Here is a 144,179-nt window from a genome sequence, read left to right on the forward strand (position 1 = left end):
CACTAGATGAGTGGTCTCCCACACTGCTTCTCCCCCGGCCAATGGTAGGGGGAGCGGCAGTGCACAGAGCTATTTCCTCCCCTGCAGCGGGAAGTTGGCACTCCAACCACAGGCGGGAGGAGGAAGGGTGCAGAGTTGGAGCACCAGAGAAGGCTCCCTGCTGCAAGGGTGGGGGAGAGAAGGGGCAGAGCCCTGAGCCTGTGGCTCACCTGCAAGATAGTCCACTGATTTAGAGAAACAGTAGGCACTGTCACTGCCTCCATCTTTGTGGTGGATCAACAAATCCATTGCTGAAGTAGTTCACACCATATTTAAAGTCTAACTCTGGATAAGATGCAATCAAGCTTGGAAGCTTTTCATACCATGAATTTACTAGAGTGTAAAAACCACAAACTTAAGATTGATGGACAATCTTTTCCCAACACCCAAGATGCTGACATTAGCTATACAAAGGCTCCAATAAAGTGAATGAGTATAACAATCATAACCAAATGCAAAAAACATTATCTTGTCAAATGAAAATATTAATCTGATTCAATGACAGTTGCAAGGTCTTAATAAAGTTCAATACATTTCAAAGACTTTTTTCCTCTTTATTTAAACACAGATACATTTACAGCATGCAGGTAAGTTAAAACTAGATGGCGTCTTCCCCAATCCAATTCTATTTTAATGCATCTTCATGTACTGAAATTAAGTCACTGTGTTCCACAGGTAGACTTGTCATCTCATGTCAAATTTAGAGTTACACACAGTAGTGAGTCAGTATTTAAGTTATGCAAATAATTTAGTTGATCACCATGAATAAATATTATTCTTTTATTTAATTCAGTTCCTACTCTAAACCATTTAAAAAAATATGATCCAGAGGAACATAAAAATAAAAACCACTCCGACTGCAAACTGAAACAGCAATGCATTTAACATTCTATTACAGATGTAATTTACAAAACAGTAACTTGTCCTTTCCAGACGACCTACCATAACTGAATCAAAAAGAACAAAATAGCAATTTCTTTGAAAATTGTAAGATGCAATTCTTGGTAAACTTCATAAAAGCTTAAAATAAAAAAAAGCTTAGATATAAAAAAGTGATGTACATTTTGAGCTACATGCTAGTTACAGTTTATTTTACTGCTTATTACACAGCAATGTTCAGCACCAATACCCGTGATACATTACTTACAGGAATGGAACTACCATCTACATGAGAAAAAAATCCTGCTTCATCTGAGAGTATTTCCAAGGAAACCAGTTTTTAGCTAATGTAAAGTAAAATATGTAGAGGTCTGAAAACCAGCACTTAATATTGAATGATAATGGACAGGGCTGTTTCCATTAAGAGGACTCAATTAAAAACCTATCAACTGCTACTTCACTGTTCTCTATCCTTGATATGCTGCTTTTATCATGCTTCAACAAACACTCTAAAGAGTAAAAAATACATCTTTAAAGAGTAAAAACTCCAAAACAGTGTGGATTTCTGACTGATGCAAACAGATTCAACCTATCAAATCAAAACTATTATAAAAATCAAGCTGCAGTAGTTACAAGGGAACCAAAAAAAGTAAGTTGAATTATGATCGACAATTTGACTGTTCTACTTTGTATAAAAAGTTATTAAAAGTGATTTGGCATTGATGCCCTTATGGTGTTTTACATTTTCACAATGACTGATGAATAGCCAAAATAGGACAGACCACTAATATTAAAGATGACATTAACTGGCTCTGGAAAAAACAGTTTGAACTCTTTCATATCACTAAGTTCCTTCCCTCTCAATGATCTGGCAATTCATGTGCATCTTTTGAGAAGGACCATTCTAAAAACATAGTGGCTAAAACCCTAGGAATAAATTACACAAATGATGGAATTGCAACATTAAAAGCCTGAACTTAACCTCAGTGGGTGTTGAGTGCTCAAAACTTTTGAGAATCAGCTCAAAAATGAAACAGTGTTTTGTTATTAGCCAAGTCTACACAACTATATTGCAAAGAGAAAAAGAAAAAAATCTGATACAACTACTTCAGAGTATATATTTGAAAATGTCTGTCTCCATTACTATTGGATTTCAATTCCTTATCCAGTAGTTCAATTGACTTACTTTCTCAAATCAAAAGTTTAAATTTCAGCTTAAGAACTCCAGGATGTATACGGTATTGGAGATACAAGAACTGAATCCTTGATTACTCTAGCTCATTTCAGTATACACTAAATTATTGAAAAATATTCGTTTGTCCAACTCAGTTGACAGTGAACAGGTTCATCAGAATGAAGCAGAATGTTTTCATTCCATCAAGCTATTCTATATGTAGAATCAAGAACGAACAGATGAAATATTCTATTGCCAAAGCCTTTTCCCATGTAAACTTAAGTTTACTCTTGTTACTTGTACAATATTGAATTCAAAATAACCCAGTAATGGGTATTTAATAAGATAACAGTTAAACAGCCTTGTTCAAACTGAAATCTTTAGCTCTGTGGTTTTAAGATTAAAGTGCCTAATGGCAGCTGTCATAAGCACACTTCAGTACTTCCACACTGTACAAGCAGTATTAGTCCTGGATAGGCCCATCGCTAAGGGGGTGCGGGGCCTAGGGCACTCTCCCAATATCCCCCAAGCCCTGCCATGACTCTTCCCCCAAGGCCCCTCCCCACATGACATGAGCTGGAGGATTACTGGGGGCGCTGGTGTGGGGCAAGAGCAAGGATCGCCCCTTCTTGCACTCATCATGGCAGCAGGAGTCTGAGCTACCCAGCAGCTTGCTCCACTGCCTTCTCCCAGCCCTGTGCACTCTGACTCACTGCAGCAGCAGCAGCAGGAAGCAAAGTGCCCTGGCCTCAACTCTAGCCCACTCCCCGCAAGCTATGCAGAGCTTGGGGAAGTGGACCAGAGCCAGGACATTTAGCTTCCCACCAGCATAGTGAAGTGGAGCACAGTAGGTTGGGTGATAGGTAGCGGAATGGAACTGGCTGCTGGGTAGCTCCAGCTCCTGCCATGGTGATTATGGAGGCCTGAACCCTGACACTGTCTTGTGCCAGGCCACTACCCCCAGAAAGCTAACACAGGAGACCGTCCCATCCATAGGATGGCTGATGTGGCTGCCACGGAAGCCTCCAAAGCACAGAGTCTGGGGCAGCCACCCCAAGTTGTCCTATGGACAAGACAGCTCTTCTCATGGCTACACAGAACGTCGTTTTAGGAGAACTTTAGTGTACAGTGCTGTTCTAACAGAGTGGGACAAATAGTGTTATTTAAAGTGACAAAAATTAAAAATTACTTCAACATTATTCCATATGCTCTAAGACAAAATGTACACAAGTTAAACTAGGAAATTTGAACTAAGATTTCTCTTATACATTCAACTTGGCACAGTGCAGACTAAATTTAAGACATGAAAGACAAACTGTGTAATGGACAGAGCTACACCTGAAGTAACATTTTTCAAGACGCCAAAATTGCACTCTAGTTTTGTTGGGAATCAGAATTTGTAGGAGGGGAGAGCGCTGTACAGGCCAGGTATAATTTATACATTTTCAAAAAAATAATCTTACAATCCCCAAAGGGAGAGATTATTGTCATGGAATGACTTTCTCTGCATGATATCCAGTCATCTTCATAATGCATTTACTTTTCAGCAACTATTAAAACAAAAAAAAAGACAGTTAAATACATATGCACACATATCCCAGACCTGAAATATAATCCTTTACATTCATTAGGAACACAAGGTGCTTAGTGCTATTTTCAATATCATACCCATTTCAACATTTATTTGCTTTTATCCAATGGATGGTCTGAAGTTTGCTTTTTATCCTCACCATGCCAAAATGAACAGAATTTTGGCAATTTTCAGGGTGTAACATTTTCAAAAGAGGAGAACTGGGGTTGGGTGATAAAGATACATTCAAAGCACCTGATAAAATTACTCTTCAAATTGAATCTTTTCATCCGTTTTAGAAAGGTGGTGGTGTTTGGAAGGAGACATTCTTATTTACTAGTCATCCCCAAAAGACTGGGTTGTATGAGTAGTAGACAATAAATACCCTTCTTGTTTTATTATTTTTGCATGAAATCCATTAATTAAATGACATTACCTAATAAAAAGCAAACTTCTTGTTTCTTACAAAACCCCTAAAAGCCTGCCACGCAGTAAGATGGGTTTCAAGTGTGAAGTATCCATACTAACCCTGGCAGTACTGGTCAAATAATGTGCCTATATTTCTAATTTCCCTGCCGCACCCCTTCAGAACAAATACATTGGCTGGAAAGGGGGGGGGGGGGGGGGAGAGAGAGAGAGAGAGAGAGAGAACAGGTGACAAAGGGTTTTTTTAAAAATATGATCTACATATTCAGGAATAATTATTAGTTTTCAGTGGTAAAACTAATGCAACTGCTCAAAAAGAGCATAACCCCATTTGTTAATAAATTCGTATACTGGTAATGTTTACTCTTTACGATTTTTGCATTTAACTCTACACAGTAGGAGCCATTTTAATGGCTTTGATATACACATGGAACTTAACTGCCAACATCAATGGGAATTTTGCAGATCGGTGTCAAATAGAAGTTTCACAGCTTTTCAATTAAAAAAACTTCTAAACATTAATATCTGACTAGCACAAATGACAATCCCTCTTTTCCTTTCCTCTCCTCAGGGGAAAACTGCAATAACCTGATGCAAAAACAATTTTCTTAACATTGATGACAAAAATATAAGGCTTTCAAAATTGTCACTTATGGCCCTGAACTGGGTAAGCTGCTGTACTTAAGTCATCAAACTAACAGTCTCCCTGCTAGAATTTCTCAACACCAACTAGTGTACAACTTAAAAGAATAAAAGTTCCTTTTCTTTTCCAAGTGAGATGCTAGCTTTTACATGAGAGTAAAAGAAAGTTAACACACAGAATTCTCTCAATAGGAGAGAATCACCTTGGTACCTAGATGCTAATCAACTGCCAGCATCAGATAGTGTCTGGACTTCAAAATCTTGTACTTCAAACTCCTGTTCCCTGATCCCTTTCTACTACCAAAAAACAAAAAGCATAACTTCTAATAGCCTTCAACAATTTTTAAATCAGTATAAAATAAACTTTAGAAAATAAGTTAATAATAATTAGGAAGGAATGGAATTAAGATAGAAGTCAAATTCTGAGAGAAATATTACATATACAGGGTTCTAAGTGTGCACTGCCCTTCAGTTGAAGATGCAGATGGTTTCAATTCAAACAACTAATTGTGCAGCAGATGCTCAGACAGATGGAATATTCAAATGGGGTTGATGTTTTATGGTGAGCAGAGGGGAGTGACAAACAACCTATTAGTGTGAAAATATGCTTTAAGGCCCAGATCAACACTGGTACTTAAATCTGTGAATAGTCCCATTGATTTCAATAAAGTACTCATATACTATAATATATGCTCAGATGCATTTTTTTAAAATCACATACAAACCTCAGTTACTGAAGCTCTTTCGTATTTGTATATTAATTTAAAAGAACACCACAATATGATGAGTTTAAAACTAATTTTTTATCCTTGAAGGCTGCGTGAAGCAGACCCATTATTACTTTAAACTCGGGCTACCCATTACCAAAAAATTAGGAGGTGAACAACACAAACAGCAGCATTTTTTTAAAAATCTACATTAGATATTTTATGCAGTATGGTTGTCGCAAACTGATCTATATATTATAGTTTTTGTATTTTGTTCAATTAGAAATAGGACACGTAACTCTAGAACTGCCACTTTACTTCACTACAGGATTTTGGTTTTACAAAAGAAGGTAACAGTATGAGCTGAATATTTTAGCATAGTCCTCTAATTCCAAGATATGGTAATACGAACAACAAGTTAAACATAGAATACTAAAGTGTTTTTGACAGATGGATTACAAACACAAACTATGAAACACAGTGGTTTAAGGAGACACTAAAAACAGCCTCTACCAAACAAAAGAAAAAAATCTTACACTTTATCCTGACGTCCTCCACCTCCACGCAGTGTGACTGGCTGACTGTTTTGAGTAAACACACCTCCCCCACGAATTGCACTTGGATGAGTTGGAGAAGCTGCTGGATGCTGGCCAGGACGGATAGGCTTAGCTACACAAAATAAAATGTGATTAGAAATCACACACAAGCAATTCTATCATGTGACCTTTTACTGTTCAAATTTATTAATATTTTGTTTTATGACACCCTGAAAAAATAATTTGTACTGTATGAATCATGCTTTCTAAAATGAGAAAAAAATATATGAAAGTTACAGTGGCAGAAGCTGCTCCCTGTCCAAAGGTGGAAGTCCAGCTTGTTGCTAATGTATATGATGGACTCTGCAGCTCCCGTCAGATGCTTCCTTCAAAAAGCTGAATCATAACACTTGTCAGCAATCAGATTCACAATGGTCATGTGTTCTCTTACATCCTGGCTAAATATCTTACTAGCTAGCTGACAGGATCAGCTAGAGAAAGTTTGGGGCCAAGGCTGAATACTAGTTGGGTAAGTTCTTATCTTGGCAAATAGCTTCTTTTTTGTCACGGAGAAGCAGCTATGGCTACAGATTCTCTTCCTCTTTAGGACTCCCCCCAGGAGAAGATGAGAGGTCAGGATCAGGAGCACTTCCACTACTTTCCAGCAACTCAGCATGGAAAGGGACTTTCTTCCCTCATGTTTCCCCAACTTATAGACAAAATAATAAAACAGGCCTGGGACATGTCCCATTTCCCTTGTTGGACTCTGAAGTTAGAGTAATTTCTTGTGCCTAGATGACTTCAATGATAGGAAGAGAGGGGACAGTTCTGAAGCTAGGATTTGGGAAACACAAGAAGCTTGGTGCTTGTGTTATATTTAAGGTTGCTATACTTACCAGAGAAATCTGCATGCACAATTTTGTAAAACTGGACTAAAATAGTTTACTTCAGCTCTCCTTCCTTTCCTGTCCAGCTAGCTTCTTGCAAGAAATTTTTTTGTGGGGTATGGGGAGGGGACCTTTCACAGAAAGCCACTCTCTTAATGGCCGGGGCCATTTTCTAGAACAGTGGTTTCCAAACTTTTTAAGATCCCTTTTTGAATTTAAGGGCAATTCAAGATCTACCTCAAACACAAATACTCTTGCCCCTCCTCCTTTATGCCCCTTCTCTGAGGCCCGACCCCTGCTCACTCCATCCTTCCTCCATCTTCCCTCACTTTCACCAGGCAGTGGCAGTGGGTTGGGGTGAAGGTTCTGGTCTGGGATAAAGGGATTATCTTGGGGCAGGCAGTTGGTGTGCAGGAGGGGGTTCTAGGTGCAGGCTCTGGGAGTATGTTTGGATGCAGGGGTGCTTGGGACTAGGACAGGGGCTTCGGGTGCAGAAGGGGATTCATAACTGGGGTAAGACTTCAGGAGGTGGGCTCTGACTGGCACTGCTTAAGTCAAGTGGCTGCTAGGTGGTGGTGCAGCGGGACTAAGGACAGGGGTGAGTCTGCCTGACTCTGCACCACTCCCAAAAGCAGCCAGAAAATTCCATCCCAAATCCTGTTTTGCCCCCCCCCCTTGGCTGTGTGGAGATAGGATACAGAGTGGGAGAGGGGGCACCTTGACATCAGCACCCCTCTTCTCCCTTCCCTGCCCAGCAAGCAGGAGGCTCCCAGGGGGTGGGGCAGCTAAAGTGCCATCATTTGATAGCCTCTTGGCCAAACCAGTCAGGATCACCTGTCAGAGGCTCCAAGATCTACCTGTAGATCCCGATCGACTGGTTGGTGACCCCTTTTCTAGAATATCAGATGCCTCTGTCTGTGCTCTGTGACAAAGGTAGAAAGAGACCCTCAACATTTTCTCCATAGTCCTTGTCCTTCTGGTGATCGGAGGAGTAGAAATAAGGGATTCTCTTATCCCTTCAAAGCAAATTACTGTCTGCATAACCCAAACCATTTCAATACAGCAGTTTTCACCACTACTTTTGCAACAGACATGTGCTGCAGGGTTTAACCCAATCCCATTTCAGAAGCATAGGCTAGGAGCAGCTTTTGCAGTCCAGTTTCAAAGCTTCAGTGAAGGCTGGATCAAGGTTAGTGGATGATGTAATGTTCCCCCAGTGGTCCCACCCCAGGAGCACAAAGAAAATTTTCCAGATTCCCTCTACTTTGAGCAATGAATCTTTAAATCAATTTTCAATATAGACTGATGGTTTACTAAAGTATAGATGAGCAAGATTCTACTGTGTTTTCAGATTTAAATAAGCAAATACGCTTGATGTTTACTCTGCTAGTGAATTCTGAGGTTGGAAGTTATTACTGTATAACACAAGCTATATGGTTAATAACACTGTCAGACCACTTAGCAAGATATCAGAAAATTTTTCAGGGACTTCACACTGACGATAGAAGAATTTGCAGAACTTCTTGCCAGAGGATGTTGTGAAGGCCAAGACTATAAAAAAGAACTAGATAAATTCAGAGAGGATTGGACCCTCAATGGCTATTAACCAGGGGACAGAGATTGTGTGCCTAGTCTGTCCGCTGGAAGCTGAGAATGGGTGACAAGAGATGGATCACTTGATGACTATCTGTTCAGTTCATTTTCTTCTGGGGCGCTAGCAATGGCTGCTATTAGAAGACAGGATCCTGTGTAAAGTGAAAATTAAGATAACTTTTTATAAATTAATAAAATGTATGTTCTATTCCATATTCTTATACTATTCTCATCACCACAGTATCAAAGTGCCTTACAGTCCCACATTAAGAGATCTGACTAACATCAGTCACACTTGGTTTTGTTCTTATCCTCTCTAGAGAGAAAATTCAGAGAGATGGAATGTTTTGAGATTGGGCTTATTTTTTGTTTGTTTTTTATTTTTAAATATATGTTGCTTTGTACTGGTATTAGAGAAGATAAGGGTAAAGGAATGGACCGTGCACTTTGAATGAAAGGTAATGAGGATTGTTTTGATCCTTAAGTTTAAATTAAAAATATTGAATTACAGGCATTTTAGATCTTGCATTGTCTGCTTGGATTTTCTAGTTTTACACAAAAATGATAGTCAAGTTTTACAGATGAGATTTTTCTGCTTAAAATACACAACAAATCAATTACCAAAAAAAGTGCTGAGAAAGCCATGTTTTTGCTTTAGCAAAGGCATTATTAATTTGCTAATTAAACTGAGTACACTTCAAGTTACATGTCCCTTCCTTTGTTTGGATAACCACTTTGTTCTTATAATGACAAGATTACAAAGAGGGACTTCAAGGACAAATTATAGAATTTTTTAGTTTATGTTCAAACTTTTCCTTTGTTTTTAAAAGGAAAGGGAACATTAACCTTCGTAGTTGGCATTCCAGGCAGGTGTGGTTTTATATCGTGTGAAAGCCTAAACACTGAAGTGACAGATCAGGTCAACAAAGCAATGACTTACATAGATTTATATGTATTATACACAAATTAACAATAGCCATTTTTGCAGTAAGGGTGTGTCTAGACTACAGGGTTTTGTCGACAAAAGTGGACTTTCGTCAACAAAACTATATCTGCGTCAACACTGCCGCTCGACGCCTGTAAACCTTATTCTACAAGGAATAACATCTTTTGTTGAAAGAGTTCTGTTGACAGAAGGTGTTATTGCACCTACACTGTCCTTTGCGTCTACACTGTCATGTCGACAAAGCAAGCCGCTTTGTCAAAAGAACTGGATGTAGTCTAGATGCTCTTTGTCGACAAAACTTCTGTCGACAAAAGCCTGTAGTCTAGACATACCCTAAGGGACAAATCCTGCCTTTCACATTTGCAACTCTGGACAATAATAAGAGCTGCAGGCATGTGTACAGGACAGAATTTGGCCTTGTGTTATCAAAAAAGAAACAGAAAGGAAAGTTAAAACACATTTGGAAGTTGCTGCATTTTCTTTACTAACCAATCTGTGCAGAATGTCCTCTTCTGGCCATGTTCTTGGATCTGACTGCTTCCTTAATACGGTCTACCTCTTGCTGATATCGTTTCCGATCACGAGATGCATTCTCTTTGGCTTCTTTTAGCGCAGATTCCAAAGCTTTAACTCTCTCAGCTGTAGCTCTAAGTCGTTTCTCCAGTTTAGGAAGCTCACAGCGAAGATCTGCATTATCTCGCACCAGCTGAGGATAAACAATATATCTTTAATTTTTTTCTGAAAAAAAAAACAAACTAGCAATTACACTGAAGCAAGATGAAAGTAACCATAAGAGACAGACTAATATTAACTTTGTTATAAGTTTAAACTGAATAAACTAAATAAAATACTACATATTAGCAAACATTTCCTTTTAAGCATTAACAGTCAATAGAACTACACCATTTAAGATATCACTATAATATATTCACACAATCACTTAAGTCCAAATTATTGTAAAAGACCTTCAAAGGAATAAATTAGTTTATATAATATTAACAATTGAAATTAAAATTTGAGACCAGCATCTCTGAATCGTATGAACATGAACACTACTCTACAACAAATATGTACATAAACTTTAAACCTTTAAAATACATCTTGAACAAGCAACTGTTTTTGAAGTTCTAAAGTTAATACTGAAGTAAATTATGTTTCACTGTACCTGTTTGTGGACTTTTGTGAGCTGCTCAAGATTATTCTCAAGAAAGGAAATTTTCTGTTTTTGAGCAGCACTGCCTCCCGTCTCATCCGAATCAATTTCTGCACTCTGTGATAATAACAGGAAAGAGTGATATGTGGATGTTCAGATATCTGATAAAAATTGAACCATCGATTATTTAGGCTCGCTCATTTCCACATTTAAACAGACAAGTCTTGATATGTCATGTTACCTTTTTAACTCTGGTAGCCAGATCTTGAACAAACAGCTTCCGAAGATTGTGTAGCGTTTGAAGTTCTTTAGCCTAAAACAACAAATAAGCATTTTATAACTTAGAATTATTAACACGAACAAAAAAAGTTACAAGCATTTATTTTAAAGTTATACTGTAATAACTAACTTACCACTGTCTCTTCTAAACCCTTCAAATCTTGTCTTGCTTGTTCTCGTCTGTCTTGCATAACCCTAGCAAACAAAGAATATATTCACACTAGAATAGCTAAACATTTATATTTATGTACAAATACATACCGTATATACTCGAGTATAAGCCGAGTTTTTCAGCACAGTTTTTGTGCTGAAAAATGCCCCCCTCGGCTTATACTCGAGTCAGCATCTCGAGAACTGAGGCGGGCGGGCTCAGCACGGGTCTAGCCCCGGAAGTCGGGGCGAAAGCTGCTCCGGTGCCCCTGGTCTGGCAAAGCCTCAGAAGCGCGGGAACCCGCCCGGTGCCCCTGGTCTGCTGGAGACGGTCTCCAGCAGACCAGGGGCACCGGAGCAGCTTTCGCCCCGACTTCCGGGGCTAGACCCGGTACCTATCTTCATTTTTTACATTTACCAGTAGCTGCCTCATTTCCTACCCTAGGCTTATACTCGAGTCAATACTTTTCCCCAGTTTTTTGGGGTAAAATTAGGTGCCTCGGCTTATATTCGGGTCGACTTATACTCGAGTATATACGGTATCTTACGTTTACTTATGGGAAGAGGAGAGATTGAGAGGAAATGGGGAATACAGCAAATTAAAATGAGTCTTGCACCTCTAGAAAAAGTTGAAATTCTACTTTAGTTTCCAAATAGAAAGGAGATTGCATAATTAAGGATTTAGAGTATATCAAAGTGCAAAAACCACCCCACAATTAGCCACAAATGACAGAGTATTCGAGAGCCCAAGACTAGAAGAGTAAGGATATTGTGAGAAATAACTGCATACAATTAGTATTCGAGTGATAAGTCATTTCAGACATCTGAGTTATAGAACATTTTAGAACAGTCACACAAGCATACCAGAGGTTGAAAACTTCTGGTTATAGACGCATAGCCATTATTTAGAAAGACCTACAAATCCTACAAATATTTCTAGTACTTGACTGATCAAGGAAGTTAGATGTTATGTGGGGATGGACGGGATGGACTAGAGGATTTTTATTCAATTTGGGGAAAATAACTTTTCATGCTGCTTTACTGATTTTTTCCTGTATATATGAACAGTTCAGATTTTCATTTTCTAAAAGTTAAAACACCCTAATGACAACAAATCACATGGCAGGAACTCTCTCAATCATCCTATTTAAGATTCCTTCCTGGAAAATGAACACTAAGGCCTCTGATTCAGTTTCTTTCAAATTCTGAGAAATCAGGCAGGATACTGGGGAATGGACCCGGGAACTTTACCGTTATTGAAAACACAGTGAAGGTGAAAAGCACAGAAACAGTACTGAGTTTAAAGGGAGAGGAAAGTCTTTTTTCTGTCTCTAACAATAACTTCTACCCAGTGCCACCAAAAGTCTAAAGTTCTAAATTGATAAGGCTATTCCACCAACTCTGATGTTGCAACAGGAAATGCTCATGAACTCCAACTGCCTTTCAGATTTCACCTGGAGGGAGCTAGAGCAAATTTACAAATGTGTTTTGAGTTAGCATTCAGTATTTGTCTTTCATTTAAAAAGGCCATGCATATTTACGACACTGTACTGTATAAAGCTAAAAATAATTACCTTGGGCTGTACTTTTAAAATATTGTATGAGGAACTGCTAGATTAAGAGAGTAATGCTTGATATAATTTGGTGCCAAATTGCTTTCAGATGGTATACATACAGCAGCAGGATTTCTAACTTCTGCAGTTCAAGGTGGCAAATAGAAAAACTGTTGGAATTGATGCTCTGGGGCGTGGATATGAAGCGCACGTCAGAATTAAGTAACTGTATGGGCCAAAAATTGTACCCTATGAGCATCTGAAATAAAGCCATGTTTTCCATTGGCATAAGAGCATTTGTTTAAAAATCATTGGCAACTGATATTAGATTTTAGACTTGCCTTTGGGTACTATCACCCAAAGGGATTTTGTTTTGCCATTTTAATGACTGATTTTTCAAGCTTTAGTTACACAAAATAAAAATCTCTTGCATGTCTGTAGACATGAATAATAGTTTCAGGTTTTATGTTTATGGAAAACCACAACCCTAATAAATGTAAATTACATAATTCAATATAGTAGTCAATAAAACAATACATTCAACACTCTGGTAATCCTTCCAAATACAAGCTCGCCAACTTTCTGTAACTTAGAATATGCTTTGTCTCCTACCCCTCACATAAAATGAATTAATTTTTGGACAAATACTTTTAAAAGATATCCATGAGAGCTCCTATGGCTAGAGGTATTTAGAGAATTATTTTTTACATTTATACATGCAAATTTGAGCCATCAAAACCAATTCCTTTAAACAGCTTATTTAATTTCCTGAAGAAATTAATAAGAGATTCAGTCTTGTATGCACTGGGCAAACTCTACACATCTTATAATTTAGCATTTGGGTAATCCAAAATGATTCTCCCATAAAGAAATGGCATTACAGACAACTAAATGGCAGCATGTTTATTTTGGAAAAAAAGTGCTTCAGAATCAGATCATACTGACTTTGGTTGCCATATGGAGGGAAAATAATTTTTGTAAAATATGGACTATTTTGAATCCGAGAGAAACTGAACTAATAACACTAATACAGAATAAATTAACACAACTATGGATGGTGTGGCTGAGCCACAATAGGAGCAGAGAGTTCTAAAGATTTTGGTTAAGTAAGATTCTGTCATAGGTATTTTTAATACAAGTCAAGGATAGACCACAGACAAACCTGTCCCTGACTTATTAAAAATACAGTGAGGGGGTAGAGGGGGACAAGCAGTGCTGCAGGAGCTTGCAGGTACTCCAGCCCTGCTGCTGCTCCAGCCCCAGAGGAGCTGACCTAACCCAAGCCACTTGCTCTGGTGTCCCTCATCCCCCACCCCATCCACCAGCCAGCTATACGATCAGCCCTCTGCTCCAGGGCTGACTGCTAGCCAGTTGTTTTGCTGACCCCTGGGGTGACTACCGGTCACTTGCTCCAGCAGCCCTGAAGCAGAAAGCTGCTCTCAGAAACAGTCATGGAGGTCCCAGGAAGTCACGGAATCTGTGATCTATGACAGAATTGTGCCCTTAGTAACATGTTATGTAATGAACATCTACACTGCATCAGATCACTAGTATTTACAATTTTAAGGCCCCCAGTCACACATTTAATACCTGAAGTATGATTATTACTTACGTAAGTTCATGCAGTTTTTTGCTTTTATCCTGATCTGTAGCTTTCAGTTTCTCATGTTCAACTCTAAGACGTTCTTGCTCAAGCATCATCTTCTGGTTTTGGCTGGACACAAAGATAGGATTAATATAAAAATATAGAAACACGATGATACTCATGGACTATGTTTCAAGCTATCATCATCACATGCCATTCATTCTTAACAAAACTAAGCTGAGACAGGAAATGCTTTACTCCCTTTGATAAATTAAAACTTCCAAAAGGAGTCTTTTTAGATTGCATTATTAATTTAATCAGAAATCTTAGCAACCAACTGTTGTGCATGCTTAATTATTTGATTGATGATCAACAAAAGAAATGATAATTGTCAGATGAATGAAATATTTATCAACGCATCATGCTCACATTAAACATGTTTATGATGTTTGAAAGGTTTTTTCACTATACCAATAGATGACTATTAGCTGCACTAAAGTTAGTATTTCTAAATGCTAAATGTCATTGTTTATTTGTTATTCACTACTTGCAGGAACCCTGAAACTCAGAACCAACAGGCCAGTGGGGGAGAAAGGGAAGGATGACATTCTTCACTTTGTTTTGAGCACTGCACCTCAGGTGATAAGAACTACCCTACTCATCACTACTATGAAGAATGGTTAAAGACTTAACAAACAATTAAGTCAGAAGATTCAACTACCATCCAAAAATTAATATAATAAAAAATGTAGTAATCTGCTAGGTATATGGGTCAAAGTAATTATTTCCTCACAGTCCAAATCAATAAATGATTTTAACATCAGAACTCTTACTCTTGGAGTTCAGTAATGAGCTTCTCCTTTGCCTCAACTTCATCTCTTAGGCTACTAATTTGCTTTTGATGTGTCTCACGGTGGCTTTGAATCTGTTGCTCAACAGCTTGCTACAGTAAAAAAGAAATATTTGTTTTACTATTTAAAATATGAAGTTGCACATAAAACTATTAAGGAATAGAAAAATACATTTACTTGCCTTGACTTCATTAGCAGTTTGGACCTTATTTAAGTGCTCCTTCTCCATTTCATGGACTTTTTCTAATGAGAAAATAAAGATTTCAGTTACAAAGCCCAATCAATTGGAGGAATGCTTGTCAGATTTACACTTACCCCCTTTCATTTTAAACCTTGAATTAGGTTGCATACATTAAGTTTTTCCTATGCAGATAGTTTAAGGAGAACTCTTTATATCTTTATCTTATCCCTGTTATGTATCGAATCCTAGAATACTAGAACTGGAAGGAACCTCAAGAGGTCATTATGTCCAGTTCCCTGCTCTCACAGCAGGACCAAACACCGTATAGATCAGGGATGGGAAATAATTTTTGAATGAGGGCTAGTTTAAAATTTTTTGAAGTGGTCACGACTGCCCCAGAAGTGGCAGGGCCTTAGATGGAAGTGGCAGAGCCCCAGGAGGAAGGGGTGGGCCTTTAAATAGCAGGAGATGAAAAGGGTTCACGCCTTTCCTGTGGCTTCCAGGCATCATGTTAGCAGGAGATGGGAGCTGCAAGACATTTCAACTCCTCTGTTTAAAGGGCTGGTTGCTCCAAGCCTTGCCCCAGCACGTTGCCAGGGAACCGAGGATGTGAGAGCCCTTTCAACTGCTTCTATTTAAAGGGCTCACCCCTTTTCCAGGGCTGTTGCCTGACAGCCACAGGAAAGGTGCGAGTCCTTTAAATAGAAACAGTTGAAAGGACTCGCAGGTTTCTGGCTCCCAGGCAACGTGGGGGTGGGGCCTGGAACTGCCACGCAGGCTGAATCAAAGCCCTGGGTGGACTGGATCCGGGCCACTGAGAAGCTTTTCTCCCCACCTGTGGTCTAGTTCATGCTTGATAGAAGTCTTTCCAACCGTCTCTTGATTATCTCCAGTGATGGAGATTCCACAGCCTCCTCAGGCAATTTATTCTACTGTTTAACCACCTTGACAGTTAGAAAGTTTTTTCTAATATCCAGCCTAAACCCCACTTGCTGCAATTTAAGCCCATTGCTTCATCCTAAAAATAGTTTTCAGACAAGTGTGTCCAAATACGTTATCTCTACTAATTTTACTTTGTTTTCTTATTCTTCTAAATTACACATTACATAGTGTTTGTCCTATCAAGACAGTGCTATCTCCTCATCTTGCCTAATGTCTGTTATGGTATACTGCATGGTCACATTACTGGTTACATACTTAAATATGAAGAATAATTCATACCCTGTGCTCGAAGCTGGACTAATTCTTCATTAAGGGAATCCACAGACTCTTCCAGTTGCCTCTTTTTCTGTTCCACATTCTGAAGATATTCTGTCAATGACTTGATCTTGGCTTCGTGCTTTCAAAATGAAAACAAGATTAATTTACATTTAAAGTAGGCAAATGTAAATAAAATTCTATTAAAAATATTTAAAAATGTAAGTAAAAATAACTAATCTAAAAACCAAATGCATACAGATATTCTTTTTTTTCCTAGAAAAAGAGAAGACTGACAAGCCAGGATCAAGATCCCTGAAGTATCATAATACTTCAAAATCCTTCAGGTCACAGGTACATACGTCAATGGAATGAGAGAAAGGCAAGCTTTGGACTGTTATAGTTGCACATCAGAATAAAAAAATTGATTTTGGGCAGAAAATGTTAAATGATTTTTTAAAAATGTTAATAGTATGTTAGTTATTTAAATAAGTTTGTATTGTAAAAATAGGTCTGTTTACAATGAAATCTGAAACTAATGCAAGATCTGTTAAATCCTAAAATTATAATCTCTTAAAACATTTAATTAAAAAATATGCTCAATCCATGATCCTCTATCAAAAACGGAGTTAAAAGTCTGTTTTACTGGGTGCTAAAGACTGGCAAAATCATCACAGGCATAACAATCTGGCCTCTTGACTTCAGGAGACACCATCATGTGTCTCATTAAGAACATCCACCAAGCCCACGTGGATGTGTTCATATTCCTGTTTTACAGTTTCTTTCTACTAGCTGATTTGAGTAACTCAGTTCTCAAATTATGAATAGTTATGTTCAAATTATGAATATTAATGATTCCACCTTCCAGTGAAACTTACTCTCCAGCTCATGGACAAACACTGATCTGCTGCCAGGCTCTTAATACACTTAAAAAGCACTAGTGCAGCAGGAGGGACCAGGCATGAGCTTGCCCGTTCCCCTGCTATACATCTGCCTCCCTGCCCTGCAGAGGAGGTGTGGGAGGATAACCAGTTTTTAAGTCAGCTCCTCCCACCCCCTGCCTCCTCTTTGATGCCTCTGTCTAACAGAGGCAGGTGGAAGGGGGGAGGGAGGGCGAAGAAGGGGGAGAGCAACTAGTCAAGTCACTAGTCAACTAACTAATAGGCATATGCTTATAAGTATATGCTCACAACTGCACTAAGCAGTTCTAATGTGACAACTCCCTCATACTGTGTCTGCATCTTGGTATCTTATCCCCATGTCCTCCATCCCTTCAAGTGGTCTTTAAACTGGCTGTCTTCTCAAGAGTGTGCTTCAAAAGAGTGATTGCTTTTGTAAGCTTTGAGAAATAGTTATTTGCGTGCAAAACTCAAACAATAAGAGGAATGTCAGTCAGTCCCAAAAGTTAAGATTAACCCAGTATAAACATGTTTTTGGTGTTAAACATAAAATTATGAAAGTGGAGATTAAAGTCTAGGAACCTATATTGGGGTTTTAAGACATCCTAAAACACAGAACTGTGCTCTCATGCTTCCTGGGATAACACTAAGGCTATGTCTACAGTGGGAAGGTTGGGCGACAAAAGTACTGTCAACAGGCAAAAGTCACGAAAAATGAAAACCAGTTTTCCTGCCTCCCATTATTGACATTTCATGTTGCCCAATTGCAAGCACCCTGAGGACAGAGGAAAGCAATGTGGGTAAGCATCCCACAGTGCAGTGTTGTGGGAAGGCAGAACTGATCCCTGTGCTTCTTGGGATTCCCTCTTAGCTCTGTGAGCTCTCCATGCTGAGGAATGTCAAAACAACACAGCACTTTCTTCAGTCCTCCCCCCTACAGCAGCAGTCTAATTGCTGCTGTCACGCTAGCAGGGCAGAACAGAACAGAAACATTCCAATGATTTGTTCATTGTTCATTCCCCAAACGGAGCAGCCCATTCAGCTGTCAGATACTTCCGAGAGCTCTGAAAGGGGAGGGATGAAAGCTAAAAGGGCAGTAGAGATCACAAAACACTGAACACAGCCATCTGGGCTGGCACGGAGGGAAAAAAAAGAGTCCACATTGGATTTTTGCGAACAATAAAAAGAGGGGAGAAGACAAAAGTCTCAAATCTCTTGCAGGGCTGGAAGTATTTTGTCACCAAAACTAGCAGTTTTTCCCTGACCAAAGCCGCACTTCAGTGTAAATGATCTCATATTTTGTTGCCAAAAGACAGTTTTTGGTAACAAAATGTGCCAGTATAGACAAGCCCTCAGTCCAGTGTCTATAGTTCTCTGACTATAATTCTCTAGTGTACTTTGTATGAAAAAATAAGACATCTTAAGATAATTTTTTTACTTGAGTGTATAGCTGATATTAAAAACAGGTTGAATACAATGTTAGAGGGTTTGAAGAAACGGATGTTTGACTTCCCACTTGTGCAAAAAAGGTCAGACCAACATTTTGAATTACCTTCCAAATCTGAGCTGAAGAACTCTGTGTAAGCTAAAAAGCTTGTCTCAGCAACCTAAACTGGTCCAACTTGTCTATTTTCAAAACTGTATGCTATAGGTTAAGAGCAATTGGTGACAAATCAGTCAAACACAGGAATCATGTTTCAAAAGTGACTTGAATCAGAAAAGCTAGAGCAATGCAACTTTTACCTGTGAGATAAGAAGCTGACAAGCTGCCAGCTCCTTTTCATTCTCTTCCATTTTTTTATTGCTTTCAGTTTGAGTGCTTTCTAATTGCTTGCAGCGTTTTACCATTGTTTTCACTTCTGATTTCATTTTGCTAATGTATAGTCTTGCAACTGTGAATTCTTCATCTATCATGCCAGTTCCTTCAGGTTGCTGGGGGGGAAAAAATCAGAATTTGAAAGGTTTAAGTGACAAAAATATTCACTGTATACAGAATTAAATATAGGATACAGCAGCTCAAAGTGCAACCAGAAAACAGAAATGCCTAGTCCATAGTACAGTCACTGCACTGCTATTTAATTCCACACCATTTTCACAGTAACTAAAGCTACTACTATTTTTCATCTTCTCTAAAAATTTTAATAAAATTCACACACAACTAGTACAAATCATACTCTTTGTCACTCTCTAGAAATTGACTTGTTTGCAAGTGTTTACATGTCAATGGCAAGCTCTTCAAAATAACTGAGCGTTAGTTTCCTTTCAAATGCTCACATGTTCACTTGGAAAAAAAATCCAAAGACTTGGACACCAAAAGTGTCTGAAGTAGAAAATGAAGTTGTCTTACACCCACAGGGAAGCTGCCGTATGTTCTATACAAGGCTTATTAGTTAACTCAATTACTCTGGCTGGAACAGCTATTCTAGAAGTAAAAGTTACCATTCTTGGTCAGTATTCAACCTTTCTTAAGTATGTACCATTCAGTGCACCAAATTACATATGGTCATTTAGCAATGCGGACTGAAGTGACAAACTGCAAACAGTACAAACATTCCTCCTGAAGTGAGGAATGTTTGTACTGTTTGCATAATTAGACTAAGTTGTTCTTCAACCTTGCACACTGAATTATAGTAAGTCAGATATAAACAGCATATAAGACAAAATTGAACACCTGAGTTACCTTTATCCTCCCTCAGAACCTTACAGGAAGACATTTATTTGATTGGAGGTGTTATAAATTACTGTAGTTATTACATCTTTACTACTTTGAAAAGACCTAAGAATGAATTAATTTATCATTTCACATTTGTGATAGCTCTACTTTACCTTCACATCATTATTTCCTACTACAATTCCTATTTCCGCAAGATCTTTCAGTAATGAGGCCATCATCTCGGTTGCCCTTTTTTTCTGGTGGCTGGTCATTTCTTTAAGTTTCTGCAGCTCTGCATCTATAGTGGATAAAATTACCTAGAACAAGTGATGAAAGTGAAAAATTAGACTCAGTTTAAGTTTTTACTTGGAAAAATTTCTTCTAGTTTTTCATCCATCAACCTCAAAATCAATATCTAAATAAAGAATAGAAAATTATGGCAAGATAAGATTTTGATAAAGTGTCCTAATCCAGTAATTACCTTATGTTTTAAAATTACTTTTAAAAACTGAACACACTATAAAGTAGTGTAATATGTAAAACAAAAGTTTGAACAATTAACAGTATTTCACCAAAACTCCTAGAGTTCTTTGCTGAAAGACAAAGGCGTTCAGCACACTATAAATAATCCTGCAACTCTGCCAAATGATTCTGTCAACACCCTAGAATAGCATATGTGAGTACATCTATCAATGTGTGACAGTACAGAGGTTTCTATTTAAGACATTAAAAGGTGACCCATTCTTATCGCTTTCTCTCATAGCAAGACATTTTCATCACTACATATGTTTGCTGGTGGGACAATTTAGATGTTTAGCTGCAGTCCTCTGCACAGAAGGAGACTGTATCAATTTCAGTTGATCCCTGTCTAGAACTTTCTGAACAGATATGGGTGTGGGAGAAGTTTTCTAAGTTGGCTTTTTGTGCAGTGCCACTAATTCTAATTCAAAATAAAGATATGACAAAGACCATGAATCAGCCCATCCATGTGTAACCAATAGTTAAATCCATAGTTAGATTTAAATTGAAGAGGCCACCATATGCCAATACCAGCTGCTTAACAGAAAATACTACTTCATTGTTCTACAAGCTTAATTTTGATAAAGTCATCCAAAGCATATTTAGGCTCAGCATCAGAAACTTATACCAAAAGCTTGACTTTTCTACAGATGCAAGTAGACAGGTACTGGATAATGAAACTAAGAAAAGGTTCAGACTGAAGTTAGCACAGATTCCCAGGCAAGAGAGATGCTATAAGCTTACTGCTGAACCTAAAAGTTTAAGATAAATACCGAATTCCAAAGCTGGCTTGCACACAGACAAGAGGGATTCCTGGAATTAGGTTCTTTGGAGAAGTGCAAATTTAAAAATATTTTTCTACTGGTTTTAGGTTCCACTACTCAAGTGTGATAAAATCCACTTGCAAGAAAGATGGAGAAACATTTTCTTCTAAAATCATTTCTAGCCTGAAATAATTCTAATTTACCAATTCTAATTGCTCTTAAAGTATCTGCCATCCACCCAATCTAGAATGTTAAAAAAAACAAAAACAAAAAAACCAAAACTTAAGAGCTTTTAAAATCAGTCTGCAAATCAAGTGCAGAAACTTAGTGTTTATAGACCCATGAGTGAATAAATAATTTTTAATTGAAAAACAGATTAGACAACAAACAAAAATAAGTCTTCAAGAAATGTGTTCATGCTGCAACAAGGAAGCTTCTTTTTACTCCCAAACACTGGAAGAAAATATAATCTTGAACATTTCTAAGACTGCATCACTAGTATTTTGTTTGTCCCAACAAATCAGCCAACAAATAAGGCCAGGGGCTTTACAAATATGGGAATGATGTCATATACTATTTCAAATAAAGGCCCAGCCAGCTTTAGGTTGCTGACAGTAAACAAATACTGCCTATTACGTACATCAAGTACCCAGAGAGTTTCGAACAAATCCCTCAAGCTAGTATCCAGTTATTTGCTATCCAGTAAGTAAGGAAGTGAAATGTAAATACAGACATTCAGCCTAGCAAAGGGAAGAGAAGAACAGAACACTCCACAGGCTGGAGTAGAGAGGACTCTCAAAACTAAATTTTTTCAAGCAAATGAAGATCTAGTTTGGATATCACAAAATGCTTTTTAAATTAAGAAACTCTGCAACTGGTTGGCAATGATGCAAATGGAAACATCTATGTTACCTGCGTGAAATCACAGTTTTTATGTAAGCACTGAACAGTATCTGTGTGTTACTGGTGTGATGAAAACAAAAGCAAAATTCATCCTAAAAAACAGATTAAATCTGAAATCTGAATCAACAGGAAAAATATTTTACACCTTGGCGGTACTGTTTTGAAAAGTGTGGGAAGAATCCACAGGAAAAAGAGAAGAAATTTTTTTTGATGAATCCAAACCCTGACAAACATTAGAACTTCTGAAGCAGCTCAAATAGAAAGTAGAGAAAAGAATCTTTCTCCACCTTCTGGTTGGTGATATACCATAATGCCTGTACTCGAACAGAACAGATACACAGAATCAAAGACTTGGACACCAAAAGTGTAAGGCAGGCAGACACTTCTCTCATCAACAATACAGTAAAATTGTCTACTTTCCACTCTTACTCTCCACCCCTAGGTTAAGCTAGTGAGTTTGAATTGCCTATTGCATTAACGTGTCGAGACTCAACACCTAACTCTACTCACTTCAGAAAACAGAACTGACTATACAACCTGCTGCTACAGAATCCTGAAAGAAAAAAAAAACCATGTGAATTGTACAAAAATTAGTAGATAATGAATAACTCCTCAAAAACAATAACTCCAAGCCAAGGCCCCAGAAGGAAAATTTGAGTGGCAGATATAATGGGAAAGATAGAAAATACAATTTTACTATGATTTGTTATGCTAGCTACACATCAGATTAATATTTGCCAAAATCTGATTTATATAATCAAATCAGAACTATTGCAATTCCAAATCAGAAAGAAAGCTAAAGCTCATGCTCTTAACTCAGAAAAGCCATTTAAAAGAAAATGTATGCTGTTGAAAAAACATGTTTCCTAATAACAAAAGTCACATTATAGATATTTAGTAATTCTCTGTCCTGATTTCCTACCGATTTCTGATTGAGTTCATCACTAAGCAGTTCATACTCCTTTGCTTTATCTTCAACTTCCTGAGATTTCTGATCATAGTTGACAGCAAGTTCCTCAAGGGCTTGTAGCACTTCTTTCACTTCTTCTTTAGAGGCATCATTTTCAGTCTGGAGGCGATTCAGCTCCTCTTGCATATTGTCTTGATCCCGCCTAGTAGATGCTAGAAGCTACACAAACAATAAAAAAATAATTAAACATAAGTTGTCATTTGAGTGGAATGAAAAAATTCAAATGTAACCCCGAATTCACTGAAGAGTTTCTCCTAGAGTATAAAGCCTTATTTAGGATCTGTAAGTGGTCTACTACCCTGTACTTATCCTCAGTACAATAGGATTTTAATTAACAAATGGTAAAAACTATTTGTTAGCGTAGAAGGATGGCAGACAAAGCTCAGGTTGTAATATCTGGTCTGACAAGATCTTGACATTTTTACTGTAAGTTAATTGTTAGTTAAATCTTGTAGGGGAGGGAATGGAGGCCTAAAATTCATATAGCATATCTTCCTGGTGAACTTTAAAAGAAGTTACTAATCAGTGTCATTAGAATTTTCTAAACTCCAAACTGACTTCAACAGGGCCAGAACTTTACTCTCTGTATTTTAATATTTCATTACTGAATAGGCATATGAACAAGCAGAATGGAGAGTTTTCAAAATATTGAAAAACTGGACTTAACAGTTTTCTAAAGAAGGGGTGGGGAATCTTTCAGGTTGGGGACCACACAATTATGAGAAGCAAAAAACCCCCAAAACTTCATTGATTTGGCAGCAGAAAGAGATACTCCCCTCACATTCCAGCTCCAGAGACAAGGGGCTCCCAAGCAGGTAGATTGTGTGGGGCCCCACAGGCTCTGGGGTGGGGCCAAAAATGAGGGGTTCAATGTGTGGGAGGAGTCTGGGTGCGAGGGTGGGTGGAGTGGAGTGGGGGTGGGGAAGTCTGGGCAGCAGGTAGGGTACAAGAGCAGGCTGGGGGTTTAGGCGTGGGTGGGGGAGGGAGATGAGTAGGTGCTTATCTGGGACAGCTTCCTAGGAGCATACATGGCTCTGCATCCCTCACTGCTCCCAGGTACCACCCCCCTGCTCCCATTAACTGGAATTACAGCCAATAGGAGCAGCGGGGAAAGCCTCCAGGCAAGCGCTTCCCTGTGCTGCCATTCTCCAAGCCAGAGGGGAGGGGAAGCAGCAGTGCACAGAGCTCCTTCCTCCCTCCCCTTCCCCCCGCCAATCAGAGTCCACGTGCTGGCTCCAGCCCGTGAGGCTCAGGGCTTACCCTTCGCAGCTGGGAGCCGGCACTGGTTCTCCAGTTTTGGGGGGAGGGGAACTGGAGTGCCAGTATAGGCTCCCTGATGCTGGGGAGGAGAAGGGGAAGGGGGGAGAGAAGAGCCCCAAGCCTTGCAGACCAGACCAGGCAAGCCAGGGCCAGATCCAGCCCACAGATCATAGGTTCCCCACCCCTGTTCTAAAGCATGGTCATGGTCTTCTGAAGCACAGGCCTTGTCTGCACTACAGAATTTTGTGGAGGTCAGAATTTTCACTGACAAAGCAGAGGAGGTGTACATACTACAATGGTCCTCCTATTGGTAACTCTTCTACTATGTCGACAAAAGAAAGCCACTTCAAAAAGATAATAGGGCTTTTTGCAACAGAGTTAAATAAACACACAGTGTCAGAAGAGAGACACCATACTTGCTTATATTACCCTAACTGGCCTTCAGAAGGTGTACCATAATGTCCATCATGACTGCTCTAGACAACCGTTTGAACCACGCTGTCCTGAAAATACACAGGCATGCGTTCCTTCTCTAAAGCAGTGGTCACCAATCAGTAGATCAGGATCTACTGTAAATTGTGGAACCTTTGATAGGTGATCCTGAGCGGTTTGGCTGGGAGGCTGTCAAGTGCTTCATCTGCTCCTCTCAGCACTGCTGTGTAGCTCCTGCCCTCTCCCTTAGAAGTGCCCCTCACCCCTTGGAGCCTCCTGCTTGCTGTGCAGAGCATGGAAAGAAGAGGAAGGAGGGTGTGTGTGTGTGTGGATGTCAGGGTGCCTCTCCCTCCACTCTGTACCCCATCTCTACAGAGCAGAGGGGGGCAGGAATGGAGTGAGTTTGCTGGCTACTGTTGGGCAAGTGGTGCAGGGCCAGGGTAGGGGTGAGTCTGCCTTAGCCACCTGGGGTAAGCAGTGCCCAGCTGGAGCCCCCATTCTGAACCCCAGCCTCAGTCCTGAATTTCTCCTGCACCCCAAGTCCCTGCCCCCAGAAGAGTGAAGATGGTGGAGAGAGAATGGAGTGAGAAAGGGCAGGGCCTTGGATAAGGGGTGGAAAGGAGGTGGGGCAAGGGTGTTTTGGGTTTGAGGTTGATCCTGGATTGCACTTAAATTCTAAAAATGACCTCATGCTTAAAAAGGCTGGAGACCACTGCTCTAAAGGGATAGGAATTTTTGAAATTCCTCTTCCTATTTGCTTAGTGAGGACAGTTCACAGCATCTTCCCAGCTGATCATGCCAGCTTTGTGGAGCACACTGGACTGGAGCTGCATTGCTCTGCTTCCTGTCACTGTAGCAAGTGTGGTGGGAGGGGCCTGATCCCAGCGCCTGGCACCAGGTAATCACATCACTTAGGAGAGGGGGCTTGAGAAAGAAGGGAAAAGGCATGGGAAGGGGTGAAACAGGGACGGGAAGAAGCAAGGCAGGGTCTGGAATGAAGGAGGGGAGGCCTTGGACCCCACATCCACACAGAGATGGTGCTATTCACAGCTGTGAGAGTGAACTCAAAATATAGTCTCCATTCCTAGTTTCTTTGGCTTCTGCAAAGAACTCACTCAACTGAGCACTTCACACTCTACTTAGCACTTCAATCAGATAAGGCGGCAAATCAGAAGGAGTAAGGAGAATATGTTTCACAAAGTGCTACAGTCAACAGATGCAGCATGTAGCAAAACAAGAGCATAGAGGGAGACAATTAACGAGTCAAGCAGGATAGCCTGGAAAGAACATGGGGGCCAGTCATGTTAAAGTTCTTCTTTAGCCAGCAATCAGAGCATAATTGTGCACAAATGCCCCCATAGCCAATACAGAACTCCATTCCATACACTCCCCAGACACATACCTCACAAGTTCCCAGCCCCTTGCAGTGCCTCATGCACTCCAAGTACTGGTTTCAGAATGAAAGATGAAGTTACAGTAATTGTGAGAGCTGTAAACATGAGATTGTTCCTCATTGCCATGTCCCACTGAGAAAATGTGCGTTTTATCCAGTTAAATTTCAGTTTTTTAAATAAAATGAATGTGTATGTCATACATTTTAGTTGGTGCTAGGACTCAAAAAAATGGGTACAGGCATGAATATTTGCTCAGTACAATTTAAGTTAAGAAAGCAAGCATGACAGTGCTTCTTCAGTGTGGCAAGTTAATATTACCTAGCTCAATGCATCATGAAGAGAGACATTACTTAGAATCACTGTCAAAATTCTTCTTCAAAGCCTTCATAATTCAAATAGCCCTCCCCATTTACTGTGCCAGTCTAACTGCCCTGGTATCCAGCTGCTCAAAATTAGCATCTAGCTGATCTACCTCAGTGCTCCAGCCCTGAGGAAGCCTTTTCCCTTTTGTTCTGCATACGTTATGCAGAGCGCAGAAAACTGAAATGACCATCAGAATATTTTTGGCAGCACCAGCAACCTTTTAATTGGCCAAAGGCACAGTAAACTGTCATTTGGCACCTGCTGAACCTGTTGAAGTGCTCTTTGCTTCTGCCTACATTCCTGGTGTAAGGTTCATGAACCACAAGAGCAAGGTGTAGATGGTCTCTCTCAGGATCATAACAGACATTTCCATACTGTCCATTTGAATCTTGTGGTCTGGAAAGAAAGTCCCAGTTTACAGCTTTCTATATAATCCAGTGCTCCTTATGACGCTTGAATCACGAGCCTTTTCTGACCACCCCACACTGATGTCAGTATAATGGTGCTGATGATCCACCAGTGCCTTCAAAACAATGGAGAAGTAGCTTTTCCGGTTGGTGCAGTTAGGGAATCCCATTGCCTCAAAGCCATGAAGTATTTCCAGCACATTACTGAGGGTTACAGTCCTTCATAGCAGGAGATCAGTAATGGCCCAGCACACTTGAATCACTGAAGCTCCCATGGTGGACTTTCCAACTCCAAGCCAATTCATGACTGACTAGTAGCCGTCTGGAGTTACCAGCTTCCACACAGTGATCACTACTCACTTTTCCACAGTGAGAACAGCTCTCATTTTTGAGTCCCTGAGTCACGGTGCTAGGATGAGTTCTGTACAGAATTCCAGGAAGGTGGATTTGCACATCTGAATGTTCTGTAACTACTGCTTGTCATCCCATACATGCATTATGGTGCAATCCAATCCCCCAAGCCTAGTACTGACCATCCACTGTGTGCAGCTGCTTCATGAATGTCAGCAGCAATCTTAAATTATTTCCTCCCATGGGAAATAGCATGGCAGGCATCACAGATTCACTCTGATTTGCAGCTCATGAAATACTGCAGTACTGATCCTTTGTTTTCATAATGCTCATCACCAGACTGATAAGCACCTCAGGATCCATGGCCTTCAGAGAGAGATGGCAGGCACACAGTTAACAACGGCTGTTGAAAACTAGCGCAAAATGAAGTTGAAAGCCCATGGAACGATGGGACTGAAATTACTGCATCATGGGAGGGTGAGCAAATCCCCATGATGTACTGTGATCTGTTCCCATAGCTCCCAGAGGTAGAGGGTGGTGGTCTGCACAGTAACATAGCTTTCAACAATGCAACAGTCTCTCTCTGATGCAAGAGCATCGAGGCTATGGACATGTTCCACCAATTCAAGGAGCATAGTGGAGATGCACAACCAAAGTAATTAAAACTGCTTATGACAGCTGTCAAAATTTAAGTCAACTTTAGTGTAAACATGGCCTCAGACAAATTTTTAAAATGAAGTAAATCTGTTTTCTTACATAGGAGAGCCAGACAAGGTTGCCAAGGCTCCCCTTCTGTTTCCTCCTGCAAATGGTTGCATTGCATCTAAAATTAAGAAATAAATTCAATAGCTGAATGAAATTTTTGTAAAACATATCAGCTTTGTATGGAAAGTAGATTATATTAATATTAGCTAATCTACAACTGTCAAAATTAAGAGAAATAAACATTTGGTAAAGCTTTGTTTTTTAAATACATTGTAAAAAATTAGAAGCTTTTGGTTGGTGTTACACAGCAAGAGCAGATTCATATAGAGTTCATAAATAAAAACATTATGTTATACACTATATCCCAGCCAACATATATAAAAGGATAACTACAGGCAGTCCCCGGGTTACATACAAGATAGGGACTGTAGGTTTGTTCTTAAGTTGAATTTGTATGTAAGTCGGAACTGGTACATATTGTACCCCAGGTGTCTCCGATTCAGCCGCTGCTGAAACTGACCAGCGGCTGACTACAGGAAGCCTGAGGCAGAGCTGCTTTGCCCCGGGGCTTCCTGGAATCAGCCGCTGACCAGTTTCAGCAGCAGCTGACTTGGGGACACCTGGGGTAGAGCAGCTGGGGTGCTGCCAGGTTGGTCCCCGCAGCACCGAGGTGCGGCGCTGCAGGGACCAACCCAGCAGTGCCCCAGCTGCTCTGTCCCAGGCGTCCAGATTCAGCCGCTGCTGAAACTGACCAGTGGCGAGAAAAGCCTGGTCTGCTTGGGGCGGGGGGGGGCAGCGACTAGCTGCCCCCCTCCCCCCCAGCAGACCAGGGAGACGTGGAGCGGCTTTTCTCACCGCGGAGGATGCGGGCGGCGGGACCGCGGCGCGTCTCGCGGTCCTGCCGCCCGGGTCCTCCGCGGCGAGAAAAGCCGCTCCACGTCTCCCTGGTCTGCTGGGGGGAAGCGCCTCCCGCGCCGGCAACAGTGGGGGAGGCACCCCGCACTAGCTGCACCCCCTCCCCGTTTGTAACTAGGGGTCTGACTTAAGTCGGATTGACATAACCCGGGGACTGCCTGTACTTACAAATTATGTCACAACTCAATGCCTTGGAAAACTGAACAGTTTTGTGATCAAACTATGGTGACGATTAAAAATGAACTCACTACACATTGTTTATTTCCACGTTTCATATTCTTCCTACAGAGGCACTCAAGTATTTTGAAACTTCCTGAGATGACTTTGATTTCTTTATATGAATGGAAAACATGGGGAATACATATTATGCCTAACTCTTAAATTAAATTGTAAGGGTTTGTGACTCTGTAGATATCGACCGGTCACATTTCTCCAAAGGGGAAGCCCTAGATAGATAGTGAACTGTTAGATTTTGCGTTTAAAAACAGGAGAATGATTATGATGTGGTAATGAATAAACCCATGTGCTTATGTAGAAACTATCCTACCTCAGTGGTCTCCAACCTTTTTAACCACAAGATCACTTTTTTCAATTTAAGTGCAATGTAAGATCTACCCCAAACCCAAATACCCTTGCCCTGCTTCCTTCCAGTCCTGCCCCTGCTCCACCCGTTCTCTGAGGCCTCACTCTGCTCAGTCATCCCCCTTTCATCAAGCTGAGGTAGAGGTTCGGGTGCACACTCTGGTCTTGGGCCAAGTAGTTTAGAGTGTAGGAGGGGCTCTAGGCTTAGCCCAGGGTGGGTGACTGGGGTTCAGGAGGCGATTCAGGGTGCAAGCTCTGGGAAGGAGTTTGGGTGCAGGGGGACTCAGGTCTGGGGCAGGAGGTTGGGTGTAGGAGGAGGTTAAGGGCTGGGATAGAGGCTCAGGAAGCAGGCTCTAGCTGTGCACTGTTGAACTGAGATGGCTTCAGGGTGGTAGAGCAGCGGCATTAAGGCAAGCTTATTCCTGCCCTGGCCCTACACCACTACTGAAAGAAGTTGGCATGGACATCAATGGCTCCATGGTGCCACATTTTGCACCTTACTTACTGGCACTGAGCCCACAATTTCTTCCAGCAGCAGCAGCAACCATACAAATAATTACTCAAGTCACTACAAGTTAAGCATTTTAGAACTCGCTACTCAAAAAATTAAATTTAAAGTGAAAAATGAAAATTATGAAATGCACAGACCAGTCAAAATCCAAAAACAACACACTTTGCAAGTAGTAAAAGTAGTAACAACCCTCCACTTAAGTGTTGGGTTGGGAGATGAGTGTGAAGGACAGTGTGTGTTTGTGAGAATGACAGACACACACAGTGTGAGTGTGACAGTTGCATTGCATCCCTTTCTCTCTGTGTGGAGATAAGGTACACAAGTGGGGGAGGAGGGACACCCTGACACCACCCCCCTCTTCTCCCTCCCACACCCTGCACAGCTGCTGCCCTGGGAGCCTCCAAGGCAGAAGGCAGGAGCAGCATGACAGTGGGTGAAGGGGCAACTGAAGTGCTAGCGCTTGATAGCTTCCTGACCAAACCAGTCAGGATCACCTGTCAGACCCTCCAAGATCTTCTAGTTGATCCTAATATACTGGTTGGGGACCACTGTCCTAACCCAACCGGTTTACTGAAAAATTAGTTAGGACTTAAATTTTTTCCCTTCATTATCCTCAATTATTTCTGTATCAATGAAAAACTCAAAGTAAAATAAAAATCAGTAACTCACCTCTTCCTGATCCAACATTTGTGTCTTCAACTTTTCTACTAATTGGCTCTGCTGATTGATTTCTTCATCCTGCAGTTAAAACCAGTAACCCATTGAACAGTTTGAACACTCAAAAATCCTAAATATACATTAAGAATTGTTTGTTCATCAACCTTTCTTTTTTGAAACAATTATCAAATTAAATACATGACTGATAATTCACTGCCTCAAAAGGAATACGAAAACAATACAACAGGCTTCTAATTTCAAGTGTATTTGTAGTAATTTACCTTGCACCGAACACTAAAATCCTACATCTGTGCATGTCATAGTACCTTCTCCAAGTTCAAAAATTAAGACATGTTTCCTCCCTAACTCCCAAGCAAAGTAAATGGGATGAAAATTCTCCTGCATTTAGATAAATTCATTACTTGAAACTATTTAGTAATATTGTTTTAATTTTAAAGACATGTAAGCAAATGGCAAAATTTCTTAAAATATAACACACAAGAGAGCAACATCTCAGCTTTTCCAAAACAGACTACAGGCAGTGCCCGGGTTACGTACAAGATAGGGACTGTAGGTTTGTTCTTAAGTTGAATCTGTATGTAAGTCGGAACTGGTGTCCAGATTCAGCCGCTGCTGAAACTGATCAGTTTCAACAGCGGCTGAATCTGGACACCAGTTCCGACTTACATACAGATTCAACTTAAGAACCCCAGGCGTCCCCAAGTCAGCTGCTGCTGAAACTGATCAGCAGCTGATTCCAGGAAGCCCGGGGCAGAGCAACTCTGCCTCGGGCTTCCTGTCGTCAGCCGCTGGTCAGTTTCAGCAGCGGCTGACTTGGGGACGCCTGGGGCAGAGCAGCTCGGGTGCTGCTGGGTTGGTCCAGTAGCGCGGCCGCTCCCCCAGCAGACCAGGGAGACAGGGAGCAGCTTTTCTCGCCCTGGAGAAGGCGGGCAGTGGGATCAGGCGTCCCGCCGCTCCAGTCCTCCGGGGTGAGAAAATCCCCATTCGTAATTGCGTCGGATCCGCGTAACTCGGGGACTGCCTGTATTCAAATGGCAGTTTAATTGCACAGTACCCATTACTTTCCACCACCAATGCAGTACTCAGTATCCAAGACATCCAACTAATCAAGAGCATTTCAACTAACTGAACGAAGAACATTCTACAAGACTGCTCTCTTCCTACATCACCCTCCATTTTCACATACTACACTCTGTTCACTTTTACTTTTTTCTTTAAAGCTTTTCAATCTCCGGCCTCTGTTAAAACTGATAAGGAGAATGCCAATTAGTCCTAAATGAGGTGATTGTTATGTTTAATCCATAAGAACTTCAGTGAGACCATGGATTAAGTACACCCACCATGCTCATTTGTATTAGCAAATGAAGATTATCTGAATTAAATAACTACTGTAGCACCAAACATGCTTACCACAAAGTCTTCTATTTAACAAGAATGATATACCTTGTCATCAAGTTGTTTGTACAATTTAGCAATTTCTTCCTCACACTTTCTTCTTTCAGCATCAGTAAAATTACCAATCACTCCAATTGTAGCAGCTGGTTTATCATTATTGACAGTAACATCCTTATCCAGTGCAAAAGCTTCCAAGTTGGCTTTCTCTTTGTCAAACTGCTCTTCAAATGGTACAGTCTCCCCTTAAGTAAAAAGATTTTAAAAATATGTTCTCTTATCACTGTTAATAGTAGAAATGCCTTTCAAAGAAAAATAATCCTGAAAAGTTAATTAGATAGTCCCTAGTTATGATAGATATTAGTTAAATGGTTAATAAAATATTTCAGAGAGTTTAATGTCTGTCATACACAGAAAGTCAGACCAGACAGGCTAAAGGTTTTATCCTGCCTTAAATTTCACCCAGTTAATTTATGAGCCCCATAACTCTTATGCTGTAGTCAAATAAGTTAGGCTAACTCAAGCATACCTTTCAGAAAGGGATCTAGCCTTTATATGAAAAACTGAGAATCCACCAATTCCTATGGTAGAGTTTGAACCTCTAACATCTGGACACTCTGGTTCAGCAACATCCGTGGTACTAGATGCTGGACCAGAGAGCCCTGGCTGGCCAGCTTCAGAAGTGCAGCCCTAGCCAGGGACAGAGGCAGTAGGGTTGGCAGTGGGGAATGCAGCCCCAGGCTGGCTCCAGGAGAGGTGGAGCTCGGGCTGGAGGCAGCAGGGCCAGCGGTTGCACTGTGGGGGGTTATATGCTATTTTAATAGCATATTTCAAAATTACGCAACCCTAGTTTTCAAAAACCATTAACGTGCCTATAAGTTTGCTCCCAGTTAAAACTGTTAGCAAAATCTGATAGCAACATGTGAACTGAACTGGAAAAATAGATTTGTCAATGTCTATATTATATAAGGATAAAAAACAGTTTCTCTCATTTAGACACTTTCAACTTCTACCACAACTAACTTTTAAACTTTAATAAACTCAATATACTGATTCTTATTTGGAAAAGAATAGCAGCTAATAGGTCTACAAAATGCAAAAAACAAGTGCAATACTAAAGCGGTAACCCAGAACTAAGTATCGTTATGTTTATAACAAGCCATGAAATGCAAAGCGAAAGATGAGAGTTCAGATTAACACTGCAGTTTATGAATTTATCAGTTCTTGATATATCCATTTTTAAAAATTTTACAGGGGTGCATACAGGCAGTCCCCGGGTTACGTACAAGATAGGGACTGTAGGTTTGTTCTTAAATTGAATCTGTATGTAAGTCAGAACTGGCATCCAGATTCAGCCGCTGAATCTGGACACCAGTTCTGACTTACATACAGATTCAACTTAAGAACCCCAGGCGTCCCCAAGTCAGCTGCTGCTGAAACTGATCAGCAGCTGATTCCAGGAAGCCTGGGGCAGAGCAACTCTGTCTCGGGCTTCCTGTAGTCAGCCGCTGGTCAGTTTCAGCAGCGGCTGAATCAGGACTCCTGGGGCTGAGCAGCTGGGGTGCTGCCGGGTTGGTCCAGTAGCGCCAAGGAGCGGTGCTGTGGGACCAACCGGCAGCGCCCCACCTGCTCTACCACAGGCCCCGGGCTTTGCTCCACATCTCCCTGGTCTGCTGGGGGGGGACACTAGCTGCGTCCCCCCCCCAGCAGACCAGGGAGACGCGGAGCAAAGCAGCAGAGGACCCGGGCCGGACCGCGGCGCTTCCAGATCAGCTGGAAGCGCCGCGGGTCGGGCCGGGTCCTGCGCGGCTTTGCTCAGCATCTCCCTGGTCTGCAGACCAGGGAGACGCTGAGCAAAGCCGCGCAGGACCCGGGGCCGGACCCGCGGGGCTTCCAGCTGATCTGGAAGCGGCCGCGGGTCCGGCCCCGGGTCCTCCGCCACTTTGCTCCCCGTCTCCCTGGTCTGCTGGCTCCCGCAGCAGACCAGGGAGACGGGGAGCAGCTTTTCTCGCCCAGGAAGAGGCGGGCGGCGGGACCAGGCGTCCCGCCGCTCGAGTCCTCCGGGGCGAGAAAATCCCCGTTCGTAACTGCGGATCCGACATAAGTCGGATCCACGTAACTCGGGGACTACCTGTACATTCTAAAGTTAGAAGGAACGAAGATGATCATCTAGTCCAGGGGAGCCAGATTTACTGACCCTCCAAATTTGATATGATGGAGTGCCTGCCATGGTATGTCTACACTACATGGCTCCAGCAACAGAGCCATGTAGATGAGCTTTGTAGATATAGCAAAATGAAGTGGCTATTTAAATAATCGCCGCTTCATTTACATCAAAATGGCTGCCGCCAATCAGCTGTTTGTCAGCTCAGCATGGTAGTCTGGACGCTCGGCGGTCGACATCAAAAGCCTTTGTCGAACGCCCCAGTAAACCTCATCCCACGAGGCATAACGGGGTGGTCGACAAAGGCTTATGATGTCGACTGCCGAGCGTCCAGACTACCGCGCTGAGCCAACAAACAGCTGATTGGTGGCAGCCATTTTGATGTAAATGAAGTGGAGATTATTTAAATCACCGTTTCATTTTGCTATGTCTACAAAGCTCATCTACATGGCTCCGTCGATGGAGTCACGTAGTGTAAACAGAGCAGAAGCTCTGCATCATGGGGGTGATACCCTCCATACCACAGGACTAAAGCCTTGAGACCTCCCACCTACAAGGCAGAAGCCCCTAACCCCACCACCCCAATGCACGGCATAAGCCCCAAGCTCCCTTTCCCCCGGAGAAGGGAGGTGCTCCGCAAATCACACTCACTGTAAAAGAGCTGCAAGTAACTTACAAATCAGTTTAGTTGAATTAGTCAGACTGGTCAGGTGTGGCCAATCTTCAGTAACCTAAAATTCAGAGAATACAAAAATTCATAGTTTCTTACCATTGCGCCATCTGTTGAGTTCATTTTCAAGCCACTGTATGGTGTTACGCAGTGTCTTGTTTCTCTCTTTTTCTCTTTCATACTTTTTTTTCCATTGTTCTGCAGTAAGTTCCACATTGACACAAACTGTGTTCTTAATAGTCTTAGCTCTAGACAAAAAGATCAGAAAAATAGCCAGGCTGAACAAGTTTGATACTGAGATTTGAGCCTATACATAATTTGGTCAGATTACTGCCTATCCAATGAATGTAATATTGTGCCTGTGTCCTTATTCATTCCAAACAGAAAGCCTTCAGTAAGGCTGTGATGAGATGACCACATAGTGCATTAAAGATTAAGCAGGTAAGTCATTAAACAGCCAGTCGACACTGCACTAATCAGTTCCTCTTCTAAATCACAGACATCTTCCTTCCAATCATCTATGCAGAAGTTCCATATGTTCAATAACCAGTGGGTGGCCTTAACGTCAACCATAAAGATAATTCCAATGCCAGACATACATGGATTTTAATTTTGTAAATTCTACATAAACACCAACTTTTGAAGAATCACTACTTGGAGATAACAAAGTAGGGCTTAAACTGAAAATAGCTTGCAGTAAAGGATACATACCTTGCCAATCTACTTGAAACTCTCATTCTTCCATGTTCTCTAGTTTAGGCAAAATGTGTCTTCTTAAAAGCATTTAATTGTTTACTCACCTTTGACCAAATAAGAGTGTAGATTTAGTTTCAGATTCATTGTATGATGATGGAGAGCAGCAAATTACAATAGTGGTTCTACAGTTACCACCCAATGAATCCTGAAGGATTCTGGTCATTTTACTGTCACGATATGGAACGTAACTCTGGAATAAATAAAAGTATAGATTAGCATATGTTTAAAAGAGGAGGTTAGAACTGATCGACTTAATGATACAGTTTGTTGGATAAGGATCTGTCTGCACTCAATTCAGCTAAGATCAATAAATTACCAGGAAGAACAGTCAGGCTCACCGATGAGGAAAGGAGAGGGCAAGTGCCCCATGGCCCAGTGATTCAAGGAGCCTTGCATCATTTAAATTGTTGCCAGAGCAACAAAGTGCTGAACTGAACACTCCAGGCAGCACTAAGGACTGGGATGCTTGGGGATGGGGAAAGAATGCTGCACTTCAGGCAGTGCTGAAGGATGGTGTCCCTCATCCCTCCCCGATTCACGGAGTACGGAGTCCTCTCTCCGCCATGCCCAGGGGCCTATGTAGGCTGTCACCTCCACTGAGGATAGTAAAGATAAATTCTCTTCAGATTCTTAAACGATACCCATCAGAGTGGTATAAGCACAAATCTTCCAAATAAAAATGTTATGTCCAAGACTTTATACTTTTAGGGTAGATGAAACATCCGTTAAGATAATCTTCTGATGTTATATACGCTTATTTAAAATTCTGCTTTACACAGCAAGAATGACACTAGCAGACATTGTTGCATTTTTAAAGTGCAGTGATACAAATGGTTGAGATTTTTCAGACAGTGCACATGGGGATGTGTGGTTAAATCCCATGTGTTGACTTGAAAATCTCAGCCCATGTTTCCTCAGTACTATTGCATCTGTATTGTGTCTCTGGATTTTAAAAAAATGCACTTACACTGCTTTCAGCCAAAGCAGAGATGACATTTCCAAGAGCTGAGAGAGACTTGTTGATATTCTTAGCTTCATCTAGCACAGCACCTTCTGCTCCAGTTTTACTAACCTAAAAAAGATTGAACAAAGCAAACATCCTGGGAAGCACTTTTCAGGTTAGGTGTTTATAAAAAACCCTGAATAGCTTACTCTTTTTTAAAAAGTATTATCACTGTTGCACCACTAACTAGTAAAGTCAGCCGGGAAACTGGATTCTCTTCCCTCTCTCCACACAACCTTGAGAAAAATTCTGATTTTTCCACCGAAACACATTTTGAAATAAGACTACTCAGTTTTTTCAGTGAAAATCAAAAATTTCCCAAGGAATGCAGACACTTCTTGTTAAAAAAATGTAGTTGAAAACTCAATTTGGGTGAAAAGTTGGACCAAATATACTCACTAGACCGGGGTGACCAACCCAAGGCTCTTCAAAGAAAAAAATTGTGTCTCTGAAAGGGGTGTTTCTGTCGCAGCATACAGACTATATATGGAGCAGATTCAGAAACAGCCTCTGTCACAAAAAAACCTTAAGACACAGGTTCCTGACGCTACAAGTTTACAGAGAAGATTACAGTGGAAAATTACTGCAGCCTCACTTCCCTCAGAAGGTACCTGAGGCTCCTGGATAAAAATAAAGTCACTAGTTCCTGCTAACACCATCCCCATATCTGCTGCCATGCGTAGCTCCGCAGTTCTATCATCTGTATTGCCCCTCCCTCACATTCTCCCAATCTACATTGAAATAATTTTGAAGCTGCATTTTATTTTAAGTAAACAAGCATTAAGTGTAAAATGAACACAATATATATGCCACAAGGTGAGCACACAACTTGTGGGAAAACTGTGGTGTCTGACTATTTTTAAGAACCAATTGAACAATTAAGGAGATTCAACAACATAACATGGTCAGTTTTTTAACCTTGTACATTAGATTTTCTAAACTGTGTGTCATTTTTGCTGCACTCCTCTGGCGATATACTCACAACTGGGTCAGGCCTGGAAAATGCCTTTCCATCATGGCATGATTCCAGAGGGGCAAGGGAAAAGCTCTTGAGAAACCTTTAAAACCAGGTCTTTTTATATGATCAATGAACAAGCAATGTCATTGCTCTTAATTGTACTTTAACTAATTGTACTTTAACTGAAACCTGCACTCTCCACGCTTTTCTCATCTCACTTTGCCATATTTTCCCCTAATTTTTCCTTAATTTCCCTGTACCTGATGAGGACCCAATCAGTCTTTTTCCTATTTTGATTATCTTAAGATTTGGGCTGAGGTAAGGCTGGTATTTCAAGGGTCATTACAAACTTAAACATAGACAATCTCCCTTTTTCCTGATCTTATTCTATTTGGTCAAATGCTTTGCACCTATTGCTTGTGCTATAATCCAAACCCAATTTTAAAAACACAGTTCACTCAGGCCTAACATAGGCCTGCAGGGAGACAAGCAAGACCCTGTAAATACTGGCAGAGTGGTTCACAAGATGACTCCACTTCATTCTGTTAATCAAAATAAGGAAGAAATTTCCACACAACGGCCTTTTCTCAGAATTAAGGTTTCACAAGTGCATTTACAGTCAATGTGATCACAGATCAATGTATTAGGATAGTATTAATACAAGCAACTACAACTTACTCAAAATCTACACCACCAGCTTCACAACAAATTCCCTTTCAATTCCAACATAACCAAATCTCAGGCCACAGCTCCAGTTTGTCATATCACATTTAAATGGAGAAAATGAACTTCATTCTACTTTTTTCATGTACAAAAAGTCACTACACATTTTACCAAAGTCAATTGTATCTGTCAATAGGAAGTAGATCAAATTAGCTTACGCAGTACTGGAGTTGAGGTTTCACATCTGAGCACTGGAGTTGAAAAGAGTCCTGAAGTTGACTGAGAAGTCAATATTATAATTTGTATCCCCTTAGGAATTGATACTTGAGCAACCTAAACTGTATGTTAAACAGGTTCACGTATGTTTCTTTAGTTTTCAAATATAAAAAAAAAAAGTTACCTTTTCACTACCTGCCAAGTCCACAAGGTAAAGTTTTCCACTCAGTTTCTGTTCAGTTTGGGTGTTCTCTTGTTTTACATTAATAAGGAAAATACTATGACTTCGAGAGCTGTGTTCGTTCATGTCTATAATGCAAATATTTAAGAATTTTCAAAAAACATTTTGCTTATAGAACAAATCTGCCCTGATAACTAGACTAATTTGACCTTAACTAGACATTTATTAGTTAATATGAACCTCTACCAGTGAACAAATATATCTAGAAATAAACAGCCATACAGCAGTTTCTGATGAATACAGCATATTTAATCTAAAGCAGGCAAATAAAGATTCAATCCCATCTTATTCGATTAAATCACCCTTTTGACATTTCTATTAATAAAATGTGACGTGTATTGATAAAAACTTACTAGTCTTCCTTTTACTGTGGGCTTCAAGTATTTTTGGAGTTTATTAGACACAATAGAACATTTGTCAATTTATTTAACCAAAGCTGGTGCATACTGACCCAACATGCAGTTTTTCCTTTAGGGCTCATCTAGGATTACATGAAAGATTCAAAAAAGGATATGCAAATTCCACGGGAATTTCCATATCTTCTTCCAATCTTGCTTTTGAAAGTGAAAGTAATCAAAACGCAGGGTTTTTTGGCCACCCCTCCTTTTTTGAAAAGCCACGTAAACCTCTTTTTTCCTTTTAAAAAAAGGGGGGGGGGGTTTTGAAAAAGGGAGGGATTTGCCAAATCCCACTCCCTCCCCCCCCCCCGTCTTGATTACTTTCACTTTTGAAGCTTTGCTTTCGGAAGTGAGATCGGAAGAAGATATGCAAATTCCCACAGAATTTTCATATACTCTTTTGAATCTTCTAAGTCAGGGGTCTCCAAACTGCGGCCCGCGGGCCGGATGTGGCCCGCGAGGCCCTCTCATCCGGCCCGTGGAGACCTTTTTGTCTGGCCCCGCCTTCTTCCGCGTGCACCAACCAGAGCCAATCAGGCGGAGGGTGGCTGCGGCGGTGGAAGGAGAGAGCTTGAGTCCGAGCATTGGTGTCAGCGGGAGAAACGGATTCGCAGGCGGCTGCGCGAGGTTCCAGCGCGCGCACGGGACAGCAGGTAGCCCAGGTCAGGGACGGCTCCGCGTGCCGCTTGGCCAGGCGAAAAAGGGGGGTCTCGAAGGCGGGCTCCGGATCAGACCCGGCAGCAGAGGATCGCGGGAGGCTGGACGGAGGGGAGGAAACCCGACGGTGGTTTCTCAGGGGCTAGGAGCGAGGGGCTACTTCTCTGGGGGCGGGGCTGAGAAGCTGGTGCCCATTGCAGGAGGCGGTCTGGTTGCTGTGGCACAGCCTCTGGGTGACGCTGTGCCGTGCCTAGCGCGCTGCCCTGGTCCCTGCAGTGCGCCCTGAAGAAACATCCCTCTCCCTTCCACGTCTGGTCTCTCTCATCCCGATATCCTGCCGGGTATCAGTCTGTGGGAGCGTTGGGCACTGCTTTCCAACTTCCTTTACCAAGTGATAACGTGTCTGCTTTCAAACCAGCTTTTCCCATTAAAATGCATGCCCCTTGTTCCATGGGGCTATGTTACAAATTGTCACCTCATTCCCTGCATGATAGGAGAGAGCGATCACATCTCTTCAAGTGTGAGTGTCTTAGGCTGAACGTATTGCCAGGATTATGGTGCTTACAATTTTCATCACATTGCGCAGGTGGAAATGAGTTCTCAGCAGTTTCCCCGTTCTGGAGCCCCTCCTGCAGGACTAGGACAAGCACCACCCCCAATTTCAAACAATGATTTCTAAAGCCAGAAATGTCTGCTATTTTGGCATCCAGGAAACAATTTCACCATTCACACTAATACAGGTGTTCATGTGTGGTGTATCAATGTGTTATTAAATAATAACTGAATAAAATAATATTAAATAAATAATTAAAAACAACATCCATGTTTTGATTGTTTTTTATTTGGACCTCAAGTGTGTAGTCGGCCCCCAAACTGCTGTTTGATAGTTAATGCGGCCCTCGGGCAGAAAAGTTTGGAGACCCCTGTTCTAAGTAGTCTAGATGAGCCCTTAGAAACTACAGTAAAAGCTGTGTTACCCAGCTCTATACCAACTAGAAAGCTCTATAAACTAGCATTTCTGATCTTCATAAAGTCTGGTTGGCAGGTCCCACATGGCTCCCTGGAAATGGCAATATGTCCCTGCTTCTCCTAGGCAGAGGAACAGCACTGAAGGGTTAGGACTGTTGGACTAGGGGTTGGTTTCTAGCCAATGGGAGCTGCAGAGCCACCACTTGAGGAGTGTGGGGGAGGCAGGAGGATGGGACTGAGGCAGCAGAGTCACCTAGCTGTGCCTCTACCAGGAGTGGCAGGGAAAGATCACCACTTGCAGGGAGCCACTCAAGATGAGCACCTCCTGGATCAGCATCCTGAAACACTCCAACCCACACCCGCATCTAAACTCCCTTCCAGAAGCCACACTCCACATCCAAACTCTATCCCTCTTAATTAACTGGAATTTTTCCCACTTATCAGCCCCTTCATTCCCCCAACATGCCGGATTAAAAAAAGCTTTTACTTTGTTTCATTTGTTATACATGTAAGATAGTGGTTTTGTGTTACACCTTTAAGCTAGTGCTATATTAACAGCATAGTTGTGTTTCACATTTTAGAAACATGATTCATACTGAATTAGAACAGTTCAGGTTTAGTACCAAAAGTCAACACTGATGTATTTTGCCCTGTGTCAGGCAGAAACCACCCTAAATCCCTCACAGCCCTCCAAAGATGTTCTGATAGCTACAAGAAAAACTAAGGAAACGTAAACTCCTCTTGTTCCCCATAGCCACTGTTACTTCCCTGTTCCTCAAGAAACCAGTCTTGGTTTCTGTTCCTTATTGGAACAAGAAAAAAAAAAAAGAAGAACTACATTTGGTGCATCACTCCTCCAAAATGTTCATCTGATCTAAGGGAGGGATAATGCAAGTTTGGACATGGTATTGGATTGCATTCCCCAACCTTATACTGATAAAAAAAAAAAAAAAGGCAGCAGGAACAGGAAAGCTCCACAACAGGAGTTCTTAACATTTTTCTGATGAAGCCCTCTGTCTGTTCCCTTTGTCGAATGCTGCCATATTTATATTGTTTTCTCTTCTGCTTCAATTTTGCTTTTCCTGACTCTGTTCCTGTGCCCACAGCATACTGTTTTTCCTCTTTTTGACATCTCATTTTATAGCTTTCCCTCCCTACGTCTCATTCAGTAGACAGCTACATATATTTATAGTGAGTCTCCACGGATTGCTCCAAAGACATAAGGCATATACTTTCACAACTCCGTGGACTGTTATAGGACCAAAAAAAGAAATTTGGGCCTATGGCATGTTGCTTATATCTACAGATAAACATGAGCATCTTGTGGTCTGCTGTGTTTCAGGCCTCTACAGTAGGCTTCATGAGACACAGAGTGCTTTCTCAAAAAGCAAGTGGCTTCATGAGACACAGAGCGCTTTACTTTCAGATACAGGAGAACATTCATGGAGTGAGAGGCATAGATAAAAATGGCCACAGATCCATCTAGCCCACTATCCTGCCTTCTGACAGTGGCCAATGCCAGATGCCCCAGAGGGAGTGAACAGGGAATCTTCAAGCAATCCCTCTCCTGTCACCCATTCCCAGCCTCTGACAAAGGCTAGGGACATCATTCCTACCCATCCTGGCTAAAACCCACTAATGGACCTAACCTCCATGAATTCATCTACTTCTTTCTTGAATCCTGTTAAACTCCTGGACTTCACAACATCCTCTATCAAGGAATTCCACAGGTTGACTGTGTGCTATGTGAAGAAAAATGTCCTTTTATTTGTTTTAAACCTGCTACCTATTAATTTAATTTGGTGACCCCTAGCTCTTACGTTATGGGAACAAGTAAATAATTTTTCTTTATTCACTTTTTCCACGCCAGACCTCTATCATATTCCCCCTTAGTCTCTTCTTTTCTAAGCTGAAAAGTCCTAGTCTTTTTAATCTCTCTTCATTGCGGACCCATTCCAAACCCTTAATCATTTTTGTTGTCCTTTTCTGAAACTTTTCCAATGCCAATATATCGTTTTTGAGATAAGGCGATCATGTCTGTACGCAGTATTCAAAACCATCGTATACCCACATCTAATCCTAAAAGTAGGTTTACCGATTATGAAAAAAACGCCACGTTCTTTCAATTTAATTTGAAGAGAACACGACAGCAGTCTAGATGCAGGTGAATTTTTTTTTTTTTTTTTTTTTTAAGAAAAAGGCCACTTTTTTTGGGGGAAAAAAGCCTCAGTAGTCTAGACACACCCTAAGTAGTTGTAGCCAAATTATTGCCCATCATATTGTATATATAGTTGAGATTATTCTTTCCAGTGTGCATTACTTTACATTTACCCTCACTACATTTAATTTACCATTTTGTTGTCCAATCACTTAGTTTGGTGAGTTCTTTTTGAAGCTCTTCACAGTCTGCTTTGGTCTTAATGATCTTGAGCGGTTTAGTATCATCTGCAAATTTTGCCACCTCACTGTTTTCCCCTTTCTCCAGATTATTTATAAATATATTGAGTAGGATTGGTCCTCGTACAGACCCTTGGGAGATATCACTAGTTACCTCTCTCCATTCTGAAAACTTACCATTTATTCCTTACCATTTATTCCTACCGTTTGTTTTCTGTATTTAATCAGTTATCAAGCCACAAGAGGACCTTCCCTCTTATGTCATGACAACTTACTTTACTTAAGAGCCTTTGGTGAGAGATCTTGTCAAAGGCTCTCTGGAAATCTAAGTACACTATATCTACTGGATTCCTCTTGCCCACGTTTGTTAACCTCCTCAAAGGACTCTAGTAGATTAGTAAGCATGATTTCCCTTTACAGAAACCACATTGACTCCCTCCCCCCCCAACAGGTTATGTTCATCTATGCGTCTGATAATTTTATTCTTTACTATAGTTCGGAGTGGGGTAATTTTTTTGGGTCGGAGGCCACTGACCCACAGAAAACTCAGTTGGAGGCAAAGTGAAAAGTCTGATTGAGGAGAACAACTCACATTCCCCTCGCACACCAGAGCCTAGGGGGACACAAGCTAGTAGATTTTGTGTGCTCCAGTTCTGTGGGTGGATGTCAGGGGAGCTGGAGCACAGGCACGGGCTCCCCAATGCAGAGGATCTCTGATCTTCAGGAGCTGCAACCAACCCCCGGGCCTCAGACTCCCCATCCCTGCTATAGTTTCAACTAATTTGCCCAGTACTGATGTTAGACTTACTTGTCTAACTGCCAGGATCACCTCTAGATGTGGGACCATGAACTTTCATTACCCCATACTTGTGCTCTGCCCCTACTCCAAGAGGGGGCACGCAACCTCAGGTTGAGTAACTCCACCCCAGCAACAGAAAATTAGATGAAGGAGACAAACTTTTTAGTAGACCAAGATTGTTTTACTTGTTTTAACTCACTCCTGCCTCCCCGCTTCAAGTAACACATAATGGTCAATCACATGAGCCAATCTTTCAAAAAACTACAATCATTCACTTACAAACTGCAAATGTATCTCACTCATTTATAAAATAAATGAAAAGAAAAAATGCCATGTAAAAAAACCACTTACTTGTAACTGCTACATGTCTGTTAGATTTTCCTTCATCTATAGTATCCATAACTTCATCTGGACTACATACAAAACGTTCAGTGCAACCCTTTAAAAATGGACAAAACATAGATAAGTGATGGACGCTGGAGAAAAGTAGGTTAGGTCAATAGTGTAACTCATACTCACTTTTACATAAGGAACTCTATTTTTGTCCTCATGAACAGAAAGGTTGGTCTTTGAAACTGGAAGAAAAAAAAATCTACAGATATTTAATTTGTTCACACAATAGCATGGTGAATGAGCAGTTTTCAGTATATATGCCCAGGGAAACAAACATTTCCCACGGTATCTCATGCAATTCCTATATTCTAATCTCTGAACAGGGATTTACACAAAATAGCCATCAGAGAAATCCAAATGTATTTATATAGATATCACATTATACACAGAAAAGGCTGAACTATTCTTAAACTTTACAACTATGAGGTTATGAAAACCACTGAAAGACTACATTTACAGTTGCCATTTACAATGTATTATTAATATACCATGTAACTATCTTAATCTGGTGGCAAAGTTTCTTTCCCTTTCTTTGCCTAAAACTGCTACCCCGATCCTATATAAAGGGCACACACTTACCATCTAAAAGGTCCCTTATTTTATCCAAGTATATTTCAAAATATGACACCTAATAAAAAAAATACAGCATTAAAAACACAGTAATTCACAGGGACCACTGAGTAATTTAGTCTGACCTCCTGTCTAACAGATGGCTTTCTTCCAATGATTCCTGCACCTAGTTCAAAAATTTGTGATTGAACCAAAATTTCATTACCAAAGGATAAATTCCCTCACTTTAAGATTAGCATATTATTGACAATGATTTCCATATTAAGAAAAATAGAGATTCCCAACTTTTATCTTCAGATTCAGAGCTTCCAAATGAAATTGGAGACTTGCACATGCACCAAAAAGTCCAATAATTTAACCATGACTAGTTTTAAACCAGATGCAACTTTATTTCAATAGTACTACTTAAACCAATTTACCTTAATGTGGAACTCCAAATTTTCATCCATGGAGTAAATATAATTAAAAATATCTTGCACTATTCTTGGAATAATCCCCATCCCATCTGGATCATGAAGTTTTCCCTTTTGGAAAAAAGAAGAACTAAATGCAATATTCTTTTTCAGTTATAATTCCCTGAACACAATAACTTTCTAATAATCAAAGAAAAAAACTAAACACAGAAGGAGCTGATTTTAGAACACTAACTAGAGAGAAAATGTTTAAGAAGTCATGCCAATCCATTTAGGATCAAAATTTGTTAGGGCAAAAAAATGACCTCATGAAACCTTTTAAATACTAAATTGAAGATAAAACTGCGCTTAATGGAATACTTGATGTTACTTATTCTGCAGTTGGAGGGCCATATAAGGCTCCACAAGTTAATTACTGCTATTCTCAGACTCATGGTACTAATGATGCCAAACATATTATGATCAAGCCCACCAAGTAATTGTGAAGGAAAGGATTCTAGATAAACAGAAGAGGCTGAGAACTTTTATTTCAAAAGGATAACGTTATAGTACTATGGAAAAATAGTTTATGAGAAAGTCCTTTTAGGGTACCTTACCTCCATAGTGTGAGTTTTCCCAGATGATGTTTGTCCATAAGCAAATATTGTACCATTGTATCCCTCAAGTACATCTAACAAGAAAAATGTATGTATTAGGGTGTTATGCTTAAACGAAGCACACAAGATCTTTTATGGGGGAAAAGGCAGTACTCCTCAGCTGTGTCTACATTGGCACCCTTTTCCGGAAAAGGGATGCTAATGAGACAAGTCGGAATTGCAAATGCTGCGGGGGATTTAAATATCCCCTGCGGCATTTGCATGAAGGCTCGGGGCTTTGCTGGAGAAAAGCGCCAGTCTAGACGGGACCTTTCGGAAAATAAAGCCTTTTCCGGAAGATCCCTTATTCCTGATTTTAAGAGGAATAAGGGATCTTCCGGAAAAGGCTTTATTTTCCGAAAGATCCCGTCTAGACTGGCGCTTTTCTCCGGCAAAGCCCTGAGCCGGAAAAAAGCGGCAGCCATGTTCATGCAAATGCCGCGGGGGATATTTAAATCCCCCGCGGCATTTGCAATTCCAACTTGTCTCATTAGCATCCCTTTTCCGGAAAAGGGTGCCAATGTAGACACAGCCTACATTTATTGAGAATACAACATTTGCATATGCTTTTCAATCTCTCTCTCTCACACACACACACACACACACACACACACACACACACACACACACACACCCACCCACCCCCCACAACATGCATACATCATCCTGCCAAATGATATCATTGTTACCAGTCCAGAGTCTGCATCAATCTAGTGGCCAGCTAGATCGAACGCGGGGAGAGCGGGGCCTTTGTTGGTTGTGATCCGATGCTCCTCTTGGGATGGTGTCATGGCAGGACAGAACCCAAAGTTCCATAGCAAAGCACCGTGCTTTATATAATTCTCCTTCTCTGTTAAAATCCATGGATCCCGCTCTGTCAGCTTGTGACCAGAATGTTATCTTGTTGATGTCAATCATTCTCAAACATCTTTTGAAGGCTCTTCCTGTCCTGGATTAAATCAGTTGTTTACAGGGGTGCCCACCCTTCACCTTTACAGCTGTCAATTCTGCCAATCTGATCCATTCTTGACCGTGGGTACGCACTGATGGTTTCTCTGTTCTTCGCAGTCTGTCTTTTACAGTTTGTCTTCACTCCACATTCTCCCCCTTCTCTGGCCATCTGGCTCTAACGATGACCTTCACACCCTATCTCATTCATACAAACAGTCTCTCACAGAATCCTTCAAAGGTAAACAATACTGTTTTATATTAAGCAAAAGCAAAAGAATTCACATTGAAGGCCCGGGCCTTCGATATTTCTAATCTCATTAGCATAGACACAATATGAGATCCTGTCTCTTTACTTACTAAAACTTTAGAACAAGGAACTATAGCAGATATATACTTTACTAAAAATTTGACTTATTACAATATTAAATATGATTACATATATTACCTTACATTACTAAACCCAAGATAAGAAATATAAAAAGAATAAAACTTTCAATCCTAACAAGGGTTCTTTGCAAAGTAACCTTATATGGAGAAGCTTGAAAGAAGATTTGTCCACGAAGCACTGAATTATCTAATTTCAGAATTTGACCGTTACGTATTTCCACTATGAGCAAGTCTAATAAAATAGAACTAAAGGTTGCTAGAGTACAGTAAGTTACATTAACAGATTCAAATGGAAACTAATATAGTACATTAGAGTTTCAGGCTCAACATAGAGATACTTTTAAAAGATGAATTGCAAAAAAAAATTGTTTTATGCCTTTTTGCTTCTTTTTAATATTTAAAGGTGGGGGAAAGGCTGTTTCAAAAATGTGCATTAGAAATTAGTGTCTTGGTTAGGCTGGAAAACTATGACAACTGATCAACTAGAATCACAAACACTGTGATTATGAGGACAGAGGAAGGAATCCTGCAAAATGCTTTTACGAAATTACCAGAATCATAGAACACTAGAACTGGAAGGGACCTCGAGAGGTCATCAAGTCCAGCCTCCTGCCCTCACGGCAATACCCAGTACCTTCTAGACCACTGTTTCACAAATGGTGTTCCGTGGAACCCCGGGGTTCCGCAAAGTGAAAATAAGGGTTCCGCGAGAAAATTCCATTACAACAACATTTTATGATTTAAAAAAAAGTGTAATTTTTTTGTTTTTAAATATGTGCAATTAAACTAAATATTGATCTCATGACCTTGTTTAGCATTTGTTAATTATCCTTAATTATTTGTGGTCTACTTTTTCAGCTCCACATATTAGGCTGTTATTAGGGGTTCCGCAAACTTCTTTCAAGTTTAAAAGGGTTCCGTGGCCAAATAAAATTGGGAAACACTGTTCTAGACCATCCCTGATAGATACCTATCTAACCTGTTCTTAAATATCTCCATTATGCACTTCCACAACCTCCCTAAGCAATATATTCCAGTGTTTAACTACCCTGATAGTTAGGAAGTTTTACCTAATGTCCAGCCTAAACCTTTCTTGCTGCAGTTTAAGGAGAACAATTTTTCCTCCTCCTCCTTTTGGCACCCTTTTAGATACCTGAAAACTGCTAACATGTCCCCTCTCTGTCTTCTCCTTTCCAAACTAAACAAGCCCAATTCTTTCAGTCTTCCATCATGTGTCATCTTCTCTAGACCTTTAATCATTCTTGTTGCTCCTCTCTGGACCTTCTCCAATTTCTCCACATCTTTCTTGAAATATAGTGCCCAGAACTGGACATAATACTCCAACTGAGGCCTAATCAGCGCAGAGTAGAGCAGAAGAATGACTTCTCGTATCTTGCTCACAACATACCTGTTAATGCATCTCAGAATCATGTTAGTTTTTTTGCAACAGTGTCACACTGTTGACTCATATTTAGCTTGTGGTTCACTATGATCCCTTTCTGCAGTACTCCTTCCTAGACAGTCACTTCACATTTTGTATATATGAAACGGATTGTTCCTTCCTAAGTGGAGTACTTTGCATTTGTCTTTATTAAATTTCAACCTATTTACCTCAGACCATTTCTCCAGATTGTCCAGATCATTTTGAATTATGACCCTATCCTCCAAAGCAGTTGCAACCCCTCCCAGCTTGGTATCATCTACAAACTTAATAAGCATACTCTCTATGCCAATATCTAAATCGTTAATGAAGATATTGAACAGAACCGGCCCCAAAACAGATCCCTGCGGAACCCTACTTGTTATTTCCTTCCAGCAGGATGTGAACCAATAACTACTCTGAGAACGGTTATCCAGCCAGTTCTGCACCCACCTTATAGTATCCCCACCTAAATTGTATTTGCCTAATTTATTGATAAGAAGATCATGTGAGACCATATCAAATGCCTTACTAATATATATACATTTCACATTCGTTATATTTACTTAACTGATATCCTTATTACCCCTCTAAACATCTAAATTTTTGAAGTCTTCTAGGTAATTTGTCTCAGTGATTAATTTGCTACCAGAAGTTCACAAATTTAATTGTGACTAGTGTGAAAAATGAAATCTTTACCAGTTTTGAACTTGCCATTTCAGTTTCAATAAATGGTTCCTTGTCTTTGTGTTATAAGAGAACAAACTGCCTATCTATTCTATACTAATACTATTAAAGGAGACTACTTAGGAGGGACACTATCAAAGGGAGAAGTAACAATATTTACAACTCTTCATGATAATTTATCCACCACCTTAATCGCTAATCTTCTGAGCTCCTTCAAATAATGCAATTTTTTTTGGTGAGGTGATAAAAAATACTGCAGTCCAGGTTAGAACACACTATTTATATAATTGACAACACTTCTCTACTATTATTCCTGTCATTCTTTATGCACAGACCCTTGCAAATCTGTGGATATCCACAGATTTCTGCATCTGCAGCTGTACGTGGCTTATTTGTGGATACAGACGGGCACTAGTTAGGCATTCTAACCTTATTTGCTTTTTAGACAACTGCTACATATTGAACTTAAGTCTTAATTTTGCTGGCCACAGTTATTTTTCTAGTTTTTGCAATTAATTTAGAACCCTGAAAGGTGTATGATTAAAGAGCATTTAAGGAAATAATTTAAACTACTTTGTAATTGTTAATTAATGTAATATGCTGTGTTATGCATTTACCTAACTTCGTAAGGATCTTTCTGAAGTTCAATATTCTGCAGTCTTGCCCGAAAAATCTGTATCTACAAGTTCGCATTCAGAACTGCTCACACCCTTTTAAAATTATTAATGTATTCAACATGTGCTACTTTCGACCTTTATAGCAAATACAGTTAAATGTTTGTTGTGATAAACATTTATTCCTCCATTTTCTCTCTTACTGGCAAGGATCAGAAGCTGGCTAAGTTGTCTATTACACCAAAACTCAAGGTTACCTCTAAGCTGCATGGCTGCAGGGGCTCAGGACTGCTGCAGCCAGAGGAAAGGCACACTCTTCTGGTCCAAGCAGCAGAACTGGATAAGAAAGAGGCTTTAGGGGCTGCAGCATTTCTGGCAGGGCATAGAGGTAGCTTTGTGTGCTGCTGTTTCTTCCCCCAGTGGGAGCCAAGTCACCGGAAGCACCGAGAAACTATATCCCCGCAGCTTCCACTGGGTAGTATGGAGCCACCTATCCCTCACACACACCAAACGAGAGCTGCCCCAGGTAAGGGACCCATAATCCAATCTCCTACCCCAGCTCCTCCTACTACCCTAGTCTCCACACTCCAAACCTGAGCCACCTCCAGTACTCTAGCTCCTGTACAGGCCCTGCAGCCCTACCCCAACCTCCTACCTTGAGCCAGCTTCCACACTTCAAACTCCTTGGCCCCAGCTTTGAGCCCCCTCCTGCACACCAAACATCTCATCACCACCCAGAGCCTTCATCTTCCCCTCTCCCCCACTTCCAGGGCCCTCCCATGCTCCAAATCCCTTGGCCCCACTCCCACCACAGATCATTCATATGAAGAATGAATTTTGTGCGTGTACCAATATGTCCGCACATGGACATATCCAAAATTAAGAGGGGACACTGCCAAGAGGTTTTTTTTTTTTTAAATAATTTGTGAAGGTTTGGTTAAAAGTCTCTTGAAAGCCCAAATAATTTACATTAACAGGGATGCCTTTCCTTTATCGGTTATTTTACTGACTTGTTTATGGGACCCTACTATATTAACAAGGCAAGATTTTATTTTGCAGAAACTGAACAGGTTAGACTATCACATGATGATTTTGAGTGTTGTGTGTTTTATAATTCTATTTTAAAATTACTGATTCAATTTTTAATATATTTAAGGACAGATTCTTACTCTGATTCATAAGCATTAAAGCAGCAGTTCTATATGCAGAGGACCTTCACTATAGTTGACTGGAGTTCTCATTAAACAACTAAGATGATCTCAAACTCTTCCTTAGCTGTGCATTAAACAAACTCAGAAAAACACTGCATTCCTATGTCATATTTCAACCCTACTGATTATGGCGGCAATTTTCTTAGAAATCTCAAGTATCACTTTAAAGTAAACTTTTTCCATCCTTTTAAGGACTTTTCTTCTAAAATTTCCATTAAAATTCTTAAGAGACCTCGCCTGAAAGATTAAAACTCAACAAAATGACCATTTCAATTAGTAATGAACTGAATACATGGGTTCAGAATTCAAGTAATTCATCAATTTTATAGTGATTGCTGTCATTCCTGCTTTAGCTCACACTTTAAGATATAGTTTTTGTGGAAAAAAGGGAAAAGATGGATCTGTGTCATAATTTTCACCAGTAAAAGCCACTTAACAGTCTAGTGACGGGTTCCTTATTATATAGGTCAATGTTTTTCCTTACCTTTCACGATTTTTTTAGCACAATCATTGTATACTTGCTCCTGCGATGTGTTTGACTGGAATACATGATCAAATACATAAGGTTTGGACTGAAAAGACAAGAATAAAAAAAAATTAGTCAAAGTAAAATTGAACATTTTTTCAAATTTGAACTGTCCACTTGAACTCTTTGCACATTTGTACACTAGAAGCTTTCAATAAGGACTGTTTTATACGCTCATTAACTAAGTGAAAGATAATCAGTACCTGACCACATATGAATGAAGCCTTGAGTTGAACATATTTGCATCCTGCAACCAGCCTAAACAGCCAAAAATTTTCTCCAGAAGTATGACCAAGCCTGACTTACCCGTATATACTCGAGTATAAGCCGACCCGAATATAAGCCAAGGCACCTAATTTTACCCCAAAGAACTGGGAAAAAATATTGACTCGAGTATAAGCCTAGGGTAGGAAATGAGGCAGCTACTGGTAAATGTAAAAAATGAAGATAGATACCAATAAAATTACATGAATATTTATTTCGAAGAAAAACAATAACCTAGCTCTGTAAGTGGAAAAGGGGGTCAACAAAAACAATATGGTTCTGCAGGCACGGCCACAGCTCAGCCCCCGCCGCCCCCGCCCCGCAGCCCCCACGTTCCGGCCCCCTCGCCTGCCAACGAGCCCCCTCTAAACGAGCCAGCGGGGGGGGGGGGGCTGTGCGAGACCCGGGCCAGGCGTCGATGGGCCAATGAGCCAGCGGGGGGGGGAGGCTGTGCGAGACCCGGGCCGGGCGTCGATGGGCCAGTGAGCCAGCGGGGGGAGCGGGTGCCGGTGCTGGCTGGATTTACCACAGGAGGGAAGGGGAGGGGAGGGGGAGCAGGGAGCAGCGGCTGGTCCTTGTGCACCTGCCCCAGAATCGGGCCCAAGCTCGTGATCAGGGCTCCCGGGCGCTTCCAGAACAGACGCCCACGGTGCGAGTCGGCTCCTGGCCCAGCTGTTCCCGAGCTCAGCGCTGCACCCGAGCGTCATGGCGAACGGCCCTAAACGCCCTTCCTCCCACGTGGCAAGGGCCCATGGTGCCGGGCAGGCAGGAGCTGGGGGGCCAGGAGAGCCAGGAGGGCAGGGGCTGGGGGGCCGAGGGCGCAGGGACTGGGGGGGGACAAGGGGACAGGGGGGCTGAGAGGGTCAGGAGGGCAGGGGCCGGAAGGGCCAGGAGGGCAGGGTCAGGGGGGCCGGAGCTCCAGGCTCACGCGTCTAGACCCGGCCGGCCGAGCAGGAGGCTGACTCGAGTATAAGCCGAGGGGGGCATTTTTCAGCACAAAAACTGTGCTGAAAAACTCGGCTTATACTCGAGTATATACGGTAGTTTGGCAACAAGTCAGTTCATTTACAGTTTCACTCATAACTTGAAACAAAATGCTCAGGTTAGTACTGTACATCCAACAACATTTCTCCCTCTAAGAAAAGGACTTGAAGGTTATTACTGCAGGATTCTGATAGATGAGATCCTCCTTGAAAAGGAAGAGTAACAGCATTCTAGAGTGTAAGCCAGCCTGAGAAACCACAATGCTTAATAGGCAGAAGCCTAACGTGAGGTAGCTGAAGTATACACTACAAAAGCAGAGTGTTACCTATATTTTATTCTCTGGATGGAATGCAATATTCAATCTGTTGAAGTACTCAATTCTATTTCCAAGTGTTTCAGTTAATGCAGACTTAGGCAATGTCTACACTGGGAAGGTTTGGTGACAAAAGTGCTGCTGACATGCAAAAGTGCCAAAAGTGGAAACCAATCAAACCGGTTTTTTAGCTTCCCACTGTCAACATTTCAAGCCACAATGTGAGCACCCTGTCAACCAATAGAGCAAAACAATGTGGGTAAGCATCCCACAGTGCAGTGTTGTGGGAAGACAGAGCTGATTCCCATACTTCTTGGGATTCCCTCCAAGTTCTCTCAGCTTCTCAGCTGCTGGGAGCAGTATCATGAGTAGCGCTGTGAGTTCTCTAAGCTGAGGAATATCAAAGCAGCACAGCAGTGTCTCCCGCCCTTTCCCTGTAGCCTGACACTGATCCCAATTCAGGACAGAACAAGAACATTCCAATGATTTGTTCTTTGTTCCTCAAACACAGCTCTCTCATCTGTCAAATACTTCAGGGCAGCAGAGATCAAAACACTGAGCAGAGCCTGTAGGGCAGGCATTGTGGGATAGCGGGGAAAGCTAGTTCTGTCAACAAAACAAACAGCAGAGTCTACACTGGCTCTTTGTCAACCATAAAGGGAGGGGAAAAGAAAAAGTGTCTTGGATGAGATGGACAGGATTTGACAAATAATGCAGTCTACTCGCCCGTGGTGAGTAGATTGCAACCTGGATTAGCCGGGTTCGGGCGATCTGCACATGCGCAGGGCAATCTGCGCATGCACAGAACGCTGGACAGCGAGGCTGGCGAGCAGGGCTCGCTGCGGTTCGGCGAGCCCTGGAGATGGACATTTTTTGACACCAAAAGTGGGTGTTTTCTCGGACAAAAATCACATTGCAATGTGAATGCTTTCACTGTTTTGACAAAACTTGGTAGTGTAGACAAGGCCTTAGTAAAGGACACCTACAAGAACTTGCTAAACTCGAAACTAATACTTTGAATATTCTGTACGAGCTAAATGGTGATTTGACTAAAGCGATAATGTAGTATGTCACTACGAACTTTTTTCAGGGAATGCTCCTACCACTTCCGTCATCTGACTACTCTGCAATGGTCATAATCACTCCCACTGGAATGGTGAATGCATGATGATGAGAGAAATTGTATGTTTTGGGACAGTATTTCTCAAAGCACTTCAGTGACATAGGACAAGATCCTTTGATTTTCATCAAATCATTTAGGTACTTGTGGTAATTCCATTCATGATCTATATTACTGTTTCTTTTATTACAGTTTAAGAAGCTTATCCAAGCCAAATTAAAACTGGGATGGACATTGCTTTATTAGAGAGATGCCTTTTTTAATTACTATCAGTTCTGAAAGATGAGGATGAAGTTTCAATAAGCACATATAAAATTAGCCATAGAAAAAAAAGACAACTATAGACAGCCATTTTCTCAACTTTCTTGTAGTTACTGTAATTAAAAGGAATTTTAACAGCCACACCTGTTATTTTACATGTTGCAGGTCAACTCCATTATAACTCTCAGGTAACATTTGTCTAAAATGTACAGGTCTGCATGCACTACTTCATATGAAACAATCACCACAACTGCTGAATCAAAATTGCCCACTGTCACCTTTTGTACAATATCTATGCTATTAATATTTTGTCCAATAACATGCTAAACAAAATGTATGGTGCACTATAGATGTGGCATTCCTCCAGGTTTAAATGTAATTTAGAATTCCAAGTTACTCTTCTACTTTAAAAAACTAAAAAGTGTATTCATGAATATACAAGTCAGTACAGCACTGATAAAGTGTTAAGTGACTATCAACTGACCTTGGAAACTCTCTTTATGGAGGGATTTAGTGAAGCAGGTCATTGACCCAAAAAACCACTAGATCTCGCAGTAATCCATATCTATATTTAATACAGGCAGTCCCCGGGTTACATCAATCCGACTTACGTCGGATCCCTAGTTACAAATGGGGGGCAGGGGGACGCAGCTAGTGCGGGGTGCCTCCCCCACTGTCACCGCCTCTGGCGGCACGGGGGGCACTTCCCCCCAGCAGACCAGGGAGACACGGAGCTAGCGCCCCCCCCTCCCCCCAGCAGACCAGGGAGACGCGGAGCGGCTTTTCTCACCGCAGAGGACGCGGGTCTGCTGGGAGGAACAAGACACCGGCCAAAAGGGGGCACTCCAGAGCGGAAAAATTAATTTCCTAGGGAACAGCAGGAGCAGCAGGCAGTAAGACCCATTGTGTTACAGTCCCCACCTTGGGAGCAACAGCTCTTTCCCTCTTCAGCACTAGAGCTACAAGTATCTTGTTAGCGTCACGTGAAATTAACAAGTCCCTTCCAGCTTGCCAGAGGTAAAGCTGAAAAATTACCCAGTGGTGTGGGTGGGCAAGATTGGGGAGGAGCAGGACAGAAGGGAAGAGGGGATAAGCCCCAACCCCACACCCTGGCTGGAGCGGAGCAGGGTAACCCCCAGGGGATGGGTCTGGTTGCAAAGTGGGTGAGTGGACAATGAGGATCCACCTGTGGCTAAACTCTTGTTCCCAACACAGAATTTTTCTTTAAAATTAATCCTGTGGATAAATTCACACACACACTTCACAGGAAGGGATTTCCATTTTCTGCTCGGCAGAATACAACAACAGCTTTGATTGTATCTATTTCACTGTGCTCTCCAATGACTATTGATTACACTTAATACACATTTCACTGAACCATCTGTAGAAAATTCTATTTGGAACAGTAATATGCATTGAATAAACTTTTTTTAGTTATAAAAAAACAAAGATTCTGACTATTAAATAACTGGGATCTTTCAGATACCCCAAAAGGAAGATCTGGATATAGCATGAAATACTGAAACTTATGATCAATTTTTAATTAAAATATCAACCAAAAAAACCTTCATATCAAAACAGTATGCGTTTTTCTTAGAATAAGGAAGTTGTATGAGAATCAAGGTCTTTTCCACCTAAATCCAGCTCCCCGTCCCCCCCCCCCCCCCAAAATATGTACCAGTTCCAACTTACATACAAATTCAACTTAAGAACAAACCTACAGTCCCTATCTTGTATGTAACCCGGGGACTGCCTGCAGTCAAAAGACTGTTTAAAACTCATCAAGCTTTTTTCCATTCATGTAGATTTTCAATGTAGATGATTGTTGATGTTCACAATACAATGTATGGTTAATTTTTAGCTTCTCATTTCCTCAAATGGGAAAATGAAAATAGTGCTATGACAAAAAGCTGCAAGCTGCATAAACATTTCCAGAGTTCTGTTTCATAGCAGTGGATGGACTGTTTTAGACAACATCACTAACATACCAGATTGCTATATTTTACTTTGATTTAAATGCCAGGTCTTACAGGTATTTCTTAAACATTGCATTCAAGTATATTGTATGCAGTGTGACTAACATTTTAGTTTTGATCAAAATAATTTATTCAACCAAATTAAACTTAATGATAGTTTGTAACTGTTCTGAACTCTTTAGAAAGAGAAGGTGGGTAGGTACTCTCTGATGGAAATTGGTCCAATAAAAGAGAGACAAACTCCGGTGAAAAATCAATATAACATTCTTCCCCATATTTAGAGGTATAAAATGTATGCCCATTGAACATTGTGGAAGGAGGTTATGTTTATTAACTCTCTATAACCGTGGTGTCCAACCAGTTCTGAAGCAGTAGCCACTATAGTGGCTACTTCAATAGCAAACCAGCCACATGCAACTAGCCAAAACCCCACATTGTTCAAGCCAACAATGAGCCAAAAAGCCACACATGGATAGTGGCTAGCACAGGGGTGGGCAAAAGGGCCTCCACAGGCCGGATACAGCCAAGTGAGTTGATCCAGCCCATGGAGACCCTACCACTCCCCCAATCTGGGCCTGGGGTAGGGGGAAGAGGTGAGCAAAGTCTCCTCCTGCCCTGCTAGAGGTGCAGAACTTCTAAGCACCACACTCTCCTTGCAGGATGGGGGCAAGGTGGGAGACTTTGCCCACTCCCCCCCACCCCAGGCCAATCACGACTTGGGGGTGGGAGGAGTGCATGACATCTCCTTCTATCCTGCAAGGGGCTCAGCATTTAAAGTCAACCGCCAGCTGCTGCTCAGCTGGCAGTTGATTCTAAGCATAGCGCTCCCTCGAAGGGCGAGAGCAGGGAAGGAGAGACTTCACATGCTCCCTCTCTCCAGTCCCTGATTGACCTGGGGGGGAACAGCAGGGAGCATGGAAAGTCTCCTCCCACCACCAGGGGCACAGGTACCTAGAGGGAATCACCAGTTGTTCTCTCAGGGGGAGCGCAAAGACTTTGTGGACTTCCCCACTCCCAGACCAATCAGGGTCTGTGGGTGGGGAAGCACAGAAGTGTCCTGGCCCACGCCAGGGCAGCCCTGGCCACTTCAAAAATTTCTGAATAATTTTTGACCAGGGGCCACTTCAGAAATTTTTGAAGTGGCCCCCGGTCAAAAATTATTGCCCACCTCTGGGCTGGCGTGTTGGGACACCATGTCTCTATATCATGCCTTCACAAGTCCTCGTTAAGCTGCCATTGAGATAGTAGTATGAAAGGGCAGAGCTAAAAGTTAAAAAAAATTCTTCCCAGTCCTATTGACTTCTAGGATTACCCATTAGGTAGTATGTTAAGTATTAGGTAATTGACTAATCGAATAGTCGATGCAGTCTTGCATCAACTATTCGATTAGTTGATAGGGCGGCTCCGCTTTTGAAGTGTAGCAACAGCTTTACACATGACGCCGGGCTCCCCGCTGCATTCAAAGCAGCAGCACAGCACAGAGCAGCTGACTCTGGGCTCTGTGCAGCACTGCCGCTTTGAAGTACCCTCCTTTTTATCCTCCCCTTGCTGCCTTTATCAGAGGCAGCAAGGGGGGGAGGGGATAGCGACTAGTTGACTATCTTGTTGAGTATTCGATAAGCATATCCTTATCGGCAGGGCTCGCCAAGCAGTGGTGAGTCCTGCTCGCCAGCTGTGCGGTTTTGCGCTCTGCGCCGTCTCTTCTGGGTTGTCATCTGCTCGCCACAGACACAGAATCAGGTCTTGGATATTATAAGTGACAAAAAACAAGCTGGGCCATCACAAACTTTATAGATACAAAAAAAAAAACCCCCAGCAAGCAAATGGTCTGGCAGCACTTTAGACTAACAAAACATGTAGATGTTTTGTTAGTCTATAAAGTGCTACCAGACCATTTGCTTGCTGTTTTTTTTCCTGTAACAAACTAACTCAGCTACCCCCTGAAGCTCCTTTATATATACAATGTATCCTTGTGTTTTAGAATAAAAGTGTTCTTTAACTCATCAGATTCTCAGTGGCTTAGCAAAAATATATCACCTAGCACTGTAAATTAAGCCTATTGATTGGAAAATAGGGACTTGGCACATGTGAATAGGCAACGTCCCCAGAGCCTATACATCCCGAGTTACACATTCAGATTCACCTCTTTCCCAGAGTTTGGCTACACTGGTAAACATTATCCATAAGACATCAGTCTAAGCTTCCTCCTGAACTGCTTCTACTGTTTTACTCCAACAACCATCTCTATCCTAAATCAGTATATCTTATAGCTTCAAACCAGAGCTTGGAATGTTGCTAACTTTATCTACCTGCCAGAATGACCCAGCAGTAATTACCCACAATCTTAATGGAGGGTTTTGAGAAACTTTGATATGGTCTCTTTTTGTTATAAAGAAAGGACAGGTTAGCTGTACTGATCATCTCATTTCTCTATCACAAATTAAAGTAAGTTAGTTTAACTGTAACAAGGGCATATTCTTTTTGCTAATGTAATGTATCATTTTAGAAACCCCAACTGTATGTAGCTGGCTTATTCTTGACATCAGGCGCACAAGACAGTTTACAAAAGGCTGAGGTATTAAAAACAGCTTCTCTCCCAATGCAAAACAGTACGATACAGTGCTGCTATTACCATTTTGGGCTACAAAACCGATAAATAATGAAAAGCTTTTGGTATAAGTAAATCCCAAAACCGAGTGATTTAAGCAAAACCTATCCTTTTATTCCATTAATTTAACAGGACATGTGTTTCCTAGTCCAAACCCTGTCTCCCAGCATGGAAGGTAATGTACTGCTCTATCAATGACCGAGGCCAAACTAGCAAAAGAGACAGACAAGCTGAGTCCTAACATAGTACTCTGCTTTTAGGAAGAAAAATTATGGGTTTTCAAGGTCCACTTCTCCTCATGCATCCCAAAAGAATAAGATGTATGTAGACCTGATTTTCTGTAACTGTAGAGGGTAAAGGCCATGTCAGTGGATCTCAGTTTTCCTGTGTTCCATTCTTATTTTTCTGTTTTAATTTAAGATTGTAATTTCAGTGCTATTTGCTAATATAGCACATCATATATAAAGCTCTGTGTATGCTGAAACAAGTAGGGATAAAGTTCAGCAGCATTTCCTTTGCTAGAAGATACAGTAATTCCTCATTTAACACTATAGATGCGTTTCTGAAAATGTTCGCACTAAGCGAAAACGTGCTATGAGGGGTCAATTTTCCCATTAAAAATAATGGAAAAGATGGGGGTTGGTTTCAGGTGGTGGTGGCAAAGTCAATTTTTTGTTGGTGCTGGGTTGTCAACGTCAACATTAGATATCTAGCAACACAAGTTGCCACGGATTGTTAAAACACAAAGATAAAAGACGTGAGTGAGTGGAGGAGCACTGTGACCACGTGAATTCATCCGCTCATGCGTATTACCACTGTTTTCACCAACTTATACCGCCGTGCGAAGTAGTCCACCACTTGATTATTTTCGTGTTATTTTGGGGACAGTTGTGTGATTCGAAAAACGTTCCTTAAAAAAATCATGCTATTACGAAAACGTGTTAAGTGGACATGTTAAACGAGTAATTACTGTATATCAGATCAATCAGTGAAAACAGCTATTTAATTTGATAATCTCAATTTTATGATATCCCCATATTCAGTTTCAACAAGAGAAGTTTTTATAATGAAAATTCATAATTGTAATAGGGAAGATATCAAGGAAAGCTGGAGTTTCTAGCATATGGGTAGGAAACTTCTGAAGTGACCTGCAAGCATTTCATTCAGAATGATAATGCTCTCTGTTTCCAAACAGTTTCAAGTGTCAAAACCACATACAAATGAACATGCTGGTTTCTCGTCAGAGAACCTTTTCAGTAAGCACTCCTCATATATTTCTTCATTATTAAGTGTAAGTTAAGGTTGTGGGTAATTTCAATATGAGTTATAAAAACATGTTCATCAAAGTTCTATAAGGTTTTAGCTTGCCTTGCATATATTTTAAAACAAAAGACATGATAATGAGTTCTACACTGAAGAACCCAGTTTTATCATAATTTGTGCTGTAAATATTTCAATAGTCACTATCTGGAAAAGGCCTTCCTATTTTAAAAGCAGGATAACTTAAAAGAACCTCAATTTAAAAATTATGCTGCTGCAATCTTCAAGGAAATAAATATAATAAATTAATCATGTTTAGATGAGTTACCTCAAGTTAGGTGACAGTTATCATAGCCTGGTCCATACTTAAAAGATTTACCAACAACCCCCTTTGGCACTGCCCAAACCCCATGATTTGTCCTTACCTACACAGACCAATCACTATACCTGCTAACTCACTGAAAATAAAATTTAAGAGAAGGGCTGTGCTAGGACCAAACTGAAAGGCAACATTTAGGGGGCACCGCTACTACTTCCACAGTCTAGTTCCAGACCATCCCAGTGCTCCTCACAAAATGCCATGTTTAAACCTGAAAATATTCTACCTACAATAATTAGAAAACTTAAGGTTACTTTATCTGTAGGATTACGGAACTGATTTGGGTGTTTTTGTTTTGTTTTCATGGGTATTCAACCAGTGAATGTAGTCAGTTTCACTGTTCCCCTCTACAGTCAGTTCATATCTCAATGAAAAACCCTTCTATATTTCAAGGAGATCAAAAAAATCTTTATTCTTTTTGAAGAAATTTAAGGTCTGAATCTGATACACAGAAAACAGCGCACAAGAGGGAGCACTTGCATGTAACCATGTACACTGTCACAATCCCGAGTGCACCACTAGTAGAAACACATGCTGCCATCTGTGGGTATTGTGGGTACTCTGCTAATGAGCTGGGTAGCTGCCCAAGCACTAGGCTTACAGGGAACTAGGAATGTTAAATAGTGGTTAATTGAATAGTCGATTAACCTCATGAATTCCTATTGGTTATTCAACTATTCTATAGTCCCCAGGGATGGGGCAGATGGGAGTGGGGCTGGAGCACACTGGCTAAGGAGCTCCCTGCCACTCCACGCTGCTGCCTCTGCATTAAATTTAAAAACCTGCTCGGTTCGCAGACTGGCTGCCTGACCCTCCTCGCTGCTGGCTCTGAAATGGAGGAAGCAATGTAGGGTGGCAGCAGCTACTGTCTGGGGGAGAGGGGGCTGAGCTCTTGGACCCAGTACAAGCTGGAGCTGAGTCAGGCTGCCTACCTGCCTCCTAATACACTTTAAATATAGAGCCACAGAAGGGGTAGGTCCTGGACTCGGCATGAGCCAGGACCTAGGCCACTGGCCTGGAGGGGGAGGGGGGAGGGAGGGAGGAGAGAGAGAATGCATTTAGTCTGTAGCATCAACCTCTAAGCTTCTGCAACTACACTATTGCATCCCTACAGGGAACACTGTATAACATCTACAATTACAATAAATTGTTTCTCTAAAAGATGCACTTGCCCAGGATAACAAGCATGCCTGTAGTTGTATAGATGCCCAGGAAAAGAGAAAGTTATTGCTACTTTCCCCAGAAAGGAATGGGAAGCCAAGGAATAAGTATGTACAATTAGAGAGGCAGACAAATCCACACAAGAGTAGCTGAGAGCATCTTTGCTCCCAGTCTGACTCCTAACTTATTCCCTGTCTTACCATTTCTCCTGACATTAGGAGCAACTCTTCAAAATGCTACTAGGTATATAATTGACAATCTTCTCCATATTTGAGCATGGGCCTGCAGAGGACTTGTAGTAAATACTATAGGCCAATTGAGAGGATTTAGCTTCTTCTCTAAGGTGAACACTGTGAAGAAGAATCCTAGTTCAACGATTGGCAGGCAATTATCACCATTTAGAATGGTGAAGAGAAGCCAGAAAACAAATGCATGAAATTGATATACCCTGCATGGAGCTAATTGAAGAATGGCTTTAGGAAGGCTATTTCAGGGGTGTGGCTGACAAACTATTTCAAAGAGGCTAGTAGGTGAAGTCTTCAGGCAACTAGGTATCCATGAATTCTGCAAATCCTGACTGACCCATCCTTAGATAGAAATTGAATGGCCATGAAAGGTGCAAAAAGTATTAGTTTTAAATTGTATTTGGTAACTAGCAGGGGGCTTAGGGGAAGGAGGGGGAGGTGGTCAGGGCAGGATGGGGAGCAAGATTCAGGGTGAGGCTCAGACCAGGGAGCTCAGGGCGGAGGCTGGATTATCAGGTCTCAGGGTTTGGGGTGCAGGATTCAGGGTGGCGGGGATAGTCAGACCAGGAGGCTTATGGCCAGGGCTAGGAAGGAGGCCTACCAGAGACTCCTGTGGTAGCAAAAATGGCACTGCTCTGATGGTGGCTCCTGGGATGTGGGGAAGCTGCCCCCCCACCCACCAGTGGTTCCTCAGGAGGGGAGGGGAGGGCTGGGCTGGGCTGCTCTTCCCCAGCTTGTTGGGGGAGGAGGAGGGGAGGGAGGGAGAGGGGGAGAGAAAGCCCCAGCTGGTCACTCTCTTCCTGGTGTGGCCACTTCCCTGTGGGCACTCTGCAGTATAACTGTCCCTACTATCAGTTCCCTCCCTTTCCATGTGATGGAAAACAGATTCCAGCCACAACCAAACCCTGACCTTGTTTTAAGTTAGGATAAGAGGTGCGTAACCCACACACCTTCTGAGTGTGGTGTATGGTCCTACGTAGTGGCACACTCAGGCCACTTATAGACAGAAAAATGGAGGTGTTCTATGGCCTTAGCTGAAAGCCAGCTGGCTTTTATCTCAAGCTGTCATGGCTCATGCAGTAAGCTCCAGATGTCCCAGGTTCAGTTCCACCTTTCAGCATTACAGCTGCATATCAAATTTAGTGATGCTAGCTCTTAGCATTAGGAGTTCTTGAACAAAAAGAACTCTCAAACTAAATTTTATCTCAGAGAATGTTTTGGAATCTTGCCATATCTCAGGAGCAAAGCAAAAATGCTTAATGATGGGAATTCCAACATATTCACTGTAAAGAGCATTTGTTTCCAGTCCCAGTGGTTGGACTAACAGTGAGATAAGACTTAAAAGACTGTCACTGGTATCAAATCCCTATGACTACTGAATGTTTTACATTGGGCCATCACTATTGCAGAAGCATAAGGTTATTAAAGTAGTAATTACAATGCATGTTAATTCCTTACCAACTGTCAACTGTCCCCACCTGGTCCCTAAGGAGAATGACTAATTCACCTCACACTTACTTAGTGAGTGGCTAGCCCAACTCAGATGTTATTTTGCAATCTTACTAGAAAAGCAAACCCCACACTATTGTGATGTTTTCTTCATTACCCAGGAAAAATTCTAGCTTTTGCTTTGGCGGTAAAAAGTTGTCAAGAACAAAACAATCAGCTTTTTTTCCCAGTTTGTAAAAGGCGGCTACCTACACTACATGGGTAATGTTTCCGAGTGTCCACTTCAAATTTTCTCACTTTTATTATATGAAATCTAAACCATGAATCCTCCCCATGAATATCAAGCCCCTGCCCTATTAGCAATGATGCCCTTTGGTCCAAAAGGTAGTTTCCAGAAGGTTAGAGAATTGGGAATTAATAGACAGTTTATCACCTAGAAAATTATATACATCTCAGGAACGGACCTTACAACTTTTGATTTCAGAGGGGACAACATGGTGTTTGTATGAATGGATACTCAGAACCAGTGCTGGCCAAGATGTGGCCCGGAGCCAATTGAGCCCACCTAACATTTTGACCCAGCCCACAGACTGTGTGTGGATGCTTTCTATTTATATTCTGCTGCCTGTGCTACCGAATTTCCAGGCAGAGGCTCACGCGGCAGGATCCTATTTAAAATGGATCACGGCTATAGTGCTACCCCAGCAGGGACTGGAGCAGTGAGCCCTTTAAATAGCCACAGCAAGCCTGGGCAGCTGTCAGGCAATGTGGTAACAGCAGGGCTGGGAACTGTGAGCCCTTTGCAGTGATTTTAATTTAAAGTCTCTGGCCCCAGACAACTCTGGGGAAAAGGTAGTCCCGAGCTCTGTCCCTTCTGCCCCAATCTCTACCCTTGGGGTGAAGCCGGCCTGTGATCACATACCAAAATTCATTAAGTGCCCCCCCCCAGCGAAAATTATTGACCATCCCTGCTCTGGACCAAGCATGAGAGTTAGTGTACTTACTCTGATAGTGACATCAGCTTAGTCATATTCTGCATTTGCTAACAGTCTAGCTAAATGATGAACAAGGCTTCTGTGAAACAATGAGAATTAATGAGGTCTGCAGCACCAATCTGATCTTGAATGGGCCAACAGCTCATTTCAGGAGCATTCTGTTTACTTTTCAGTGGCCTACTCACTACCAACCTGAACTGCATTTATATCAGAAACAGCAAAAGGTTGCATATTCCATTAGCAATGCATTAGTTTTTCCTAAAACTGAATTTAAGAAATACTTTAAAGCCTTGTACTATAAATATGAAATTTTCTAACAAGTTTTATTTACTGTTATGTATTTGTTCCAGTTCCAGGTTAAGCTGCTATGAATAACTGTTTAATTTGGGTTGCTTCAAAAAGATAATAGTGTGCAGAATCTGAAATCTAAACAAACATCAGTAAAGTATATTTTAAAGTTATATTCCTCTCTAAATGCAGAATTCTGATTCCATGTAGCAAATTATTCATCTGAATGTGCAGATTAAGAATGTGTGAAACATGAAAAAAATCTCTCTCTGTGCAACCCATTTATCAACAAATACCAATGAAACCACAGAAGACAGTTACTATAAGTGAAATAGAGAGTTAAACCATAAAGTTAATAACTCATTCTACAGCAGCTGCATTACAAACTGGCACTGCTGGAATTATCTTTTTCAGGATACCAACCAAATCTCTTTGCATCAAGCTTCTATTTTGCAGTAAGCAATTTTTATTAAATTAAAATTATAATTGTGTGTGAAAAAAACAAAGGCATAATTTGACTATTTTATTGGGCAAAGTATTAGCCACTAACCCACTGGTTGGTGGACTGATCACAAAACACACTCAATAGATTTTATTTTGCCAAAACTATTCAGTGGGCAAGTTACTCTGGTAATGTCTCTCTTAGGCATTACCTTAGTTGCCAACCTTAATTAGGTTACATAAAAAAGTCTAGTTCTTTTGAACATTTTCTTCTGTCCCCATTCACCGTATGGTCTTACCTCACTTCAAAACTACCACGTAAAGTCATGCCCAAAGTTTCTAGCGCTGTCAGTAGCTCTACAAGAGGTCTGTGAGGCAGGGAGGTTTTGCTTAGGAGGCAGTTTTATAAGTTCATACACACCGCCCGGCCAACCCCTGCGCCTGTCCTGCTCGTTCTTCTGCCCTGTCACACCCCCACGAAGCTGCTCCCCTTGTCTGGCCCCCTCAGCTCCTCCAGCTCCCCATCCCCTCCTCCGAGCCCTCCCCCTTCGTACCGCGCCCATCCCCAGGGTATCCGGCCCCCTCCCCAGCCCGCCCCGGCGCTCACCGCGATGATGACGGTGTCCTCTCCCTGGAACTTGGTGATGTCTTTGTCGCCGCGGTTCCGCTCGGAGTCGTTGAGGGGCCTGAAGCGACACATCACTTTGATGTTACATTCCGCCGGGTCCGCCATCTTAGGCCAACGCCGCCGCCTCCGGGGCGCTTAGCCCGGCCGCCGCTGCCTCCGCGCCGCTCACTCCGGGGTCCTGCGAGCGGCCGCCGCCGGCAGAGCAGCGCCTCGCTGAGCAAAGGGCAGAGGGGAAGGGCTCCTGCCTGGCCGCCGCTGCCGCCTACTGTTCTCACTTCCTCCCCAATATGGCAGCCATGGCGGCGCCTGCAGCCGGCGAGTCCAGGCCCTGCCCTCCCCTGGCAGAAGCAGCCTCGACAGCAAGGCAGAGAGGGGGTGACGTCACTCGCCGCAGAGAACACCTACCCCTCCCCGCCTCAAATTCACCACGCAGGCGCGCATCGAGGACAGCGCCGCGGCAGCAACCGAAGAGCTGCATTGCGCAAGCGCTCACTGTGTAGGGCGGGAGGAGATGAAAACATGGTCACTGCCGTATGCAAAAATCTCCTGCGCAGGCGCACAAGTTGTCTTTGGGCGCCGCTGTAGCGCAGACGCAGTCATTGGGTGAAGGAGGCCGACGGGGGGAGGCATGTGGAGGGCATGATCGGAAGTCGCAGCAGCAGCGGGGGGCGCCCTTCCTTCAGGGGCAGGGAGTTGGGGAGCAAGCGACAGGGAGGTGCTGCTAGCGGAGCATTCACAAGGCGCTGAGCCTATCAGGGCTACCCTCTCTGTAGCTGAGTCGACCCTCAAAGGCTTCCCCCAGCAGGCACCCTCCTTTCAAAATACACCCCAGGGCTCTGTTTTGTGTCATTGTTTTTAGCATCACAAAATGACATTAAGCCATGGCTTTCAGAGATCACAGATCCACCCAGCTATGCCTCTGCCATCTAAATGAAACCTTGGGCATTGGTGTCACATGAAGAGTCCCTGTGGTTTTCTATCAGTTCAAAATAATTTTCCTCTGAAATTGTGATCGGAAGCCTTAAGTTATGTGGCTTCTGGACAAATTAAATTAATAAACAGCAGGTTTAAAACAAACAAAAGGAAGTTTTTCTTCATGCAGTTCACAGTCAACCTGGGGAACTCCTTGCCAGAGGAAGTGGTGAAGACTAAGACTTTAACAGTGCAGCAGGCACACAAGAATTCTTGGAGCATCTGAACTCGCACAGTTTGGTGGCAGGCATGATAAGGGGCCTACCAGGGCACCATCTTGAAGGCAGGAAGGAGAACAGGGTTCATTCATGGCAGTGGGGCGGGGCAGCAGTTCATGCCAATTCCCTCCTTTTTGTCTGGCTCAACCTGCTTGCCAGAAGAGTATTATTTTTCGCCTTCCTGCAAGAGCCCGCAGGCGGGAGGACTAGAGGAGGGGCCGAAGCCTCCTCAAGAGCTGCAGCCGTGCTTCACCGGGGATGGGCAAATGGAGGTTAGTAGCAAAAGCAGCAGCTAATAGCTTCTCCTCCTTCATCCAGGTTGCCATGTGAGATATCAGTCTTCTCTGAATTACACACAGAGATAAGGAGCTGATGCTGACTAAATGCGGTCAACAACCTAGTTCTTACGCTGCAATGCTTTGTGCTGCAATGCCACCGGACCACTTTCTGGTTGTGTGGCATAGGAACGTGCCCTACCATGAAGTATGGAATAAGGCTGGCCTCCCCAGAAACTTTGTGAGACGGATTAAAGACTTAACTGTACAAGAGTTTTCTGGAGCTGTGCAGGGGAGATTCCCACTCCATCTCCGGACATGTTAAGAATCTGTTCCAGGTTCACCCCACTGTGTAGGCACGGAGCACAGCCAATTGCTTTAATCTGCTGGTAGCAAATAAAAAATGTGAACTCATTGGAAAGGTCCTCCTTTACATCAGTGCCTGACTGTGAGATGTCCCGGGAGGAAGGGATTATCTCTAAGGTTATAAAAAGTTCTTGGTTCTTGGTCACATCAACTACCCACTTGCTTGCTGACCATTCTTCTCCTCCTTGCTGTCTTCCACACTGCTACCCTGATGAGTGTCTTGGGAGGATTCCATGGTCTGGTTTGGGATGCTGATTGGGTCTCCACCAGTGTCAAATACAGCTGCTTGTAGAAGCGACATGTTTGCAGCGATGCCCCAGACCATTCGTTTTCCTCCTTTGTCTTGTGCTCAGCTTCTTTATTTTCACACAGCACTGCTGGGCATCCCTGGTGTATCTTTTCTCCACCATGGAGTTGCATACTTCGCATAGATATCTGTGCTACATATGCTGGTTCAGAGCTTCACGAGAATTGATTCCTCTCCCCATGCATCTCTGAAGTCCAAGATCTCCTTCATGCTCCATGCTGGTACTCATCTGCACAAATGAGAATTGAAGCTCATGAAACTTGAACTCATGGAACTCATGCCCAAGTATGCTGCCTGCTCTGAGATCTGCTTGCCATGCTGTCCACACAGGAAATTAAATTCAGAGTTTCCCAGGGATTTTTCTGTTCACCTGAAGAGTGATAGAGTCACAAGCCCTGACCAGAGCCATTACAGTGGGATGCCTCCAAGAGGCCAAGAACATCTACTTTTACAATGCTGGGACTACACTACAGTAAAGTTGACCATGCAAGGTTGAATTTAGAATTACTCTTCATGAAAAGCAGGAGTACCAAAATTGACTTTAGTAACTCTTAAAGTTGAAGAAACGGGCTTGGCAGTGTGGACTCATTGTTTAGAAAATTTCCTTATGCAACTAAATTCCACCTAAACTCCTAGGCTACGTCTACATTGCTGACTTGCCGGCAGTGCCTATACAAATGAAGCATGAATTAGCATATCACCGTGCTTCATTTGCATAATTTATTTAAGCCTTTTTTGCACAAAACCCCTTTTTGCGCAAGATTCTTATACTTCTCCTAGAATGGCATAAGGATCTTGCTCAAAACAGGGTTTTTGCAAAAAAAAAACCCTGTCCACACTGCTTGTTTTTGTGCAAAAACCCTTTGCACAAAAAGGGTTGAACAAATTATGCAAATGAGGCACGGAGATATGCTAATCTGCGCTTTATTTGCATAGGCACAGCCAGCAAAGCCAGCAGTATAGACAAAGCCCTAGTGTAGACCAGTCCTCAGGAAATGAAGACAGAGTTGTGTGTGAAACAGGTTGTGACTGCCAGATGTGAGAGTAGAGTACAGGTCTGGGGGAGCAGCAGAAACTGGTTAGGGCGCCAGTACTGAGGGACCCAATGAGAGGCATTAACTGAACCTTGCCTGCAAACCTGGAAGTTCCTATTTGCTTGAATGAAATCTGGAGTGGAGCAGGGCTAAAGAGCCTTGACTTCTTCAAGTGGACCGCCCCAGTGACCCAACCAAAAACTGTTGTTCATTTTGAATGGTAACTGTTCAAGCCTCTGTAGCTAGGGTATTTGCAAACTGCGGCTTTCCTGCCAGCCCTTTTCACGTAGCCATGTGTCTGAGTGGTTATGGGGACTCACTAGGGTAATGTCTATAAGGTCTAGTTGCTGAAGAACCTACAATACTTGCCTCAGAATAGCAGTGTGTGTGTGCATGCAACTGGTACCCTAAGGTTTGGTGCACTCAGACACTGAGCAGTCCCAATAATTGTGCTAGCCCATCCTAGGTCATGTAACTGGGAATTATTCTAAATATTACCAATTATCCCAGTGTATCCACAGCTGTTTCTCAGTTTAATACATGACATAATTTGTTAAAATCTAGTTCTGTGTTGTGAGGCAAGTTTGCAGTCTTCTCAATCAAGATCATGTTGTAACAAGCCCATCCTTCTGCTCTAGTTGAAACCTTTGCAGGAACATACCGTCTTAATCAGGACAGTAACAGCTACACCTCCCAGACACGTAAGTACTCTATGCAATAATTATTATTCACAGGGTGTGAATACAGTCAAATGGGGCACAAGGCTTGATGCAGTAACTGTTCCCCTTTGTCAGGGAGTAAGGGGAAAGTGCTGCATTCCTCACTGTGGCTGGGGAGCACAGGGGCAGATGAATCTGGACCTGCCCCAGCTGGAGGACATGCACCCCTCTCCCAGCTGTGCCAACTGGAGCTGCAGCAGTCATGGAGAGGCACTTCTCACCTGGCCCCCAAGCTGCTTCTGTGAGAGGAGTCTGGGGGTAGTCTTCACTCCCCGGGGCAGCCTCATCACCACCCCCACCCCAGAGCAATGGTTTAAATGGAGCATATACATTTCCGTTTTATTTTCCAAAAAGCACAAATAATTGAATTAAGGACCCAAGCAATGCTAGGTAAATCGTCTAGTTTCTAAATAAAAGAGCCTGTTTATGTTTGTTTATAATTTCAGAACTGTGATTAGTTACTTAAACATAAACCATCCACATGTTTCGTTAGTCTTTAAAGTGCTACCATTCTATTTGTTGTTTTTTAAGTTTATCCTGTACAGACTGGGCTATCCCTCTGAAGCTTTTAAACATAAATGTAACTTTAACCATTTATATGGCCATTCATGTGCTTATAAGTAAGCATGTGCTTAAAAACATAGAGGTAAATCATTTGTTACAATGTAAATTCCTTTTCTTCTGCTATCAATTTTCAAGCAAAAGCAAATACACTACTAACAGCAAAATCAACAAGCTTTTCTCTTTATGGTTATTACTCCCAAACCAATCTGATAGTTTTCTTTGATAGGATAACGAGTCTTGTGGATAAGGGAGAAGCAGTAGACGTGGTATACCTAGACTTTACTAAGGCATTCGATATGATCTTGCATGATCTTCTTATCAATAAATTAGGCAACTACACCTTAGGGCTACTATAAGGTGGCTGGCTGGATAATCATTCTCAGAGAGTAGTTATTAACGGTTGACAATCATGCTGGAAGGGAACAACAAGTGGGGTTCTGCAGGAGTCTGTTTTGGGACTGGTTCTGTTCAATATCTTCATCAGTTATTTAGATATCTTCATCAGTTATCATACAGAGTACGCTTATTAAGTTTGTAGATGATACCAAGCTGGGAGGAGTTGCCACTGCTTTGGAGGATAGGGCCATAATTCAAAATGATCTGGACAATCTGGAGAAATGGTCTGGAGAAATGAAGTTTAATAAGGACAAATGCAAAGTACTCTACTTAGGAAGGAACAAGCCTTTTCACACATACAGAATAGGAAGCGATTGTCTATGAAGAAGTACTGCAGAAAGGGATATAGGGGTCATAGTGGACCACAAGCTAAATATGAGCCAACAGTGTGACGCTGGGCTGCATTAACAGGAGTGTTGTGAGCAAGACATGAGAAGTCATTCTTCTGCTCTACTCTACACTGATTAGGCCTCAGTTGGAAGTATCATGTCCAGTTCTGGGCACCACATTCCAAGAAAGATGTGGAGAAATTGGAGAAGGTCCAGAGAAGAGCAACAAGAATGATTCAAGGTCCAGATAACATGAGCTATGAGGGAAGTCTGAAAGAATTGGGCTTGTTTAGTTTGGAAAGGAGAAGACTGAAAGGAGACATGATAGCAGTTTTCAGGTATCTAAAAATGTGTCACCAGGAGGAGGAAGAAAAATTGTTCTCTTTGGCCTCTGAGGATAGGACAAGAAGCAATGCACTTAAACTGCAGCGGGGGAGAGGGGGGGTTAGGTTGGACATTAGGAAAAACTTCCTGTCATGGTGGTTAAACACTGGAATAAGTTGCCTAGGGAGGTAGTGGAATCTCCATCTCTGAAGATATTTAAGAACAGGTTAAATAGAAATCTATCAAGGATGGTCTAGAAGGTACTGGGTCCTGCCGTGGGGGCAGGGGACTGGACTCGACGACTTTTCGAGTTCCCTTCCAGTTTTAGTGTTCTATGATTGATTTTATGAAACAATTGTTCAACTGCTGAGACATCTTTTATGTTGGACCATTTAAGAAATGTGTAATTATCATTATCCATAACCAAAGGGCTACTGCACCCCAGGAACTCCATAATATTATAGTGATAAACTGAAATAATTCTCAAGAAATTACATGGAGAGACCTACTATTAAACTTTTAAATATTTTAAATTGCATTAACTCCATAGAAAAGAACATGAAATAAATAATTGCCAAAATCTGAATTACTCTTGAACAAACAATATCAGAAAGAGTTGGTTCAGAGTGTCTGTAAAAATGCTTTTCACTTCTATGTTAGCAGTTTCATGTAAACTTATTGGAGTATATGTTAACAATACTTTTCATAATTGTTATTGGGGGCCTTTTTTGTAAAATGAGTTCTGTTGAGCCTTAATCTGTTCCTAAGAAGTGGTGTTCCCATCAGAAAAATACCTTTATAAAGTTTCAGACTAGCATTGGATTAGTAGGCATAAAGATTGAACCTTAGAAAGTCCCCAGTAATTTTCCAGATAGATTCTTGGGATTATGTCTTCAGCAACTGTAGAACCTGTACTTTGATATCTCGATATATTAAGGAGTAATTGTCTTACAAAAATTTGGTTGCAAAATTGTGGTAAGAATTTTCTCAGTGGCGAAAATTCGTGCTATATAAAGCAAGGTGACAAGTCTCCTCAGACTGTCTTAAACTAACCTGTGCTATTGACTTTTTAGACTGAATTCTATTTATCCATCTACTGTGCATATTATTAAAATGTTCATTGCATTTTCAAAAGAGACTTGATTTTTACTATACATTATCTATTCATAATTGTATATAATTTAAAATTAATACTTTACCAACGTTATCAGTAAGATAAAGTAGGTTGGTAAAGATTGAGGACTTTGGTAAAATAGTAATTTATCTGACTGATTTATGTCTGCAAGTTCAACAACAGTGGTTCTTCCTATTAATGACTTATGTAACAAACTTCAGAAAGTCTTCAAGGACATTTGCAGCTTGAGATTTCAACTCTGTCTTACATTATAAGAGCAACATCTTCAGGAGAGAGGATTTGCCAATTCTGAGGCTTATAGTAAAACTATATGTGAACAATGATGTAATTGCCCCATCAAAATGTTTTGGGAACAATGACAGCAGTCTTTGTTTGATGTAAAAAGATTGTTACATATTTGACTAAATCGTTAACCCAGGTTTTCATGCAAAAACCAATCAAAGCAACTTACCACCCCTTTTTAAACAATTAGCCCTGGTCTTTATTTTGAAATAACCCCCTCCAAGGTCAAACATATAAGCAGAGCGTCCACTGAATTTGAAATCTGTACTGCTGCTTTTCCATCAGGAGTAACACTAATTCCAAAATAGTTATTTCTAAATAGCAGTAGTGTGGATGCTCTGGTGCCACTATTTCAAAATAATTACTCCCCAGAGTAATTCAAATGAATTACTCCCCAGTTCTTCCTGGGGCTCTAAGTCCAAGATAGTGCATCCACATTAAATGGAGCCTACCTCAGACTAATTTCAAATCTGATAAATTGGGAATTTGATAATTTCAAAATACTTTTCTAGTGTAGACATGGCCTTACAGAGATGATAAATTCATCCATTGATAGAAAAAGTCCTAATTTAATGTCCATAATGCAAATATAACAGTGCTTTTCTTATTTTAATTTTCAATGTATATAGGACGTGACTTGCTAAAATGTGTATTGCATGTCGAAGATATTTAGAATTCGCAAATCTGTATGCAGAGGCAGATAAGAGAATAGTCTGTCAGACATGGTATCCGCTGAACAGTCTGAAATACTTAGCTATCTCACACTTCTCTTCATATATCAAGGGCTACCAAGGGAATTTCTGGGTGGTAGTGGTGACAGATGCAAGCCATGTACAACATGGCTTACAGTGGCCTCGAAATATGTCAGGTCTACTATTATCTGACAATGGAAATTTGTTGACTTAGCATAAAATTACTTTAGGGCTCAGACAGCTTATTCAAATTCATTTATAAGGTATCTGCACCAGCAACCAGTCTGCCTCCACAGTCAATCTAGACAATTTTAAGCCTTGCTGGGTTCTTTGCTCTTCCCAAGTGTAGCACTTTCTCTCTCGTGCATTTCCTGATTTGTGGTCTCCTTATGGTCATGGATGACAGGAATTATCTTCCTTTCATCCCTCTTATTCTGTATTTCATGTAAGCAACATTAACATCAGTTTAATGCTTTCACTGGCATGTAATTAGGAATAAAATTCATTGCAGCCCAATCCAATAAAACTTAATTGCAAACCCACTCCATCCTTCAAGATGAATCTCTTAATACAAATTCCATACACAGTTTCCATTCAAATTTCATATCCTCAATAACTTGATATGTACCCCCACTCCTTAGCTCAGGGAGCGCTGCAATTTGCTCAAGTTGTTGGGCTCAAAATAGTGGTGGCTGGCTGGCCCACTTAGTGCCTCCTTGCTGGAGAAGGCAATGGGGCTGCCTGGCAGCTCCTCATGAAAGGGGTGAGGCTGCTGATTGGCCGGGTTCCCTCCCTCCCCATCCAGTACTGCAGCTGGGAGCTGGGATGGGGAGAGATTGTGGTAAAGAGGAGTTACTTATCTGGGCCAGTGTCCAACAATGTGGAGAGCTCTGGCCCCAGCTGGACACTTTCTTCCTTGTGCTGCCTCCCTATTGTGGTCACTCTGTGGTATAATTGTCACCCAGACTTGCTGCCCCCTCTGGTCATTGAGGAGCATAACTGTTCCTCCTATCAGACACCTCCCTTTCCATATTATGGAAAACAATCACATTCTAGGCACATCCCATTTTACTGGAACAATCAAAGGCTGACTTTGCTTTAAGTAAGTTAGTATAATAGGAATTTGCATGCCAATTTGGTGGTCCTAGTTCTTACTGTTTAAGGAGTGTTCCCAACTCACAGATTGATGGATGGACTCATGGACTCTCTAAAATATAGAGAGAGATTATATACAAACTTAAGAACATAAGAATGGCCATGTGAGTCCAATGATCTTTCTTGCCTAGTGTCCTATCTTCTGTTCATTGCCTCTCTCTGTGGCCATTGACAGAATGGGTAGTCATTGAGTGATCCGTCCCCTCTCATCTACTCCCAGCTTCTGTCAGTCACAGGCTCAGAACCCCCGGAGCATGACATCATACCTCTGAGCACCATGACGAGCCTATCCTCCATAAATTTATCTAAGTCTTTTTTGAACCCCACTACAGTTTTGGTCTTCACAACATCTCCATCAATGAGTTCTACAGGTTGACTGTGCACTGTGTTCATTAAGAGAGTATTAGATATCTAGAAAACAAAAGTTAGGAAACGTGAGAGCTCAGGTTGCTTATGTCTTGTGTGTCTGCATTGTAGAATATTTAATTACATTATCACATACTATTTTTTCCCATTAGATCCTCATCTCATTCATTGCAAAGGGTGCACTTGCTCCGAGGACGAATCAGGGCAAGGTGCAGAAGGAGGCTATTTCTTGTAGGACCATTGCCTTGTTTTGTTGCAGAATTTGGTATATGTATAATAAATGAGACAGAGAATTGCAGAAAGAAAAAGGATGGTCTCATAGTTAAGACAGTTGAATACTGGAGAATTGGATCCTATCTCTGCCTCCGAGTTCCTATGTGATCCTATGCAAGTCACTGAAACTAACCTTTTCATAGGTGGCATTTAAATGTGTTTCTTGTTTTCTGACTACCTGACATGAGATTCTGGGGTCTAATTTGAAGAAGTGCTGAGCACTGAAAACTGCAATTGAAGTCACTTGGAACTGTGCTTTGAACTTGTAAAGTGCCATATAATGCAAAACACTTTTAAAAATCAGGTCCTTGGCATTTCAAATGGGGCATTCAAATGGTTAACTTCGATCTTAATCTCTTAGTGCCTCAGTTTCCATCTGTAAGAGAGGATAAATAACATCCCCTCATCTCATAGGGGGGTGATGAAGATAAACTAGTTTATGTTTGTGAAGCACTTGGATTCAATAATAATGAGCACCATCAAAAAGTTATGAGGAAGTTAACATTTCTGAGCAGAGAGTAAATAGTGTGCTTACACTAAACATCAAAGAGAAAAAAAAAATACTGGATAGCTGCTCTGGCCAGGCTGCAGACTGAATGAGAAGATTTTTTTAAAAAATTGGTTTATATTTGTTTATTTAGGGAGAGTGGTTTGTAGTCCCAAATACAATATTAGAAGGAAGGGACAGTTAGGACACGTCTACACAGCAGGACTAAAGCCGAAATAAGCTACGCAACTTGAGCTATATCAATTGTGTAGCTTAAATTGAAATAGCTTATTTTGGCTTTTGGTGCTTTCTGCACAAGAAAGAACACTCTTCCTCCAACTTCCCTTACTCCTCATACAATGTGGGTTACAGGAGTTGGAATAAGAAGTCCTCCAGCTTGACATTATTTTGACATTATGTTGAAATAACTGCCTGTAGTGTAGTGCGGGCATTATTATTTTGTAATAACATCAGTTATTCTGAAATAACGCTGCTGTGTAGACATAGCCTTATATTGCTATTAATTTTGTTAGTGCTTGTCGACTTGGGCAGTTGAAACTAAACAAATTACAAAGGATATGTCTGCACTTGCACCCTCTTTCGAGAGAGGGATGCAAATGAAGACATTCAAAATTGCAAATGAACCCGGGATTTAAATATCACAAAAATGTTCACAAAAATACCTCTCAAGCATGTGGGCAGTATATGAGTCAGCATCAAGGTGTTTAGTTGAAAATGTAACAAGTGGAAAATGGAGGCTGGCATCATGGGCCAATCAGAGGTAGTACTGACAGCTTGATTAGCCAAGAAGAGATTGCAGGTAGAATGGGGATTGGCCATAAAGACTTGAAAATAAAAACAAGAAGCTTATATGTGGTGCAACAGAGAAGGGGCAGACCATGGAAAGGTGCAGAAAGACTTGATATGGTCAAAGAGCTGAGATTGGGAAAACGATCCTTGCAGCAACATTCTGAATGGATTTAAGTGGGCAGAACTGAATTTGTTAACACCAGAGAGAAGGTTGTTGTGGCAAACAAGATGTGAAATCATGAGCGCTAGAGGAGACCAGGATGACAAGTATTGTCACTGTGTGAGGACGGAGGCTGTGGGAAGGGCTTGGCTAGGAAGATTAGGAGCTCTGTTTTAGAAATATTGAATCTGAGCTAACAGCCAGATATCTCTGAGGAGATATCAGAGGGCATGTCTACACTTGCCCCCTAGTTCGGACTACGGAGGCAAATGAAGCATACCGAAGTTGCTAATGAAGCACGGGATTTAAATATCCCACGCTTGATTAGCATATTCACGGCCAGTCGCCATTTTAAAATGCTGGTAGCCCAAATTAACTCGCCATGTGTAGACGCGGTAGTCCGATCCAAAACCATTCCCTCGAATTAACTGTTCCTCCGTGCAACGAGGAGTAACAGTTAATTAGACACCACTCTCTACAGAAAACCCACTGGCTCCTACAGTTACCTACATGCCTCCAGCTCCCATCCAGGACACACCATACGATCCATCATCTATAGCCAAGCCCTTAGATACAATCGCATCTGCTCTAATCCCACTGACAGAGACCAGAAACTTCAGGATCTCTACCAAGCATTTATAAACCTCAATTGCCCACCTGAAGAAATAAAAAAACAAATTGAAAGAACCAGACGAATATCCAGAAATCATCTATTTCAAGACAGACCCAAGAAAACCAACAAAAGAACACCACATGTCATCACCTATAGCCCCCAACTGAAACCCGTCCTACGCATTATCAATAAACTACAACCTATACTGGAACAGGATGCTACCCTCCGAGAGGCTCTGGGAGACAGACCCATAATCTCCTATAGACAACCACCTAACCTCGGGATGATTCTTACCAACAACCACAGGACATACCACACTAATACCAACCCTGGAACTTTCCCTTGCAACAAACACTGGTGCCAGCTTTGTCCACATATTTACTCTGCTGACACCATTATTGGATCAAACCACGCCAGTTACAAGACCAAGTACACATATTCCTGTTCATCCAGAAATATAATTTATGCCATCATGTGCCTAAAGTGTCCGTCTGCTATGTATATTGGACAAACTTCTCAGACACTTCACCAAAGAATCAATGCACATAAAACAGATAGGCTCTCTCACAGAGAGAAAACTGTTGCTTGCCATTTTAACCAGACTGATCATTCTCTCAATGACCTTAAAACATGCATATTGCTTCAAAGAGATTTTAACTCCAGACTTCAAAGAGAATCCTCAGAACTGTCATTCATGCTTGAATTTGACACTTTACGTATGGGTCTTAACAAATATGCTAATTATCTCACCCATTACAAAGATAGCTTCCCCAATTATCACCCCTAATGTCATTACCTCACAGACACTAACCTTCCCCCCTCACTCCTCCTCTGTTCTTAAATCTGATTTGTCAATTTTATATGTGTTCACTTTTTTTTATTGTATCACTTTGGTATATATGGTCGTGCCAATTTTCTTTCACATATTGATCTGAGGAAGTGGGTCTGGCCCACAAAAGCTCATCACTTAATAAACCATCTTGTTAGTCTTTAAAGTGCTGCATAGTCCTGTCTTTTGTTTCAGCTAGACCAGACTAACACGGCTGCATCTCTATCACTATACTGACAGAACACAAAAAAGAACACAGCTTGATCTTCAGAACCCAGGCTGAGTTTGTCAGGCTGAAATATTTTTTTTAATTGTAAAGTGAGCATAATTTCTCTTGCAATGTTAGACAGACCTTGGAACCATATGCCATTTTTACAGACCCATTTTCAGAGTACAACCTTATATTAAAATTAACCTTGGCTATTGTCCCGAGTTCCTGCTGACATCATAATGCTATTGATTTCTGATCTTCCCATAAATGGATGTGTTCTCTGCATACAGAGAAGTAGAAGAGGCATCATTTGCTAGAAAACTTGCAAAAATGGGTGTGACATTATTTGTGTGCATACGCATGTGCATGTCATAATGCAGCCTCAGGCATACAAGCTTTAAAAAAAAGTTCTCTCAGTCATCTCAGAATCATTTTTCTATTGAACTCATTCATTGTGCTACATACTCTGGATACCAGAGAGGGGTTGCAAGAGTTTTACAGGGTGTTTAACTTTCCTTTCTAACTTGGATGTTTGCCCAGTCCTTACAACACTAAATTGGCATCTGTGAAAAGGCTCCTGGTGATTAATCAAGAGCTTCAGTTTCTAGAAGTGCTGATTTAGCACACATGGGAGTGGCTGAGTCAAAAAGGAAATAAGGTAGACGGTAGTTACTAGTCACTCCACAGGCAGCACTGGCACAGCTTTTCTCATCATGAATAAATTTCATTTACGTCCAGATTTCAGTCATGCACTCAACCAGTTGCAACATTTCTAAGATCCTATCTCTTTTTCCATCCATAATGCTAAAATTCTCATCATATCCTGCCTTGATTACAGTAACATTGTCCTCTCTGGCTTGCCCATTTCCTACATGCAATACAAACAAAACATACCTGCTAAAATAATCCGCCTTTTCCATTGTTCTGATCATAGACTCATAGACTCATAGACTTTAAGGTCAGAAGGGACCATTAGGATCATCTAGTCTGACCCCCTGCACAGTGCAGGCCACAAAATCTCACCCACCCCTCCTAGAATAATCCTCTCACCTATATCTCAGATATTGAAGCCTTCAAATACTTTGAAGACCCCAAGATGCAGAGAATCCTCTAGCTGTGATCTGTACCCCATGCTACAGAGGAAGGCGAAAAACCTCCAGGGACTCTGCCAATCTACCCTGGAGGAAAATTCCTTCCCGACCCCAAATATGGCGATCAGCTAAACCCTGAGCATGTGGGCAAGACTCATCAGCCAGACACCCAGAAAGTTCTCTGTAGTAACTCCTATCATCCCTCCATTGATCTATTTCCCACTGATAATGAATGGTCAATTAGTTACCAAGATCATGTTATCTCATCAAACCATCCCCTTCATAAACCCATCTAGTTTAATCTTGAAACCAGATAGATCTTTTGCCCCCGCTACTTCCCTTGGAAGGCCATTCCAGAACTTCACTCCTCTAATGGTTAGAAACCTTCGTCTAATCTCAAGTCTAAACTTCCTACTAGCCAGCTTATATCCATTTGTTCTTGTGTCCACATTGGTATTAAACTTAAATAATTCCTCTCCCTCCCTGGTATTGATCCCTCTAATATATTTAAACAGTGCAATCATGTCCCCCTTCAGCCTTCTTTTGGTTAAAGTAAACAAGCCAAGCTCCTTGAGTCTCCTTTCATAAGACAGGTTTTCCATTCCTTGGATCATCCTAGTGGCCCTTCTTTGTACTTATTCCAGTTTGAATTCATCCCTCTTAAACATGGGAGACCAGAACTGCACACAGTATTCCAAATGGGGTCTCACCAATGCCTTGTATAATGGCACTAACACCTCCTTATCCCTACTGGAAATACCTCGCCTAATACATCCCAAGATCGTATTAGCCTTTTTCACGGCCATGTCACAATGGCGGCTCATAGTCATTCTATAATCAACCAGGACTCCGAGGTCCTTCTCCTCCTCCGTTACTTCCAACTGATGTGTCCCCAGCTTATAACTAAAATTCTTGTTATTAATCCCTAAATGCATAACCTTACACTTCTCACTATTAAATTTCATCCTATTGCTATCACTCCAATTTACAAAATCATCCAGATCTTCCTGTATGATATCCTGATCCTTTTCTGAATTGGCAATAGCTCCCAACTTTGTGTCATCTGCAAATTTTATTAGGACACTTCCACTTTTGGTGCCAAGATCAGCAATAAAAAGATTAAATAAAATTGGCCCCAAAACTGATCCCTGAGGAACTCCTCTAGTAACTTTCCTCCAACCTGACAGTTCACCTTTCAGTATGACCCGCTGTAGTCTCCCCTTTAACCAGTTGCTTATCCACCTCTCAACTTTCATATTAATCCCTATCTTTTCCAATTTAACCAATAATTCCCCTTGTGGTACTGTATCAAATGCCTTACTAAAGTCGAGGTAGATTAGATCCACTGCATTTCCTTTATCTAAAAAATCTGTTACTTTCTCAAAAAAGGAGATCAGGTTGGTTTGGCACGATCTACCTTTTGTAAAACCATGTTGTAATTTGTCCCAATTGCCATTAGCCTCAATGTCTCTAACTACTTTCTCCTTCAAAATTTTTTCCAGGATCTTACATACTACAGATGTCAAACTAACAGGCCTATAGTTACCCGGGTCGCTTTTTTTCCCTTTCTTAAAAATCGGAACTATATTGGCAATTCTCCAGTCAAATGGTACAACCCCTGAGTTTAGAGATTTATTAAAAATTTTTGCTAATGGACTTGCAAGTTCATGTGCCAGTTCCTTTAATATTCTTGGATGAAGACCATCTGGGCCCCCCGATTTACTCCCATTAAGCTGTTCAAGTTTGGCTTTCACCTCGGATATGGTAATATCTACCTCCTTATCCTCAGTCCCATTTGTTAACTTACCATTATCCCTAAGATCTTCATTAGCCTCATTAAAGACTGAAGCAAAGTATTTGTTCAAATATTGGGCCATTCCTAGATTATCCTTAACCTCCACTCCATCCTTAGTAATTAGTGGTCCTACTTCTTCTTTTTTTGTTTTTTTCCTATTTATATGGCTATAAAACCTTTTACTATTGGTTTTAATTCCCTTTTCAAGGTCCAACTCTACCTGACTTTTAGCCTTTCTCACTTTATCCCTACATGCTCTAACCTCAATAAGGTAGCTTTCTTTACTGATCCCTCCCATTTTCCACTCCTTATATGCTTTCTGCTTTTTCTTAATCACCTCTCTGAGATGCTTGCTCATCCAACTTGGTCTAACACACCTGCCTATAAATTTTTTCCCTTTTCTAGGGATACAGGCTTCTGACAGCTTCTGCAACTTTAACTTAAAATAATTCCAGGCCTCCTCCACTTTAAGATCCATAATTTCTTTAGTCCAATCAACTTCCCTAACGAATTTCCTTAATTTACTAAAGTTAGCCCTTTTGAAATCAAAAACCCTAGTCTCAGATTTATTTTTGTTTATCCTTCCATTTAATTTAAACTGAATTAGCTCATGATCACTCGAGCCAAGGTTGTCTCCTACAACCATTTCATCTATGAGTTCCTCGCTACTCACCAAAACCAAATCTAAAATAGCATCCCCCCTTGTTGGTTCAGCAACTACTTGATGAAGGAATTCATCAGCTATCACATCTAGGAAAATCTGAGCCCTATTACTATTACTAGCACTTGTTCTCCAGTCTATATCTGGAAAGTTGAAATCTCCCATGATTACACAGTTTCCATGAGTATTTACTTCATTAAAAACATTAAAGAGGTCTCTATCCATATCCAAATTGGATCCTGGTGGTCTATAACACATCCCAAGCACTATCCCAGAGGAGGATCTGATAGTTTTCTTCCCCAATGTGATTTTTGCCCAAACGGACTCTGTCTTCTCCATTCCATCACTTTTTATTTCTTTACAATCTACCTCATCTTTGATATACAATGCGACTCAATCACCTTTACCCTTATTTCTGTCTTTCCTAAACTGCACATACCTGTACTCCAGTCATGCCTAGTATTCCACCATGTTTCTGTTATTCCTATAATATCTGGTTTCACTTCCTGGACCAATAGCTCTAGTTCCTCCTTTTTGTTACCTAGGCTCCTCGCATTGGTGTACAAACTTCTTAATTTTTGCTGTTCGGCCTCATTCACATTCTTTACCCAATTTGGCACAGATGTTATACCTCCAATATGACCTATTAGACTAGTATCCACCCCACCCTTTCTCATGTTCATTCTCCTACCCCCAGCTATCTCCTTTCTTACTTCGTTTTCCTCCCTCTCAGTGTTAAAATCTGGCGTAGAGATTACCTTGGCATCTCCCAACCATCTCCCCCAAATTCCTAGTTTAAAGCTCTCTTAATAAGTTGAGCCAGCCTCCACCCTAGAAGTCTATTTCCCTCCCTACTTAGGTGAAGTCCATCTCTAGAGAACAGTCCTCTGTCCATAAATGCCTCCCAGTGACCATACATCCCAGAGCCCTCCTTATAGCACCACTGCCTAAGCCATCTATTGATCATCATAATCCTGTCACATCTTAGTTGCCCTTCTCTAGGAACAGGCAGAATCCCACTAAAGATCACCTGAGCCTCAATTTCCTTGAGCATCCTCCCCAGCCTAGCATAGTCTCCCTTAATTCGTTCCAGCGAGAATCTAGCCGTATCATTTGTTCCTACATGAAGGATGATCAATGGATTCCTTCCTGCTCCCTTAATAATTCTCTTCAACCTCAGTTCCACATCTCGTATCTTAGCACCTGGCAGACAGCACACCCTTCTATTCTCTGGATCAGCTCTGGTTACAGGCCTATCTATTCTTCTTAATAAGGAGTCCCCAATCACATAGACCTGCCTTTTCCTAGTGACAGTGAAATTCTCTGGTCTATCTCTAGCTTCCTCTAGCTGCAAATCCTTACCATTCCTATTTTCCCTTGTAATCCTAATGCTCATTATTGGTGTTGTCTCCATTAAGTCTTCCCCTTTATCTATGGGACTAGCCACTCTTCTCTTCTTCCTTACCCTTCCATCTTCACTATCTACCTGCTGTATCCCTTCTTCATTTTCCAACTCCACATACCTGTTCTTGAGCTCTATTTTTCCTTCACTGACTCATCTTTTCCTCTGCCTGGTCGTCTGAGTCACATGCTTCCACTGTCCATCTTATTTGCCCAGCAGTCCCCCCTCTGAGGCCCTTGATCCTGCTTCCATCTTCATATCTAAGCTTTCCCCTTTAGCCACGTCATGCCTTTGCCCCATCATCTGCTCAAACCCCCTTCTAAACTCGACCAGAGTTTCCACCTGCATCTCCAGTCCTCGGATCTTTTCTTCCATCAGCTCTATCAGGCGGCACTTCATGCAAACAAAACTCCTTTCAGGTACCCCCTCCAGAATCATGTACATACCGCAGATACCACATCCAATCATCCTCCTTGTGTTTTCTACTACTTGGGCCATGGCCACTAATGCCTCTATGTTTTATCTCCTTTCTCACCAAAATCCTATTAGTCCGGTGAACACAAAAACAAACCAAAACACCCCCTCCACAGGAAAAACAAACTCCAAACAAGTTCCAATATCCAAACTTCACCTCCAACAGAACTCCCACTCAAACTCCTCTCTTTACAGCTCTGTTTGCTTGGCTCCTGTGCTGCTGCAGCTATCTGTGCCGCTGCCTGACTAGAAGGCTACCTTTATAGGACCCCTAATCAGTGAAGCCCGCCCCCTAATCAGGGCTCAGCTTCTCTCCCAGCACACTGCCCCTCCAACAGAACTCCCACTCAAACTCCCCTGTTTACAGCTCTGTTTGCTTGGCTCCTTTTCTTTGAATACCTCCACTGTATTAACAAAAAACAGGACTATGTAGCACTTTAAAGACTAACAAGATGGTTTATTAGGTAATGAGCTTTCGTGGGCCAGACCCACTTCCTCAGATCAAATAGTAGAAGAAAATCGTCACAACCATATATACCAAAGGATACAATTAAAAAAAATGAACACATATGAAAAGGACCAATCAAATTTCAGAACAGAAGGAGGATGGGGGGGAAGGTAAATGTCTGTGAGCTAATGATATTAGAGGTGATAATTGAGGAAGCTATCTTTGTAATGGGTAAGATAATTAATGTCTTTGTTTAAACTCAGGTGTAAAGAGTCGAATTTAAGCATGAATGACAGTTCAGAGGATTCTCTTTCAAGTGTGGTCTGAAAAAGATCTCTACCAAGCATTTATAAACCTCAACTACCCACCCGGAGAAATAAAAAAGCAAATTGAAAGAGCCAGACGAATACCTAGAAACCATCTACTTCAAGACAGGCCCAAGAAAACCAACAATAGAACACCACTTGTCATCACCTACAGCCCCCAACTTAAACCTGTCCAACACATTATCAATAAACTACGGTCTATACTGGCACAGGATACTAAACTCCAAGAGGCTCTGGGAGACAGACCCATAGTCTCCTATAGACAACCACCTAACCTCAAGATGATTCTTACCAACAACCACAGGACATACCACACTAATACCAACCCTGGTACCTTCCCTTGCAACAAACCCCGTTGCCAGCTTTGTCCACATATTCACTCTGCCGATACCATTATTGGTCCTAACCAAGTGAGTTATAAGATCAAGAACACATATTCCTGATCATCCAGAAATACAATTTATGCTATCATGTGCCGAAAGTGTCCGTCTGCTATGTACATTGGACAAATGTCTCAGACACTTCGCCAAAGAATCAATGCCCACAAAACAGATATTAGACAGGATCACAAAGAAAAAAGTTTCTTGCCATTTCGACCAGAAAGGACATTACCTCAATGACCTGATTACCTGCATCCTGCTTCAAAGACCTTTTCAGACCACGCTTGAAAAGAATCCTCTGAACTATCATTCATGCTTAAATTCGACACTTTACACCTGAGTTTAAATAAAGACATTCATTATCTTACCCATTACAAAGATAGCTTCCTCAATTATCACCTCTAATGTCATTAGCTCACAGACATTTACCTTCCCCCCCATCCTCCTTCTGTTCTGAAATTTGATTGGTCCTTTTCATATGTGTTCATTTTTTTTAATTGTATCCGTTGGTATATATGGTTGTGACAATTTTCTTCCACTATTTGATCTGAGGAAGTGGGTCTGGCCCACGAAAGCTCATTACCTAATAAACCATCTTGTTAGTCTTTAAAGTGCTACATAGTCCTGTTTTTTGTTTCAGCTACACCAGACTAACACGGCTCCATTTCTATCACTATTCCACCATATTAAGTTTTGAGATCCTGCATCTCTTTACTTACCTGTCTTTGCCTCTTTTATGGCTTCTTCATCTTCTTTGCTCTTGCAATGATCCCAGCCTCAGTGCACCATTTGTCTACTTCTCCCATGGCCTGCTCTATGCTTTCTATCACATCATTCTTTAGACATGAAATGCCCTCCTGAGCTGATCTGTAAACTACTACCAGTTTTTCCTAAAGAATCACTACTATTCTGATGTCTCCAAGAAATTAGCCAACTAGTCATGGCAAAGTAAAGGGACAATTGGGAACAGTTTATTTACCACTTAACAGGATAGTGAGTAGGCCGCATAAGTGGCCGTCCTTCATCTCAGTAGGTTGCAAGATTGTTGTAGCCAAGACAGTCTCCTAGGATAGGGTAGTATTGCTAACTACACTTGCATACTTAGAATTTGCAGGGTGTGTCGACTGAACCATAGCAGCGCTTTGACTGAATGCAGAGGGAGTACACGGCTCTCACAGTCAATATTGAGTATAATCAGCACACACCTCACTTCACATATCCTTGCTTTAAGTGCATACCCTTTTTAAATGCCAGTAGGAAAAAAACTATGCAGACAAAAACCAGCAGAATCTGACAACCCTGTGCATGGGCAACAGCAAACAAAATGTCTCGTGGGCTACACATAGAACTCCGGGCCACAGGCTTCCACCACTGCTATATACACTTTGTACTTTTAATGTATTTTTAAGATGGTCTGTTGTTCACTTGATAACGTCACTTGTGTGTTTTACCTCCCTCCCCCATTTTGCCAAAACACTTCTGAATACGGACTCTGATGTATTCTTAAGCATTGTAAGTGATACTGGAAACAAATAATAGTGAAAATAGTAGAAAATATTCCTGGATATCTGAGCTCCTTCCTGACTGCCAGTTCTCAAAAAAAAAAAAAAAAAAAAAAAAAAAAAAAAAATCTGTGATATCAGTCTAGCATTCACAATAAAATGTGTATTTGTATCGAAGGAATTACCAATAGCCTGGGCAATTCATAGCACAGCACTAGCATAGGAGTGGGAAAGAAGGAAAGCAGGGTAGGCAGACCACCACTGAGATAGGGGAATGATTATACCATCACTGCTATGTGCCAGATCCTGTAAATTGACTCTGTGGGCAGAGACAGAGGTTTGCCTGTACAGGTCTATATGCTAGATCTATCTATATTGTCTCTGGTTCTACAATATTGAATTTCTTCTTTGCCATTGCTCTCCAGGAATTTTATTACCTATCTTATTTTCTGTATTTCTATCTTTTATTCTGTTAATTTAATTTGATATACCCATTGCATCACAGACTGTGACATCTGAGCATTTATACAGATTACTCGTTTGTTTAGAAGGGGATACTCATAGCAAAGTGTGAGACTAGCACAGATAAGGCAACAGCAACAATAAGACAATTGTAAAACCAATTTCAAAACTTTCAGAATCTGTTTTTTTCCCCTTTGTTCTCTGCTATTCTGTATCAGTTTAGCTCACTCGGAATTTTTTCCACACCCATTTTCCTGCCTACTGTTCCACCAATCCAAAACAAACAGGTTGCTCTTCTTTTCTGTCACTCAGGGTATGTCTACACTATCCCCCTAGTTCGAACTAGGGGGGTAATGTATGCATACCGAACTTGCTAATGAAACCCGGGATTTGAATTTCCCGGGCTTCCTTAGCATAAAGCCGGCGCCGCCATTTTTAAAAGCCGGCTAGTGCGAACCCCGTGCCGCGCGGCTACACGCGGCACGGACTAGATAGTTCGGATTAGGCTTCTAATCCGAACTATCTGTATGCCTCGTGGAACGTTCCTGTGGAAGACCTGGCGAAGGGCCGAATCCTTGAGATACCATTCGTGGGCTCCGAAGGACCTGCTCAGAGCATCAGCCAGCAAGTTTTTGCACCCCGGTAGGTACTCTGCCTACAAAACTATGTTGTGCATTATGCACAGGTCCCAGAGCCACAAAGCCTCGCGACAGAGGGGAGGCAACTGGGCTCCCCCCACTTGTTGAAGTAAAACACAGCTGCCGTGTTGTCCAGGAGGACAAGGACAGAGCGGTGAGATAGCTTCAACAGGAAGATCTCGCAGGCACTCCTGACTGCCCTGAGCTCCCGGAAATTTATGTGCAGAGCCCGCTCTGCAGGAGACCACAAACCCTGGGTTCTGTGACACCCCAGATGTGCTCCCCAACCCAGGTCTGAAGCATCTGTGACCAGTGTAAGCGAGGGAGGAGGTTCAGTGAACGGAACCCTGCTGCACACCACCGCCTCCTGAGTCCACCATTGTAAGGAGGCTATCACCTCTGGAGGCACTGTGAGAACCATGTCCCAGAGACCCCTGGACTGGTTGAATGCCCTTGCCAACCAGGCCTGCAGAGGCCTGAGCCTCATTCGAGCATGGCGTATCACATACGTACATGCCGCCATGTGTCCCAGCAGCCTCGAGCAGACCCAGGCGGTCGTGATGGGGAACTGGGTTAACTCGGAGACCAGCTCCACTATGGACAGAACCTGGTTCTGGGGAGGAGTGCTCTCACCACCCTGGAGTCCAGGAGGGCACCTACGAATTCGAGGTGCTGAGAGGGACTCAGCGATGACTTTTCCTCGTTTAGCATGAGTCCCAGCCTTACGAAGAGGGCCCTTGTGAGGGAAACATGGGCCTCCACTTGGTCGTAGGAATGACCATGAATCAGCCAGTCATCTAGGTACAGAAATACGTGTACACCTTTTTTGCGGAGGAACGCCGCTACGACCACCATGCATTTTGTAAAGACCCTGGGTGCTATTGAAAGGCCATATGGGAACACTGTAAATTGGAAGTGGCATTAGGAAACAATAAAACAGAGAAACCTCCTGTGGCTGGGTATTATCGCCACATGGAAGTAAGCGTTCTTGAGATCGAGAGTTGCGTTCCAGTCTCCTAACTGTAAAACCAGGATAACAGAGGCCAGGCTTACCATTCTAAACTTGGATTTCATGACCGCCTTGTTGAGGTCCCTGAGATCTAAGATGGGACAAACCCCACCCTTGGGTTTTGGGACAATGAAATACTGGGAATAAAAACCCCGTGCCCTTCAGATGTGAAGGGACCCTCTCCACGGCTCCCTTTTCGAGGAGTGCAAACCGGTATAACCTGGCCCCAAACGGGGGGCCAGGGTGGGAGGCTGGTGCGCTACTCTCTAGCAGCCCATCAAAACTGGTGCTTGGGCTGCTGAGAGGGGCCCTGACCAACTCCACAGGGGTTGTCCCCTCTTGGGCGGCATCGACGACCCCTTGTGGATGACGGGCCCACAGCTGCCCCCGCACCCCCACTGGGGGCATGAGGATGGCGCCTCCAGTAATCCCCATGGGGGACCTGGGACTGCGTTCTCCCCTGCTGTCTATAAGGAAGCTGACGATGCTGAGGGGCCAGCATGTGGATCCCCAAGGACCGGAGAGTAGATCTTGTGGATAAAAAGTGTTAATTTGTTTTGCGTTAATCACTTACATTAACTGTGATTAATTGACAGCCCTAACAGTAACCTCAGAACTCCAGCTCAGGGGATAGCTCATATTTTCAGCACATATTTAGTACTATCAGGTGAGGCCCGTCATTGACCAGGCAAAATAATTTTGTGTAGATTACACTAATAGGAAAGTTCAAGAAATTAAATATATGTAATAGAATTTTTACCGGTAATTAACATGCTTGCAAAAGGGAAGTAAAAGAACAGTTTTAAATTTGAATGATTTCAACTTCAAACATTATTTATTTTATTGAGTAATTACCATATATAGTAAATTTGAATCAGAAACTTGTAAAGCTTCCATTACTCTTTCTGTAAATAATTTGAATTATTTTGTGATTTGTAACAATAAAAATATTATTTGCACTAAAATGACAGTTGAATATGTGACTATCTTAATTTTGTTAGCAAATATTTTTATTAATTCTAATAATAATAATAATATTTTTTCCAATGAGAAACAAAAATATTTATTTAAACCTTTTACGCAGCATATTCCAGTGTAAAAAGTAGTGCATTCAGCTAATTTAAGTGACAAGATTGTTTATGCAATTTTATCAAAATTTGGTATCTGTAGGTAATCACAAAGTCTGACTTTATTTTGCACAAACAAATCCACTAACAAACAAACTTTTCAAAATATATGATAGATATAGTGAATTGTTATAGACATTTCTGACATTGGATAACCTGTATTTGAGACTCCAGCTGGCTCAATTAATAAATGATATAACATTTCAGAATTATTTTTTCTTGTGTTGGCATGCTATTAGCACTAGCTATACTGATAAGAACCTTCTCCACAACAAACCATTGACTCAGATCAAAATTTTGTGCATGATCAAGAATAATATATCAAATATTTTTATTGACATCTAAAGACTGTATAGCATTTTAATATTATTTATGAAGTGGACTCCCTGCATTTAACCTGTTAAGATGTCTGCTCGTTGCTCACAAAGAATTGGGCTGGTAGCGTATAAAGATATATCTTGCACTTATCACTAAGAGAGAGAATGCATACTTTAGAGTCCAAACAACATTCCTTGCATGCCCACATCTGCCAATGACTTCTCAATTTTCTATCCTGTCATTATACTTCCTTTATTAAAAAGCTAATAAAGATAAAAGCTGGATATACGTAAATGCTAAAGAACATAGACATGCATTAAAATTGTTTGTCTAGATAACAGCTTTAAAATAATCATTTAGTGATGTACCACACCTAGTTACCTTTTACTTTAAGTGTTCCAAAATAGACATTTTACTGTTAAAACATATTATATGCTTTGTTCGGCTCTTTTCTTTTCCTGCCCATAACCAGAGCTGATGTCCAAAATCATAAGCATCTCAAAAAGTGTTATTTAAGTGGTCTCATATATTGAGAGTGACTGTTCAAATCATTTTTTTCTGCTTGTTCCTCTGGAGGGCCCTTTTTCCTCAGCCTTGGGGGAAGGGACCAGCTGAGTAATGTAAATTAACTGAGTTTTCCAGCAGAACAATTACAGACTATATTTGTTGGTTTAATGATGTATTTATTTCTACAGAAAAGCTTTATATTCAGTGGGTAAAATAATTATTCTGCACTGATTTCTGTTTTATTTTGAATTATTAAAAATTACTCATTAAGGGCAAAATGCTGAGCAGGAGACAGATCTCATTATTTAGAGGCAAGACAAAGCCTCCCTGGGCAACAAATTAAAAAAAACAGCCAGAGGTTTCAGCAGTTCCTTTATGCTTTTATAGCCCAGGGGCTAAGCAACAGGACACATCCTTATGCCTTTAATTTATTGGTTCAAATCCCACATGTAGTTTATTCGGTATTTTGTGTGAAACTATAATGGTGTCAGTTCAGTTTTCAGTGGACAGGTGTCCTTATTACCCACACTGTCACATTTTATTACCCACACTTGTGGGCAGTGCCAGTAGAGAACAATGACTGAATGAATACAGGGGAGTGAATTACTCTCTCATCCTAGAAGTAGACTTTCATACCAGGGCTGAGGTCATTAGCAGAAGCATGTGGGGAAGTTGGTCCTGCTGCCTGCGTTCACATTATTGTGGGTGAAATTCAACCCAGTGTAGGTGGCCCACACAAGGCCTTATGCATCATTAAAGTTCCACTTAAGCCCTTGGCTTGGACATACTGGGGCTGAAAAGAATGGGTATATACTGCTTTCAGAGATCAGAACAGTGCAGTTCTTCACAACAGTACTTTACCAATAATCTTCTGAATGCAATATTCTCCTTCTGACCCCAATCCTTGATGAAATACATTATGATACCTTTGGGATTTTTTTATAGTGGCGAAGTTGCATTAAATGCTAATGACTCTTCTTCCTCTAATTTCTGGCTTGCCCTCATCCCAATTTTAATCTCGTTCAAGGATTTCAATGCAGCAGGTAATGGTAGAAGGATTATTATCCTTCTCTCTGAAAGGCTATCTATAGACTGCAGTGCTTCAGTACCCCAAAATAGCTATCCCGCATCTTAACAGCAAACCTGTTATTTCAAAATATAATGGGCTTGCTATCCCGACATCCCCGTAAACCTCATTCCACAAGGAGTAAGGGACGTTTTGGAATAGCAGATTATTTTGAAATTTGGCTCATGCCAACAAACAGCTGAGCCAGCACGATGCGGTGGCCATTTTTATTCTAATGAAGCAGGGGATATTTAAATCCCCACTTCATTGACTATGTCGCTATGTCTAATTTACATGCCTCAGTCAGCAGAGGCATGTAGTCTAGACATACCCTTAAGGTACCACAAGTAAACCATAGTATATGCTGAAAGAACCTCCAGTTAGAGACTGTTATAGAAATAGGTATAGGAAGCACCGGAGCTACTCTTTTCTACTTAAAACAGAGCCTGCCTTTTCACAAGAAACTGAAATGATTGAGAGAATCCCATTCAACTGAAAACCAAGTGATAATTTTTAGTTGAAGTCTCTGCTATTACTTTCAGAGCCCTACCTTCCAGCTATCCATCTAGCCACCATTATTGCACTGCCAAATGATTTTTAATAGAGTTTAATGTTTGTGCTGCGAATGACAGCAATGAATTCTGAATGCTCAGTCAGCTGCTTCTGTTAACCAGGGGAGATTTTTAGATAACTGAGTTCTATTGTGAAGAAGTTTGGAGAAAAGTTTATTCTGGAATCATTTGTTCTCTTAAATAGGAATTGCAATTAAGTTTTCAACTGAGCTTCATTCCAAGACTTATTTTTGTCTGCCCTCTAGAACTCACAAAAAGGTTATATTAGCCTCAGAATTAGTAAGTTAGATTTGGAGCAAAGATAGACATTCTCTACAAAGATTTGAAATGAATTCAACAAGGGGGAAGAGGTCCTGAATAAAAATAAAGCACAGTTGCAAAATTCTTCTGTTATTGCTCATCTTTTCCTCTCCTTTATAGTAACAAACAGGTCATTGTACTCCACTTTTTCTTCAAGTTAACAGTCTAAAATCATGTTCCTTTAATGAGTAGTCAGATGCTTTGGGAATGGGATCTTGGAAGATGCTGAAGAAAAAATGCTGCTCTGTACTGGACATGGGCACATGCAGAGAGGACAAGAGATGGGGATGGGGGAAGATGGAGAAGGGGACTATAAAAGATAAGAGAGAACAGGGAGTCTTTTCCTGTGCAAAAATAGCAGGACAAGAATTTTTTGGCATGCTCAAGAGAATATTAGTAATGAGAGCCAGGAATATTAGTAATGAAATATATCAGTCCAACATACCACTTCCCTAAGTGGGGGGACTGTTCTGCAATTTAGAGGTTTATATCTAGCCTTCCAGGTACCTGGCATTTATCCTGCTGCAATGCAGTAAGTGGCAGCTGAGGACAGATTCAGCTCTTCTCCACAATACATGTTGCTTCTCCCCACCCACTCTGAGCTTAGAGACATGTGGTTTACTAAAATAGATTTGGAATGGCCTACACATGCATTTGTGTCCTCTTGGATCCATTACTGCCATTCTTTCTGCATAGGCATTCCAGAGCTGCTGATTCATAGGCTGCATCTGGTTCAAAATTCTGCTGTGCATAGTTCTTGCCAACACTAAGTCTAATGCATTACTTGGACTCGTAAATCTCTGTACTTGCTTGACCTCCAGCATTGTCTCTCCCTTGCTTTAAAATTCTATATATCATAAACAAGCGTCTATAGGGTCTCGTTTCATATTTGTCTGAATTAGTTATGAACAAAAATATAACACGTGTTCAATTCCTGTAAAATGTAACTTTGCAGATTTATTTCTGACTGATAGCTTTTCCTTTGTAAAAAAAAACTAAAATTAAGATCTCTTCGGTGCCTTTAAGATGTTTCATTCTTGTTTTCGTTTTTATATTTGATATGGACAAGCAAGTTTTTAATTGTTCATTAACTAAAAGACTTACTCAGCACTGCGCGTGTCGTTCAGGGCGGGGCTGGTGGTGTGGAGAGTGCAGGAGTCAAGGCATAGCTTTGGGAATGTGGAGGGCTGAGGGCAGGAGGCTGGAGCATGGGAAGGTGCAGGAGTAAGGGCAGGAAGTGAAAAGGGGCTCAGGGCAGGGAGTGGGGATAGCCACTGGCTTCTCCATGGAGGTGGCCCAGGGCAGTAGGGACTGTCTCCGGGGACCAGCAGGGGCTCCTTCCTTCCCTCCCCAGCCTGGCTCTAGGCAGGGAGGGGACATTCCCCTGCACTCCCAGCCTGGCTCGGGGTGGAAAAGGGGCCTCTCTCCCTCTCCTCGGTTACCTGTACAAATTTCTCTATCTCTTCCACACTTTAGGGACACACAGCTTTATCCAGTTCCTAGGGCTCAAGGTGCAAGCCTGTTAATATAAACAGTCACCATTAACCCCTGTTCCTCGGGCTCAGGGCGTAACTTCCTGCACATTTGCAGGATCTTTTGCCACTGAAAGAGCCTTACACAGTAATATTCTTCTGTATTTATTGACAATTCCCAAGCAAGCAGAATACGCATGCTAAGTATACAGTGTCATGCTCACCAATCCTGATAAAGGCAAGCAGACTTCCCTTGTTGGCCAGGAAAGGCCAGTCTCTCTGGAGCTTAGCTGCTGCACGTCACGGTCATGCAGAGGAGGCTGTGTCTTGGAGGTGAGTTCTTTCAGGTCTTCCCTCTTCCCTCTTGGTGTTCCTTTCTTTCTCGATTTCCCCCCTTTTCCTCTGCTTACTGGTCTCCTTCTTGGACCCCAGTTTATATAGTGAAACCTGAGTCCTGCTTAGCTATACTGTAACCAATTGTTTTAGAAAATTTTACTAACCAATCATAACATACTGTAACAGAATACCTAATCAATCATACCCCACCACGTTAGTTGATTTACACTTAGCAAAATTATTTATACAGCAACAGAAACAGTTACAAACCAGACAGAGATCACACAGACAAACAATAGGGAAGTGAGGACAATAATCATAGAATGAGGATTCCACAACCTGTAAGCAGTTTCTTGCCACACAAACTGTTATTAACTATGTTTTCTCTACCCATCTTGATAGCTGTTTCTTTATCTGGTGACAGTGGGTGCCATTAGGACAAGGTCACCTTCTCACAGCCTAGTGTGACACTGTTTTAATGCAATTTAGATGGAATGTGAGTATGAGACTCCAGGATTTACAACTAATGGCTGCTGCTCTTCAGTCTGGCTGTAGAAGTCTTCAGTTTAGGCCTTCCAATATGGCTACAGAAAAACCATACTGTTATACCTCTGGCCCCTCCTAGGCTAGGAAGGCCAGCTAGGATGTCTCCCAGGCAGGGAAGCCCCATTTACCTGATCTGCTGGCAGGCAAAATGGCAGATCCCCAGTCCTGCTGGCCATTCCCTTGGTGCTACAGCTGCCCCCAGTGACCACTGTCATATCACATCCCTTGGAACAGCAGCCACTCCTCCCTTTCCATATTATGGAAAACTGTTCCTTTCCTGGGGCTTCCAGTTACTCCTGGTGCAACTGGACCATGACCTTGCTTTAAGTTAGGAGAAGAGGAAGCTGCACACCAAATGTGGTGGTCCAAGCTCTTACAGTTTAGGAGGAGTTCTTGACCAAACAGACATGCAGACAGACACAAAGTCAGATGCACTCTGAAATATATATAGAGAGAGATTAGAGTTTTATAAGATAGTATACAACATTCCTTCAGTCACCAAAAACAGTACTTGCAGCAAAGGGAGACATATGCAAGGTCATATCCTGGGATTTTTCTCACAGAGTGCAGCAGGAATGCTAATTGAATGCATAGGAACACATCTTTCTCTATTTTGTTCACCTAAATAGCAGAATATAAAGTGTGTGTGTGGGGGGGGGAGGGGTGGAAACTGACTTGACATCCATTAAAGTAATATCACCTTTCAGACTGGAGAGGCCTAGAAACCAGAAGGCAAATTTGGGGTTTTAAGTCCATGACTTGCAACGGCTTGTTGGTGGAGGAGCCTGGGCCCACCCCCTCCACCAGGCTCTGACCCAGAGACTTTTGAGAGCTACCAGTGATCTGAGAGCTAGAGGATGCTTAGAGCTGTCCTCTCTGTCACCCACCCTATGATGGCCCCAATATTACCATCTGGGTTATAGTGCTGTGAAGGATGTCCTCTCTTCACAAGGCATCTTCTGGCAGCTTCATGGGAGCTTTCTTCCTTTCTCAAGAGCCAACTGTCTCCTTCCGCGGTATGGCCTGCCCTGCTGGGCCAGCTCAGTCCTATGGCTCTCCCCTGCTGGACAGTCAAACAAAATAAAGTGGGGTGAGTTTATGTGAGAGGGAAAGGGGAAAACTTGCCTCAAAGGATGTCTCTGAAGCAGGTCCTCCCTTCTCTCTGGAAGGGAACTTTTGGCACTGTTGTGAGGAGAGATTCTGCCTTGACTTCAGCTTTCCTCTCCTGGAACTGCAGATTGCAGGTCTGCTCTCTTCACTGGGCCACCATCAAATAAGCTGTTCTTCTGCCTTTCAACTCTTCCTCTAGTTGGTGCATTTCTCACAGGTGAGGCAGGGAGTGTCTGGCTGAACCAAGAGCAGTTCTTTAACCCTGTGTTGTCCAGTGTGAGGTGTGTATATTTCATCGCAAAACCAGTCAATACCTCTCTCTCACTAAGGGAATACAGAGTATAACCCATTCATGGGAAGCAATTTCCACTGAAATTCACCCACGGTGCAGATGGTCAGCACGAGATCTAGCTAGCTGCCACTGAAGTCCACTAGAGAATTTCATTTCATGTACAACCTCTTTGGTGGTTGATGAATCTGTGCCTTCTCACCTCAGTGTCATAATGCATTTGGTCCCAACCAATGCATGAAAGTGAGTAGACACCTCAGTGCAGGAACAGAGAGGCCTGATGTCTCCAACATCATGCAGTCCAGTTAGAGGATACAGATGTTCCAGTACATTGATGCCAGTCTTTCACTTTACCAGAACCATCTACCCACCAGTTTTAATCCAAACTGGAGAATATGAAGTGTGCAGTTCTGAGTGGAAACTTATACTCCACATATTTTCATTATAATTCAAAACAGGGATCTTGTTTGACTTTTGCACTGTGCTAAAGAAGGCCCTAGTCCCAGCTGAATTACTTGGTTTTAAAGTGCCTGAATAAGGGGTACCAGGATTTCTTTTGCTTTGTTAATTGATCAGTCCTGCTACTTGCTCTGTTTACCATTTTCAACAAGGATATACAGAAAGTGAACAAGAATTCCAGCAAATATTATGTTGTAAATCTGACTTGGAAGCATAAGGAGCTGGAAGGAATTTAGATGTTTCTTGCCCTAAAGAATCACCCAGCTGAGTAGTCATCAGTTTTTCTGCTACTTGTTAGTAATGGCCTTTCACTCTATAGAAACCTTCATTTCTAGACATCTCTTCAGTGAACAAGTGACTGACATTGTTGGAGTGAGACCATCTGGTTTATCTTTTGAGCGGCAATGGCTAGAAGTAAATTGTATTCATTTTTTGCTGTAGCTATTTATTAGTAGTGGCACTAGCTCCGAAGCTCTGGCAGATGGAGATGGGAACTTGGATTCTCACTAAAACTGGAGTTTTAAAAAATAGAATTGGGGAAAAACACTAATGATTCCAATAAAAAACAAAATTCTCAGCACACTGCCCTGCCAACCTGCTTCAGCTTTGTTTTAGGAGACAAAGTATAGGTCAGTCTCTAGGCCATGAGGTCCTTTGCCTTACTCCCTAGTCTGCTCACAGGAGTGCTGGTTATGATGGTGGTTTCATGATGATGATCCATGTCCACCAGGAAGATGCTTGAGACCAGCAACCCATTTCAGCTAACAAATGTTAACAACTTTTGTAAACTAGTATTCCATGCTGGATGCAGACAAATGTCCCCAAGGTAAGGCTCTGTATACCATCACATATCCTCTGAACCATTGAAAGCCCTTAAACCAGGAACTTCTATCATTCCAATTTGATATATATCAGGGAACAGAAAGAGCAATGGATAAGCAGGGACAGGTGGCAACAATAGAAAAGCTGCAGGAAAAGAAGTGAAAGATAAGCTAATTGGGAGCACTTGTCTGTGAACAGGAGCTATCAGAGGAGAAATACAAGGTCATTCTTTGATGATAAATATAAAACTGGATGAATAAAGGTTTGATGGATAATGGCTGCTGCACTATCACCAGCTACAATCAGGCACAGTTTCAAAGCTTTCACTATAGAAGCCTGACAAAGTGCTTATCACAAATGTTTGTTAAAGCTTTGTCACTGACAGACATGGCAGGAAATCAGAGGAAGCTGTCTTTAGGGAATTCTGGATCTTTTATTCCCCAAGACCTGCTTGCATGCTTCCCCACATCTACCTCTTCATTAGGGAACAACGTCTCTCTCCCCAGGCTCTTAGTACTGTGGCACATACCCTCTTGGCTGGTTTTTTTCAAGGCTAGCATGAAGACTGACAGAACATTCTATATGCTTTATGAAAATATGCTTATGATATGAATGACATAACTGAAATATGTTTTATCTAAGATGGCTCATGTAAGGTATCATTAGAAAGGTTATGATTTACTGAATATGATTATCCTGTTTGTATGCATGTATAATGTTTGTACCTGAAGTTAGGAATATTGACCTGTGTATCTGTGTTTCATATTTTCTGCTTTGGGTCACTCCTACTGCTGATACTTCGGGGACTACAGTGGAGATGCCAGACAGGGTTAATGGCTCATTAGCTAGTACAATGGACTGTGGAAAAAGCTGCCAACATTCCATTATGCTACTGCCTCATGGATGAAGGAATCAGGTGGCCTGGTCACCTGATACTATCCTTCATTTTGGACTGCTGAACTGTTCCAAAGGGAGGTACAAGAAATTAAGCAAATTATGAAAATTATATAAAAGGTGGGGGAGGAAAACAATGATGGTCTTCGGCTTACTCTACCTCCTGCTTCCCCACCCCAAAGAGATACTTGAAAATACCTAGAAACAAAAGGATGTAACGGGGAGGACGGGAGGGAAACAGAACTGCTGGACCCAAGCTGGAAAAGACACCTGGCCTGTGAAGGAATTTACCTGAAATAATGTCTAGGATGAGAAAATATTATTTGTAACCAGTTTCTTTAGTGAATCTACCTTAGATAGTATGGTTTGTATTTTCTTAGTAATCTGCTTTGCTCTGTTTGCCAACTCTTTATGAACTTAAATCATATTTTTTCATGTTCAAGAAACATATTTCTGGTTTATAATCCAGTTTATGTAATTTCTAACTGGGAGGCAGGAATGAGAGGCTGTGCATGCCTTCCTTCACACTAATGAAAGATGCAAACTTCATATAATGTTGAGTTTGTGCTCCAAAGGTGTGTGTGAACATTAGGGTGCTATAATAAATCCCTTAAGCTGAGTCTTCCAGAGCTGTATTTACTGCAGCTGGGTGTGGTCTTGATTGTGCGCTTTGCTAGAGGAGGCCTTAGTATCTGGCTAAGCAAGACAAGGTTTAAGAGGGACCAAGGCTGGCAGAATAGGCTGACTGAGAGGGTCTCTCAGCACTTCAGTTGGCATCCCCGGGGGTCTCAAACCATCACAAATATGTCTATGAAGAATTTGTTGCTTGTGAATACCATGGGCATACCTGCAAAAATACATTCAGTGAGTCTGCAAAAAGTACACATTCTACCAACAAAACTCCCATTTTCAAATAGGGTAGCTGCATGTGCAAATGGGTAGCTTTTCACACAATTACTTTTACTTATTGGGAGCCCACTCTTCCTGAATCTTAGGATTCATCTTCTAGAATAGAAATTATACTGATTATCAATACTTATTCTTCAGAGTATGAACTAATTGATAGGCCTGATAAGGTAGGGAAGAAATTCTTCCCTGTGCCATTGTGTAATATTACACAATGGCATGCATTATGGATTTCTTTTTAATATTCTGTAGAAAGGTTTGAGATTGACCATGCTGTCTACAGAATAACATATGTTTTGCTGATTATAAGTTTATAAGGGAGTGGTGCAGTTTGTTCTCATGTAGCAATTCTTAGTCCTATTGAAAAAATATAAAAAGCTGCATCAGAAGTTCTCACAGGAAGTTGGAATCCACAAATTAATTATTCTGAAGTAGAGGACAAGCACTGAACTTACAGGCTACGTCTACATTGCCCAGTCTTATGCAATGACATATGCAAATGATGCATACTTAATGAGCTGCCATTTTTGTGAAAGGGGCTTTTGTGCAAGAAGGAGCAGTCTATACTGCTCCTTCTTGTGCAAAAGCCTCATATTTTCAGTCTACACTGCTCCCTTGTGCAATTATGGTGGCTCATTAAGCATGCAAATGAGGCATGGCAGTATTCATAGCTGCACCTCATTTGCATATGTTCTTGCGCAAGACTGGGCAATGTAGATGTAGCCACAATGAATATTGAACCTCAAAATTAGCTACAGTGGCTTTATTTTGACTTTCTATGTTATAGCTATATACAGCCCAATATATCCTTTATAACAGAATTATCCCTGCAAGTGATATCCAAGTCAAAATAGATGATTTCTATAGAATGTGCAATTCACAACTTTAATATTGATATTTTCAGGTATTTTTGCTTATAAAAAGTTTATAGTATACAGCTATGAGTTATTGATTGGATTATTATTTAACCTTGTCAGTTGATCCTCAGTTGTATTAATATCAATTATTTTTTGTTGAATATCACCATTTCCAATTCTTGCAGTTTTATTATGTCTTGTGATATTTGGTTTCTTTCTTATAGCTCCTGGGTAAAGTGATTAGGTGAGACTCTTAGGTCATTTCTGAAGACACAGTAAGATTCTAGCCCACATGGTTGCAGAGAAGAACTTGACAATGTAACTCAAGTGCATCTTAAAGGCTCAAAAACGAGGAAAATAAAAGAACTCACTTATATTTTGTTAAATGCATGATTATTAAGTCAGTCATTTCATTTTTGAGGGCCTGTTTGATTTTGGAATGGTTGGTGTTAGCAATCTACTATATATTTGAAAGAATTTGTATGTCTGTCTGACCATCCCATTTGTGAGTTTGTTCAAGAACTCTTCCTAAATGAAATACAGGACTATGTAGCACTTTAAAGACTAACAAAAGTGCTTTTGTTAGTCTTTAAAGTGCTACATAGTCCTGTATTTTGTTTTAGCTACACCAGACTAACACGGCTACATTTCTATCACTATTCTTCCTAAATGGTAAGAGCTTGGACCACTAAATTTGGGAGCTCTAAGCAGGAATATGTTGGGGAAACCCCTGGAGCTGCTTGTAGACAATTGCTAAGTCTGCTTGTGTCTAGCGCTGGCACGATCTGACCTGCACTAGACATGGTAAATGCCCCATCTCTTCTGGCCTTAAAATGGATGGGTGAGATTCTATGGGCTGTGCCTTCTATGCTGGCCTGAAGAGGAAGGAGGATACTAAGCTAGCCAGAAGCCACCTTTGTGCTCTCCTGATCCTAAGCTGCTCCAAAGGCTGCAGAGCCCCCTGGAGCAATCCTGGAGGCCAGTGTAAATTACAGCAGTGTCCAAGAGTGGTTTATGATCTGTGATACTTTCTGGAATCTTCATAGTGCTGTGTAGTGTGCCCCCAATCCTCAACATGCCCCTTGTACTCCCAAAAGGCCCTCCTTACTCTGGCTTGTGAGAGGAGTCTCAGAAGGCTGTCTCAGCAATCTTTAGCACCTACACTGGGGGGATCCTTCCCCAGCCGGCCATGGGGTTTGCAGAACTCTTCAGGGCTGGAGCACACAAATCTACTAGCCTGGGGTCCCCTAATTTCTAGTGTGCAAGGGGAATGTGGGGAGTATCTTTCTCCTTCTCAATTAGGGGCTTCTCACATTGTTTCTCACTTGTCTGCAGCCCCCAAACTGATTTTTCTCTGGGTCAGCAGCTCCCAACCCCAAAAAGGTTTCCCACCACTGTCTTAGAGGATGCCTTAATGGAAAATCTCTTGACAGTGTACAGCTGACTGTTCCATCCATGTCCTTCTGTTTCTGCATTGTGATTCTTTTTAAAGTGCTTTGTCAAAACATTTACTGTCTTGCTCAACCAATTTCTTCTGTACAGCGCATCAGATCTTGGGTGGCTGCCACTTTTATCAAGGCAGATGGCTTTCTGCAGTTTGTCCTTTGAAGATAACTCTGAAACTCAGCAGCTGAAACACAGCATTTGTCTGGAAGTGGGAGACAGGGGAGGGATCATGTGAGGATTACCTGTTGTGTTCCCTCCCTCTGGGGCATCTGGTATTGGCCACTGTCAGCAGACAGGATACTGGGCTGGATGGATCTTTGGCCTGACCCAGTATGGCCGTTCTTATGAAAACATAAGATACGTAGTGAATGATTCTCCTCTGCGAATGCTACTGACATTAGTGCTAGTTCAATGTGCACAGCAGAGAAGGTGATGGAGAGTATGCCCCTTACTTTGTTTGTCTTTTCTCTTAGTTTATTTTTCTGATGTAGGGGGTCTGCATACTGATTGATTTTTCTGACCTTGTTGTGGCCAGAATGGGCTGCTCTACATCCCCCCTAGCCAGAGTGCAGAATAGTTTGACTACTTCCTCTCGTGTACCTAGTATGGCCCTGGCCAGAGGCTGTAATGGGGGACAGTATAGGGCCATATTTGCCAGCCTTCTTGTCAGTTAGGATTTGGGGTTGTTCTGAAGGGTTTCTGACAGGTCCTCTACTGCAGTGTTTCTGAAAGTATTCCGCAGAATCACTCTCAGAAACACATTAACTGGCCGTCCTAGTTTGTTTATTTACTGGCGCTGTGGCTCCCATTGGCTCCGTTTCGTCCTTTGCAGCTAAGGGGATCTGTAGTGTGGGCCAGGCCACCACTTCCTGCGGCTCCCCTTGGCTGCACAGGACAAAATGGAGCCAATGAGAGCTGCAAGGCTTCGTGGCCGCGGCGCCGGTAAATAAACAAACCAGGGCGGCCAGTTAATGTGTTTCTGAGAGTGATTCCCCGGAACACTTTCAGAAACACTGCTCTACTCCATTCATTATAGACTTTTGGCTGCGTGCATGCATGCATTTGCTCCCGTCTAGCATGTTAACCATGTACAATTAGTTAACATGACAGACTCCTGAGAAAGCCCCCAGAGACCACAAATTAAATAAAGATTGAAATTACCCTAGCAGGTTTATTGCCAAACGACATACAATAATAGTTGTCAGCGAACAAACTTGCCGCTGCACTACTTATGTAAGCCGTGGCAATGGACTAACACCCATTAAGCACCCTAAATTTTCAGCACTCCCCCAAGGTCAGCCAGTGATCACACTTTGAGGTGCACTTTTATACACAGGTACAAGCAAGTTACACACATGAGGTTGCCTGTTAACTGGTTACCATCCCTACCTTGCAGAAGGAGGGTTTACTTAGTGTTCATCATGCTGCTAACTTCAACTCAGTCCTGAACCTAGCTCAGTATGTACTTTATTTGTGGGGAGGCAGTTGGTACCAAAATGTTTCTCAGTAAGACGTTCTGTTACAACCCCTCTGGAATGTGCTTGCAGCCTGTGCTTGGTACCTGTGCATGGTACCTTTTGGCAGTCTTTATGCTTGACCTGGCTTATACTATTTCTCTTTGCCAAGCCTCTTTCCTGCTTGCAGTTCTACTGAACCAAAGTCTTGCTCACTAGATTTCAGCCCTGCTGATTTTATGTTACTAACCCTCAATTTACTACAAGCCTTATGGGAGAAACTGAGAAAAAAAAATCACACGGGCTCTTTTATTGCATTCCAGTTCTCTGGCTCCTAATCAGTACATAGGTCCAATACAGTGAGAAATCATTTGAATTACCTGTGGGCTTTGGTCACCTACCCCCTTTGAAGTTAGTGTAAAGTCCTCATCACTAGGTCAGCCAGTCTGTGTCTAAATATGCTCTTACCCTTCCTTGATAGGTCAACTCCATCTCTGCTTAGCAGTCCTTCTTCCTGGAACAGCATCCAATGGTCAAGGAAGCCAAAGCCTTCCTAGCAACATATTCTTTGCAGCAAGGCATTCACCTCCAGGATGCATCTATCTCTGCCTGGGGCTCTACCCTTAATTGGAAAGAAAGAAGAGAGCACCACTGTGCACCTAGCTCCTTCACCCCTACTCCCAGAGGCTGTAGTCATTCTGATCTGCTGTAGTAATCAGAGGGCCAGATGATGCTCAACAATTCCTCCGTTATGTTTCAGATATGGATAGTAGAGGGATCTCCTTTCTCTCTCAAACTCCTGTTTGTAGTAACACTTGGGAAAAAAAAGCAAACTTCATTCTGGGATGCATTAGCAGGAGTGTTTTAAGCACAATGTGAGACAAAATTCTTCTGATCTACTCTGCACTGATTAAGCCTCAACTGGAGTGTTGTGCCCTGTTCTGGGCACCACATTTCAGCAAAGATGTGGACAAATTGGAGAAAGTCCAGAGAAGTGCAACAAAAATGACTAAATGTCTGGAAAACATGACTTACAAGAGAAGATTGAAAGGTTTGTTTAGTCTGGCAAAGAGGATTGAAAGGGGACATCATAACAGCTTTCAAGTATTACAAGGAAGAGGGTGAAAAATTATTATCCTTAACCTCTGATAAGGATAAGATAAGAAGCAATGGGCTTCTATTGCAGAAAGGGAGGTTTAGGTTGGACATTAGGAAAAACTTCTTAACTGTCACAATGGTTAAGCACTGGTAAAAATTACCTCCGGAGGTTTTGTTGAATCTCCATCACTGGAAATTTTTAAGAGCTGTTTAAACAAGCACCTGTCAAGGATGGTCTGGTGCTTAGTCTTGCAATGAGTGAAGGGGACTGGACTTGATGACATCTCGAGGTCCCTTTCAGTTCTATGACTCTGCTCATGTATACAAAATGTTGTTCAGACTCCAAAGGTTCTGCCATGTTGTCAAGTCAGTATTAGTTTGGATCTTACCCAAAATACCATAGTGCCAGCCAATACTTTAGTGTCTAAAATTAAATGTTTATTATAAGGGAAAGAATAACAAGATGATAAGCAATGTGATACATGCGTTAGACTAAGAAGTACATATATCAGATTTTTAGCAGTATTAATGAGTTGCTGACTTGCAAATGCCTCTGGAACACATCCACAGCTTGGATGGGTCATTCAGTCCTTTGTTCAGAGCTTCAGTGAGAAGAAAAGTTACTCCAGAGGTAAGAAACAGGAATAAAGACAAAATGGAGATGTTGCAGGCAGCTGCCCTTGATACCATGTGGCTTGTACTGTGTGTCCCAAACACAAGTTCACAGCACATGGCCTGGAAAAGCTTTAGAGTTCTTTCCATTGGTCTGCCCTTACATGCCTTGCTAACTCACAAGGTCTATCCCCGGCTCCTTTCAATGGGTACTTTGTACAACTGAAGACTCTTGATTGGTCATCAAATGGGCTAGTTAGCATTGATGCCAATCTGTCTGGGGGTGTCACTTAGAAACACAGCACAAGTTTGGAAATACAGCTATGTGCTATATTTCTGTAACCCACCATACAAAGGTGTAAAAATATAGAAACAAGATTATCCTACTTGGCAAATTATAAAGTTTTGTAGCTCTCTTACGTGGCCTATCTGGTAAGATTGTTTGGTATCAGTAATATCACCAAGTATTTCACATATTCCTTATAAAGCATCACAGAGGAGTGTTCCTAGAGATCATTGGCTACCTTTTTTGATCCCTAAATATATCTGTAGTGGTGAATAGGAGATGCAGCAGGAACTAAAATCTGCCTATATATATTACTCAGAAAACTGTGTTAAGAACATATTAAGGACGTAGTCAAGCTCTTAAAAGATAGGAAATACTAAAGTTAAGGTTGCCTGAGAACTTAATGTGGCTCCTTTGTGCTTATGTCGTACACTCTTTATGTGATCACAAAGGGTACAATCCACAAAGGTACTTAGGTGCCTAATTCTTGTTTTTAGGCACAACTGTGAACCATCAAACTCTTGCTTGGCTGCTGCCTAACCATATAGGCACACTTAGCATCCCAGTGTTTTCCTTTGGGAATGCACAGTGCAGTCTCACATAGATACCTATCTCTCTTCTGAGCATGTGCACCTCATGATAGATATCCAGGCACCTGTTGTCAATCTGTCCAAGAGAAGTCACAAACAGTGGCCACGTAAGTTGCATGCGAGGCCAAAACAAAATGGCTAGAAGGAGCCTCCTGCAAGCAACTGTGATTTAGTACACACCTCTCTGCTTGGTGTCTCTCATTGGCTAGTTTACAAAACCAGCATGTTAGGTGGTGAGCTGCCTAGATTGCAATCTATGATTCCTATTTCTTCCTGTTCATTGTATCGGGAGTCTAGGCACCCTAACACATACTTTGTGGATCAAAATGTTCTTCCTGGCATTTCCTAAGTGCCTCAAAGTTAGGTGGTGTTATACACAGCATCACAAATCTTAAGTACAGTAAAACTCCGATGGTCCGGCATCTGATGGTCCGGCACTCCTGATGGTCTGGCACCATCAGGAACCTGGAAGTGCTGTGGGCAGCCGGACCATTGGAGCTGCTCTGCCCCCAGCTTCTCTGATTCAGCCGCTGCTAAAACTGACCAGCGCTGAATCCGGGAAGCAGGGGGCAGAACAGCTGGAGTGCTGCCGGGTAGGTCCAGTAGCGCTGCCCCTCAGGGCTGCGGGATCAACCCGGCAGCACCCCAGCTGTCCCGGATTCAGCCGCTGCTGAAATTGACCAGTGGCTGACTCCAGGAAGCCCGAGACAGAGCTGCTCTGCCCCAGCTTCCTGGAATCAGCCGCTGGTCAGTTTCAGCAGCAGCTGACTTGGGGACAACTGGGACAGAGCAGCTGGGGTGCTGCTGGGTTGGTCCCCACAGCGCCGAGGTTTGGTGCTACCAGACCAACCCAGCCGCGCCCCAGCTGTCCCGATTCAGCCGCTGCTGAAACTGACCAGGGCTGACTCCAGGAAGCCCGGGGCAGAGCAGCTCTGCCTCTGGCTTTTTGGAGTCAGCCGCTGATCAGTTTCTGCAGCGGCTGACTTGGGGACACCTGGGGCAGAGAAGCTGGGGTGCTGCTGGGTTGGTCCAGTAGCACCGAGGAGCGGCGCTGCGGGACCAACCCGTCAGCACCCCAGCTGCTCTGCCCCAGGCATCCCCAAGAGCAGCTGGGGTGCTGACGGGTTGGTCTCGCGGCGCCAAGGGTCGGCGCTACCGGACCAACCCGGCAGCACTCCAGCTGCTCTGCTGCAGGCGTCCCTGATTCAGCTGCTGCTGAAACTGACCAGCAGCGGCTGAATCAGGGACTCCTGGGGCAGAGCCGGATTATCAGAAGGGAGGGCTATGAGGGGTCTGGGGTAGCATCCCCCCACCTCACCCCAGACCTCTCATAGCCCATCCCCCTTCTGATAGTCCGGCATATCTGATAATCCAGCACCCCCTGGGTCCTAAAGATGCCGGATTATCGGAAGTTTACTGTACCTAGGTGGATCTGGGTCATACTGTTTTTCGCACAGGACCCCTATCTCATTTAGTCCACATACTGGATGATGCTCACTATTCAATATTTTACTTAATTCTGAATGTTCAATATGTCACATTACACCTTTTTAAATTAAAATTCAAACCTTTCTCTCAATATACTAATTTCCTCATGGCACTTTCAGTGATGTTCAGCACTAAAGTATCTGAGTGCTTCCCAAACAATAATTAATTTAACTTTACAATACCACTGTGAGGTGAGCAAATGATGTTATGACCATTTTAAAGATAAGCATTGAGTTACAGAGAGATTAATTTTCAAAGTGTCCACTAATTTTAGGTGTCCAGTTTGAAATGTGTAGGACCCGATTTTTTGGTTACTTAGAATTACATAAGCGACGAGGAGTCCTGTGGCACCTTATAGACTAACTGAAGTGTAGGAGCATAAGCTTTCGTGGGCAAAGACCCACTTCATCAGATGCATGTCATGTAAATGACATGCATCTGACGAAGTGGGTCTTTGCCCACGAAAGCTTATGCTCCTACACTTCAGTTAGTCTATAAGGTGCCACAGGACTCCTCGTCGCTTTTGCAGATTCAGACTAACACGGCTACCCCTCTGATACTTAGAATTACATAGCATTTTATACATTCAAAGCATAGCTTTTGTTGACTTCAGTTGCAGTTGTGAGCATCAGCACTTCTGCAAATCAGACTCCAGTGTATAAAGTGGAGCACCAGGAAAACAAGAAACAAATAATTTGGTTTCAGTGAATTGCTCAGCATGACACAGAGTTGGACAGTGACAGAATCTGGTTATTCAGGGCAGCATTCATCTGCCTTAACCATAAGAATATTGTTCCTCTTCCTGCCGTCTTCTGCCCCATGCACTTTCCAACTTCTGCAAGATATCAGCTGGAATCTTACGGACAATCGCCTCCTTCATATATCCAGATTTCTTCAAGAAGGTAAGTTATTTTGTTCATCATGGCTCAAATGAACATTATGTATTTAGCTCCACTTCAGGGAAATAAACAATGGACAAACTGTATCACAGATAAGCTTTGGGCTGTAAGCCACAATAGATTACTATTCCAACAGAGATCTATGGGCACTCAGCATAATATAATATTAATTACTAATACTAATAATATTTAATTGTACTGTAATGTAGTGAAATATTTTTGCTAGATATTGAGTCAAAGCCATGTTTACTTCATGTACCTGCATATAACTCTATAACAGCATGTTCTGAAATCCTCAGCCTGCATCTAAGAATCTGATGGACTGGTCATCTTCCCGTCTGTACATTTACTGCTTGATGTAAATGAAGCTAATCATCACTAAGGACTTGCTGCCTAACTGCAGTAAATTTTGGTACCACAAGATGGCAGAAAATTTTCCTTCTCCACATTTGATGCATAAACCATATTAGGACTACGTAAAGGGCTTATTTTTACCTTGCAAAGAGAGTAGATGTTTTTAAAAAAAGAATGGAAATTACTTATTACCATAAAATTAAGGGCTGATTAAAATACACAGTTCAATTTGGTATTTTTTGTCTATCCTGTTAGATTGATATGGGTTTGCTGATTATAATGAATGTTTGTTATTTTTTGTGGAGAGGTGTAAAGCTCTTTTTTCATGTATATTAAGTGGAAAATAGAAAATGTTGGAAGTAAAATGGAAGTGATAGAAATCTGTAAACAAGGCAATGCAAAAATAACAATGTAGCAACAACAGGTACCAAAGAGGCTGAGAAAATGCATTGTAATGGAAATTTTACTCTCTGCCATTTTCTCCTCAGATGGACAAAAAGGGCTCACTATTAAAGTGAGTGCTAGCTAAATGCACAGAGATGAAAGCTGGTTTGGCCAGAAGTGCCCCCAATTTGTTATTCTGCCAACAGTTAAAGTACAAATTGTACTAAATGAACAACAGCCATCAATAAATGTTGCTCATTCCCTCGTCTTAGCTTGTCTAGACTAAGTTGACTTGTGTCAGGAAAGGAATAGCTCATTTGGCATATGATGTATAAAAAATTTGGTATGCAATGTATAGGCTATTAGGCAGGCCTGTTCACGGGGTGTGTGTATGTGCGCAAAGGGTGCAAAAGCATCCCTCAGTGGTCCCCCAAGTAAGCATGCTCTGGCTGGCCAGGGTAAGGCAGGAGCGGCGCACTGCCTGAGCCTCCCTCCCCTATGCTCTGGCTGGCTGGGGGAAGTCTGGGGCTGATTTCCCCACTTACTTGGGAGGATCATGGGGGTGCATTCACACCTTTGTGGTCCACATTTACAAAAAACCACACACACACGCCCCACAGAAATTCCTGTGTACGGGCCTGTTAGGTTTATAGATAAAGAAGTTTATAGATGCTATGATAGGAATCAACAGCTGAGACATTACCATTAGTTTGGGTAAAACTCATGAAAGAATAATATGAGGGAGAATCCTACCTGACAGTGGAGATGACCTAACAGGATTTTCTAGGACTTGTACATGTGTATTCTATGATGCAGTCATGGAGTTAATGATTTTTAGTGAATGTCAAGTATATTTAAACGAAGGGTTTTTCTAATGATACTGCCAAAAACTTGACAGATGAAAAGAAAGCTAGTTAGGATGCTGATAAAAAACTATATGAAACAGAGGACCGGTGATACTAACATTATTTCCGAGAACTCTAATTTATATCCTCTTAGCTTGGTTTTCTATTCTATTTTAATTTAGACTCATTTTAAAATCTTCCAGCCCCTTAATTCTTTTTTCTGTTAATTTAAGATATGTAACAAACTGTCTTGCCATTTGGTGTTGGTCCTTTGTTATAAAAATTATTTTCAAAGAGGCTAAGGTTCTGATCCCAAGTACACTAAGTCAATGGAAAGACTCCCATTAACTTCACTCACTGGGTTTTGTGTCAGGTATGGGAGGAGGTATTTTTTTAAACAAACAAATTGTGTATTATTGATTAGTCAGTAGGTGAATATATACAACAGTGCTTTAACAGATAACATGTCATACTCCTCACTTTCCTTTCAAAGAAAATAAATCTCAACATATCAAAACAAATAACCTCAATAAAAAGGAAGGGAAAAGAAAGACAAAGAAAGTTTTGCACAGGTTAGAATGGCTGATCTCAGATCACCAAACAGACACTAAGGAGAGGATTGAAAATCTCACTAAAAAGGAGTGAACATTCCCAAAGCTTATTCCCATAATACTTATTTAAGAGCATACCTTTAGAGTGGTGTGCAGTGGTATTTTTGTTTTGCATTATGTGCATAGCTCCAGAGTAAACTAGCTAAGTCATTAAAATCAACCGACAAGCCAGGGAAAGTTGGTCAGAATGTTCCATTCTCTATGATATATAAATGTATTATAAAAACTAACATTGCTTTTGAATGATAGATGGGAGAGAAAGCTCTATATGCATTCATCAACAATAAAAGTTGGCATAACATCTATGGACTCATTAAAGTAATCTCCATTAGGGCATATTTCAAATTGATGTGGGAAAGAACTGTCCTTTGTATCTCTCAGATTAATTCTTCTTATGAAATGCAGTCCTGAAAAACCAAAAGAATGCTCTCATATGCTGAATGCTTCTTCCATCTCAGCTGGAATGGCCCTGCTGGTTTAACCTTGTCATTCCATATGTGGTTGAACATAGGTGTTAAGTTTGTGCTATGTTTGTACAGCCACCTGCTTCAGTGTTATTTTTATTTTGATGTTTTTAATTGATAAACTTTGGATTCCCGGGACGGTGTGCCTTGTCAGAGCCAGACCTCCATCTGGTAAATCAGAAAAAGGGACTGCTCGCCACAGAGGGAGTGGTATCCTTCCCCTCATCCTCCTCCAAACAACAATGAAGGAAAATGCAGGACTATGTAGCACTTTAAAGACTAACAAGATGGTTTATTAGATTATGAGCTTTCGTGGGCCAGACCCACTTCCTCAGATCAAATAGTGGAAGAAAAAAGTCACAACCATATATACTTAAACCTGTCCAACACATTATCAATAAACTACAGCCTATACTGGAACAGGATACCATACTCCAAGAGGCTCTGGGAGACAGACCCATAGTCTCCTATAGACAACCACCTAACCTCAAGATGATTCTTACCAACAACCACAGGACATACCATACTAATACCAACCCTTTTACATCTGCACTTGAAAGGGAATCCTCTGAACTGTCATTCATGTTAAAATTCGACACTCTCCGGGGGGGGGGGGGGGGCGGATTGAACAAAGACCCCAACTATCTTACCCATTACCAGGATAGCTTCCCCAATTATCACCTCCAATACCTTAGCTCACAGACATCTAACTTTCCCCACCTCTAATAACATTAACTCACAGACACTTACCTTCCTTCCCCCCCCCCCCCCCCCGCATCCCCCTTCTGTTCTGAAATGTGATTTGTCCTTTTCATATGTGTTCATTTTTTTAATTGTATCCTTTGGTATATATGGTTGTGACTATTTTCTTCCACTTTTGATCTGAGGAAGTGGGTCTGGCCCACGAAAGCTCATCATCTAATAAACCATCTTGTTAGTCTTTAAAGTGCTACATAGTCCTGTATTTTGCTTCATCTACACCAGACTAACACGGCTACATTTCTATTACTAATGAAGGAAAAGGCTCTGTGAGTTAATTGATGTTGATGCTGTGAGATACTAGATTTTTGGAGCCAGCTCCCTCAGTTCTGACCAGCATCTTTAGATTCGGAAAAAACAGAGCTTACTTCCTTATTCCTAAAGGTATGTACTCCACTTTAAATAATTTCTGTCTCTCTTTTACACTTTTTAAAAGCATAATAAACTCTTAGAAGTTAAAACTGTCTGCATTAAAAACTACATTACAGTGAGTTGGAAATACTGGCTGTATTAAAATTATCGCCAAAAGTGCTTTCAAAATTTCATCTAATTAATACTTACAGGCGAATGATATAACTGTACATATTTTAGTTATACAGAAAATGAGGCAGAAGTAAGGAACTTATCCAAGTTAGATTTGGTTGAAACTGAGAATTTTTGTTCCATTCTGAAAGGAAATTCCATTTGTTCAATTCTGAAATGAAAATTTGTTCCATTCTGAAATGGAAATTCCATTTGATTCTGAAATGGAAATTCTGACCTTTTTAAATGAAAATTCTATTTTAAAATTTTCCACAGAAAGGCCATTCTGAAAGATTTCTGAAAAATTGAAATGTTTCCATGTTATTTTTTTTCCCAACACAAAATGGAACAGTTAGTTGTTCCAGCTCCCTGGGCTGCCATCCGGGGAAGCCTGGGGCAACCTCCCAGGTTTGAGACAACCCTTGGGCTACATCTACTCTGCAGGCTTCTTGCGCAAGAAGTATTTTGCGCAAGAGTTTCTGTGCAAAAATTCTTGCGCAAGAGTGCGTCCACACTGCCATGTGCTTCTGCGCAAGAGCATCCATGGCAGAGTGGACACTCTCTTGTGCAAGAAAGCTCTGATGGCCATTTTAGCCATAGGGGTTTCTTGTGCAAGCAACCTCTATTGCCCATCCACACTGCCTTCTTGTGCAAGAGGGCTTATTCCTCGTAGGGAGAGGAATAACTCTTGTGCAAGAAGCCCTCTTTTCTGACACTTTACTGTTAATTCATTTGCACAAGAACGCGCGGGCAGTGTAGACACTGCAAGTTTTTGCGCAAGAATGGCTGTTCTTCCGCAAAAAGCCCGTAGTGTAGATGTAGCCTTGAAGTTTCCCCTTTTTGCTGACAGTGAGTTGATGCTTTCAGGACTTCCAGGTTCCCCACTGCGAGCTAGCAGCCTAGACTCAGTGTTTCCAAACTGTATGGCCCCTGGATACCCATGCTTCCCAGCAGCCCATTTGGTAAGCTGTCAGTATACCAAGAAGATTTCTATTCAGAAACCTGCCTTCATTTAAGCAAAAGTTCATTAAACCCAAAAACATTTCTGAAAAACATTTTGGTTTCAACCAACTGACATTTTCTGAAGGAAAACTATTTTGTAGGAAGATTCCTGACGGGCTCCAGTCCAGGACCACACAGGAAATCTGCATGAGTGTGTGCATTAAAACTCAGGAGATCCTGATTCTTGCTCATGTCTTTGAACACTAGATCATAACTCTCCTCTACATGATTTAATGTCCACTAACTGAGTGCGACAGTCCCCCAAGTACAATCAGGACAGATACATCCCCTCAAATCTCCAACTTCAGGTGCCTTTTACACTGCATTGCTGTGAGAGCAACCAATTCTGCTACCGCTCATACATAGCTTTTAGAATGTAAAAATCACTCCTACCTGAATTACAATGATTGTCATGGCCAGCATACATACAGGACAACACCAGCATCATACCAGTCCCAGATCTTCCCCCAGAAATGTGCATCCTGTACTGCCCAGCTCTTTCCTCCTAGACAATGCAAACTCATAGAAAATAATTTCATCCGTGAAAATTATATGCACCAGCCTTGTAAGCCCAAGTGGAGGTTCCCAAGCACTTCAAACACACTAGTTTAGATAAAACAATGAAACTAGTTTATAAACTACAAAAGGCTAGACTGTAAGTGATTACAGCTAATGAGACATCAAAGTCATAACTGGTTACAAAGATAATAAAAAACTAAATCACAAACTATACCTAACTTAACAAGTGAACGTCAAAGAAAAAAATTCTCTCTCACTGAAAGCTTATAGCTGGCTGGGTGAATTGCTTCAGCCAGATCTTCCCCCGCCCCCCGTTCAATTATGCTTCTTTGTCTTGTTGATGTTATGAGTAGAAATCATAGAATCATAGAATACTAGGACTGGAAGGGACCTCGAGAGGTTATCGAGTCCAGTCCCCTGCCCCCATGGCAGGACCAAATACTGTCTAGACCATCCCTGATAGACATTTATCTATCCTACTCTTAAATATCTCCAGAGATGGGGATTCCACAACCTCCCTGGGCAATTTATTCCAGTAAAGTTATAAGAAAAGAGGGGAGAGAAAGAATGCGTGTTGTGTGTGTCTTCCATTCTTATCCCATTATTCCCTCTTTAATTACCTCCAGCTAGGGTTCAGGGAACAGACAGTTTGATTATACCAAAGCTTCTAACTATCCCATTGTCAATATGGAAAGTTCTTGCTCACACCTTTTTACAGCCTTAAAATGGCCACTTAATTAGGTCATCTGAAGAAGTGGGCTGTGCCCACGAAAGCTCATGATACCATCTACATGTTTTGTTAGCCTATAAAGTGCTACCAGACCATTTGTTGTTTTAAAAGTTTATCCTGTACAGACTAACTCGGCTACCCCCTGAAACTTAATTATGTGATAGCCTACAACAGTTCATCTGATTATGCTGACGGTTGGCTGGAGTGCCATTTTCTCTGAAAAACTGTTCTGGGCCTGCCTTTCTAACTCTAACATATTACGGCTATATTATACAGAAGAATCTTATAACTTTACAGGAATAACACTTTAACTAGGGCTCACATGCCCTGGGTTGGCCATGCCTCATGTTGGGGTGCATTCTGTCACATGGGCTAGAACTTACAATTTCAACAGATTTCTAATAGCCTGTCTTCTCACTTGTAAAGTAAAAGACATACTGAAGGGAGCAACCTGAATGGCAGTTGGAAGGAGAAACATAGGTTGCAAGAGGAAAGCATTTGAAACAGGCACTTTGTGTGCCTCTGGTTTGTATGCCACTTGCAATGCCTTTGCTTAAAGTTATGTTAATAAAGAGCTAGTTTAGCTTTAGAAATATGAAATCCTTTCATGTTATTTCTGATGGGACAGTTTCAATTTTAAAATACAGCTTGGGCCAGGCAAGCAGTAGCACTAGATTTGTCCACAAAGAGATGTGAGCAGTTTAATGGAGCTTTTACACTGTGTACGCTTCCATCCATCTGAAGCACAGCATTATACACTCCACAGAGGAACTGCATTTTATTTTCCCCACTGTGAGGAGAAATGTCCTCCCATACAAGGTAGGATTTTGGAGGTGAAGGAATTCATGAGCCTTAAAGGTTCCAGGGTAACAAAAAGTTAGAACATATGCCCTTGGCAAGTATATGCTTGTAACATTTTGGCTATGTCTAGACTGCTTCCTCTTGCACAAGAGAATATGTAAATGAGATGAAGCAGTGAATATCGATGTGCCTCATTTGCATACTTAATGAGCCGCCATTTTGCGCAAAAAGGAACCATCTACACTGCTCCTTTTTGCACAAAACCCCCCTCTTGCACAAGAGCCATTCTTCCTGGAAAAAAAGCGACAGAATGCACAAGAGGGGGCGTTTGAGCAAAAAGGAGCCATGTAGACAGCTCCTTTTTGTGCAAAAGCCCCTTGTGCAAAATGGCGGCTCATTAAGTATGTAAATGAAGCACGGCAATATTCACCCTTTTACCTCATTTGCATATTCTCTTGCATAAGAGGGAGCAGTGTAGCCTTTGAGTTGGCTTTGAATTACAGTAAACTTTTCATTAGCCTACTTGTGAAAGATTGGTTGAAGAAAAGAACGGTTACTTACCTGTAACTGTTGTTCTTCGAGATGCGTTGCTCATGTCAATTCGAAATAGGTGAGCGCGCCGCGTGCACCACGTCTTCCGGAGCGTTTTCCCTAGCGGTACCCGTAGCGCCGGCAGGGCGCCCCCTGGAGTGGCGCCGCCATGGCGAGGCATAAGTACCCCTGCCGGTGCTGCCCCACCTCAGTTCCTTCTTGCCGGATACTCCGACGAAGGGGAGGTAGGGTGGGAGTCGAATGGACATGAGCAACACATCTCGAAGAATAACAGTTACAGGTAAGTAACCGTTCTTTTCTTCTTCGAGTGGTTGCTCATGTCCATTCGAAGTAGGTGACTACCAAGCTAACCCCAAGGAGGAGGGGTCGGAACAGTCATAGCACCAGAGTCATAAAGGAAGGTGAACAATAAACAGATTTATTTGAACAAATAAACAGTGACAAGTCACCAACCCAGAACAAAGACAACGAGATCTGTATATTTACATATTTACATCACAGATTTGAGGACTGCAGAGCCCACCCTCGCATCCTCCCTGGCCTGTTGAGGTAGCGCATAATGCGTTGTAAACGTGTGGAGGGAAGACCAGGTGGCTGCCCTGCAGATTTCTGTGATAGGCACTTGGGCGCCGAAGGCTACCGAGGATGCCTGCGCCCTAGTGGAGCGTGCCTTTACCCTGGGCGGGGTTTTACCCGCCAGTTGGTAACACTCTGCTATACATTGCACCACCCATCTTGATAACCTTTGGGTAGAAACAGGCGAACCTTTTCCCTTTCCCCCAAATGTGACAAACAACTGTTGGGATTTACGGAAGGACTTGGTTCAGTCAATATAAAAAGCCAGCGCTCGCTTGGCATCCAGGGAGTGTAGAACACGCTCCTTAGGGAATGCGTGAGGTTTAGGGAAGAACACTGGTAAATAAATCTCCTGGGATAGGTGAAAAGGGGAAACCACCTTCGGGAGGAAGGTTGGATGAGGTCGTAGCCTCACATTATCACAAGAAAAAACAAGGTAGGGCAGCTCTATGGTCAGCACCCTTAACTCTGATACCCTTCTAGCAGACGTAATGGCTACTATGAAAGCAACCTTCAATGAAAGGTGCTTCAGCGAACAGGTAGCCAAGGGTTCGAAGGGATGGGACATAAGCCTGTGGAGAACCAGGTTGAGGTTCCATTCGGGGTATGGAGCCCTCACCGAGGGATACAATTTCTCCAACCCCGTAAGAAACCTTTTAACCACCTGGTTAGAAAAAAGAGAGGCTCCTGCCGTACCCACATGGAAGGCGGAGAGAGATGCCACATGGACTTTAATAGATGAAAAGGACAAGCCAGAGGAACGAAGTTGAAAGAGATAGTTGAGAACAGCTGGGATAGGAGCCGAAGATGGCTCTACTCCTCTCCGGGACGCCCAAGACGAGAAGCGCCGCCACTTGGCAGCGTACGACCGTCTTGTAGAGGGTTTCCTGCTGCTAAGAAGCACCATCTGTACCTGTCGGGAACATTCCCTTTCCGGTTGGTTCAACCACGGATAAACCAGGCCGTCAGGTGGAGAGACCGGAGATCCGGGTGAACCATTATTCCTCCGTCCCAAGGTTGGGTTAGTAGGTCCCGAACTGGAGGGAGTACTATGGGGGCCCGGGCCAAAATGTCCACCAGAATGGGGAACCAGAACAGGCCACCTGGGGGCTATGAGGATGATCGGGACCTAAAAGTTCTCGCTCTGGTCAACACCCTGGATATTAGTGGGAATGGGGGAAAAGCGTAGAGAACGACCTTTGGCCACGTAGTCGTTAGGGCATCTCCCTTGGAAAATTTCCCCAGCCCCAGCAGGGAACAATAGTTCCTGCATTTTTATTGCGTGCCGAGGCAAACAGGTCCAGGTGGGGATAGCCCCACCTGTGGAAAACCTGGCTGAGTACAGAATCCTTGAGCGACCATTCGTGGGCTCCAAAGGATCTGCTCAGTGTGTCTGCAAGCAGGTTCTTGCACCCGGGGAGGAATTCCGCCTGGGGCGAGATGTTGTGCGTGACACATAGATGCCATAACAGCAGAGCTTCCTTGCACAGAGGTGGGGAACGTGCCCCACCCTGCTTGTTGAGGTAGAAAACCGCTGCAGTGTTGTCCATACGTACCAGGATGGAGCAGTGGGAAAGCCTCGGCAGAAAAGCTTCGCAGGCTTTCCTCACCGTTCGTAGTTCCCGGACGTTGATGTGCAGGGACCGTTCAGACGGGGACCAGAGGCCCTGAGTTCTGTGGCCCCCGAGGTGTGCACCCCACCCTAGGTCAGACGCATCGGTGACCAGGGTCAGCGAAGGGGGGGGCATTGAAGGGAACTACGCTGTGCACCACAGATTCCTGGGTCCACCAGAGTAGGGAGTCCAGAATGTCCGGGGGCACTGTGATTATGGAGTCCCATAGGCCCTTGGACTGGCAGAAGGCTTTCGCCAGCCAAGCCTGCAGAGGTCTCATCCTCATCCTGGCATGTCGCACCGTGTAAGTGCATTCCGCCATATGTCCCAGGAGCCTGGAGCAGACCCGGGGAGTCGTGATGGGGGACCGGGTTAACTGTGAAATCAGCTCCCCTATTGCAAGGAACCTGCTATGGGGCAGGAACGCTCTGGCCACCTTCGCATCGAGTAGAGCTCCCACGAACTCTATGCTCTGGGAGGGGGTCAGGGATGACTTCTCGACATTCACCAAGAGCCCCAGCCTTAAGAAGAAAGCTCTTGTGAGTGACACGTGAGCTTCTACTTGCTCGTACGAGCGACCTCTGATTAACCAGTCGTCGAGGTAGGGGAACACATGTACTCCTCGATTGCGCAGAAAGGCGGCAACCACACCATACATTTCGTGAACACCCTTGGCGCAGTACACAACCCAAGGGGGAGTACCGTAAACTGAAAATGGTGACGGCCCACCATAAACCGAAGGAACCTCCTGTGACTGGGCCTGATAGCCACATGGAAGTAGGCGTCCTTTAAATCGAGAGTCGCGTACCAGTCGCCCAGTTGTAGTACTGGGATGACCGAGGCTAAAGTTACCATTCTGAACTTTTGTTTCACCACCACCTTGTTTAAAAACCGGAGGTCCAAGATAGGGCGGATACCCCCCTTTGGTTTTGGGACAACAAAATAACGGGAGTAAAACCCCTTGCCCCGCAAGTGCGGGGAAACCCTTTCTATTGCCCCTTTTTCGAGGAGTGCCCCCACTTCCTGAAGCAGGATGTGCTCGTGAGGGGTGTCCCTTATTAGGGACAGGGTAGGGGGCTTTGAAGGCGGTGGGCCCAGGAACGGGATAGAATAGCCCGTATGTACAATGTTGAGGACCCAGGCATCTGACGTTATTTGTGCCCATGTCTGGGCAAAACGGGAAAGTCGGGCCCCAAACAGGGGGCCTGGGTGGCAGACTAGTACGGCACTCTCTAGCTCTAAGTCAAAATTGCGGCTTGCCCTGATTGGAAGGGCCGTGAGGGCCTGCCCGTTGGGACTCTGACCTGGGGCAACGACGTCGACCCCTAGATACTTGAGAGTGTGCAGCCGCCCCGGAACCTCCACCGGAGGGCCGGTAGTGGTGCCTCCAGAAGTCCCCACGGGGGATCTGGGGCTGCGCTCTACCCTGCTGCCTAAACGGCAGTTGACGCCGCTGAGTAGCTGGCGTATGTATGCCCAAGGACTTCAGGGTTGACCTAGTGTCCTTTAGGGTATGGAGCCTGGAGTCTGTATGCTCCGAGAACAATGTCTTCCCTTCAAAGGGCAAGTCCTGGATAGTGTGCTGGACTATCTTCACCCTCTTAGACGGGGGAGAGTGAGACTGGTGCCGGGAGCCCGCCGCCGACGCCCGGTGCCAGTGTATGGCCTCGCGCGTGGAGGCCGGTGCGCTGCGCACCGCAGGCTGGTCCGGCAGTGCCGGTTGAAGCGCCGTCTCCATAAGGAGAAGCTTCAAGCGGGAAACTCTGTCCTTTCTGGTACGAGGCTTGAAAGACTTGCAGATCTTGCAGGCTACTGCCAAATGGGCCTTACCTAATTTTTTGGGGTTTGATCCCATCTGGGGAGTGCTCTCTCAGGAGGCTGGGCCATAAACTGCACTCTCCTTGGACTTAAAGTGGTTCAGTGTCTGTACTGCTTCTCCGTGGGGGCAGGAACCTCAGCTCGGGGCCTTGGCTGGGGGAGACCAGCAGAGCTGGCCCAGCAGGACTGGGTGGTGAGGAGCCTCAGAGAGCAGGAAGGGGAGTGGCAGTGGCCATGTCAGCACCCCAGGAGACTCCCCCGAGGGGTAATCTGTGACCACACCGCAACACACAGTTGTTCTGATCCAAGGATGGGATAATAGATGCAAGGGTTACCATTCTGTTTCCGAAGATATTTGTTTTGTTTCCTGAGGTCCAATATTGGTCTCCAACCCCGTTTTCTTCTGCACCAGGAAATAGTGGGAGTAGAACCCTTTCCCTCTGAATTCGTGCAGCACTCTTTCCACTGCACTGATCTGCAATAGATGATTGATTTCGGTAATGAGGAGGTCTTCATGAGAGGGGTCCTTGAAGAGGGATGGGCTTGGGGGGGTTGTAAGTGGCATGGACACGAAAGGTATGGCATAACCGCTCTTGATTATCTCTAGTACCTATCTGTTGCTGGTGATGTCTGTCCAGCGGTGGTAAAATGGGCGTAGGCAATGGTGAAACAGCGGAATGGTAACTGGTGAGACTGGTTGAGTGCTCCTGACCAAGGAGTCAAACCTGCTGCCTGGTATTGGGTTGGTTCTGTGGGCGGTTATTTTGATTGTGGTGCTTTGGAGGCCGTTGATGTAGGTGAGAGTTATCTACGGGCCGGTGTTGTTGTTGCCATGGCTGCATAGTGTGGGTATAATCATATTGCCTCTGGAATGGGGTGTAGCGCCGTCTCCTATATGGTGGAGTGTATGTACCAAGTGTTCGGAGCGTTGACCTGGTATCCTTGCTAGAGCATAGCATCATATCCATTTTCTCTGCAAAGAGGTTATCTTTTTCAAAGGGTAAGTCCTCTATCTTTGTTTGCAGGTCCTTGGGAACTGCTGCTGACTGGAGGTATGAGGCCCTTCTCATGACGACTGCAGTGGCAGTGGCCCTAGCCGCCATGTCTGCTACATCCATCATTATCTGCAAGCTCATCCTGGTGGCAGCATAACCCTCCTGAACCACAGGTTTTAAAATAGGTCTTTTTGATTCAGGCAGCGATTCCATGAGGGTTGTCAATTTCGAATAATTATCAAAATTATAATTGGATAAATGTGCTAAATAGTTGGCTATTCGGAGAAGAAGAGTCAATGATGTGTAGACTTTTTTTCCAAATAAATCAAGCCTTTTTTAGTTTTTGTCTGATGTGTGACTCCTATATATTGTGGCGCCCGTGCTCTTTGTTGCACTGCATCAACCACCAGGGAGGTGGGGTGTGGGTGGGTGAATACAAACTCTGATCCGTTGGGGGGGGGACAAAGTACTTCTTGTCCTCCCTCTTATTTGTTGGTAATGCTGATGCTGGGGTCTGCCACAACTCGATGGCGACCTCTAACATGGCTTCATCCAAGGGGATAGCCAATTTGGAAGTATGAGGCGTCTGGAGATTCTTGAGGAGATAATGCTGTTTCTTCTTGATCTCAGTAAGCTGGATCTCCTGGTAGACTGCTACTCTTTTAAAAAGGTCCTGAAATTGCCTGAGATCGTTGGGGAGAAGCATCCCCTGGGATAACTGCTTTGAGGATGATGACGGGTCGGTAAGCAATGTCTCAGGCTCGTGCATCTCCACTGTTGCGAGCGGCTCCTCCTCCACGTCAGGATGGGGAGGATGTGGGGACCATGGACCATGCCCGGAGCGGGGTGGGTTGGACACAGGTGAGTGTCTAAAGGAAGAATCATGTGTCCTGGATCTTGGGAGTGATCTGGATGAGTGATGATAAGAATGGTGGTATGGCAAATACGTCCTGTAGTATGTGCAACTGTCATAAGGGTCCCAGTAATAAAAGGAGGAGTGAGACGGTGAGCGCTCATGGTGATGAGGTCTGCTTTATGGCTGTCTGTAGGAGTAACTACGGAGAGTAGGACCTCTCTGGTAAGGGAGAGGGAGAGGTGGAAAACCTGTGATGGTAATGATGCTCCTTTGGTGGGGTTAAGAATGGAGACGGGAGGTGCTCATGGGAAGAGAATCTCCTGGGTGGGGACCGCCTAGGTGACTGAAGCGGTAGTGGCGACGAGGGTTCTGGAGAGTAGCTTGGAGAAGGGGCACGTGGAGATGGGCTCCGCTCACGGAGTGTCTTGGTTGTAGCCTTCCTGGGCTGCGACCATCTCAGTGTCGATGTCGGTGCCAACTCCTCTATCAAAGGAGATGGCGTTGTTGGCACCGGCGCCGCTTGTGGTGCTGATAGCATCAGTGCCGCACGGGCGGGCTGGTTTTCCAGGCGGCTCAGCGCCGGAGTCGGTGCCAGGTGAGGCTCAGCAGGGTCCAGTGCCACCTTTGCAGTCAGTGCCGATGGTGCTGACTTGCCGCAAGTGGAACTTGTCGGTGCCGCAGGCGTCAGTACCAATGATTGGCATGTGGTCGGCACTGTGGAGGTGGATTTTACTAATTTGGATGGTGCCGTTACAGCTGTGTGCACCGCAGACAGGCCTGAAGTGCCCGGTTTATTGCCAACACTCAATCTGCCATGTGAAGTAGCAGGCAGAGAGCGGGTCGGAGACGGCTTGCTCTTTCTTCGTGGGGCAGCAGTTGGAGAGGAGCCCCTTCACTTTTGTGGTTCTCATGGTGGCCATGGGAGGGAGGCAGATCCTGGAGGCTGAAGAGCCTTGTTGAACAGGATCATCCTGAGTCTCATCTCCCTGTCACACCGAGCGCTAGCTGTAAGCTTAGAGCAGTGAGGGCATTTTTGTGGAACATGGCCCTCACCTAAGCAACGAATGCAGGAGGAGTGGCTGTCTGAAGCAGGCATGGCTTCACAGCAGGCCTCACATTTTTTGAATCCATCATTGTAGCTTTAACTTTTAACTTTTTTTTTCTCTCTCTCTCTCTCTTTTTTTTTTTTTTTTAAACAGGGAGAATAACGAGTAGGGTAAACTGGGGAGTCAATGGAAACTTAATAAGTAAAGGAAGCTAAGCACTTACGCTAGCTATTTTAAACTGTAAGTCTTTAACTAAAAATGGTTTTTTGTTGTTTTGTTTTTTTTAACAGGAAACGAATGGAAGGAGAAAAGGTAAGTATAGAATGGATTTGAACAAGAAACAAGGTTGAATTCCTCATGAACGAAAAGGGGTCCAAGGAGAGCAGTTTCCTCCATCTGCAGCCTGAGGTGGTTAAGAGGAACTGGCTCAGACCGGACTGAGCAGCGCAAAAGGGCGCGAACGCTGCAAGACACTCCCCATGCATTCACGGTCCGGCCAGACTTCTACTGGAAAAAGTCTCCATCCTGCGGTGCTGGGGCAAGCCCAGCACCTACAGTAGAGCATCCACGGGGACATCACTCGAAGAACATTTGTTTTAGATTCATACATTCAGATTTTAAAGCAATTGACCATGTGTGTCAAAATTTGCATCTAATGCCAATGTATGCTAAGCACTGCTAATTTCTGTCTTCCTAGTAAGTTTTATGTATTATGTTTTGCTACACATGAGATAATTTCACACATTAGCTAAGGTATATTGATAGCAAATGAAAGCAAATAGCAGTGATTAATTATGCTGAATGCCAGGTATGTGTATAATAGTGATAGAAATGTAGCCGTGTTAGTCTGGGGTAGTTGAAGCAAAATGCAGGACAATGTAGCACTTTAAAGACTAACAAGATGGTTTATTAGATGATGAGCTTTCGTGGGCCAGACCCACTTCCTCAGATCAAATAGTGGAAGAAAGTAGTCACAACCATATATACCAAAGGATACAATTAAAAAAAAATGAACAAATATGAAAAGGACAAATCACATTGCAGAACAGAAGGGGGATGCGGGGGGGGGGTGGGAAGGGGGAGGAAGGAAGGTAAGTGTCTGTGAATTGCTGATATTAAAGGTAGGGAGAGTGGGATGTTTGTGAGTTAATGGTATTACAGGTGATAATTGGGGAAACTGTCTTGGTAATGGGTGAGAAAGTTCAAAGACTTGTTAAGTCCTTGTTGGCAAGTGTCGAATTTTAACATGAATGACAGTTCAGAGGATTCCCTTTCAAGTGCAGATGTAAAAGGTCTTTGTAGCAGAATGCAGGTGGCTAAGTCATTTAGAGAGTGTCCTTTCTGGTTAAAGTGGCAAGAAACTGTTTTCTCTTTGTGATCTTGTCTGATATCTGTTTTGTGGGCATTAATCCTTTGGCAAAGTGTCTGAGATGTTTGTCCAATGTACATAGCAGACGGACACTTTCGGCACATGATAGCATAGATTATATTTCTGGATGCGCAGGAATATGTGTTCTTGATCTTATAACTCACTTGGTTAGGTCCAATAATGGTATCAGCAGAATGAATATGTGGACAAAGCTGGCAACGGGGTTTGTTGCAAGGGAAGGTACCAGGGTTGGTATTAGTGTGGTATGTCTTGTGGTGGTTGGTAAGAATCATCTTGAGGTTAGGTGGTTGTCTATAGGAGACTATGGGTCTGTCTCCCAGAGCCTCTTTGAGTATGGTATCCTGTTCCAATATAGGCTGTAGTTTATTGATAATGTGTTGGACAGGTTTAAGTTGGGGGTTGTAGGTGATGACAAGTGGTGTTCTATTGTTGGTTTTCTTGGGTCTGTCTTGAAGTAGATGGTTTCTAGGTATTCGTCTGGCTCTTTCAATTTGCTTTTTTATTTTTCTGGGTGGGTAGTTGAGATTTATAAATGCTTGGTAGAGATCCTGAAGCTTCTGGTCTCTGTCAGTGGGGTTAGAGCAGATGCGGTTGTATCGAAGGGCTTGGCTATAGACGATGGATCGTGTGGTGTGTTCTAGATGGGAGCTGGATGCATGTAGGTAACTGTATGAGTCGGTGGGTTTTCTGTAGAGAGTGGTGTCTAATTTTCCATTGTTGATTTGTACGGTGGTGTCCAGGAAGTGGATCTCTCATGTAGAATGGTCCAGGCTGAGGTTGATGGTGGGGTGTAGGTTGTTGAAATCTCTGTGGAATATCTCCAGTGTTTCTTGGCCATGTGTCCAGATCATAAAGATGTCATCGATGTACCGTAGGTAGAGGAGGGGTGAAAGGGGACGGGAGTTGAGGAAACGTTGTTCTAGGTCAGCCATAAAGATGTTAGCATACTGTGGGGCCATGCGTGTACCCATGGCTGTGCCGCTGATCTGGAGGTATAAGTTGTTCTCAAACCGGAAATAATTGTGGGTGAGAACAAAGTTACATAGGTCTGCTATCAGGTTGGCAGTAGTGTCCTCTGGGATAGTGTTTCTAATTGCTTGTAATCCGTCTTCATGTGGGATGTTGGTATATAGAGCTTCTACATCCACGGTGGCAAGGATGGTATTATTGGGGAGGTTATCGATGTTTTGTAGTTTCCTTAGGAAGTCAGTAGTGTCTCGGAGATAGCTGGGGGTATTGGTTACGAAGGGTTTGAGAAGAGTGTCTACATAGCTGGATAGACCAGTAGTGAGCGTGCCAATACCAGAGATGATGGGACGTCCGGGGTGCCCAGGTTTATGGATCTTGGGAAGTAGATAGAACAATCCTGGTCGGGGGTCAGAAGGTGATTCTGTGAGGATTTGTTCCCGAGTAGCTGTGGGGAGGCTTTTAAGGAGACAGTGTAGTTTCTTTTGGTAGTCCAAGGTGGGGTCAGAGGGGAGAGGTTTGTAAAATGTGGTGTTCGAGAGTTGTCTGGTTGCCTCCTGGTTATAGTCGGCCTTATTCATAATGACCACAGCACCCCCTTTGTCAGCTGGTTTGATTACAATGTCCAGGTTGTTTTTGAGACTCTGGATGGCATGGTGTTCAGCGCGGCTAAGATTGTGTGTCGCTTGTTGTCGTTTGCGAATAATGTCAGTCTGTGCGTTGTTGCGGAAGCTGTGTATATAGAAATCCAGATTGTAATTCCGACCGTCAGGGGGAGTCCATATAGAATTAGTTTTCCTTTGGTGTTGGTAGGGGGGATCTCTAATTAGGTTCCTAAAGTACCCTAGATTCACAAAACATTATTTAACATCTGTTCAAATCTTATTTATTTGCAGCCTGTGAATGGAAAGCTGGTTTTTAAAGGCAAGGCAATCAACAGTTGGAATGGAGATGGAAATCAATTCTAAATGACACAAGGCTGTGCATTACCGGGCTTTAGTATCAATGAAAATATAGATGCTGATCTCACCAAATAAAGTATCAGAGGGGTAGCCATGTTAATCTGGATCTGCAAAAGCGATGAGGAGTCCTGTGGCACCTTATAGACTAACAGATGTATTGGAGGATAAGCTTTCCTGGGCAAAGACCTACTTCGTCAGATGCATGTAGTGGAAATTTCTAGAGGCAGGTATAAATATGCAGGCCAGAATAAGGCTAGAGATAACAAGGTTAATTCAGTCAGGGAGGGCGAGGCCCACTTCTAGCAGCTGATGTGGAGATGTGAACACCAAGAGAGCAGAAGCTGCTTTTGTAGTTAGTGAGCCATTCACAGTCTTTGTTTAATCTGAAACTGATGGTGTCAAATTTGCAGATGAACTGTAGCTCAGCAGTTTTTCTTTGAAGTCTGGTCTTGAAGTTTTTTTGCTGCAGGATGGCTACCTTGAAATCTGCTAGCTACTGTGTGTCCAGGGAGATTGAAGTGTTCTCCTACAGGTTTTTGTATATTGCCATTCCTAATATCTGATTTGTGTCCATTTATTCTTTTGTGTGGGGACTGTCCAGTTTAGCCGATGTATATAGCAGAGGAGCATTGCTGGCACATGATGACGTATATTAAATTGGTAGATAGATGTGTAGGTGAATGAACCAGTGATGGTGTGGCTGATCCAGTTAGGTCCTGTGATGGTGTCGCTAGTGTAGATATGAGGGCAGAGCTAGCACCGAGGTTTGTTGCATGGATTGGTTCCTGAGTTAGAGTTACTGTAGTGCGGTGTATAGTTGCTGGTGAGAATTTGCTTCAGGTCGGCAGGTTGTCTGTGGGCGAGGACTGGCCTGCCTCCCAAGGCCTGTGAAAATGAGGGATCTTTGTTCAGGATGGGTTGTAGATCACTGATGATGCACTGGAGAAGTTTTAGCTGAAGTCTATAGGTGATGGCCAGTGGTGTTCTGTTGGTTTCTTTCTTGGGCTTGCCTTGCAGTAGGAAGCTTCTGGGTACATGTCTGGCTCTGTTAATATGTTTCCAGACTTCCTCATGTGGGTATCATAGTTTCAAGAATGCTTGGTGAAGATCTTGTAGGTGTTGGTCTCTGAGGGGTTGGAGCAGATGCGGTTATACCTTAGTGCTTGGCTGTAGACAATGGATTGTGTGGTGTGTCTGGGATGGAAGCAGGAGGCATGAAGGTAGGCATAGTGATCGGTAAGTTTTCAGTATAGGGTGGTGTTAATGTGACGGTCACTTATTTGCACTGTGGTGTCCAGGAAGTGGATCTCTTGTGTAGACTGGTCCAGGCTGAGATTGATGGTGGGGTGGAAGCTGTTGAAATCATGGTGGAATTCTTCCAGAGTCTCCTTCCCAGGGGTCCAGATGATGAAGATGTCATCAATGTAGTGTAGGTAGAAAAGGGGTGTTAGTGGATGAGAGCTGAGGAAGCGTTGTTCCAGGTCAGCCATAAAAATGTTGGCATATTGTGGGGCCATATGGGTGCCCATAATGGTGCCACTGGTTTGGAAGTATATATTGTCACCGAATCTGAAATAGTTGTGTGTGAGGATAAAGTCACAGAGCTCAGCCACCAGTTGTGCGGTGGCATCATCAGGGATACTGTTCCTGGCAGCTTGTATTCCATCTATGTGTGGGATATTTGTGTAGAGAGCCTCTACATCCATGGTGGCTAGGATGGTGTTTTCTGGAAGATCACCAATGCATTGTAGTTTTCTCAGGAAATCAGTGGTATCATGGAGACACAAATCAGATATTAGGAATGGCAATATACAAAAACCTGTAGGAGAACACTTCAATCTCCCTGGACACACCATAGCAAATTTCAAGTAGCCATCCTGCAAGACCAGACTTCAAAGAGAAACTGCTGAGCTACAGTTCATCTGCAAATTTGACACCATCAGTTTAGGATTAAACAAAGACTGTGAATGACTAGCCAAGTACAAAAAGCAGTTTCTCCTCTCTTGGTGTTCACACCTCTACATCAGCTGCTAGAAGTGGGCCTCACCCTCCCTGACTGAATTAACTTCACTATCTCTAGCCTTATTCTGGACTGCATATTTATACCTGCCTCTGGAAATTTCCACTACAAGCATCTGATGAAATGGATCTTTGCCCAGGAAAGCTTATGCTCCAATACATCTGTTAGTCTATAAGATGCCACAGGACTCCTTGTTACCAAATTAAAAGAAGTGCTTATTGTGGCAGGGTATTGCCCTGCTCTGGCCCTTTACGGGGCTAGGACTTGGAGTCAGGGGGAAACCCAGCTGAGGCAGTTGAGGAGGGCCCAGCTGGAGGCAGTAAGAATAGCTCCTAGGAGGAGGAGAAGGAGATCTACCTGCCTGCTGCTCTGGAGGGAGAGCAGTGGAGACCTGACTGCCGGGGAAGCAAGAGGCTCCCTGGAGGAGGGCAGGACTGGGGAGGCTATGGCAGGATGAACCCAGGCTACCTGGCCTGAGGCCCAGCGCTGCAAGGAGGCAGTCACGAATGGCCAGGGCTAGCATGGAGGCAGCCCTAAAAGGCCGGGCTGCGAAGGAGGCAGCCATGGCTAGCATGGAGACAGCTGCGGTAGACAGGGGAAGCTTGAGCCAGGGAAGATCCATAAGATCAGGAGGCAGTGTTGTAGGAGGCAACTGGGCAGGCAGAGGCGCGCCTGTGGCCAGGGAGGAGGGGCCTGGAGATACTGTGGTCTGCCTGGAGGGGCTATTAAGGGACTGGCAGTGGGCCACTGAGGCCGGGACGGCGTGGAGGGAACTGAGTGTTCCTGGGGCAGAAGAACTGGGGGTCTTAGGGTACGTCTACACTACAACGTTAATTCGAACTAACTTAGTTCGAATTAGTTAATTCGAACTAAGCTAATTTGAACTAACGCATCCAGACTAAAAAACTAGTTCGAATTAGCGTTTTACTAATTCGAACTAGCATGTCCACATTAAGTGGACCCTGAAGCGGGGTTAAGGCTGGCTGGAAGCAGTGCTGGCAGGGCATCAGAGGAGGACTTAGAGCGTGGAGATGCTGTCTCAGGCTAGCCGAGGGCTGTGCTTAAAGGGTTCCGACCCCCACCCCAGACAGACAGTTCTCAGGGGTGCCCCGCTTGCAAAGCAGTCCTGGCTTGGATTGCCCGGAGTACCCACACTGGGCACATCACAGCACTCAGCCATCAGACCGGCTGCACTTGCCGCAGGCTGCCACCTGGGGAGAGGGGGCAATTGGGGGGGCTGCAGGAGAGGCTCCACCCCCAGAAGCCCGCAGAGCCAGCCCAGTCCTCCCCATCGGGGGCTCGTGCCCCATTCCTCCCTTACCTCCTTCCACTTACCCTTCCCTAGCCCCTCTTCTTGATGTACAAAATAAAGGACAATTGTGTTCAAAAATGGAATCTGTCTTTATTGAACAAAACTGGGGGAGACTGGGAAAAGGAGGTGGAAGAGGGGAAGAGAGAGACTGGGAGAGGGGAGGGCAACTAAAATGATCAGGGGTTGGGAACAGGTCCCATATGAAGAGAGGCTAAAGAGACTGGGAATTTTCAGCTTAGAAAAGAGGAGACGGAGGGGGGACAGGATAGAGGTCTCTAAAAGCAGGAGTTGGGTGGAGAGGGTGCATACAGAAAAGTTCTTCATTAGTTCCTATAAAGAAGGACTAAAGGACACCAAAGGAAAGGAATGGGTAGCAGGCTTCAAACTAGTAACAGAAAGTTGTTCTTCACAAAGCAAAGAGTCAACCTGTGGAACTCCTTGCTGCAGGAGGCTGTGAAGGATAGAACTAGAACAGAGTTTAAAGGGAAGTGAGATCAAGTCATGGAGGTTGGGTCCATGGAGTGCTATTAGCCAGGGGGTAGGAGTGGTGTCCCTGCCCAAGGTTTGTGGAAGGCTGGAGAGGGATGGCACAAGACAAATGGCTTGGTCACTGTCTTCGGTCCATCCCCTCCAGGGTCCCTAGGGTTGGCCGCTGTCGGCAGACAGGCTACTGGGTTAGATGGACCTTTGGTCTGACCCAGGACAGCCATTGTAAGCTCAGGGCTCAGGGTCGGGGGTCTCAGTGGTCCACCTTGATTTTCATGCACACCTGCTCCTGGGTGGCCAGGCTGGCAGCTCTCCTGCCCTAGACGGCCACTTTCCTGTGCCTAGTGCGGAGATCGTGGACAAGGTCCACGATGTCCGCACTAGCCCAGGCGGGTGCCCGCCTCTTGCGGTCCCGGGCAAGCTCCTGGGAGCCGCCAGCCTGGTCCCGGGAAGAGAGGGAGGGCTGGGGGGCATCGGGTGGCTGGCTCGAGCCGTGCCAGGTGCAGGGTCTGCTGGCTGGGTGCTGGCAGGCTTGCACCTGGCACGGGCACCGTAGCCAGCCCGTGCCCCTTTAAGGGGTCCGGGGCTGGGAGGGGGGCAGTAGAGTTTCCCTGGTGTTGGCCAGAGTGGCCACCAGGGAAACCTGCGGAGGGCTAGCCTCCCACTAGTTCGAATTAAGGGGCTACACACCCCTTAATTCGAACTAGCTAGTTCGAACTAGGCTTAATCCTCATGGAATGAGGATTACCTAGTTCGAACTAAGCGCTCCGTTAGTCTGAATTAAATTCGAACTAATGGAGCGCTAGTGTAGCACCTATGAAAGTTAGTTCGAACTAACGTCCATTAGTTCGAACTAACTTTGTAGTGTAGACATACCCTTAGGGAGTAGGGAGGACCCTGGACTGAAGAAAGAACAGCAATGACTTACCCTCCGGAAGGGGGTGTGGACCAACTGCGGAGTGGTCACTGCCAGAGGGCAGTGACCTGAAGAGAACACCTCACCCAAAGGGGGTGCGTCGGCATCGGAGCAGCTCGTGACTTCCCCACAAGCTACCGTGAGGGAGTGAGCCATGCAAAAAAGTGAGTCAACCTGCTACATTATGAATTAATTCTATCTTGTATTATGATAACTCGCACAGACAGAAAAACATTGTTTATTATGTGGCATCATCTGAGCAGGATCAGGCCCCAAATGTACTATGTGTTATACAAATGCATAGCGTAGCCCTACAAACAAATATACACACGAGTAGCATTACTCATGTGAATAGTCCTATTGAACTTAATGGCACTAAACATATGTAAAGTTACTTAGTAATGTTTGCATGATATGGACTATTAGGCAGAAGCCCACATCCTCATCTGCATGTAGGTGCCTAACTCCTATTTTTTCAATAGTGTTAGGTACCTCAATATATCTGAGGTTTCTGGGCCCTAGTTCTCATCCTGAAGACATTACAGTCCATGGCCCTGAGCTTGCAATGAGAGGGAAAATTTCAACTGACTTCAGGGAGGTTCTTCATAGATCCATTTTCAGACTGAAAGGGCTAAGAAACCACCAGTAAGACCGCAGGGTAACTACTGAAGACTGTATCTTCTTCAACGCTTGGCCGGATAGTCAGCAATAGTGACTATTTACTATTTGGTCCATTCCTGCACTCTCCCCTTCCTGAATTGTTCATCCGCTTGTCACTGTGGCTAGATGGCTGTAACATCAGACTACTGAACATAGTGGAGAACAGATATTCTATCCCAGGGGTGGCCAACCAGTTAGAGACGAAAAGCCAAAATAGCGGTGGATAGAGTGCAAAGTGCCATGTATTATGTATTTATTTTGAGATTATATATAAATATATATATATATATATATATATATATAGAGAGAGAGAGAGAGAGAGAGAGAGAGAGAGAGAGAGAGAGAGAGAGAGTAAACAAACTGTAGTGATAAAAATAACATTACAAGACATTTTGGACAAAAACCAATAAAGTTTCAATAAACCAATAAAAAAATCTCTAGTCACTTAAAAAATTCATGGCCAGTCCATAGATCTTCAGAGACCTTGACAAGGAACAAATATCAAATTTTTAAAAAAAGTAATATTCTCTTACTAAAAATAAGCATCCCCACTATATATTTTAAATGTAACACTCCTGCCCTATTATGTCTTGTGAGTTTTTTTTTAAATTAAACTGAACTGAGAAGTAAATTAGCACAATTTGAAGTGACTGTTTCACTCCAACTTGTTGATCTCTGGTATGGTTTCTTAACTCTTTTTGCATATGAAGATTATGGCTTTTTTATAGTTCTAAAAATTTAGGTCTGTCCCGGACTGCAAATATGAGAGGTTCAAAAACAATAAGGGAGAGACTCATATCTCAGAATAATTGCTTCAGCCTGGCCAACAATAGCCTTTGAATTTTCTTTAAAGAAACACAGTGCAAACCAAGTACATGCTGATCTTTTTTTGCCCTGGAATTTAAATATGACATCTGTGTTGGCTGCCATATTCTGCATCCATGAAGATTTTGAGGAGGCTTTCGTCCCATCCTAGACCTCGGGGATCTCAATGCCTTTATAAACAAGACAGAGTTCAAGATGGTGATATTGGTGACCATCATCTCCTCCCTCAATCTGGAAGATGGGTATGCTGCCCTAGACTTCAACAATGCTTACTTTCACATTTCCATCATCCCATCTCTCAGATGCTTCCCCCATTTCATGGACCATTACCAGTTCACTGTGCTCCCCTTTGGTCTCTTTAAGGTCCCCCCGCCCTGGTTTTTACCAAATGCATGACCGTAGTAACCGCTTTTCTCTGTGGAGTTCAGGTCCACCCTTACCTGCACAACTGACTGGTTCAGGTACCCTCTCCCATCCAGGTTCTTGAACATATATCCCTAGTTTGGGCCAGCTTTTTAGACCTGGGTCTTCTCTTGAATGAGGTCAAGTCCACCTTGGTCCCTACCCAGACAATAGAGTTTGTGGGTGCTCTGTTGGACTCAACAGTAGCCATGGCCTCTCTGCCCAGGCCTCAGCTCCTAGCCATCAAGGAGTCCATCCTACCTGCAGGCCTCCCCCATGACTATAGCCAGGAACTGTAAGTGGCTCTTTGGGTTCATGGCAGCATGCATATACATGGTGCAGCATGCCAGGCTCTTTCTTTGCCCCCTATAGCTGTTAGCTTGGGTGCAATGTGGCTAGCTCGGGTGTACAATCCAGCCTTTTACCTGCTAGACATGATGATGACAGTTCCAGCCGATGTCCTAGCCTCCTTCGACTGGTGGCTCCAGGCAGGGGCGGATATAGGGCAGGGTGAATGGGGCGGCCGCCCCGGGCCCTGTGCTTCAAGTAGCCTCGCGCATGCACCGTGGCAAAGGGGGGCCCCACGAAATTGTGTTGCCCTGGGCCACACAAAATGGTCATCTGCCCCTGGCTCCAGGAGGTGGCCCGCACCAGGATTCCATTCTCTCGACCCCTGCCATCACTGTGGCTCATGATGGATGCATCCGACACTGGCTGGGGAGCTTACATCGGGGACCTGAGGATGCAAGGTATGTGGTCCCAGGAAGAGCTATCCCTTCATATAAATGTTAGGGAGCTGAGAGTGGTTCGCCTCGCATGTCAGGGAGGTCCTAGTTCTGTCAGACAATATGATAATGGTGTTCTATATAAACAAAGCTTATCCACCAGCTGCGACCCTTCCTGAACAAGCATGACTTGGCCACAGTGATCCATGCTCTTGTTACATCCAGACTGGATTATTGTAATGCACTTTATGTGGGGCTGCTTCTAAAGAGCCTTCAGAAACTTCATCTGGTCCAGAATGTGGCTGCTCGAGTTTTAACTAATACTCATTATACAGAGCACATTATGCCAGTGCTTCAGCAGCTGCACTGGCTTCCGGTATGTTTCCGGGCACAATTTAAGGTTTTAGTTATGACCTATAAAGCCCTAAATGGCTTGGGTCCTGGGTATCTGAAGGACCATCTTCTCCCATATGAACCTGCCCGGGGATTGAGGTCAGCTGGGGAGGCTCTGCTTCATGTTCCCCCACTTGTGGAGATGAGATTAACATCTACACGGAACAAGGCATTCCCAGCTTTTGCTCCTAGGCTGTGGAATTCTCTTCCTCAGGATATTTGCATGGCACCAAAACTAGCATTATTTCGGTGTCAGGCTAAAGCCACCCATTTTACTTGTGCTTTTATTAATGTTTGAGTCTGTATGTGTATGTTCCTCTTCTTGATATGTTTTAGCAGGTTTTATATCCCTCTGGAGTCTCGTATTTTAAATTTTTATATATATTTGTATTGTGTTAACAATTTTTGTAAGCCACCTTGAATATTTTAAATAGAGAGGCGGGGTAAAATATTTAAATAAATAAATAGGATGGTGCTCATTTCCCTACCCTGTGTCACAAAGCCCTTCTACTCCGGGAATTCTGCCTTCAGCAGGGCATTCACCCAGTGTCCTTGTGTCTCCTGGGCACTCAGAACACCCTGGAGGACTGGCTCAGCAGGTCTTTTTCTGGTCATGAATGGTCTCTCAGGGCAGACGTGGACCGTGACATCTTCCAGAGGTGGGAGTTTCCCCACCTGGACCTGTTTGTGACCTTCAGAAACAGAAACTACCCATTTCTACTCTTTCATGAGCCATAGCCCTGAATCTCTGGGAGATGCTCTCCTTACCCTTTTGCCCCTGGGACTGCTGCATGCATTTCTTCCCTTTCTCCTGGTGCAGAAGGTGATCCTAAGTGCCAGGGAATTCAGGTCCTCTCTCATCCTCAAAGCACCAGAGTGGCTGAGGCAGCCAATTGCCCTCCCAATGTACCTGGACCTGAAAACACAGGACCATGGCAGGCTTTGCCATCCGAACCTGCAGTTCCTATACCTCATGGTCTGGAAGCTCCATGGTTGACAGCACTGGAACATCAGTGCTCATAGCGGGGCCAAGCAATCTTGCTGGGGAGTAGGAAACCTTCTGCTAGAGCCATGTATTTGGCTAAGTGGAAGTGTTTTTCTATCTGGGCTTCCCAGAGGGGCCAATCACCAATGAACACCCAAGTCCTCAACTATCTCCTAGATCTAAGAGTTCAGGGATTATCCTCATTGTCAGTCAGGGTACATCTAGTAGCTATCTCTGCTTTTCACTCGGGCTCCCAGGGCAAATCACTCTTTTCAGACCCCATAGTATACCGTTTCCTTAGGACAAGAAGCAATGGACTTAAACTGCAGCAGGGAAGGTTTAGGGTGGACATTAGGAAAAACTTCCTGTCAGGGTGGTTAAACACTAGAATAAGTTGCCTAGGGAGGCTGTGGAATCTCCATCTCTGGAGATATTTAAGAGCAGGCTAGATAGACATCCATCAGGGAAGGTAGACAGTACTTGGTCCTGCAGTGAGGGCAGGGGACAGGACTTGATGACCTCTCAAGGTCTTTTCCAGTTCTAGTGTTCTATGAAGGGTCTGGACAGTCTTTACTTGCATGACAACCAGCTCATCCTCCTGTGGGACCTTAAGTTGGTCCTTACCAAGCTCACTGGTCCTCATTTTGAGCCCTTGGCAACCTGTTTGTTAATACTATCTCCTAGATCTCTTGGAAGGTGTCTTTTCTAGTGGCCATCACATTGACCAGGTGGGTGTCCAAGCTTAAGACCCTAACCTCAGACCCTCCATATACAATATTTTTTAAGAAGAAAGTCAGACTGTGCCTGCACCTGGCCTTTCTACCCAAGGTGGTATCCCAGTTTCATGTGTCTCAGGACATCCTCCTCCCTGTGTTTTACCCCAAACCTCACGCCTCAGGTAAGGAATGGGTCTTACACACTCTGGATGTTAGGAGAGCTTTAGCCTTTTATTTAATCAGGACAAAGTCCTTCCACAAGTCCCCTCAGCTCTTTGTTGAAATAGCTGAGAGAGTGAAAAGCCTCCTGGTCTCAGCCCAGCATATCTCATCATGGATCACTTTCTGCATTAAGGCATATTATGACCTGGCTGGGCTACCAGCCCCATTTTTGATGGCCCACTAGGGCCCAGGCATCCACCACAGTTTTCTTTGTCAAGTAACTATCCTTGACATCTGTAGGGCAGCCACCTGGTCCTCAGGGCACACTTTTGTTAATCATCACACCTTAGTGCACCACGCCAGGGATGCTGTGACCCTTGGTAGGGCAGTATTTCTTTCCATTGAAGGTTGAGCCTGTGACCCCATTTCCTTGGGTTCTGCTTTGGAGTCACCTATTTGGAATTTGATATGAGCAATCACTCCAAGAAAAAACAGTTACTTAACTCTTGTAACTATTGTTTAAGATGCATTGCTCATGTCAATTCCAAATTTCACCCCTTCATCGAAGTATTCCGGCAAGAAGGAACTGAGGGGGTGGAAGGCCAGCAGGAGTATACATGCGCCAATATAGGGGCACCACTCCAAGGGGCTCCCCTGCTGCCTCAACGAGTACCACTGAAAGAAAAATCTTCTGATGATCCATGCACGCAGCGTGTGCACACCTATATGGAATGGATGTGAGCAATCACTTGAAGCAGCAGCAACATTCCTAGAGCTATGTGCTGAGCTGATGCAGCTTTGGGATGCAACAGAAGCGAAGTTACTCACCTTGGTGCAGTAACTTTCATTCTTCGAGATGGTCCCTGTGGGTGCTCCACAGAAGGTGCTGGGCTTGCCCTGGTGCCACAGGATGGAGACTTTTTGCAGCAGTAGTCTGGCCGGACTGTGCATGTACGGGGAATGTCTCACGGCTTTTGCACCCTTTTGCGCTGCTCAGTCCGGTCTGAGCCAGTTCCTCGTACCCACTCAGTATCTGTAACACAGGAAACAGACACAGACTCCGAAGCGGGGAAGAGGGCGAGTAGTGGAGCACCCACGGGGACCATCTCGAAGAACAAGTTACTGCACCAAGGTGAGTAACTTCGCTTTCTTCTTCGAGGAGTCCCCTTGGGTGCTCCACAGAAGGTGTCTGCACAGTAGTATTCCCCCCACCCCCCACCCCCTTAGCACTGAGGAGATGGGATACAAGACCTCTATCGATTAGCCAAAGCCACCTTTGCTGAACAGCATAATAGTCCACAAATGTGCGGTAGGATGCCCACGTGGCCGATCTACAAATGTCTGCGAGTGGAACCCCTTTGAGAAAGGCGGTGGAAGCTGCTATTGCCCTTGTGGAATGTGCACTAGGGCATGCAGGGAGAGGAATTCCCCAAATTGTGTAGCAGTGAGATATACAATTCACAATAACGTTAGCAAACCTCTGAGCAGAAATTGGTTCGCCCTTAGAGCGCTGTGCTAGGGACAGTAGGAGCCTGTCAGATTTCCTAAAGTGTTTGGTGCGGTCGATATAAAAGGCTAGTGCCCTGCGTACATCTAATGTATGGAGAGCTGCCTCCCTGGGTGAAGAGTGTGGCTTGGGGAAATACGCTGGTAACACTATGGGTTCATTGACCTGGCTGCTGGTGTTGGATGTGCATGCATTTATCCGGGATTGTATGGCTTGGAATCTTATGCTGGGTAAGAATGCTCTCGCTCTCTTTGAATCTAACCTTGCCCCAATTAACTCTATGTCTTGGGTTGGGGATAACGTTGACTTGTCGTTATTTACAAGTAGCCCCAGAGAATGAAAGGTCTGCATTGTGAATGTCAGCATTTTGCTTGCCTGTATAGAGGATGTGGCCCTTATCAGGCAGTCGTTGAGGTAGGGAATTATAGTTCGTGCTGCGACATAGGTAGGCTGTGACCACCGAAAATACCTTTGTAAATACCCTTGACGCTGCGGAAAGCCCGAAAGGGAGGACTCTGTACTGATAATGTCCGTTGCCCATCACAAATCTGAGGAATTGTCTGTGGGCAGGGTGAATTGTAATATGAAAATATTACATGCTCCCTGAAGGTAGAGAGCAACGAACCAGTCATTCTGATCTAGAGCTGGGATTATAGATGAAAGTGTCACCATCCTGAAGCAGTGTTTTCAAAGGAATTTGTTCAGCTGCCTGTGATCCAAGATCGGCCTCCAACCTCCTGTCTTCTTCTGAATGAGAAAGTAGTGGGAATAAAACCCTTTCCCTCTGAACTCTTGTGGAACTAGTTCCACTGCGTCGATCTGCAGTAGGTGATGAATCTCCGAACTGAGCAGAGCTGCGTGAGAGGGGTCCCTGAAAAGGGACGGGTTTCGGGGGGTTGAAGGTGGTAGGGAGAGAAAGGGTATGGTATAACAGGTTCTTATAATCTCTAGCATCCATTTGTCATTGGTGATAGCTGCCCATTGGTGGTAAAATGGACGTAGATGATGATGGAACAACAGGATGGTGTCGGTATGACTAGAGGATTACTTTCAACCAAGGAGTCAAACTTGCTGCCTGGCGCTTGGCTGGGTTTGCGTACGGCTATTTTGGTTATGGCGTCTGGGAGGTCATTGGCGTTGTCAAGAGTCATCAAATGGCCTTTGATGTTGCTGCTGCTGTTGCCATGGCTGCCTCTGGTGGTAAAAGTCATAACGCCTCTGGAATGGTGTATAGCGGCGTCTTCTAAATGGTGGTGTATACATACCAAGAGTCCGCAGTGTGGACCTGGTGTCTTTGCTAGAGTGTAATAGGGTGTCTGTTTTCTCCGCAAACAAGGTGTCTTTTTCGAAGGGCAGTTCCTTGGGCACCGCTTCTGCTTGTAGGAACAAGAATCTCCTCATGACCACTGCTGTAGCCGTGGCTCTGGCTGCCGTATCTGCCACATCAGCTGCTATTTGCAGGCTGGTTCTTGTAGAGGCGTATCCCTCCTGGACCAATGCTCGGAGAATAGGCTACGTTGATTCTGGCAAAGAGTCAGTGAGAGTAATAAATTTCGAATAATTATTGAAATAATGGTTGGATAGGTGAGCCAGATAATTAGCTATGCGTAGAAGCGGGGTTGCGGAGGTATACACCTTCCTACCAAATAAATTGAGTTTTTTAGACTCCTTGTCCGAGCTTTGGTTCCTGTATTGTGGCACCCATGCCCTCTGGCATGCGGCATCGACTACAAGGGAGTTGGGGAGTGGGTGCATGAACAGGAACTCTGAGCCCTTAGGTGGCATGAGGTATTTCTTGTCAGTCTTCTTATTAGTTGGAGGTACAGATGCCGGTTTTTGCCACAGCTCGTTCGCGACCTCCAGAATGGCCTCATCCAGAGGGATAGCCAGTTTGGGAGGTTGTGACGTCTCTAAGTTCTTAAAGAGCTTGTGGTGCTTACTCTGTATTTTGGTAAGTTGGATGTTTTGAGAGAGCGCGACTTAAAAAGGTCCTGGAACTGCTTAATATCATCCGGGGGTGAAATGTCACCTGGTATCACTGCCTTGTTGGGGGAGGATGACAAAGGATCCTCCAGAGACTCCTGATCCTGATGTGGTTCCTGGAATGTATGCTACTCCCCTTCAGTTTGAGGTGGAGGAAGTGATGGTGAATGAGGGATATGCACTGAGGGAGGTGGCTGCATGGGTGGAGAGTACCTATAAGAGGAATCCCGTGTCCTCGATCTGATTGGCGATCTGGAGGATCGATAGTAGGCTCAGCAATCAGGTGAGTGGGTCCTATAATATGTGCGGCTGTCATACGGCTCCCTATATTAATATGAGGACCGAGATGGAGAGCGGTCATGGTATCTGGACCTGCTGTAAGATCTCCTGTAGGATCGAGTAGGCGACCTATGCGACAAAATATGAAGCAGGACGTATTGGAGAAGGAGAGGCGGAGAACCTCTGGTAATGACTTTGATACACGTGATGGTTATAGTGTGTGGGAGGTGTCAAGAATGGAGATGGAAGACGCTCTGTGGAAGGGAACCTTCTAGGTGGCGTTCTGATGGGAGACGGTAGTGGTGGCAAGGTGTGTTCCAGAGAGAACGCGAGAGAGAGAGAGGAGATGGGCTCCTGTTCTTTGGCGTCTTTGCTGTAGCCTTCCTAGGCTGTAGCTCTTTTGGTGCCAGAATAGGTTCCCTATCTGGAGGGGTGATTGGCACCAAGGACTCTTGCAGTGCCGCTGGGAGTGGTGCTATAGTCTGCGCGTGGTCCTTTGAGAGCTTCGGTGCTGCATGGTCGTCGGTGCGGAGCAGTGCCGACGGGGTGGTTGTGGCTCTTGGAGCTGTTGGTGGTGCTAATGCACCGCGCGCCAAAGTTGTCGGTGCGGTGTCTGCCGGTGCCAGCAGATGGCACGCTATCGGCACTGATGGTGCAAGTTTTGGTGCCTTGGTCGGTGCCGGTCGGGCTTTAGATAGGCCCGAGGTATTCGGCTTTGTGCCGACGCTCGATCTACTCTTAGAAGTAACAGGTAGAGAGTGAGTTGGGGAGGGTTTTGATTTTCTGGGAGATGAAGCAGTCGGAGAGGAGGCCCGGCATTTCTGTGGCTGTGGTGAAGGCCGCGGGGGGCAGGGAGGACACCTGGGGCTGGAGTGCTTTATCAAAGAGAAACATTTTCAGCCTCATTTCTCTTTCACGCCTTGCTCTACTTGTTAATTTAGAACAAAGAGAGCACTTCTGCAGGACATGGCTCTCTCCTAGGCAGCATATGCACGAAGCGTGGCCATCAGAAGCTGGCATGGCCTCTTTGCACTGTTCACATTTTTTGAATCCCGGGGAGCCGGGCATTTTATACTGCGTCACTCAGTCCCAATGAGGGAAAAACCCCCAAGTGTCTTAAAACCTTCTGTCACCTTCTCACCCCTTCCTCTGTGTTCTTTTCCTTTCTCTCTGATTTGTTTTTTTTAAATTTGTAGCAACAAGAAAAGAAAAAACTGAAAACTTATAACAAGGTAAGAACAACCATATAAACCCTACGTGGAACTGGAACATTTAATTATGAAAAACAAAGGATTTTTTTTCTTTTTTTAAAACAGGAGGATATAAAAACTAATATTGAACTAAGACAAGCCTGAAAACGTCACAAACGAAGACAGTCAGAAAGAGAAGTTACTCACCCTGTGAAGTAACGATTGTTCTTCGAGATGTGCCCCATGGGTGCTCCACTCTAGGTGTCGGGTCCCGTCCCGGCGCCGCGGCTCGGAGACTTTTCATAGCTGTGCTCCGCCGGCGCGCGCATGCGTGGTTCACCAGGATAGCGTTCGCGCCTTTGATCAACCGCGCGCGAGCCGGCAACCGTCCGTTCCTCTCATCCGCTCATCTGAAAGAGACATTAAGAAGGAAAAATTTCCGGAGCGGGGAGGAAGGGCGGGTCGTGGAGCACCCACGGGGCACATCTCGAAGAACTATCGTTACTTCACAGGGTGAGTAACTTCTCTTTCTTCTTCGAGTGGCCCCGTGGGTGCTCCACTCTAGGTGACTCCGGAGCAGTACACAGAGCAGAATTAAAGCGCTCCGGAACCAAGACTATCAGCACGATTTAGTACTGCTGTAGCCACGGAAAAATCTGAAGTAAACTGTTCTACTATAGCGTAATGTTTCATAAAAGTCGCATATGAAGACCATGTTGCTGCTCTACAAATGTCACGAAATGACACTCCACTGAGGAAGGCCGTAGTGGCAGCCACTGCCCTAGTTGAATGAGCTTTAGGGCGAGAGGGGAGAGGCTTCCCTCGCAGCGAATGACACATGGATATACATAAAACTATGAGCTTAGAAATACGCTGAGAAGTTAAAGGCTGTCCTTTTGAGTGACTCGCTACTGCCACCAACAGACGGTCTGTTTTCCTAAAACCCCGTGTTCTGTCGATGTAGAACGCCAACGCCCTTCTCACGTCCAGAGTATGTAAGTGCGCTGCTTGAGTTGAAGTATGAGGTTTCGGAAAGAAGCACATTAAGACCACCAGTTCATTTATGTGGAATTCAGAAGACACCTTCGGAATAAACGCTGGATGGGTTCTCAACGTTACTGATTCTTTCGAAAAGACTGTGTAGGGCAGAGAAGCAATGAAGGCTGCTATCTCACTCACTCTGCGAGCTGAGGTGAGGGCTAGGAGAAAAACCAGTTTGAGCGTAAGTAAGTGTAGTGTTACTGTCGCTAAGGGCTCAAAAGGGGAACGAGTCAAAGTTTGTAGGACCAGGTCCAAATTCCATGCGGGATGGGGGGGTCTCCGCGGAGGGTGGAGATTCAAGAGCCCCTTCAGAAATCTTTTCGTAGTGGGGTGAGCAAACAAAGAAATACCGCCAACTCTATGATGGAATGCATTAATTGCTGCCAAATGCACCCGTAGCGATGCAATTGCCAAACCATTGTCATGTAGTTGCAAGAGATAGTCCAGTACACAAGGTAAGGGTGCAGAACGCGAGTCCACATTATTGTCCGCACACCATGCTTGGAACTTTGCCCACTTAGCTGTGTAAGCAGTTCGAGTAGATTGTTTCCGACTATGCATCAACACTTGTTTGACTCGTTGGGAGCAGGGTTGCTCGGAGTCGGTAAACCAGTCAGCATCCACGCAGTGAGGTGTAGGACCTCCGGTCGCGGATGACTGAGGGATCCGTTGTCCTGGGTCAACAGATTCGGAAGGGAAGGTAGAGGATATGGCACTTTCACTGACATCTGGTGAAGCATTGAAAACCAAGGCTAGCGAGCCCATGCTGGCGTGAGAAGGATTACTCGAGCTTTGTCTACATTGATCTTTTCGAGAACTCTGGGAATTAACACTACTGGTAGGAAAGCAAACAGTAATGACGTCCCCCAATGGAGAAGGAAGGCGTCCCCCAGCGAATGGCGTCCTATCCCGGCTCTTGAACAATAATTGGGACATTTCGAATTGAGTTCTGTCGCAAACAGGTCTATCGTTAGAAATCCCCATCAACCGAAGATACGATTCAGTACGTCCAAGCGAATCTCCCACTCGTGGTCGTGTGGAAAATGCCTGCTGAGAGAATCCGCTACTAGATTGTTGGCACCCGGCAGGTAGGAAGCTGTTAGAACAGTGTTGTTGGTAATACACCAATTCCATAAACGGATGCTCTCTGCGCAAAGAGAACGGGATCGCGCACCTCCTTGCTTGTTTATATAAAACATAGTCGCCGTGTTGTCTGTTAAAATCCTTGCCGTTGTATTTTGAATGCATGACTGAAAATGCCTGCACGCGTGCTGCACCGCTCTCAACTCGAGCACATTGATGTGCAAAAGCATTTCTCTTGTCGACCACCGTCCCTGGACTGTGAGATTGCCCATGTGAGCTCCCCAGCCTATGAGGGAGGCATCTGTCGTTATTTGTGTAGTAGGTTGAGGGCGATGAAATGGAACGCCTGTGAGGAGATTGGTCGGGTTGATCCACCACTGAAGGGATTCCCGGACATACTGCGGCACCACTAGCGGCCTGTGGACACCGTGCTTCGACGGGATGTAAACCGTGGCTAACCAGTGCTGGAGGCAACGAAAACGTAACCTTGCGTTGGACACTACGATGGTGGCAGCAGCCATATGCCCCAACAGTTGTAGACAGACACGTGTGGGGATTGTTGGAGCGTGGACCACCATGTGCACCAATTCCGTGATCATTATAAAGCGTTCCATCGGTAAATACGTGCGCACCATGGTTTAATCGAGGCGCGCACCTATGAACATGAGATTTTGGGATGGAACTAGTGTTGACTTCTTCAAGTTTATGAGAAGGCCCAGGGTAGCAAACTCATCGGATACTGTCCGAACCATATGACATGTTTCCATGCAGGTCGTACCCCTGAGAAGGCAATCGTCCAAGTAGGGAAATATCGTTACCCCTAGTCTGCGTAGGTGGGCCGCGACCACTGCTAGGATCTTGGTGAAGACTCTGGGGGCACATGCCAGGCCGAATGGGAGAACCCTGTACTGGTAATGTTCGCTCCCCAGTTGGAAACGAAGGAAACGTCTGTGTGCCACGTGAATCTCTACGTGGAAATAAGCGTCCTTCAAGTCAAGGACTGCAAACCAATCCTTTTTGTTCAATGACAGAAGAATGGTCGATAAGGTTACCATCTTGAAATGCTGCTTTCGAAGGTGCCGGTTCAGTCTTCGAAGGTCCAGGATGGGTCTCCATCCTCCCGACTTCTTTGGTGTGAGGAAATATCGGGAGTAAAAGCCTTTCCCCCAAAACTGCTTGGGAACTCTCTCAATCGCCCCGATGGTGAGCAAACGTTGAACTTCTTGCTCCAATAGATTCTCGTGAGAGGGGTCCCTGAAGAGGGACGGGGAGGGGGGAGTGGTAGCGGGAATAGAGAGAAAGGGGATGGAGAGGCCAGATTGAACTACCTCTAGCACCCATCTGTCTGTGGTGATCGTAGACCAGTGGTGGTAAAAAGAGCGTAAACGATGGTGAAAAAGATGATGGGTTTCCGTATTGACTATGGACGATTGGTTTGTATCCTCGACAAGCAA

At 43.2% G+C, this 144,179-nt stretch overlaps 1 protein-coding gene across 2 annotated transcripts; it reads right to left on the reverse strand.

Moving 5' to 3' along the window:
* Positions 1-579: 579 nt before the first annotated feature.
* KIF5B (kinesin family member 5B) lies at positions 580-66,440 on the reverse strand. 2 transcript variants are annotated; one of them, XM_075922660.1, is made up of 26 exons: positions 66,096-66,440; positions 51,703-51,790; positions 45,910-45,983; positions 45,320-45,424; positions 44,910-44,958; positions 44,457-44,512; positions 44,289-44,376; positions 38,661-38,785; positions 36,604-36,708; positions 35,681-35,826; positions 34,980-35,128; positions 32,098-32,291; positions 30,646-30,714; positions 23,009-23,215; positions 20,074-20,217; positions 18,991-19,179; positions 16,373-16,490; positions 15,152-15,213; positions 14,953-15,062; positions 14,147-14,248; positions 10,966-11,026; positions 10,794-10,865; positions 10,565-10,669; positions 9,889-10,105; positions 5,974-6,106; positions 580-3,642 (listed from the first exon to the last, which is right to left on the reverse strand). In XM_075922660.1, exons 1-26 carry the CDS (start codon positions 66,219-66,221, stop codon positions 3,636-3,638), a joined length of 2,901 nt encoding a protein of 966 aa, XP_075778775.1. In that variant the 5' UTR covers positions 66,222-66,440; the 3' UTR covers positions 580-3,635. The 2 variants fall into 2 exon arrangements, with proteins under 2 accessions (XP_075778775.1, XP_075778776.1); XM_075922661.1 differs by lacking the exon at positions 66,096-66,440 and adding an exon at positions 65,788-65,944.
* Positions 66,441-144,179: the final 77,739 nt, after the last annotated feature.

Source organism: Pelodiscus sinensis, chromosome 2 (genome assembly GCF_049634645.1).
Source record: "Pelodiscus sinensis isolate JC-2024 chromosome 2, ASM4963464v1, whole genome shotgun sequence".
In the NCBI taxonomy this organism is placed as follows: domain Eukaryota; kingdom Metazoa; phylum Chordata; order Testudines; family Trionychidae; genus Pelodiscus; species Pelodiscus sinensis.

What these genes read in the sequence shown, in the direction of transcription:
- KIF5B (XM_075922660.1), bottom strand. Translation starts at nt 66,221, where the DNA reads ATGGCGGACCCGGCGGAATGTAACATCAAAGTGATGTGTCGCTTCAGG. An exon ending in AATAAGGGACCTTTTAGATG is followed by an intron (nt 44,513 to 44,909) that starts GTAAGTGTGTGC and finishes TTTTTCTTCCAG; the next exon opens with TTTCAAAGACCAACCTTTCT. An exon ending in AGTCCAGCTTCGAGCACAGG is followed by an intron (nt 15,214 to 16,372) that starts GTATGAATTATT and finishes TTTTCTCATTAG; the next exon opens with AAAAAGTCCATGAAATGGAG.